Genomic DNA, 144179 nt, shown 5'->3' on the forward strand with positions numbered 1-144179 from the left:
GCTCCAGGCAGGGGCCTGCAGGCTCATGGAGAGATGATTCACAAAAGGATATCTACAGTAAACAAAGGTTTCCTTTTTGTGAAATTGGTACGTAATAAAAAAGTTTAAAGAAATTGAATTTAAAAATTAGATCATCTATATAAGCATCTAGCCATTAGTGACAGCTTGTAGTTACGATGAAGATTCTGCCTCTACAGCGTCACAGTAATGTGATGAAGATGAAGTGCTTCTTCTGAATTGCCTCCTCCCTACCCTTGTCACTCCATAAAACACCCTTTCAACATCATTCATTTCCATGCTAAATCCAGAAAATGGCAACATCTTTCTTCTTGTTCTGAATTATTTGAATCTAAAATAAGTGTGGAGAATATTTCAGAAAACAAGCAGTAACTGCATATGAGTGAATTTACACACATGTATATTCACAACTTACTGAACTTTGCTCATTTCCCTTCATTGTCCAGTTGGAGGTGCATATTCAGATGCCTTTATCCCAACTGAGAAAAGAAGTGAATGCACCTTGGCTTTCTTGCTGTTCTTCATCAGGTTTTGCAGCTGATTGATTACATCAATCACGGTGAAACATGAGAAACAGCAAAAGACAACAAGTGAGACGTGTGGTTCATAAGCACTCTGATAAGCAATGCGGCAGGCAGGAAAAGAGCCAGGGTCTTGGCAGTGCTCAGATGGTCTGAAGGAGAAAAAGCCTGGCTCAGCCAGGAATTCCTGCAAGATCAGCTGGACCCTGCAGAAGAGCATGGAGAAGTGGCTCTTGCTCCAGGCCAGCTCTCTGTCCTACTCCTTGGAGCAAAGTAGGAGACAGTGTGAGCATGTGAAGCATTTGGAGGGCAGCAGTTGACAACTACTGCACTCTGCAGAGAGGATATCTTCATCACCAACACGGCGTGTGCAATATGAGCCCCTCCTCAGTTCTGCCCCTTGCACAAGACAAATGGGCTGCTGGTGTGTGCTCCAAGATGTCAGCAGACATCAGCATCCTAAAGATACCCCTCTGCCTGCTGCAGGGTATCAACAGGAGAGAATCTGGTCATGTGTTCTTTTGTCTAAGAATCAACACTTTTCCTTAAATTTCAGAATAAAGAAACTATTCTGCTGGTGACACCTGACTTTCCAGATAACAGGGGCTTAAAAACAGGCCAGGGAAAACAGTAACTGATTGAAATGGTTGGCTTCATGGTAAAGCAAAGGCACAGATGTCAAGAAAATAAAGATTTAGCATTTTGTTTTCACATGGAGAACAATGGGAAACAAATCTGCCTAGGCTTGCCATATGGTTTTTATTGGAGACATTCTGTGTTTATATGTGTGTCTGTATGTATATACATGTGTAAGCTATTATATCAGATTCTGACCTGCTTCATAAAACAAGGATATCTGAAAATATGTCTGCCATTCATTAAATGCCCTTTTCCTCATGTATCTAAAAATGTAGGACTGGCTTGGTCTGAATATTCAGAGATTTCAACTTCAATATTAACAAAAGTAACTTAAAAGATTCAAAATGTTCTGTTTCGTCTAGCTTGCATTTCACTTCATAATACAAGCATACACAGCCTCAAGGATAACCTGTCTAACCAAGCTAGATTGCACTTGAATAATGTCAGTTGTCAGGTTACAATTTTCTACTTTGGTGAGTATAATTTCAGGTACTTTTGAAAAAATGTAATCTATTTATTTAAATATCTATTTCAGTTTACTTTTAGTGTGATTTATGGCCATTATCCCTTTTTTTCTAATGGAAGCAACCCTTCCTCTCATAATAGATATAAAACCACTGGGAGATGTGAGTAAAATGTAAGAATATGAGAATCTTAAAAAATGCTACCATTTACAAACAAACTGATTTGAAAAAATCCCACTTATTTCTGCTGTGAAATCTGTAAGAGTAGATAAATATGTAATTTCTTACACATTGATAGGATTTGGGTTTTTTTGTATGTCTATGATGGTTTTGATTTTTAAATAAAAAATGGCTGCTAATCTCAGCTGTGAATATATCCATGCCTCCTATGACCAAGCAAAACAACACAGCTGATAAAATACCATAAAATGAGCCATCTGAAAGGAATCACCTTTTTGGGAATGAATCTACTTCCATTCAGTTTAGTAAATCTCAGCATAACTAAAAGCAGAGTCTGTATAACATGTGGCAGAGGGTAGAATATTAATACATTTGTAAGATACTGATAAATACTGCATCTGTCATGAGTAGAGGCTGTTAAAAATGTCCTCTTCATTCTATCTGTGCTTGAAATTTCTTCCATTTTAAACAGGGAACCCTGTCATCTCCCCAAAGTTTGGCTGCTGCAGCCCTGTAGTGGAACATTTGCCAATACATTCGATACTGTCATGATGAAACTCAGACTCTAATCTGCCAAGAATAGAGGTTGCCAGGTCAATCTTCTGATAAGTATGGCTGATTTGCCTCAATACAGCAGTGGAAAATATGCAAATTCTCAGGGTGACTAATTACCCCTTGGGAAAACTTAAACAACTGGTCTGAACTCCCCTGTAATTAAAACCATCTAGATAATGTAAACAATTGCCTCGTAAGTATTTCGCACTGGAAACTTTCTGCAACTACTTATTCTGTGGCCGGGCTTTGTAATTGCCAAGCCCCTCAATGCATTTTAAGCTCATTAAGGCTTAGCTCCTGCCAAGGACTTTCTGTCTCAAGTCATCCAGCGCTCACAGGTGGCAGTTCTGGTTGGAGGCTGGAATTATAACCCTGTCGAGTATGCACAGCTGAGGGGGCAGCACATCGCATGTCTGTGGTCCCCAGCACCAGCAGAAGTGGCAGCAAGGGAGGGGCAGCAGCACTTTCCTGAGGCACCTGAAACCCCAGGTGAAATTACTGAGAACTGGAGATGTAGTACTGGGGGAAATCAGCATGTGGAGTGTTGGGGACTCGGTATGCATATCCATGAAAAGCAAGGGAACCAGCTGTAATTAAAGTCAGCTGCTTGTTACTTCGTTTTGTTAAAGCTCCTGTGTTGTTTTCTTGCCCCATTTTAATCCAACATGTCATTCCAAAAATGTCAGCAAAACGGTTAATCAAAAGACTCTTAACCTCAGTTAGACTTCTGATCTAGAGTAATAAACTCTCTGATTAGAGGAAACTGCAAACAAGTACTTCTATCACATGTAAAAACAGGGGTGGTTTTTTGTCAAGTGGGCTCAATGATTGTGGGGAAATTGCTCTTACTACAGATTGTCTTTGGTCACAGTATTTCTCTATACACACAATTTCTCTATGGGATGTATTCTGAATACATGTTCTTGATATCTGCTACTGGGCACTGAAACATGAAAGTTCAGTGGTTTCCTTCCAGCTTCCCTGCTCTTCCCCTCCCAGTAGGAGAACAAATCACATGTTAACTGTAGAGACTGATATCTACTGATGGTGATTTGCTGAGATTATTTAATAGATCACGAGCTAATAAATAATAGTGCACTTGGAAGGGGATTTGGCTTGTGTGGAATGAGCACTGCTGGATGAGGAAGGAAAAATGCAACATTTGAGTATCACATATTTCAAGCCCTGAGTAAGGCAAGAGCCAGTGTAGGGGCATGTGTGCTTTCTCCCAGAGACTGGTCACAACAGAGCAGTGAATCAAAATTGCAATTGAATGGGAGTTCAGCCAGGTCAATACTCAATAATGAATTTGAATCTTTATAGCAGGCAAACAGTTGGACTGAGAGATACTGTGTTGTGTGGTGATTCAGTCCTGAATCTGAATGCAGCTGAGCTGTGGAGCTTCAATTTGCCTGATACGTGAGGTAAATGCAGTTTCCAGAAATCACTGGTTGGTGGTCCAGAAGATTAGTCCTTTGTTTACTCACAGGAAAGGTACAGGAGAGGCCAACACAGAGATTTCTTTGTGCATTATGCTGAGGCATTCCCTTCTCAAAAAAACCCCACAAACAAACCTGCTAGCTGACTGGGAGTAGACATCTCTCAGGGAAAAAAAATGGCTGGGGAAAATCAGAATCTGTAATTTGCCTTAGCCCCCAGCCTTCTCAAACAAGATCTCTACAAAGCTGTTCAGAAAATTTAAAATGTTGTGGGCTGGGAGCTGCTCTTTTGCTGAGGCTCAGCTGTCGAAATTAATTGCTACTTTCTAGTATCCTCCTACATCCAATCTCCAAAACATTTGATGGAGCTTACTGCTGCTGCAAAATGGGCCAGAGGAGCACTACAGGGACATTATTTTTTTCTGTTCCAACAGTTCATGTTGCTATTTCTTCAGACTCAGTGTTATAACTAGTTTGTGGTGTATAGGCACAGAAAATAAAGTAGCCTCTTACCATAACCCAAGATGTGACAAAGATCCTCTTACCACATCCTATAAGTGGAAGAACCTCTCAAGAGAAGCGCATCATAGCTTGACTTGGGCTAGCTGCCTCATTTTTTGATGGGTTCCCATTGGAGGTGAGCACGTGCTGCAAGAGAGCTGGAGAGGGACTTTGTACACAGGCATGCATGACAGAATGGGAGGAATGGCTACAAACTGAGCAAGGGTACATTTAGATTTGATGTTAGGAAGAAATTCTTTCCCCAGAGGGTAGTAAACAGGTGGAACAGGTTGTCCAGAGATGTTGTGGAGGCTCTGTCTCTGAAAGCATTCAGTGCCAGGTTGGATGGGGCTTTGAGCAACCTGTATAGACAGGTGTCCTGCCCACGGCAGCAGGGTTGGAACTATATGGTCTTTGAGGTACCTCCCAACCCAAACTGTTCTGTGATTCTCTGGTATGTGCTGGATCTTGATTTTTCTGCATTGCCTGCCTCTCAGGAATTTTTTTAATATAGATATAGATATTCCTGTTGCATGCATTCTTCAAGGCAAGAGCTAAATATTTGATTTTCAGCTTGGTAAAAGTTATTTTTTTGGCAAAATTTGCCAAACAGAGGTAGCTCCAACCCCGAGGCAAAGGACAGAACATAGACAGAACAGGACTTTACACTGTCAGATGGTGGAGAAGCTCATATCCGTCCTGCCTCTTTTAAAATGTGTGGGGGACACTAAAGTCCTTTCAATTCCACTTCTACGCCTGTGCTTAGTTAAAAACATAAACAGTAAAACTAAATGAAGAGAAATGGTGACAGTTGGGCTACCAGAAGTAAGTATAAAGGGTGTTTCCTAATCTTAGATGCTTTTCCAGTCCAGAGCATGGAGAAAAGATGCAAATGTCTCAGAAGAAATCAAGTTTCTGTTCCTCTGTGTCTCCTGCTGGTTGCCAAATGTTATGGAAGTCTGCCTGAGGCTCACTAACACTAAAACTATTATCTATCTAAATCTGGGGCAGCTGAAGTTGCATTCATATGTTCATTAGAGCTATTCTGGCAATAGAAAATGAAAGATTCTGAGGCTATATTACATCAGAGACAAGTACTTTTTCATTCTCACACTGCTGCTGTGACTATACCAACACAGCAGGATGCCCATCTCATGTTAAATTGAACCAAAACCTGCTGCATACTATGACAACAAAATAGCTCCCAGAACTCAGACTCTTCCACTTAAAATCACCTGGCTTGTCTTCTCTGCACTCCCTGCCTGTAGAAGGCCATAATGTCAAGAAACAGCAGAATTCCTGTGCTGCAGCAATTCTACTGGATTGCTGGCTATGACCTAGACAGCTGAACAAAGAACTTGATAAATTTCGCCTCAATTCTAGTTTTAGGGGTGGTCACACAACTAGTGCAGAAACAGTTAAATTGCTGCTAAGTTGCCAAAGCATAATTCAGTATCATCCTTCAAAAGTGATGTTTCCCATAGCCTGAAAACTATACATTCATCTCTCAGATATATTTTCCCAAATAGAATGGAACAATGTTACTGAATATTTGCAATATGAGGTTGTTTTTTTTTTTTTTTGTTTTGGTTTGGTTTTGTGGGTTTGTTTGTTTTCCTTTTAATTTTATTTATTTGTCACTTGTTGCTATCGTGTTTTGAAATAGATTGTTCATCATTTGCATTGCCATGAAGTTTGAAAACCCAAGGAAAAGATCAAGTATCCTTAGTGTAAAGCAATATAACTGAGAGAGAAAAAAGTGCCTGTGTGGGTTTACAAAGTAAATGAAAACTGAGAGGCAAAAAATGGCTACATCCAAAATAATAGGTCTGGTAACCCAGTACTGACCAGCATATCTCCGACAATTGCCTCAGCACATCGGCAGCTTAGCTTTTGCCAAACTTTTTGAAACAAGTAATTGTAACATTGGAATCTGAAGTACAGATTTTTGTGATTGGTTATAGAGATTTCCAAGTGCTAAATACTTAATGCAAAGGTTAGCATGAAATAAAAAATGAAAGTTCTCATTTCTACTCCAAGGCAAACCACAGAGGAAGGACCTGGTTAGTCAGTGATGACAGACATTGAGAAGGGAAGATAAGGAGTCAGACAGTGGGGAAAACTGGAGAGAGATTAAATGGAAGAGGAGAGGCTGGTTATTGTGGCCTGGAAAGTATAGGAGAAGAAAAGAGAGCAGGAAAGACTATCAGGAAGGCCTAGGAGTGTAGCATAGCCAGAAGCTGAAGGTGTCAGGTCACGTTGAGTTCAACAGTGCCAGATCACTGTAGAATAGAAGCTGGGTCTCAAGAAACAATACAGGAGAGTAACAGGGATGAGATGATGAAGGTGTTAAATGCACCAGATGTACGAGTGTGAGGCTGGAGTGAAGCCAGGGCTGGAGCAAGGTGAAGAAGGGACGGGCCAGGCAAAAGCTGGGTGACAGGGGTGTGGAATTTACATTTAGCTTGATGTGAGAGACGGAGAGATTGAATTGGAAAGGTTAAAACACAATCAGTCACAGAAGCATGATCCCAAAGGAGAAAGGAGAAAGGCAGAGAAAAGAGAGAAATGAGAGAAGAAATAAATGCTGGGAACTGTATTGTGTATAATGAGAATTGTAAATGGCAGTTAGGAAAGAAAGGGGAACATGCTGAAAATCCTTGAGTGAATGGATCTGAGAAATCTGATAGAACATTCTGCAAATGCAGCAATTTCCTGTGTTTTCCTATTTATAGGAATGACCCAGATAAAATTGCAGTGTTCCTCATCTTATTTTTCTAGTAAAATATTGACATTTATTTTGTGTGTGATGAGGATGTGCATGACTAACAAAAATATCTTAGACAAGGAAATGGCATTAGTTTATCCAGTCCTTGCTGCTTCTCCAGATAATTGGTATTTCAGAGGCTGTGTGTATGAAAGAAATAGGCTTTTATTTGGTGCAGGAGTATTGTATTGAATAGTGCTTGGAAAATATCTTTCCTCACAAACACAGGGGCAACTGGCACAGTAACTCCTAAGAATTTCATATTTGCGTGTAAATCAAACCTCTGCACCTGACTGATCACTACACAGCTCCAGTTTTCCTCTGCATGAAATCAACTGGCATAAGTAGACTTTTACTACCATAGTACTGCACCAGTGACAGACAGATTCCCACCTCCTAATTGCAGGCACATCCTAAATGATCCTAGTGGAGCATTTCCCACTGTATGAACTTGTGCCATTTGGAATTTTAAAGAGATTTCTGGGAACAGTAAATTTATATATGGTTTTTTCTTTCTAAAACAAACAAACAGTTCTCTAGGCATCAGAAAAACCAAGCTAGAGAAGAGGAAAAAGTTGAATGGGTAGATTTATGTATGCATTTTTTCCAGAGTTTGGTTTTGGCTCATTATAGGCAAAATGTAGCCACAAAAATGGAACGCAAATGAACACCATTAATGTGCAGACCTACCCTTATCCAAAAATGACACAGCAAGGAAGAAAACAAAAATCCAAGGTAGATCCCTCAAGTCACTGTGCATTCATGTTTTCAGACAGAGAATTTAGTCACCAAACGTGCTGTTGGTGAAGCATGCTCAAAACTGCTGCTCTTTTGGGACCCCAGAGAAGTGTGAGAGAATGGCAAGATCTCACTACAGCTGTGAGCCAATATATCACAAACTTCACGAGAGAGAATCCCTTTGAAGAGCAGCAGACAACTGAATCTTCTGCTGCTCTTATTTAGTCTGGCATGTCTTGTCTGAGACTGAGAAAGGAGATGACAGTTTTCTGAGATAAACCCTGACCTGAGGCTACCCATTCATTCAGCTGTTTTGGGAAGCCATTTGTTACAAACCTATGTTCTACACACATGGAGCTTGCCTTTCATTTCATCTTTTTCCCCCTTCAGAGGCCATTTAAAAAGTTTCCTCTTAATATCATCAGGCTTTTGGGTGAGCTGGAATACATGAACACCATTGAGGAGAGGTGACACTATCCTGTGTTTTCAAATTCTGTCCTGACTCCTTTGTGGCTTATTACCATGTCTGAATACTTGATTAATGCTAGACAAAGAGGAATGCAGAGTACATTGGTGCCAAATCAAGAATTAACCACACCAGCATCATGCACAAAGTTATGTGATTTAAAACCACATCATTTTAAAGAATAGCCACGCCAAGTTTTTCTTACTTTTTATTTTTTAATTAATTGGGGGTTCTTATGCTTTGGACTTTACAGTGGTGTGTCTAAAATCTCTTAGCTTTGACTTAAATGAAAGTTGAAATTTCTCAGTACTCATTAAACTTCTGAGGAAGCCTTTAGGAATAGTGAATTGTAAGGCTGACTCTGAAGTCAGCAGAACTGGTTATGACACATGAATGCCCTGGAGATCCAGCCTAAATCAGAGCAGAGTTCTGCTCCCAGCTGTAGTGATGTAAGTGTGGAGTAGCAGACATAAAGATTTACTCCACAAAAAATTAAAACATACATATACTGAAATGAAATGATACATATGTCCAGGGTTTTTTCTGTATTGCTAATTAAAATAAAAACACAAGCTAGAGAAACTGGAATAAATAATACTATTTTGTAAAAGCACAGACTATTTTCCAATTAAAAATGGGTCAAGATATTAGCCAATGACGTTGTCTAGACAAATATTATAATCTTAAATGTATCCTTGAGCCAATAGTTTTTACAGCCACCTACTCAGGGTGTGCTCATCCCAGGAAATTTGGTGAAGAGACCCAAACCAGTAAGTTCCACACATTGTGCAGCCCAGAATTCATTTGCTGGAGGATATTCTGTGCCAGCACTTGGCTGACATGACTTTTAAGCTTGTTTTCTGCCTAGTAAAAGACCTGGCACTTCTGGCTGTTGACTAGGCAGAAGAGATATGAACTTGGATATTTCTGTATCTCCCGTACTATAAGTGTCTGCTTCACAACTTGCACATCCAAACCAAATACAACTAATAGTTTTTGCTTGCTATCCTTCACTTCTGGTGACTGGCTCAGCAGTAGCTGTAGGTCATGGGTTCATACTCCTCTTTAACCTCCTTAAAAAAACCAGACACTGTGGGAAGTAACCTTTCCAGTATTTATGAGTAAATGGCATGGATAGCTTCTTTGCAAGGGGTGCGAAAACAAATAAAACATCTGATGCCTTTTCCTCTTACTTTTTATAATCCTAGTTGTATGTTTAATGCAAAATGTGCTGTATATTCTATATATGTGTGTGTGTACAATATTTTGGTTGATTTTTGATTTTATTGCTGTCAAAGGCTTTAAAATTGGATATACTTATGTAATGTGAGGAATATGCTGTATCCTTCTACATGAAAATTATCACTGCCCACCACAACATTATACTGAACTATAGAATAGAATAGAATAGAATAGAATAGAATATTACAATATAATTTAACAATAATATAATGCAATACAACACAATGCAATACTGACTCACAGCTGACACACTGCTGCTTGTTAACTGAGAAACCTCTCTAGAACAAGTCAGATAGAACAGAAATAAAAGCAGTGGAATATAGCTGTGAGTGAGTAACATGGAAGGTGAACAGTCATTAGAGAGTAAGTAGAGCTATAAGTGGTTTTTAAAAGCCCCAATGATTCCTGGCTGCCAGTTGTCACAGCTGAAAACATGGATTGAACAGGACACACAGAGTCAGCTAACACCGTCCCAGTGCTCCAGGAGAGAGGAATTCAAGCACCAGTAGGAACGTAGCTGAAGGGCTGATGAAGTCCATTTGGGTTCTGCTGGCTGCCTCATACCTCACTGATTTTTTCCCTCCATCCAATAATAACTTAATCTCTCTCCGTTTCACTTGTGCATTATCATATATATATATATATATATATATACACATATATATGTATCTCCTATATATATATATCCTATATATATATAACTCCATAACCAGGGCAGTTACAGCATCCAAAGTAAAATATCTGCTCCTTGGTCCCCCTGTGCAGCGTTGCTGTTCTAGGTGAAGGGCAGGGCTGGGTACTAATCACTTGCAGAGGGGCTTCCAGCTTCAAACTCTTTCCTAGTCCTCAAATACATACTTCAATCAAGCTGCATACATCAGACCTCTCTGGGCTTACTGTCCAGCCAGCAGGTGAACTTATTTTCCTTTTCTATTTACTAAAAGTTGCAACTGGACATATTAGTCAGTCAAAAGGATAAAGTCTTTTCCTCTTCCTGTAAATTTCATTTTTCGTTTTCTAAGGAGTAGCCAGACACTTCTAACTTTGTCAGGGTAGGTGAATTACAGAGGCAATTCCTTTTATCCCTTCCTTCTTTTCTCTTCCTGCCCCTCAAAACAAGAAACAAAATTATTCTTATTAAGGTAACAGCAGACAAACCAGACCAAATTGCTTTACTGCAGTCGTTCAGTGTACACTGCTCTGCACAGAAATTGCCTGGTTTATGGTGCTGTTTGCCTTACATTGAGGGAAAGAATATAGACTTCAGAGTAAGGTCTTACAAAACCACAGATTTCTACGGCAGAGCTAAACTGTAAGCAGCCTGCTACAAGCCATGTATGAACTCCATGACAGTTCATATTACAGTTATAAACATAAAAGGGATAGAAAAAGGTTCACCTGGCACCCTGACTGGTTTTTGCAAATGTTACTTTGCATGCTTGCAAGCCAAGTGAAAATTCCCAAACGCTGGCCGCCATCCAGGGATCTTTCCCCAGGCCCTTGCTCAGCACCTTGGCAGTGTTTGAGGCACAGGGGGGTGCTGTAATTGGTCGTTTTTCTGAGCCCCTGCAGATGCCAGTGTCGTCAGGGAGCATGGCTGGGGATGGCAGCGACTTGGAGCCTTGCTCCAAGGCTCTTGGCAGCACGGGATATACGTGCCTGCTGTGCGGTATGCCTGCAGCCCAGACAGACAGACGGACACCAGCCAGCCAGACACCATGCACCAGACAAACTGGGTGGCAAAGAAATGGTGTCACCCAAGTCTGTGTCACCTCATCTGGGTGGCAAAATCCTCGGGTTAGGGATAAGAGAGCATTCTGGGAGAGGTTTGCTTCTTGTTTCAATGTGACCACCTGAACATGCTTCAAAGTTGTCTGCAGCACAGCATCAGGTGTTCTGGCATCTGAAAACATACAACAGGGAATCCACACGGTCTCTTGCAGTGGCACATACCTGATGGGACTGACACCTCTGTGTCTCTTAGTTCCTCCCTGGTAGGGTTGCCATGGACTTTGAGGGACATATTCATCCTTTGAAAATGTCATTGGGGAACCTTTGAGCAAAGATATCCTTGAGGTAATCTGAGTATCACCCCACTGTGACAACTCTCAGAGCAACAGAGGCCAGCAGTGAGGGGTCTGCACAGGCCACTACTGCAACTCAGAGAAGAAAAAAGGGCTGGAGACCACCATCTGAAATATGTCCTTTTTCATCTCTCATTCTCCCCTCTTGCTGGAACTTTCTACTCATTTCAAGATGTAGTGGGAATCCCAGCTTGCTGCAGCTTTGTTCCCTTCTCCTGAGCCTTGGGAACAGAGCATAGTCTTTTCTGTAACTTCAGTCTCCCAAGTTCAAAGCAGGATGGATTTTTTTTTTGTGACTTTATTTACTGATTGCACCACACACAGAAGATCAGAAATGCTGTGGATGCGAGGTTGGAAGGAATTCTTCCCTTGAATATATGTTGTGGAATGAAAAAAACTCCTCAGTGACTCAAGAGTGGCTTCCTTGACCCCAGTAAGAGGAGAACACAGCTGTTTTGGGCTTTCCTGAGAAACTTCTGCCACCACAGCAGCCAGGACTTCTTGAGAAAGAGCTTGTTTCTGTGTCACAGGAAGAAAGGGCACTAAAATTTGTCATTAAGGTCAGGATAATAATCCAGGCCAGAGATTCTTAACATCTTGGGGTTCATCACTAAGTAAACAAGAAGAAATGAGTCACCAGTAGCCCAAACTCTATGAAAGGACAAAAAAAAAAATCCCAGCCTCAAAAATTAATAAAAGCTTTTCCTTATGCTCAGATACAAGTCCTGTGTCAGAGACAAGGCTCTGTAGGACTCCACATAACTGCAGCTTGTGAGTGACAGAACTAGGAGGACTTGATTAAAACTGCAGCACAGATACAAGCTAAAGGAGAAGGAGAAATGGATAAGATATTTTGATAGACATGGGGCAACTGTGTCCTCTCCTTCTGTTTGGAAAGTATTTTAGTTTTCCTGTGAAGCAAACAAGGCAGTAGGTCTGAGACAAAAACCACTTTTCCTGCTTTTTCAAAATCAAAACTTGTTAATGTTTAGGAAAATAGAGGGGAAAAATTAATGTGTACCTAGACTAGCCATTCTTTTTGATGGAAAATAATAAATAAAGCAACGTTTTGTTTAGGATTAGGAGTGAAAGTGTGTGTGTGCTGGCATACAGATAATTTCTGAGAACATCAGAGTTGAAAAGAAGCCTTTCCTCACACCTGTGAGCTTTCACAAGGGAGCAGAGAGCACACAGCTCCCTGCCCTCACTGTCAGGCAGTGGCCAGTGACAGTGCAGTGTTGTACTTTCCATTGATGGTAGCAACACCTCGAGACAATTCTTCACCAGGCAGCCAGCGAGAAACACATCTTGGTTTTGTTTGGCCACACAGTTACACACAGAGTTAATCCCTGTAACTCCTGTCAAAATTAAAACTCTGATTTAGATCCTAGGAAGAGACTGCTTTGCTATGTTAATGACCCAAATAGCTTTATAGCAGCTGTTACACCAAGATTTGGCTTCCAAACTCTTCCGTGCAGGTCCAGACAGATCCCCACAAGGACAGGGACTGTCACTGCTGGCTGTGCAGGTGCCAGCAGTGGCACCTGCTAGACACCAGTGCCATTTTCTGGCTGTTCCTGCAGGCAGGTGACTGAGAAATGAGCAGTTCAGCTGGGGACATGCTGTTGCAAGCTGTATCACGGCTTTCCAGACACCAGTTTGTTATAACTCTTATCTGAAAGCGCCCTACATCAGCAGGGTAGTCTAGGTTCAAGTGTGACCACAGAGCCCACATGATGCCTGGGTGCTGGGTACAGCTGCTGTCCCCCTGTCCCTCCCCAGCGGGGTTTGCTCAGGGAACAAGCCTCAGCACGGGCCCAGTCAGCATTTCTGCAGGCAGATGGTCTTGGGACCAGAGAAAACTTTCTCACCTAACTTGCTGACTCAGGGTGCTTCAAGGCAATGATCTCATGTCCCTTTCCTCTAATACTTTCTCCCCTTTCAGGAAGCAACTGTTTATTGCTTGTTTGTTGGCAGCTTGGTTACATTGCTGGTTTTGAAATCAAAGGCATGAGTAGCAGTTATGCTCTGTCATTTCTGTGCTGACCTTCAAACTATTCTCAGCTGAAGGGCCATCTGTGATTGTAGTCTGATGATGCAGTCAGGGATAACATTTCTATTCCATAAGAATTCACAGCAATTTGACATTGATTTTCATTCTGAACTGGAAGGAAAACTTAACACACTCAGACTTTCCCTGTCATTGAAATTCTTAGTGCTGCCTCAAAGAAAATCTGTTGTTATCCATAACACTGCAGCATTTGATAAGGTAACAGTATTTACCTTCAGTAATGCTAAAAAGTTGAAGTATAATGTTGGAAAAAATTTATGAAATATTAATATGTTTCATTTAGTGATGCATTTACATATATAGACTTCACAATGAAACATGAAAATATATCTAAATGAGGAATTCAAAATATTTTGAGTGCATCAAGCATATTTAGGAAAATAGGGACAGCAGATTTGAATCTGGTTTTGAAAATGTAGTGGTATTTAACATATTTTTGCAGCATTGTATTTCTGACAAGAGATATTTTTCTGTCTTCTGTCCAAAATCTTTGGCTGGTTCCTATAATCCTATGGTGTCCTGGTTTAGCCAAATAGAGTGTCTTACCCTGCTCCTTAGTGCAAGAGTTCTAGTTTCTCTTCAGCCACGTGTCCTTCCTTTTCTTGTAGTTTCTGGGACTGTTTCTGGGTGCATGACAGACTTGTGCTGGACTCCTCAGCTGAGCACTGTGACAGACTTTTACAGCTCCCTGCGGCAATATGCTGCCAAATTCCTACCCAGAAAGGTCTCCTAAGTTGTCCATGTCCTGGCTGTTTAAAGGATCTGTGTGAGCACTGACCCACTGACTTAGCCACATCCCCTTGTCTTAACTAGCAGCAGTTCTGCTGCTTCTCCTTTTCCCTTTTCCCACTGCTGTCAATGCTGGCATTAAAAAAAAAAAAAAAAAAAAAAAAGAAAAACCAAAAAAAACCAACAAAACAAAACAAACTTTAAGCTGCTCTGTCAAGATATATATTCAGACACTAAGTGCAGACTATGTCTGACTTCAGACCCTTGCTTCTGGAAAGAACTTATTAGGCCAGCACTCAGCATTAACCTTCACTCCCTTAATTAGATTTTGGTTTGTGCTTCAAATATTATTTCCTTACTCCATGGTCTTTAACAGCATGGGCCTCTATCACACCAGAGAGTGCTTGCCTCTCCTTGAGATAGGCAAGATGGTTGCAGTGAGAGAACTTGGACATGCCTTTTACAAGTAAAAACATTCAATGCACTAGTGGTAAGAGAGGAAAATAGAAATGTCATGATGGTTTGTATCTGATGGCATCCAGACTGGCTGTCTTTCTGGAAATCCCAGTCTGTTTGTCAATTCCATTGGACTTTGGGGAAGAAATGTATAAGGCATGGCTAAAGAAGTTGATTTTGGGAAGTGATTCTGCAGCATTAGCACTGCCTGCTTTCTGGATCATGGCCAAACCTTAAGAGAGTGCCCAAAACCTTAGGAGACCACTCAGACTGCTGAACAGATAGATTTTGTGTAAATTATTGATAAAAGGGGTTTAGGAAACAATTCAGATATGTGAGCTTCCACTCCGTCTGCTGTGGGGTACCAGATTTCATGGCTTCATGCATGATGTCTCATGGTGGGCCTCAAGCTGTTTGTACCTTTGTCTTGACAAATTGTTTTAAAAAGAGAGCAAAGATGCTTGGCCTCATTTATTGCCATGGAGGTACGATTATGAAGTCAAGTAGGGTAGACCCCCACACTGATGTCAACAACATTTAAAAGAAGGAAAAACTGAGACTAGTTTGAGGTTGTGGCAGACCTCTCAGATAAGTTTATCCAAGCATGAAAAGAGGTGCCTAACATTTTCATTCAAGGTAGGATATGAAAGCAATAAAAGGCTAAAACCAAATCCAAGAGCAGATTTAAGCAGAGTGAATAAAGTGAGCATCTTTTTATCTGTCTGGTACTTAAAGCCTTTTGGAACGTGCTTGTGTGTTTTGCACTAAAACATCAATGAACAAAACACATAAAGGTAGGGCATCTCTTTCAAGAGATCTCACTGAGACACAGTTATGTTCTTCCAGTTTGCCATCACTCTCCAGACTTGTGATCCTCCTCTTGGCCTGACAGTACCTAATCTTGGCCAGGAGATACCTCACTGTTTTCAAGCCTCCTTTCATGAACCTTCTTCTGAGGATATGCCAGGTGACACCATGTTCTCCTTAGCCTGAGAGACAAACACCCAGGTCTTTGAATAATAGGTAAGTGCTTTAATTTATTTTGAGATATTTTGGCACAAATATCTCATCCAGGATCAGCCGCAAGTAGGGCCTATGAAAAAAAGAAAGAGATGGCTGTCTGGTCTTGAATGGGTGGCTCAGGTGCCTAAAGTTTTGGGCACCTGTTTTCTTTTTCTCCTTCACATGTGTTCAGAGTGAGCTGGAGGGAAGCATCTCAGCCCTTGTGTATGATAGTTCTTCAGACAAATCCCACTCTTTGATCTTTGCCTCCACCTCTGAACCCTCTGTTTGCAGCACAGGGAAAATAAGTGGTGCTTACAGGCTGTGAATTCTGCTCTCACAGCCAAGACCTTCCACACTAGAGTGTAACAACGTGTGGTAACATCAAGCCGGTATAATCTTTAGTTCATGGAAGTAGAAAAATAGCCTCTGGAAACAAATGCTATCATAAAACAGGTGTGGGAATGGTAACAAATTTTTTCCCTTCTGACCAGTACATCTCAAATTATCATTTCAATTAAGACAAAAATACTACAAATATTTGGGCAGAGTTCTAAATGAAAGTCACCTGTAAACTCACCATAACCCTAGAAATAATCCTGAGACCCTATATCCAGACTATCTACCCCCAAGCATAAATTTCTCTTCCAGAACAAGGAATGAAGGAAATTCAAAGGAACAAATGTGCTCTTCATCTTTTTACACCTCTAAGCTGTAAACTTTTTCTGACATGAGTTATCTCTTCTGATACTTTGGTACAAAGCCAGCAGAACAGAACTATAAAATGTAGAGTTTTAATTTAGTATAAATGTTTACTGCTTCTGAAGACAAATTCTGTGTATGAGAGCCAGAATGGACCTTGAACTCTTTATCAGCTGGTATCACTACAAATACTGAAGGGTTTTCCTGCAGGTTCTATTTTTCACCCCCTTTCTCTTGTTTCCTTCTCCTTTGAGATGCTCCATTTTGCACGTTTCTCATTGTCAAACGTTTTTAAATTGCTTCTGGCAGAAACATTTTACAAGTGGGGAGGATGCCCCAGGCTTCTTCCCGGAAAATAGGAGACTCTGTGTGTGGGGAGGCTGACGCCAGCTATGCAAACCTTGTAGCTTTGCATTTTAAAAAGTTTTTTTTTTGAGTAAACAATGGAATCCATTATTTACAGACTGTATTGTAAACATCTGCAGCAGAGAAGTCTTCTTATTGTATGCCTGTAATGACAAGGGCAAACCCAGCACAGGAAGAAGGAAGGACCAACCCACTTAACAGAATGAGACTTATTTGAATTCATTTTAAAGCCACCAACAAACAATCAATGGTTTAGTTGACGTGGGACATAAGCAAATAAGAAATATTAGGATACCTACGTGACATTCTGGCTTCATCAAAACCAGCAGGATGTTTGAAATTGGCATTGGAGGTCAAGGCTTAGTTTCTAATATTTTTTCCTACAAAAACCGAAAAGCAAAACAACTAAAATTGCTCAGCTTATATTATAAAAAGAATGTTAAAACTTTGGCTTTCTGACTGATTGAGGTACTTAACACACTTTTTAGACACTTTGATAACTACAGAAAAACTGTAGTGAATATTGTGCTGCCTCTAAAAAAGGAAATAAAACGATTCCTTTATGGACCTTGGCAAAGGACATTTCCACATTGTTACTGGCTGGCTGAGCTCTTGGCCTTAGGTCATCTGTTGTTTCAACTAGTCATTAGTGCTTTTGACTTCAGTTGTTGTCATTGCCTTGGAACTGCACTGAGGAGAGATTGTCCACCACTCTTTGCCATGTTGTACAAAGGCAGTCTTCCAGGAAAACCCCACAGTGTCTCTGCTGTTTCGCTCATCCCTGCTCTGAGGCTCCAAAGAATGTTGGGGAAAATGTTTGCTGCCATTTTTTACAGCAGACGGAATTTGTAGCTTTTTTTTCCTCCCCAAAATAATCCCTACTTCAGCTGTTGAAAGCAGTCAGAATTAGAATTCAGATTTGTTTCTCTCCTTTTTTTACAAATTTTGTTTCTGCATGGTTAATTAGATACAATAATCTGTTTTTACAATCTTATATCATCAAACCTTTTCCTAATTTGCATTGCCTGCTGTAGCTAGTCCGTTTGCAGTCAAAGCTATAGAGAGCTTCCCTCCTGCCATAGCCTTCTTGTCTTTGTTCACACTCCCTTGAGGCTGCCCAGATCACCAGACACTTTCCACTTTCCACAGGCTTTAGACAATACTTGGTGGAACTGGAGTTACTGTCACCAGCACAAGATGTGAAAACCTGAGTGTGCTTCTGCAAAACTCAATCCCAACTAATGTTTCTCAGCTAGTTTTAGCTAAAAAAAGGTTACCTTTCCCCATGCTCTAGAGAAGCAAGTCACAGAATGTAGAATAAATGCAATTTTTTGCATGTTAATATCTTGCCTGTCTGTAGGAAGCTTGTAGGAGGCAGTGGGAGGTTAGTCTTCAAAATTCTTCAGACTACTCAACTTTGCCTCAGTCAGAAAAAAGTTAGTGATACTCTCCATATCAGCAGTTTATTAAATGGTGCATGATCACTGTCTAAAGCCACTGTTATAAACAGTTGTACTTAAAAAAGCTAAGCCAAGAATTTTCCATCTTCTCATTGTCTAAATTTAAAGCTCATCAGTTATAAACTTGCAAACATCAGTGCATATATTTGAACAAGCTAAAAATCATGTTTCTATGTAAGTTTCTTTTTATTTCCATCTTTCAGCCAGTAGGAAGTCTTCTCTGGGACATCAGTCAGAATGTTGCAAAAATGAACAGGATTTTATTACTCACAGTGAGCCGTACTGTGTCTTATGAAGAATTCCTCTGTACAGGATTCCAAAGTTATCTAACACAGGACTAACACAAGAGCCCGCAACATTTGTTTGCCAAACTTCTAATGATTTTTTTCCTTTTCTTGCTGATTGTTAAAGACACTTAACAGAGTGGCTTGATTCATTGAACACAAATTATTGCACAGACAACTACATATGGCACAAGTGAGCACACTTGCTCTATTCATTGGACTGTGACACTCCTGTCATAACCAGGGGTGGATCTTGCCTGGAGCTGTTAGCCAAGAACAATCTCCTCAACAAAAAGGAATTTCTGGTGGCTAACAGAACAATTATTCTAATTTTACAAGCTAAAAACTGGTCAAGACATAGACTCAGAGAAGCTGGAGATGGTTTGCTCTTCCTGTAACAATGCAAGAGTGCTCCCCACACAGCAGTTTATGCAACGCAGATTTTATACAGTCTACTCTGATTTTAAACACCATAACTTTATACGTTTCCACACACTTTTCATGGTATGCTGTTCGCAGTCTAACAGACTGTAAGAAATAATTGTTGCTTTTCAACCTACAGTTTCTTTTTAGGTGTAAATCATGACTGTCAATACATCCCAATGATTCTGTCTCCTCTCACTTTAAAGAACCCTCCGTACCTTCTGGGACAACATCATTGAAACCACCACATTCCTGCTAGACAGGCTGTCTGGATGTAGCATTTTCAACTAGACCAGAAATCAGTGTTGGCAAATATGAAGGAAAACAGGACAGGAAAAGATAAACAGGTAAAAAATGCAAGCTTACAACCATATTCTTCAAGAGATTGAAATGTTACCTCTGTTACCCAGGGTAGCATTTACATGTTTTTAAGCCCAATTCTGGCTCTAGTCAGGTAGACATTGACTGACCTAAAGCTGTGTCAGTACCAGCAGAAAAGGCCCAACAGGTGACCATGGCAATGTCATCCACTGCTTTCTTTTGCTGAGTTCACAGCTGGTGACCCTTGTTCAGTGCCTAATCCCAAAGGTCACATTTTCCTAAGCAGTTACTTTAAAAAAATATTGACTTAAAGTGATGGGACAAAAAATGTGGACTGGACACCCATAGGAAGGGAAATAGTTAAGAAACTGCTGTGAATGCCAGCAAATCTGCAACACTGAACTTGAAAAGCCCAGTCTAGATTTGTCATATCCTATAAAAACCCTTGTACATTTTCCAACAGAATAAATGTAAAACAAAATTTAGAGGATGATTTTTTTTCCTTTTTTTTAACCTCAGAGTAGTCCTGAATAGTATTTAACATAGTCAAATGAAACTCATGTTAATGATGAAAAAGTTTAGGTTCCTGTGACAACTTGTATTTAACTACATTAATGAAAAAAGATTAAAAAAAATATAACTTTTCCAGAAGTATAGTGATTTTTTTCACTCTAATAGCAGGAATAATTTATATGCTAATGGCACATAAATTAGCAAATCTCCTTCAAACATTAACGTTAATGTATAACACTGTGAACTTTATGTGAACATGATGTTCTTTTGGCATTCTATATGTGTGCATTTCTCGCCTTAAAATAAAAGCCACTAGTGGTGATGGTTTCAGTCCAGTTTAATCCATAGTTTTCTCCAGCATAACCAAGTGATCTTTTAAGGGAGCCTAGGACAGGCACTTGGCTTAGTCCAGCCTAACAGTCCTGGAAAGGGAATAAATACAACACCAGCATTGTTAGGATATGTAAGAGTAACTTCAGGCTTGTAGTGTAGAAAGGAAAGGAAGATTTTGCTTTAAGTGTTTTGGAATAATTAGAATCTCAGAACCAATAAGTTTGGAAAAGGTCTCTAAGATCATCAAGTTCAGCCATTAACCTAATATTTCCATGTCCATGTTTTAATTATATTTGTGAGGAGCACAATATTACTGTGCTCGTACATATTATAGAGTCATTGCACTGAAGGAAACTTTGACACAGACTACATCTAGCAGATGAACCATAGAATTAAATAACTCTAGGTCATGCTCATTTGGGAGCTGAAAAGTGGGGTGAGATGCTCACATTTCCTCCTGAAAGACAGTTTATACAAATCAGAAGTCTGAGTGTGAAATCTAATGAGGGACATTTAAGGACAGAAGTCCATATTGTAAAAAAGATGGAGAGGAATGAAATTGGTGTCCTGCCTCACCTCTCACAAAGCTTTTAGCTCGATCTGATGGAAAATGCCATTCCTACAGTGTTTAGTTTCTGCCTAAGGACAGACATTTTTCAGGCCCCTTCTCTGCAGCTGTCTTGCATCCTAGCTGCGTGGGTTTCATCCCTTATGTCAGATCCATAATAACACCATTAATAACATTAATTCATTATCCTATAGAAGTAAATTTCAATCCAGTAGAGGCAGCATCGGGAGGCATATGGCAAGTAGCCTGCAGCAAACTAATCTGCTGACAAACCCCTCCTATCTCTCAGTGCTGTGACTTTGCCAAGGCCTTTTGTTTCTTTCCAGTGCTTCAGCATATCACTTCGATTACGTGTGTTTAGAGAAGGGTAGGCTTCTGTAACATTTTCTCTGAAATTAAATCCCAGTGCTTTCATTCTGGAAGTGAAAATCCCTCCTAGAAATTCTTTCCAGCCTCTGAGTGCCCTTTATAGGTACCCTGCGGCTTCAAGCAGTCCCCGTGCTTTTCAGCTCAGCTGTTCAAACACGTGGGTGACCTGGACAGTTAACACTCGCTCAATCCTTTCATCTGTCCCGCTTCAGCTCTTTAGAAACAGCTCTTCATGCTCTGCTCGTTTGTATCAGGGCAAGTTTGAATCAATTTCTCTTCATTATGACACACCATCTCCTGGAAGAACTTTTAAATTATATTAAAAAAAAAAAAAACTTATAATTGTTAAGGGAATGAGGCAAACAAGCAAGCAAGTAAGTGTTGACCAGTGCATGTAATCCAAAAGTTTAGCGTCACTGTGCTGGAACAGAGCTGCCCGAAAGAGAGAGGAAAGAGCAGGGGTTTTGTCCTTTAAATTCCAATATTAGAACATCTCAAGGGACAGGCATAGTCTCTTTGGAGCAAATATATGCCTTTTGCATTTTGAGACCATCTGCAAATGATTCAGAATGTGTTTCAAATCTTGAAATTTGCAAAGCTTTCTTCATTCTCCAACTGTACAATATAAAGAATTTTTCAATGGTATCCTATTGAAAAATGTGACACTATGCACACAGACTGATCATCCATTTCACTTATTAGTCCTTTGCAAAGGCAAAAGAGGATGAAATCAGAAATATGAGTCCAATTAACAGGACAGTTGAAACTGAACTTGCTCAGAAATCAAAGTTAATGAAAGAGAGACAAGAAGGAAAAACATCCCAAAGAATTTTTTAATAAACTTTTCTGTTCAAAACACCAACCTGAGCAAGGAATTCAGATTTCAAAAACAATGTAGATCACACTTTTCACCTGTCTTTGCACTGCATTTCACCACAGTGGTTTTAGTGCATCATCTGCTGCCTGGAGCTTCATGAACTGGAGAGAAGTGCTATCATAACAAAACTCTGCTGTGACCTGTTTCATCACAGTCACATTTCTCCCCACATGTGGTTGTTTTTTAGTGCTTCATAAAAGCAAATCACACACACAGAGGTTAAAACTACATGATGTTGTCTGATAAAAAGCACAGCATAGAGCCTAGCTATCCATAATATCTGTGTTATTAGAAGCTTTAGGTCACTTTTTCCAGTCAGATGGTCCCTGATCTCATGTCTGTCCAAGATTATGGCAAGATTCCCATTGCATTAGTGGATACTGGATGAGCCCAAAACTCACAACAAAAGGAAGCAAAGAAAGGAGACTGCAGGCACATACACAGTGTGCAGAGTTTACTCCCTGTGATTCACATAAGTAGAGGTGCTGTGCTTCCTGGAATTAGCATTTTTCCTCAGCCATGAAGGCTGGAGCGGAAGGAGGTGGGTCTGTCATCCAGCTCTGCCTTGTGTGCCAAGAGGTTGTAACCATTGGGCACAGACGTGGCTGCACCCAGGCCCTGAGATCCTGCACTCCTGTGTCTTCCATGGCAAAGATTCAGAGGGAAGGTGGGGAGGTGTGATCCCCCAACATATGGGAAATCTTGCAGCTGGACCACCTCCTGGAGATGATGGAAAGGGAATTTCAATTGTAGAGTCCAAGGCCTTGCATATTTGTAGAAGAAAGCATGTGGATGAAATAGACAACATTACTAGTTCTGGAGTCAGGGAGAGGGAGGCTTTGGACACAATTCACAAGCCACGTTCCAGATGAGGCCTTGGAGCACACAGAGAGCCTGAAGATCCACTCTGAGGGAAGTATCATTTTAGGAAGTTGGTTATTGAGAACAGACACCTACAAAGTAAATGTAGTCTTGTAAGTAGCAGCATGTCAAGTTTGTAAATCCGAGACTTGTCTGGCAGCTGTCACCCTAGACATGAACTCCTTCTAAACTCAGTGTTCTTAGGTGGCTTGGTGCTCCAGGGCAAATCTTTGAATGATGCTCAAAAGACAAACTGTAGACAGATCTTACCCAATGTGGATTTATTATGCTCAAGCACATTTCCAACCCCCAAAGCAGCAAGTTTAGCCTTGTGGTCCATCAGACTGTTCATTAGAAACTTTCCCTCTTCAGAACTCATAGGTGCGTTTATAAGAGATGGAGTACCTTGCACTAGCAGGAGGTGATATTTAATGATAGATCTCAGACCAGCTTTTTCTTAATAATTTATATAGGTTCTCTATTTAAAAGTGTTATTTTCCACTGTCTGTGAAACCTCTGCTTATTTCCTAAGCCTACGATTTCACCATCATTCTTTGAATCACCAACTTTCTCTGCATCTTTACTTTGTGAATACATTGCTCAGAGGTAGATTTGGCCAGCAAAATGATTGGTGGGGAAAAAAGGACACCTCTTTTCTCTCTTATCAAAACAGCCAAAATAGCATTTAGTGCTGACTGTCATGCTACTAATAGGAATAATGAAAAGGTATGCAAAAGAGCTACATCAGCATTTGTCAGGTTGGCTACAGATGTAGAGATCCCTCATTTCATCCTATGCATAACAGACTGAGAGAGCTCTTAACTAAAGTCTCTTTAGTCTTGTGCAAGATGCTGTGAATATTGCCCAAGCTCTACTGAAGATACAATCTGAGCGCAGTGACTGCTGCATTCCCAGGAACAAAGACAAAGTTTTAAGATGACAAATTCGCATGCTTTTATCTGAAGGCAGAATCTGACTTTGAATATCTTGATAACAGGTGACATATTAAAGAGAAAGCATCAACATAACCTCAATTGCCCATTGTGACTTCTGTGTACCTGACAAGCAGAAACTTTACCCTTTCACCTGTCACTGAAATGATTTGATATGGAAATTAGGCTGGAATTCCAAAGGGCCATTGTCGCAGTTATTTGCACTGACTTCAGTGACTATTGCCATAATAAACATCACTCAAGCACGGAGTGCCCCGTCCTGACGGATTGCTTCATTAATTAATAATTGCAGGCCATTACCAGTTTGACCCTGTAGGGTGTGTGCTCTCTCCCCTAGCTCTCAAATAATTGCCTGGCTACTAGTGAAGAAACCATCACTACTATTTTTAAAACTTTCTTCAGAAGTTCAGAAAGTTTCTTGCAATGCACATTTTTATTTGCTAAAATGAAATTCCTCCAGTTTTAATACTAAGCGTTCAGAGTGCATGTGTGTGTTTGTGTGTGTGTGTGTGTGTCATACAGCTCTGGGGATGACAGATCTATACTGTGTAATACACTTTAGGATTATCTGAAGATTATTTTATTCCAGTGGTTCAGCATAAAATTGGTTTAGTTGAAATGTAAACCATACTCTAAACATTTGCAAAAATATATATTCCAATAAATGTTTAAGAGAATTAGAAATGTTCTAATTGAAAGCAAAGCATTGGTCCCACAACACCAAAAAAGTTCTTCTGTGACTTGTAATCACAGTAATAGGGTCTGCAGCTCTTTCAGAGCTGGATTAATGGCTGGAAAGCAGCATATCTAGAAAGCAAATCAGTCCACAGGTAATGCCCAGATATTCCAAACTATCTTGGCTGACATACATGCGGTTCCTGTCCAAGGGCTAGAGAATAATTGAACATTTACTACCCTGAAGCCAAACGAGGACACAACAGTGGACACATTGTACTTCTTTGGAGTTTCCTCAGCACCCTGTAGGGTCCCAGCCTGTCTGTCCCGGCTCTTCCTGTTCCTGAATCATGCAGCTCCTCCAAGTCCCAAACAAAGGATGCTCAATGCAAAAAAAAAGATAGGGAGATAATGGTGTCTTCTAAATATTTGCTATGGGTGGGATTTTCCTCACCATGTGATATAGGGGAAAACTAGATAAGGCACAGTCACCTAAACCAAATGTCCCTCACAGATACATGCTAGTCAGCAGACAGGCTCTGATTTAAAGTATCAGAACACAGTAAATGTAATCAAAAGGAGATGAGTAAAGGCAAGCTTCTGACAATAGTCACTGGATTTAATATCAGATCATGTGTTTGGGATCCATTTTTGCTGTTGTAGGAGCTTCATGAAAGTACTATAGTCCTTTAAGGATCGTTCAAGTGGCATGTGACTGCTAAGGGGACCTGGGAAGGAGAGAGCTGAAGGATGGGGAGATTAATGCAAAGGTGGAATATATGGAAGGCCCATTTACCTGTCTCAGTATAAACACAGCTAGCACGAACCCCTTGACCTTTCGAATTGCCCACAATTGCTAGATGTTAAATACTTCTGGAAGCAGTGCCATGCTGGCTCTGTTTTGCATAATTAAAGGAAGTTTGAATTCTAATTTCTTCATCTGTGGTGGTGTCACAAACGGCTGAAACTCTAAGAGCAAATTATGCCAAGTGGAGGTATGACACAGCTTCCTGATCTGGTCATTTTGTGCTTCTAAGATCCACATACATTTAAGTGTGTGTATGTCTGAGGAACACCTCAGGCTGGAACATCATCCTTAACTTGCTTAATTAGTCAGTTGAAGTCATTCCATGGGTTTGACCCCACACTTCCTCAAGAGTTCCCACCACTGATGAGAAGGAGGCAGTCACAGACACAGGAAGTAATCATGTTACCAAAACAAACCCAGCTTATAATTTGATAGTTTCAGAGGTTACTTATGCCACACAGCACTGGAAAATAATAGCAAAAGAATTGATGAAGTGATTCAAGCCATAAATATTTTTAATTATCAGTTTAAGATAGATTTATTGTGTCTTCATACTATTTCATGCCTCATGTTTTCATACACATAACTAACTTCCTGAAGTTGATTATGCTGTCATTTTTTAATCCCCGGGGCTGATTTAGAGCAAATCAAAATAACTAGAGAAGTCCTCACAGTGTGCAATCCAATGAGTGGTTAACAACTGAAGAGCACCTATTTGTCTGGGTCCTGCTGCACTCTAGGAACTGTATTGAAAACAAGCTCTTAACAAGATGATGTTGAATTTTCCCATGTAATTGCCTAATTTGTCTGGATTGCTACTACAGTCCAAAGCTATAGAAGCTGATGTATAGTCTCATTTCCCCTTATGACTTTCACCTTTTAGTCTGCATTTAATATAATTTAAAGGTCAAGCTACACAGCCCCGTGGATCTTTCCGTACTGCAGTAATTGTATTGGAGACTCCAAATGTGATGGGCCCTTTTCAGATTTCCATGGTGAGCCTAGTTATGTGAGAGGCACATGAGCTAAGGATATCCAGATGGAGACACTCAGTTGCAGGTAGAACTGATCAGGAGTAAAAAACACCTCTAAAAAATAGTTTATAGTCTACATTTATAGTCAACCTAAAAAATAATGAGCTTTTTTCTTGTTTTCTCCCTTATTAAGATTGTGCCCTCTTGGAAGTGGCTTCTGCTTTTAACACTTAGGCTTCCTTTGGGCACCATAGGGTTAATCATAGAGTCAGTGGCAAATCTGATTTTAGGTTTGATGTGACCACAGCCCTGCAAACAACTCAATTAGCAGGCACTATCAAAACAATAAAGCATGAGTAAAAAGAGCTGTTGCTTGCTTGGCTTTGTACTAATTACTTTTCTGCCAAGAGCAGGTAACAACCTGCACTGAACATGGCTGGCAGTTCAGTGCCCTCCAGCCCACAGTGACTGGGAAGCTGTTTTTCTCCACCAGAGGATGATTCCCTGGAAAAACAGTTTGTGGCTTCACACTCCAGAGCTGCTTCCAAGGGCTGAATGGTCACTGGAGCTACGTCAGTGGGCAGGAAGTGGGAAAGCCAAAACACCCCAGGAGCAATTCAAAGGGCTATGCAGAGGTATCTGAGGTCATCTGTGACCATGCCACTTCACCTTCCGCTGCTGCTTCAGAAGGATCTGCTGTTGGACATGAGTCATAGATACCTACCTCCTTGGTACTTTCAGGCCTGGACACCCGGATTGCTCTGCTTGTGCTGTGATTGTCCCGAAGGGGCAGAATTGTCTTTCTCACTGGCTTCATGTGGTATCTGTGCTCTTCCAAAATATAAACCTAGCCAGACACAAGGATCATAACCCTGGTCCTTGTACCCTGGCATCTTCATTGCCTTCCAGAGGCTACCAGAGAGGTTCCAAAGCCTGAGGAGATTATTCTCATCTTCACTACAAAACCCTTTTTACCTATGTGGGTATTGCAATGTTGTCTTTATAGTCGCTCTTTATACTCAACAGAGCAGAAACAGGTGTCTCTGCTCTCTGATGATGTACCTAACATATGACTGGAAATTTGAAATGGTGAACAAGCAAAACTTTTCAGTTCTATGAAAAGGTTTGCTTGCTTAACATGGAGTATAGGGAGCACAGCATTTTTGCACAAGAACATTACAATGACAATGAAAATATTCCATTTCATAGGAAGAAACAAGCAAAAAATGTGGTTGTTTCAAAGTGAAATTCAAAAAGAAAAACATTTTCATTTCAGCTCAAAATGTCAATTTATTATTTAAAGGACATGTTGTAACAGCATTCCTTCAGTCCAGACAAAACAGTTCTCTCTGTTTCTCTTCTAGTTTCTCCACTTTGCATATCTCTATCATTTGTCTAAAACTCAAATACTTAAAGACAACAACAACTGTGTAAAATTTATTAGGTAGCTTAGGGAGCCATTCTGGATTTTGTTCACATTCCACTTTAACAGTGACTGAAACTGATGGGAATTTATCTAGTAATCTCAACAGGAACAAGATCACGTCCTTTTGATGGAAATGTCATGACCTTCTTCCATAAACTTACTCATGTAGAATTTGTTTTCTTTCAGACTGTGTATGCATATCAAACCTATTCCAAGAAAGAGAGAGGGTAGGAGAGTTTTCTAGTCTCTTCAGTAAAGGATCTAAGGAGTGTCTCTGTAAACTAATGTGGAATGGGATTCACTTGAGTTTCCAGGCTCCTGTAGCCTGAAATCCAGGCCACAGCAGCAATGTTCTCAGCACTAACAAGTTCAGAGAAAATAAAGGTGCCAGTTTTGCAGTCAAGGTAGAGAAGCAGAACACAAGCTTGCATCTAAGGCATTCAAGGATTAAAGACATCATTTGTATGTAATGGATTTTTTTACAAATCCATAAATCCTGACTACTTTAAAAAATAAATTTGCCAGTTTTGATGATGTGACAAGCCTTAATAAGCTATTCTGAGTATTTCTGCAAAACCTGGATCTAGTTGCTGCGTTACACGTGAACAGTTGAATATCCTGCATGCAAGAAACAGAAAGGCAGCTGCCACTTACCTGACCTCCTTTCACAGTAGCCAGCCTTGACTGGGAAATATTCCTGTTTGTGCCAGTACCTGCTACATACACACAGCACTACTGGAATTCCAAAGCTTTGACCTCAATATTTGCCTTTCTGGGAGGAGAAGGTGTTCCAGATGTTACACCTGATATTTCTGTGTCTAAACAAGGTAGCTTTAGGCACTTTCTGGAGTTTAAGAGCTGGCTGTGCTTTGCTTTCAGCATGGCAATGGTGTAAAAGTGAAAGAAGAAGGGGATATAAGGTGCTTAAGGTAGGTAGAAGACAACCAGGACCTTAAAGAATACCTGGCTTTGAAGTGGAATAAGTCCAACTCAATGAAAGGTGAATCACACAGAATCATTTAGCTAGGAAAAGACATCTAAGATCATAAAGTCCAACCTTTGACTAATGATCACCTGGTCAACTAGACCATAGCACTAAGTACCACATCCTAACAGCTCTTAAACACCTCCAGAGATGGTGAATCCACCACTACCCTCGGAAACCTGGTCCAATACTTACCAACTCTTCCTTGCCATGAGGAAATTCCTCCTGATGTCCATCCCAAACCTCCCCTTGCACAGCTTGAGGCTATGGGAGAAGAGGCCAGCCCCCACCTTGCTGCACCACTTTCAGGCAGCTGTAAAGAGTGATAAAGTCTCCCCCAAACCTTCTTTTCTTGAGAATAAACACTCCCTCAGCAGTTCCTCTCTAGATCCATCATTAGCTTTGTTGCCCTTCTCTGGATATGCTCCAGAACCTCAATGTCCTGGAGGAGAGGGGCCCAGAACTGGGCTGAAGGAGAGCAGAATCTGCTATGGGTTTCCATGTGTATGATTCTTCATGACCTCATGTGCTCCAGTTCTTACAGGTGTTACCTGAATGATGACTCACAAATGATGACTCTCTTCACTTCTGACCTTTTGCCTACTGCCCAGTCTCATATTTCTGGTTGTCAAGCAACATTAACTACAGATGTCCAATAACAGAACCAAAATATTCTACTTTTTCCTCCATAGCAGACCTAAAATGCATTTTTCTCTCCAACTACATTTCTAGGTACTTTGCATCATGTATTTATTTTCATAGCTTGAGGCAGACTGCTTGTTTGGGATTTTGGTTCTCCTGGCTGGTTCACCTTCATTTTCTCAGTGTGGGTGCTTCCCTCCACTTCCTTCTGAAGTAAGTATCTTTTGCTTTTCTGTTCAAATACTTGAAATAATTTTTATTACACATACACACAAGCACACACACACACATACATGGATGCCATGCAACAGTTAAATTATTTGTAGTGAAACTGCTACTCTTGTCTTTGTACTTGGCTGAATTAGATTGCAAGTGCCTTCAGGCAATTTTGAGTGCAAGCACACTGTTGCAAATTCAAAGTTGCACAGTTACAACTCTACTTTCCTGGACTGAGAAAACATATTTTGCTGCTGAAACACAAGACTTTCTTCCCCTTGATTAACTATTTTGTATCTTCCTGTTTTCTCGGACATTACGGGAGTTCAGAGATGAGAAGTTTTTCCTTGAATCTGGTTCTTACGTGTAAGTTTCAGAAGAAAAAGAACAGATTTCTTTAGGGTACAGAAGTGTTTGGTTCAATGCCTCATTCAGCAGCATGGGCAAGTCTATAACCTGTGTTGTTCTAGGAACAATAATACATTAGTCACAGAAGACATCAGCAGTTTCTTAAGGCAACACATTTCCTTGGACTTCTAACATTAGCCCCTCCCTGTGCATTTTGCAACTATTTCCTCTTCCTTTATAGGGTGACTGACCCTTTGTACATTTTAGGTATTCTCATTAAGGACATTATTGAACCCATATCTTTATAATGTTAGAACAAAAGACTTCCCAAGAGATTCCAACTGGTCTGGCGTGGAGCTTGTGACGCTAAGTAATTCTGCACTCTCTGCTCAGAGACACTGTGCACCATGCAAATGTCCTGCTGGCAGCTTTCAGAATGAGGTACCAAAGTGCCACTTCAAATCAACGTGCATAAAGTCTTCATTAGTTTTTTCACTGAGATTAATTGACATTTTTAAATGCCAGATCCAGAGAACTCTTCCAAGTCCCAGTGCATTCCATGTGCACTCTGTTCTTGCCAGCATAGGTGGCTCCTGTGCTGACAAGACAGTGCCTACTGCTGCAAGCTGTCTCCCTGCATTATCACAGGGGAAGCTGGGGCTAAGTGGGAGAAGAGAGATTGCAGAACTACTGAAGATCAGCCTGGCATTATGTGAAAGGGGGGCCTAGAACAGTTTTTATTGACTTGAGGCCCACCCTAAATACCTCTCCTCCAAGGATTTCATCAGCCTGAGCCTGATTCACCATGCACTGTAAGAGCAAAAAGAGCTCCCCTAAACACACCCACAGAGCAATAGCCATTTAGGGGTGTGTGTGTGTGGCTGTGTGGGTGTGTGTGTATGTATGTAGGTGTGGGTGTGTGTGGAGAGAGTATAAAACAACTTGGAAAAACTGAGTAAGTGAAAATAGCTCCCAGAGACAAAATCATTTACCATCATGCTCTACCTTCTGCCCTGTCTGTTGTACTGGACTCTCTGTGTAGCTGTTAGATCAGCAAAGACAATGATCTTTGCAATTATATGCCTACTACATCTGGAGAACAAGCAAAATTATTTAATTATGGCAGAAACTAAATAAAAATAAATGAGGAATGAATCCGTGCACTGTGCTTCCCACTTCTCATTCTCTTGTCCTGGCTACACCTACAGTAAACAGAGTGTAAATAGTGATAAAATGTATTTATAGCAACAATAACACTGATTAAAATATGGAACAAGATGTTCATGTGTGCCAAATCAGGTCAGACCTACATCCACAGAGAAGTATTTTATTGAAGGCAAAGGAAGAAATACTCTTTCCTCAAAGACCATTCGTGTCTACTCCTTAAAGCATAAGAGAAATACTTCATCAGTGCATGTGCTAAGCAAGTGGACCACCTACACTTGGCAGTGGTACATAAGGGCCCAGAGAGAACATCCTGTCTGGTACAACCTGTACTTGATGCTTATCCAAAGGCTTGTCTTCTGTAAAGATGAGACTGTGCGTGTCTCTATTTCCATCTTCGCCTACTTCAGGAGTGCATGTTTGGAATGGGTGTCCCACAGACAACCCCACAGTCTGCGTGCTATCATATTGCAAATCACCTTGGGTTGCACAAACTTGTCTCCTGGAGATGTGCCCTGGCTGCCTATGGATGGCCCGTCCCTGGGACCAAACCAGAGACAGCATCGAGTGAAAAACTTGCAAATGTTTGGTCCTACTTTTGACTGCTATGTGAGTCTAAAATAAGACTGAGTGATTTGCCCTCTAGAAGTTCTTGTTCTCCTCAATTGACTGTGCAGGCAGCTGAAGTTGCTTAGCTCAGATAAAGATGATTGACTTGACAGACATATATAGCTAGGAAAAATAAATCCCACCCTAGGCATCTGATTCAAGGCAAAATGAAATGCTCTTCATTCTTTTAAACAGAGTCACACAGCAGAGAGGCTTAATATATCTTCCTGTCTCTCATGGTTGTCTGACTCCTCTGGTCCCTCATGGCAAAAAAAAAAAGAAATCACCTCTCTAAAAGTGGGGAATGGCAAGTTTCACATTGAAAACAGCTGGAAATTTTTTGCATCAGGACATGGCAATGAGTAATATTCATACTGCAAACAGCTGGCATTGCTCTCATGTCACCAGCCCCAACCTTTGGCCAGTTTGCACCATGACACACATCTGCAGACTCGAGGCTTTGTTATCAGCAGCAGGCCAAAGCACAGCACCGCTGTAAAACACCCTGCCACAAAGAACACATACAGCAGCCCAGGCTTACAATGGTTAAGGACATTCCATGAGAGTGCATGCAAGGTCACCAAAGAGTGCACTAAAGACACTCTGCCTGGCTCTGCAGGCTCTTTGGGGCAGCCAAGGCTGGCAGAGGCATGGCCAGTCAGGCACAATGGCTCCTGTCCCCAGTTTTGCCACTGCAACAGCTTTACTTTGTCAACCTCCGTGAGCTGTTCACTGTTCTTTTTTACATCTTATTATTTTTAATGTTTTCTGCCATTCACATGCAGAGAGGATTATATCTATCAAAAGGAACAGGCAAGGCCACAGCCATTTTCTGGGGTTTTTTTTGAGCATATACTCCTCAGATCAATCAACTTGTCACTGCAATTGCTCTGTTACTGCAATTTCTCTTCTCTGCCACCTCCCTCGATGCTACTTTTATACTGTTGCTCAGCATTTGTGGTCATAACATCTAACTGTGCACAGAAAAAAAAAGAGGAAAAGGAGAAGTAAGAAAAGCAGCTACAATGCTTAAAATCCAACAACTTTGTCACATGTGACATTAAAAAATGTGTCATTGCTTGAACCTGCTCTAGTCATGAGAACATCAGTTCTAAAAAAGGACTCTTGGTCAAAATGACAGTCAAGATTTCCTGCTGTGGTTTGCCATGTTAAAGTAATAATATGTGCATCACGTCGACCTCTCGTGTACTCCCCTGCACTTTGGTTCACAGCCTCTGGAACAAACAAGGTGTCAGTCCATTTCCACTGCTGAGTTCAAGGCACTGATAGACTCTAATTTTCTAATTAATCTAAGGAATATTTTCCCTGTGGAACTTGTGGACTTTCCATGTATTGATGAAATCTGTGTCATGGCACAAATGTGTTCAGTGGTTGGAATTGTTTAAGTGTCTCACAGGTATCACCTGTGCTGACCTCAGCCACACTAGCAACTAAGTTCAAAAAACATATGGAGGGAAGACAGGGTTTGTTTGTCTCACTTATTCGTAAGAAAACTACTTATTTCACAGAGCCCAGCAATCCTCCTCCTTTTTGCAGGAGAGTCAGAGAGTGAGAATGAGTTAGGCTATTTTCTAGAAGGGGAGTGGTCATCCATTCTGGTTTTGTGTGTCAGCTTCCTCACAGGAACAGACAACCTCTTTTATACAGCAGCTTTTTTCTTTGCTGCAGAGATGCCATGTGACAGGTGTATTATTGGTCATCTTTCTCTCTTTTTATGTTTTTCCTTCCACTGTGTTTCCTGGCTTTTTTCTCTGTCTTGAAAAGCATAAATGGGAGTATTGCCCTGCTTTATCCTTGGGAAAACTGAATTGTCCTGTGGTAAAGGCTAATGTTACAACACTGAAGAGGTTTATTATCTCTCTGGCATCTGGCAGGGCAAAGACAGAGTGGTAGGGAGTGAGCAGAGATAAGAGAGAAAACAAGGGAGAAGTGGGAATACCTCCCACTGGAGCATCTACTGTCCTTAAGGACTTCGAGCCACTACAGTCTGGCACTCACTGCAGCCTGGAAATGCCAAAAACCTCTTCTCCTCTGGGACATTGGTTCCTCATTGGCCAAAGCCCCCCCGGATTGTAATTCTACATTTTGCAGTGAATTACACTATATAAACTCAGCTATATGTTTTCCTGGGTAAGAGAGTTCCCTCTTAATAATGCTCACAAGCTAATGTTGCAATTTTTCTGGGCAAACTCAGGGATATGAAGAATGCTTTAGCTTTCAGCTGACCTAAAACTATGCAACATACTAATAGTTCACACTGGCACTAAGCACACAGTCTAATTCACAGCTGTTCACAAGCAGAAACAGAGCAAATTAAAAGCAAGCAGTTACAGACAAGGCAATTGGTGTTCCATTCCATAAGATTTTCTCTATTACTTGCATACTACCCAGAGTTTGTGGTAAAAGATAATTAAGTCTTTTCATTATTATTATTTCTGGTCACTAAATCTGTGCTTAGAACACAATTTTGATAAAATACTGCACAGCTTTGCTGTAATTAGCCTCTATGAACTCTGGGTGTTTTGTTTTTTTTTTTTTTAATTTTTTTTCTTTTGCAGTTGTAGGTAAGTATTTGTTTTCTGGCTGCTCATCTGACCATGTAGTAAATTCAGCTGGTATTTTGATGGTTCATCAGTGGTGTGGATTTTTGGCAGTATGAGAATTACATAAGAGGTTGTTTTTCCAGTACTGCAACAAGAATGGCACCTGCTGAGGCATCCATGCCAGGGGGTTGTGCATTGCTCATCAGCAGCAATTCTTGGATAAAAAATGGGTAAGAAAAGCAGCCATGGCTTTTGCGATGACATTTGGCTTTAACTGATCAGCAGAATTTGAACCTGTGACCTTCAGTATCATAACACAGACTACTTATGTAATGTCATTAACTGGCAGAGGGAAGGTCTTTAAGGAGACTGGCAAAGTCCACACTTGTTTCATAAACCTGTCAAACCAGAATATTGTGACATCATAAAAAGACACTGACAATCTCATTGAAGTTCTGTTTTATGTTTAGACAATAAAGAGTTTTAACATCTCAGATTTGAGGAGGAAGAATACTAGTAGGGAATAAAGGATACTTTTTTGCCTCATATGGTCCCATTGCTAAAGGAAAAGAGTGTCTGGCAGGAAGGAATCCTTGACTGAGTCTGAGGGAAAGTCTGCATTATGCAAGACTTGCAGGGAATGTGGAATCCCCACAAGAACAGCACTCAGGCTCCCTCTTATACTGATGACTGGCTGCAATCCTCTGGTCATTATAATGAATAAATGAAAGACAAGAAGGCAAGTGCTCAAGAAAAAAAGCACAAAATTGCACTGATGATTCGCTCTCTTTCTCTTAAGCTAGGAGATAAAGACTTTATGCAACTACAGGCTGTAGACATCAAAGGGGAAAAACCCAACTGAATACTTTTATCAAACTTAGGCAATGTTTATTTAAATCCACTTTAGGAATCAACTTGTAGTGCTGCAAAGTCCCAGGAGATTTTATTCCATGAGGAATTACAGCAGAGGCAATGGAGATGAAAAAGAGGTTGCATTCCATTTCAGTTATCATTAATGAACAACGGTTCTCAAATGTGTTCTCTGATAAAGGCTTTTTTGGCCAGAGCAGGGCTCAAAAGGGAAGCAGAGAACATGCCTCTCTTAGGTACATTGCGGCTCTCTGCACAGTGGGGATTGAATTGAAGGAAATGCATAACCTAGCCAGCTCATGATAACAGCTTCCACCTAATCCCAACCAGCCATCCCCAGCCTCCAAGCCCTCACTGGGGAGTTTGGAAGCTGACTGATAGGTTTGCAGGAACCGCCTCCTATATCTTTCTGAACATTGTGGAGGGATTCTGGCTGCTGTTTCCTCTAAGAGGCTCTTTAGCTTTTCCTTTAATTGTTTGACTGTTCACTTAAAAAAAAAAAAAAAAAAAAATGCAAACCCAAACCAAAAGCAGAACATGTCCAAAAGCCAGCATTGCACCTGCAGTCAAGGTAAATTAACATCAGAAGCTACAGGCAAATATGTCAATTGAAAGTTCTCAAGAAAACAGTTCATAAACCACAACAGCTGATAACAAATGCAGAACAGCACAGCCATATAAAGAAGAAGGTTGGCTGACATCATTGCCAGAAAACCGTCCTCATTGATGGAGTCTGCCAACAACAGGTGATATAAGAGCTGGCAGTGAATGAAGCTGTGAATGTGATGTCTGGCAGTATTTCTTGAGAGATGTTCGCAGCACAGCAGCTGAAGACTTACAGATCACCATTAAAAAGAGGTGGCTGAGAATAAACCAGAGCAGCCTGACTCCTATGTCCAACAGGAAATATTTCCTGTGTGTTTCATGTCTCTGTTCTGTGCATCTCGCTTGGGTTGGATTGAGCATTACAACTCATGTATAATGAACTTTATTTGCTTGCTCTATCCCTCGGTGTCCCCACAGAAAGGTGGCATGAAGTAAAGTGGGGATAACAAAATGTCCCAAGTGATTGCAGTGCATGGTCAGTCACATAAGTGCAAAAGCATGGCCATGAGCACTAAGAACTGGAGCAGCTGCAGGCTGAAAGCTCAGCACTCTCTGCCATCCCTGGTGTGACCTGCAGGTGGGCAGCTGCTCAGGGACATGGAGGGTGTCACAGCTGCTCATGGCTAAGAGAGCCTCACTTGATGGTCTCCTGACAGCAGTTACCCAGCTGTGCTGCAAAGACACATCCTCAGCCTTGGGCAAACTCCATGTCTTCCTCTTGCCTGGTGTGCCCATCTGCCTGAAACCTTAGAGCTGCAGGTTCTCTGCCAGGACACCGTTCAGACTAACATATCTGCATCTGACTGGATGAGCCCATTGTCATCCTTTCTGCTTCTTGGCATGTACCCTATCTTGTTCAGTGCTTGGCAGCTTTGCTGTTCCCCATGAACAGTGCTGGGGAAATTCTGCCCTTCACAGCAGCACCATGCAGCATGGACAGAGCCTGGCTCCAGCCAAGTTGCCTGGAGCTCTCCATTAGGAGGTCTGAGAGGATCTGGAGGTGGTGCACAAACATGTTTTAAATGGATGTTTGAACCTTTGTCACACTTGCTGCTCCAGAAGGAATAGGGCACTGAAATGAAATTCAGGCATTGTCAGACTGTTTCTCCTGAAGCAGGGTTTTTACTCTCAGCATGGAATGTAATTCTGGCCTTATAGTCCAACAGAACTGAAAAGGAAACAAATATTTGGAAGGCCGCAGGGGAAGTAGAGAGTGTCTTGAGAATTAAACGGACTGAAGGGTAAGAACTCTCCATCAGTGAGTGGCCAACGTATCCTTGAGTTTGATGCTTAAAAAATCGGATGGATTTTATGAAATGAGATCATGGCTTCTCCCTTGTTTAAGAAAGCACATTGACATACTGAAAAAACAGGCAAGGCCACAATAATGTGCATTGCTTGGCAAGAGCAGCAGACAAGCCAGGCAGATAACGGGTGTGCTGCAATTCGAATGGCAACCTGGTTAAAGTTCAGCAGCTGGCAGGAAAAAGAAGACCATGGACAAATTCTTGCCAAGTACGTGCTCAACACCTGCTGCAGGTCTCCCACAGCAAATCCATGCATTGCCATGTGCCTTCCCTGGTGAGCTGCCGTGGCAGCAGCCATGGCTGAAGCAGGGGCTGTCGCTATGAGGCTCCAGAGTGTTGCATGTAATCACATTTTCTATCTACAAAATGGCCCATTACTCTACAGTGATACAGTTCTAGATTACAAATAATTTAGATAACACATGTAAATATATAATCTAGGCAGAAGATTAATTCTTTCTAGATGAGAAAGTTCCCTTTGGACTGAGCCACGTTGCCAGTTTGCTGGAGCTGGAACACCTTGTGGGTGCATGTTTGTTTCTCTGCCCTTCTGAAGGACCTTCAGTCCTCTCGTCTGTTGAATTAGCATCTTTCAGTGGCACACAGTTCACTTTGAAATATAGCTGATAAGTAATCAGGGAAAAGCATATTCTGCAGACGGAATATTATCTGAGCAGTTTTTTCTGCAGAGAAGAGTATCTTAGGAGGGACCTTCACCTAAAAACTTTTGAGTCCACATGTTCAAGTAGTCCAGGATTTTTATTTTATTTTATTTTTTTGCTTTTGCTTGTCATGCCAAGATCTCATCAGTCTAATCTGCATTTGCAAAATTAGTTTGGGGTACAGCAGGAGAAACATGTCAATGCCTGTAAACACTTCAAAAACCATTAAAGATTTCTTTTCTGGGAGGCAATCTCATTGTACCTGGTGTAGGTATGCATGCTCCTGATAAAAGTCCTCCAAAAAACCCGTCTACCAGGGAGCAAAATGTTCTCTAACATTCTAGCAAGAAACCCACTCTTGCACCAACTTCAGAAATTCCTATGCATCATTGCAAGAGAACTTGCACACCATAAAGACATTTTAAAGCCAGCTGAAATGAAATGAAGGATAGGGTAGAGAAAAACATGATGTCTGTCTGCAAAGCAATGCTCAGGACTTATCCAGAACCCAGTATGTGGTACAGGCCATTTGATCTCTGAGAGGTTATGACAGAACTGAAAGAGCTCCTACTCGGGTGATGGGACTGAGCAAAGACTCATAAAATCCTTCATATGTCAGAGAAATTGAAAAGATCTGATTAATTGGCCTTAGAACAGTGAATAATAAGAACAGATATAATACAGGTCTATAGAAAAATGAAAGACCTAGAGATGGTAGATAGGGAGCATCTCTGCTCATGCATTAGCAAGGCAACATTCAATAGGTGGAGAGGCAGCAAATTCAAAACTGGCAAAGGACATATTTTTTCTCACCAAGTATAATTCAGCTGTGGAATCAAAGTAGTCAAGAACCTGCAGAACATGAAAAAGGAATGCTTATTTTAATGAGTATATTATTTTAATAAATATCAGGAATATATTTTGCTGGCATTGTGTTGTACCTACTGCCTAACACAGATAAAAAAAGCCTGCAAAGATGTATTACAAACACTATGCTCTACTTTGCAAGAATGTGTTTACAGTCTTGGGGATTTAATAACTTTGTAGTCATTTGCATTGTTATGAGGAAGAAATTTCTTTTGATGAGGATAATAAAACAAGGCTAAGGGGAGTACTCATGCACACTTAGTGGCACAGCACAAGCTCCTCTCTGGATCTGGAGTCAATTCATTTTCATATTCTTTCAATACACTGCAATTCTTTTAGAGAGGTGCCGGTCCTTCAAAAATGGTTTTGTTCCTGACTGCTCACTGAAAAAAATATGCAGAAAAAGGGGGCATTCACTCTGCAGCAAGGAAAAAAAAAAAAAGGAAAGCAAGACAGGCAATGATGACCTTGGAAAACGTTCTCTGTGCCTTTTTTTTTCTTATCTTTTTAATTGAATGCATAACACTAAATTATGATCTTTCCCTTGATCAGTGGACTGTAGCATTCTGATGGCACATTCAGATAGAAGGGTCTGTCACACAGTATAGGGAAAAAATATGTTATTATCTGACTTTTCCAGATTAGAAGCTAAGGCACACAGAATTATTGAACAGCTGGAGCCTGTGCTTGAGCCAAGAGCTGAACCTGGACCTCCAGAGCCACATTAACCATAAGAGCAACATTCATAACCTGTGTTGTCAAACTGTGTCTGAAACTGTGATGACAAAACAATAGCAGCTAAACAGAAGACTTAATTCCAGGTCTCCAAAGAACAATATTAAAGTATCATTTTCCATATTACTCCAGTAGGACCCAGAGACCCTGCCTTTTGCTGAGGACTCTGTTCTGTTGGACACTATTTAAACCTAGCAAAAGAGATGCTTGGGCAACCAAATGACAAAATACAAGTGGGGAAAAAGAGCTATTTCAGATTAAATCCTATGCATTAATGATTTTTTTCCTTAGTAGCTATGTGAGCTACTTAGCCAAGTAGCTAAGGATTGCCTACAGCCTGTACACAGATAAGTTCTTTGGTGCATTATTCCTTATTTTGATCTTACACCCTACTTGAAATCCTACTTGTGAGTTTGAAATTCCCTTCCCTGCTCTCTGGCAATTCAAACTTCACACTATAAAAAAAGATTGAATCATGTTGTGCTTGTGTGTGAACAAAATATCATCTAGCCTTTTTTCAAGTAGGACTTGTCCTCAACTCTCCTTATACAAAGGCATGTAGTGATTGGACAAGAAGCAATGGTTTCAAAAAGGTTTAGATTAGATATTATGAAGAAATTCTTGAGGGTGGTGAGGCACTGGAACACTTTGCCCAGAGAAGTTGTGATGCCCCAATCCCTGGAAGTGCTCAAGCCCAGGCTGGATGGAGTTCTGAGTAATCTGGTCTATTGAAAGGTGTCCCAGTCCACGGCAGGGAGATTGGAACTAGATGATCATTAATGTCTCTTCCAATCCAGCCTACTCTATGATACCACAATTGCAGTTTTTTTTGTCCTGTCGGCTAAAGACCAGGGAGTAGTGCAGTTTCTTCTGTAAATTTGTTGTGCTACTCTTAGTAAAAACAAAGACTGATAGTCATAAAGGCAGTATATCAGCAAAGCTTGAATAATTTTACTGTGCCTGTGTCAGATATTTTGTCCTGTTTGAAGGGGTTGGGGGGGGAAGCTGTTTTAATGAAGATGTAGAAAAGATTGCTGCAGATTTTAGATTGTGTTTGTGCTTTAACAGACAGCCCTTAGGTGAAAATTAGATTAAAGCATTGCATTTGCTTAGTCTGACTGCTTTTGTATACTATAACATACTGTCCTCAGCCTCAGAGCAGCAGGAACTTTCCACCCTCAGCCCCCATGCAGCCTGGCTAATGGAGAAATTGCTCCTGGGTGGGTGAAAAATTTAAGTGAGGTCATTGTAGGTTCTTGCAGAGTGATACACTACCAGCACTACATAATGAAAATTCATCTCATGTTGTGAAACATATTGAACTGCTAAAATAATCAAAGTGCTGGCAGGGAATGTTCTTTGAGGTTATCTTTAGATTGAATCTGCTTGGACTTTTGACACCTACTCAGCAATGTCTCTTGGCACACAAGAAACATCTTATCAAAATGATGAAAATTTTAGTCAGTAACTAATTTATTCCCTCATAAATGTTTTTATTTCCCAAATCCTCTCCCTCCTTTCTTATTTAACGTTTGGATTCTTAGTCATAATCATGGTGTGAAGGAAATAGAACTTGTGACCTTGAGAAGGACTTACCTCTCTCAGGGTAAAGGTTTTTCATATTAATAATCTATCACTAAGTTTTATACAGTCACTGTATTAATTTCACTTGTTACTATGGCAATGGTATGTGCATTTATTTTACACAGGTAGGACCTCTAGTTTTGCCAAGAGGAGGGCAAATTGGTAATTTTTAAGGAACAGTATATTTATGCATGATATGTACATACATGAGTATGGTATTTAAGCACCCAGTGTGACAACAGTACACGCTTGTGCTTACCTTACATTAAGTTTGGAAGCTAAAAGTAGTGGAAAAAACAAGCCAAAACTAAAACCAAGCCAAAACAAAGGTGGTACATACAAGCAGGTTACACATCCCACATGTACAAGGGACCTAAATAAAGTCCTCTGTGTGGGAGCAAGTAATTAGCACCCATATGAATGAGGCTGTGTAAACTTATGCCTACAAATAGAACCATAACCTCAGCTGCAAGCCAATGACTTCTTCCAGAACACAGATTTTTCTTCTACTTAATTATAAGCACTCTGCATTATTAATTGCAATTCAGCACCCTCACAAAATGCAATCATACATTCTCTGCAAATCTCCTGACTGTCTCACCTTGGGATCTAATTTCTGCAATCATTTGCTTCATGTATTCTTTAAAGTCTAACACTGACCCTCCCTACCCAGTCCTTGAACTACTGCAAGACAAAACAACAGAAAACTTAATTCTAAACAAAAGATAGTACAACTCAAGTACACAAAATATTTCGAAAGTAAAAAGAAAACAGAGATATATCTTTTCTGGCTGTAAAATCCCAGCAGGAAAGCTAAGTTAGGGCTTTAACAGAACAGCCAAAATATTTGTACTTCAATCTGAAGGTGTGAACATGCAGATATATTTCCAAGGATGAAAGCAAATCTGTAAATCTTGAGCTTCTGGGATCTGCTGAAAAAAAAGGAGAAAACTGAAATGTTCTTTCTTAAATGTTCTTTCTGCTAAACAAGAGTAAAGCAAGAACATTATGAAGGTTATAAAGGAAAGCATTTCTTTTCCATAACTGGTAAGCTTATTGTCATAGAGGAAATCTGCTCCAGAAAAGATTTAACAGCAGTCAAGAGGATACTTGCTCTTGCTGTGAATAATTATGACACTAGACTTCTCCTAAAAAGTAATAATGTTTTACATCTCATTGTACACCACATATGAGTTTTTCGCCTTCCCATGCTGCAGAATTAGAGAAGTACAAACCCTTTTGGTGCAACAGGCTTGAAGCAACAAAGACAAGTGTTAAAAGTAAGTGAGCAGCTTTATGTGAGACTTCATTCTCTAGCCCAGCCAGCTTTATAGCAATCAGGCATTGTACATAAACCTTATTCCCCCCAGATAGGTTTTGTTGCAGTTTGTAGCCAGGAGGAGAGATACTGCAATACAGCAGAGGGGAAGAGGAAATGAAGGAAAATTCCACACTCAGAGGAATTTTTATTGAATTCCACTCTATATTCCCTGTCCTTAAAGAGCGTGGCGTTATTTCCAGACCTAATCTCATCAGGAGAGACTTTGGCCAAAGAATCCCTCAGGAAAAGTAGATTTTGACCTCTGTCTTCATAGTAATGGTGCAGCAAACCCTCTTCTGTGTAGAGGGCATTGTCTTTTTTGCCAGGGTTTGGCTCATATAGTTTTCAACATAAGAAAAAAATCTCAGACTTTTTCTCCCATTAACGTATGTGGCATTGAGATTTTAAAAACAAAGCCAAAAGTGTTTTCTGTGTAAAAACAATCCTTGCCAGAAGGTGTTTACTGAGCAGCACAAGTATTTTTATTTTATCGTAATTCCTCTCTCTGCACCTCTCTACTCCATTGTGGTCAGGTTCCCCACAACTGTTCTTATTGTTATATGTTCCTGTTCTTCTACACTTTCCTCTTGCTGTAATAGATTTTTCCCCTTTCCTGTTTCCTTCCCTAACAGAGCAGGGATTTGCTGACATTTTACTTTGTATGAAACTTCTGAATACACCCTATTTGCAAAGGTTCCTCTTTAGTAGGGAGACGGAAGTCAACCTTCCTTGTTATAGCTTCCATTAATTGTGCTTCAGCAGGTCACAGGAAAGCTCAAGATGTGGACAAAGCTGATTCCATAAAACACCAATAATGGAGATGAAACCTTCTTCTGGAGTATCCTAGATGGAAGTGATTACAGCAGTAAAATACCATATTTGCGAGAAAAATAATTTAATAATAACTTGGTGGTGTTTCATATTACTGCTGTAACTTAGAGATGAGCACTCAGGTGCATCAAGAGCTTTAATAGTGCATGTGTAGGTGGCAAATTATCCATAAGGAACCTACTGATTGTGGATAATGCTCATTTGATATTCTCAAAGATAATGTAAGCCTTTGAGCACATGTCATCTCATGCCCCATGCTCATGACATCTAGCAGGAATACTGAAAGTAGAGCGTGCGGGCCACTTCTCTGAGCATGAGCATTCTTTGTCCTGCAAGCAATATGAACTCCTATTGAGTCAGCAAATAAAGAGTTTTGATTAAAGGTACGACACAGAATAAGCTAAATTTCATGTCAAGGGCCTGCACGAGTTTACCATACAACATTTCTTTGCTCCACATTAAACTTCTTACTGGAATCACTTTGGTGTCTGATGAATCAGAACCTTGGAAAGATAGGTTTGTCATCCAGCCTCTCTGCCTGCAAATATTTGGTACAAAGTTATGAGACATCTCTTAACACAGCATCAGGATTCCTGCTCTCCCTGCTCCATCCATACCCAAAATGGTCTCTCTCCTGCTATCTCTGTCCTTAGGAACATTCAATTGTTTCATGTTAAGCAAAAGAACTCTGACATAAAGGGTTAAAAATAATGAAAGAAGTAAAAACTTTCATACTCAGTCCAGTGTGGCTGTTTTTCTAGCAGCACTTCTTAAAAGTAATCCATGCAATGGAATATTAGAGCTTTTGCTTTTCACCAACAGCTTGGTAGTGACTTGTATTTATAGAAAATAAACAGCCATGACCTCACATGGAAGGTAAATTTCCCCCTGCCCTTCTCAAACATCCCCAAGGCTCAGATAAGACTGTATTCATCCCCTCACTGATTTGAGAAGTATAGTGCAAATTCTCAGAACATGAAGATATTTAGAATTTTTTTTTAATAATTTATCTATTTTTAAGTAGCAGAACTAAAAATCTGTCAACAGACCTCCCTTCACAGTACAAAAAGCTATTTCTAATGCTTAAAAGAAAGACAATTATAAACACTTTTTGAAAAATTGTAACACATCGTCTAGTTTTCTAAGCATTTTTTGCTGAACATTTTATACATGAAGAAGCGAATTCGTACTTCTGGATAGTCATACAACATTCCGGAAGAAAGTCAAGACATTTTGTTTGGCTTTTTCTATTTCTTTCTTTATGGTGGGCAACCCTGAAATATATTAATCTGATCCATAACCACCATGCCCTTGAAAGCTTTAGAGGATCCTTGGGAAAGAAACTCTCAATAGTTCAAAATCCTTGTTTGCAACATGCACAGCAAATCCAATATAGTGAGCTACTAAAATATAATGAACTTCAGAGATTTGCCAAGCTCTTTGTGCTAGGTCTTTGGCAGGTCTTATCCTTGATCTCCTGCGAGGCACCTTGGTATGTTTATTGATCTTTGTCGCCCAGAGGTCAAATTACATCTACATGGAACGGCACCTTCCAGCCACTCAGGAACTGCAGCTGAGGAGACGCAGCAGGACACAGCCCCTCAGCTGTGCTTGCCACCAAGAGCCCGTGAGCTCCAGGCTCCTGGCCACCAGCTGGACAACTCCCAAGTGAAGACTGAGCTATTCTTCAAATGGGCTGCTGTGGGGAATCTTTTCTTTCCATGAGTGCCTCTATTATAATCAGACAACAGTGTTCGTCCTGGCAGTTGCTTCCTTCTCTGAAGTGCTGGGCCTGGCCAAAACCCGAGGTTTTTTCATGTATCACTCCTAGCTGCGTATTCTAGCTGCCTGAAAACAGCCCTGAAAGTTCCTCGCAGAGCACCTCCCATTTTCCTGTCATTGTGCCCCTGTCAGAAGTGACTTTCAGAGCTTTGACCACAGGAGCCATGCAGGTCAGCCCAAGCAATGGGCACTTCTGGGTGGGGATGGGCTGAGGCAGAGACCACTTCCCCTCCTCAGAAAAAGTCTTTAATGGTAACTGATCACTTCAGAAATGGTGTAAAAATGGTGACTTAGGAAGTGAAACAATCTCTTAATGAGAAAGTGAAGGACATCTGCGTGTATTTTTGAACAAGGCTTTAGTAACCTATTTTATACAAGTGGGGGTTTTGCTTGTGTATGCAGATATGCAAATCAGGACCAAGTGCTCACATAGACCAAAAATACAAACCAGTGCATATATTAATTCACTGCATCATTAATAGTCAAACAGCCATTTGTTAACAGGCTAAATTGCAATCATCATCTTTTGAGCATTATCTTAAAGGAGTTCCATAATTCTGAAATTTCACATCTTACTAAGTCATTGAGAATCTCTTCAAAATGGAAAAGTAGAAAAAAATTACTTTTTTTTTTTTTTTTTTTTTTTTTTTTTTGCTAAGAAAGATCTTTTTTAGTTACTTAAATTGCTTTGGCAATTTCACAATGGAAAAGCTTTGGGGTTTTTTAATTGTTTCCATTTCATTTGCATTTTTATTACACCTCTAGCTGGACTTTATTTGTTTACAGCAATCACTTTTAAAATACCACTTTGGGATGCAAATGTTCTTTTCTATTCTCTGCATGGTCAAATGCATTTTGTATCCTAAACTTTTTGGAGGTAGTCTTATGATTAGATTTAAAGAAAGTGCATGCACCTGGCTGTATATAATAAGGAGATGATTGAATGGTGTTGGTGATGTAAACTCAGAAGGGAAGTGATAATGTGCATTAGAGCATTATATTCCCCACTGACTGGCTGTGTTTTATTTCACCTGCAAACAAGTAAACACAGCAGGAGCTAGATCTTGCCCAGCCCCTGAGCTGAATGCCGTGCCAGGCTTAGTTTGCAAAGGATGCAGTGCTCCTGCACTGACTGTGCTGCTCACACTCTGCCAGCAGTGATATGCCACCTCTCAAAGGACAGCATGTTGGAAGCCTTGGGGCCCCTCTTGCCCTACTTGACCTGCAGAAAAAAAGGCTCTTGAGAAAAGCAGTTGCCTCTTTTGATGTCCCTTGCATCCTTATCCTCTGAGCTGAAGTCACTGAGAAAAGGCAAACCCAGCATCCTCTGCAGGCTCTGATCCAGAGGGCACTGCTGCCCTGCACTGTGGGAGTGGGCTGTGAGGGGCTGAGCAGCAGTCACCTGCTCAATAGAGGCGAACACATGAGGTCAGATGTGTGAGAAACCAAACAGAGCCTTCATCTCAAGGCTGAGCCAAATTTGTTGGAAAATACTTCCAAATATGCCACTTAGGGGGAAAAATAATCTTATTCTGGGCAGTTTCTTTTCCTCTGCCTCAGTGTTTTCTGAACCAAAATGACAAATTGCTTTTGGATTTTCTTTGTTTTGTTTTAAGGAAGAACAGAAAAAAAAAATGCAAAGTGAACATGACACTGACTTCCCTTGGGAGATTTTTTTTTTAGTTCTTCAGGTCAGTGTGGTCCTTGTGGTTTGGTGACATTTCACTAAAAATCCAGACTTTAGACTTACATTTATTTGAAATGAAACTGCAAATCCAGCCACTGCTGATGAGAACTGTAATGCTGTTTGTTCTTATTCTAGCTACATCGTCTATGGGAATGACATCACTGAGTACCTAAAAGACCTGACATCATCCAAAAATTGCATTCTACTTGTACTTGTAAAATAGATCATAATTATTTCTGTAGTCTCTAAAGAGAAATTGATTTTTTGTGCCTTCTGTGAATGCTGCAATGCTATTTTAGTGTAATGCTTTTATGTCTATGGCAGCCAATTGCTTTGACCCTGAAGTCTTTCTTGCAGTAGTGCTGACTTGCTGAATCAGAGTTCATTCATATCCTCTTGACACAGAATAATATGCTGAATACAAAATTTGCCATAATAGCAATATAAAAAATGCCATGAGATAACACAAAAATAATAATAAAAGAAAAATTGGAAAATACATAAAATAATAATAAAAGACCTGTCAAGTTCAAGTAAATATGAATGGCAGTGTGACTTTACATGCCACAATTTTAAGTATTACTCTTTATACCTGAAGGGTTCATATGAGATCTTTATCTGGCTTCCTCTGGTGTTTCAGTGATGGTAAAAACACTAAAGTCAGAGAATTCAAGTCTGATTCTTGCGTCACCTTTTATTACTCTCATAGGATGTTAAAACTTCAGAATGGTATAAAATGGCTATGGAGTGATGGAGGTTCCTGAATTTCTCCTAATTCCACTGTTAAAGATGTAGTGCTGCATTGTTGCGACTAGATCTCAAAGATATCCAGAGGCCCTTTATGTGTTATAACATTAAAATTCTTGAAGTATCAGAAATTCCATATCCTGAAAGGAAAAAATCTCTAAAAGCCTTGATGCTTCCAATGAAGCAGTTTGGACTTAATGCCTGGTTGGAAGCCCATGAACACCAATGCAGATTAATCTTTCCCCTTTCCCTTTCCCTTTCCCTTTCCCTTTCCCTTTCCCTTTCCCTTTCCCTTTCCCTTTCCCTTTTTCTTTCCCTTTCCCTTTCCCTTTCCCTTTCCCTTTCCCTTTCCCTTTCCCTTTCCCTTTCCCTTTCCCTTTCCCTTTCCCTTCCTTTTTCTCACTGCTGTTCCTTCAGCATCCAACACACTTTATATCTGGGGTCACACAACAGGAGAGGAGATTTCTCCTGCTGCAATTTAACACCAAAGGCACCCCTCAACCATGCCTTGATTTGTGCCTGGGATTCACCTCACCTCTAACCAGGTGGACACTCACTCCTGCTTTGTGTTCAGAGGGACACTACTGGGAATTCAAGAGATATCCACGTGCTCCCATTCTTGCCTCTGTCACCTGAGGGAGTCACCCTGACCTGCTTGCTTGGAGAGCATTGAGTACAGCACAGACCTGACCGTTTGCTGACCTCCACTCAGGTGGAGATTAATCCTCTCTGAATCAAAGGATACATAATCAGAGCATAGCTCATAATCTGCAGTTAGCTCCTTTAAAAAAGCAGTTCAGAGGAAGGTCCTGCCCTGCCTGTTGAAAGCAGGATGCTGTGCAGCCAGAGCACTCTGGAGGCAGCACCTTCAGAGCCCAGCTGCCCCTCAAAGAGGCAGGAGGTGAAGGCTCTCCTCCTGGCAGGGTGCAGCCCACACCACTCTCTGGTCCAGCAATGAGGAAATGAGGTGGAAGGGCAGCCAGGGAAAGAAGTTGGGAACATTGAGGTACATCCTGACTTCCATAGTCCCAAATTCCCACCTTGCATCCCTTCCCTTCTACGCCTTTTTTCCTGAGTTACTTGACCTTTTCCATACGAAACAAGGGGAGTCTGAGTACCTAAACAAGGACTTTGAACTCCTGCTAAACCCTCTGGGGCTTGTGACACCAAAACCTTGTTGAGTAACTAGGCACCAGTTTCGGTGCACTTTTCTGCCAATGACAGCTATAAGCAGGCTCCTGCACAGCGTGGTCACACCACCCTGCTGTCCACTGGCAGAAAATTCATCACGGACAATAAGAAGACCAGCAAGTGGTTGAGTATGCTTGCATATCTCCCTGTCCCAGCAAGAAGAATTTTCTTAAGGCCTTGCACTGATCAGGTCTTCAAGCCATGATGGATGTGTCATTCCTTGTATTTCTTCCTGCTGTGTAGTCCATCCAGAAGCAGCATTTACAAATGATACTGCAATTAATACAACCTGGAAGTAGAGAAGCATGAAACTCAGAGGCAGAAATAAAGAGGTGAGATTTTTTTTTTTCCAGCCACAACTGAAGCAGAGACATTTTTTGGTTTCCAAAGGATTTTTTGGTCTTCAAGACCCTAAATGAATCTTTATTGACATATTATACAGCTGAAAGAAGACTGATGGGTAATAACAGGTAAATTTAAAAGCTCTATTCAAAAAAACTGAATTCAAAACCTGAATTTCTCTTTTAAGAAACAACATTGAAAGATAAGAAAGGACTTCATCTGTATACCAGCCAAAAGTATTCTATCTCATTAACTCCATTATCAGCCTCCATTACTTTCTTTGCCTGGGTGGACTCCTCCAGGATGCTCAGATTCCTCTGGGCAACGTCCATAGTTACATATTTTCCCCAACAGCTTCAGTGACCTGACCACACTGGGGCATGTACTGGGCTTACAGACCCCACAAAACACCTAAAAGCACCTGCCAGGATCATAGGGTCCTGCAGTCCTGAGCTGCTTAATAAGTGAGGAAATTAGGTAGTCACAGCTTATTTACAGATGAACTGGAAAGTTTGAGTGTGAGGTGCAGTTGTCCTCCCCCTCATGAGCTGCTCTGTTTCCCAGAGTGTAGTTATGATAGAATAACTTTGTGTACATACCCTGTTGAGTAGGGCTTGGATACACAGCTAGCTACTTAGGCATGCAATGTCAGATACAAAATTTAACTCATATTCTTGCCAAAAGCAGCACTTTTACTTGATCATTTGTAAACAGGGAGTTGTAGCCATCCAAATCCTACTATATCCAAAAAAAGTGCCTTACACAGCTCACAAGCTGTGTGACATGGTTAGCACTGCTCCTGCTTTTGAAACTGGTGGACTGGAATGGCAGTCTGCCATGTCTCAATGCTCAGCAATCAAAGTAGTACATAAAACTTCCCCAGATGTCTGACACTAGACTGCATTCAAGAGTGCAGCATAAAAGAATTGATTTTGTGATGTTACTCCATCTCAGCTTCTGATGATCTAAAACATTACATGTCTAGCTTCAGAACAATTTTTAAAAATCTTACATATTTTTCAGGCACTGCTCCTATCACTTTCCATGAAATTTAGGATTTTGCCCTTCTCTTGCATGTCCTATGTTCCAAGATGAAAGAAACACTTCTGAACAATTATGTTCCATAACTACACCTGAGGTGTAGGAGAATATTTTTATTTTCATAAGAGAAAGAAATAGAAGGAAAGGTAGAAAGGAGAACAAGACATTAATCTAGGATTTACTGTCACAACAAGTAAGCAGTGTTATTTTAGGAAGCTCTTCAGAAACAGGATTCCCTTAGCCTGTTAAGTCATCGAAAATAAAGCATTAACCAAATCCTCTCTCGGTGTGATGGTCACACTGGGCAATCCTCTTCTCTGCACACACATGGGAGCAGTGACCCTGACCTGCAATGAAAGCCATCCCAATGTTTGGGGGCATAACTGGGTATAAATGACTCACTAATCCTTTAATATTTCCGTTCACAATGAGGATCAAGTCTAAATGACAATGACATGATCCTTTTTCGAAATGAAAGGGATGAGTCTCTCTTGTCTGTGCCTCACTGACCTTGTTACTGTTCTTATATTCTAAATAAGATGGTGACTGTGGCTAAGCACAGCAGGGAATAGTAACTCTTCAATTTGTTCCAGATGTGTCTGATGAGACAATTCCTCTCACCACATGATCTTGCCTCTGTAATAACTAAGGTTGGCATATTGATCAGCTGAGGTGGCTGAAGTAAAATCAGGTTTCCAGCACACATGGAAAATCTGAGCCATGAGGTTTACAGAGGAACTGGGCTGGGCCCTGCAGGGCACAGTCAGAGCTGAGTTATCTCTGGAAATGCAGCACTGTCCCCCATCCCAGGCAGGGGGTGTGTGGCTGACACCTGCTCACTGTGGGAGAATGGAAACATGCTAGTTTGGCTGCATTGCTGAGGAAAATAAAACAGATGAAGCTGTGGCTTAGGTCCTGTCAGTAACAATGCTGTGAGAGTCTCAGTCTGCCTGAGCTGCCTGACCACAGTCCCTCATAAGTAACAGATGAGTGTGAAGGGAAAAGAGACCCTGGTCATCTAATAAAGATGACCACACAGATGAAATCAAACAAACCCAGACTGGGATTTAGTCATGTTACCAAAGCAACCTGCAGCCTGTAAACATCTGAAAACAAATGTAGGTAGGGCTCATAGTGACTTCTGCCAATCTGTCAAGAAACCCTGGAGGAGGAGAACCTGCCTGGGGGAGACCAGCAGGGTGGCAGGCACCACCTTCCCTGGCAACAATCCACAGGGGAGGGCTCTTTCAGGACATTAAAGGATGTGCTGATTCAGGGACACCCCTCAGCCCCACCATCCTGCCCATTGGTGGGGTGCTGTGTGGCAGAAGTCTCAGAAAAGATCTAACAAAACCACGGTACTACTTCTGTGAGCAGTGAGTATGCCTTGACTGCATGAAGGTGAGATTAGCTCTGTCTCTGTGCCCTGCTATTAGTCCATGTGACTGCAGGCCTGAAGCATACTGTAGCAATGTGTTAAGACTCCATAAGTACTTCACTGAGTGACTCAAACATAGCTGGTGTGTATTCAGCGCATTTCAGAAGAGGGGCTCATCCCTTCAGAGGTTTATCAGTTGCCATTTTTAGTTTGTGGTGTAGGAATTCAAGGGCAGTCTGTCAGGAAATCATGAAAATAATCTCCTTGTGCTTCATAGGTAAAGAGAGGTTGAGGTTTTCTTTTTAGATGTAATTGATTTTATTACCAATTAGCATGTTCCTGTTTGTCAGACTTTTGATTGAAGTTCTAGGATATGTTTACACAAAGTCATGCTACCACCCCTAATTTGATGGCCTATTAATACTACTAATAATACTATTATGTGCCAATTCAATATGACTCTATAGGGCTTGCAGCTTGGATGTGCTTCAGCAGTTCTACCCTTTAGTCATGTCAACAGTACTTGAAAGATCTAAAATACTTAGATTTAGACCAAAGCTCACAGCTGAGATCTTGCTGGACATCACTGGGTTTAGTTTGTGTTCAGAGCCAGAATTAAGAGATATTTGACATTACAAAATATTCCAAAGTACTCATTCCTAATAGGAGTAAATAAACATAAAATAACTAGGTCAATAAAGGATAATACATTTCCATTGCAATCTATATTTATACAGCAATTTTTAATCTAAAGACTAGCCCTAGAATGCAGAGTGCTATGATGTAGCGATTAGGAATTGCTCTTCCCACAACCTCAGCATAGTCACCTGTGCAGAAACAGACCTTTAACAGCATGCCAGAGTGCTCTGTTTGAATGGAAACTACAATGTCTCTCAAAATGGGGAGGGATACAAAGACAAAAGGAAATTATTAACCCTAAATAGAATTTGGCCAGGAAATGATGCTGACTCACTCATCCACAAATTATATTGTCTTCTTCTAACTTTTCCTGCAAAAGATTAAAATCTAGTGTCTTAGAAGACATTGTCTACTTTTAATTGTCATGCCATGCCTTTATTGATCAGGGAAATTGACATTTGAAAGGACTGTCCAACACAGGGCAAAATAAAAAGCAAAAACAATCCCTGAGATATCCATTTCTGTTGTGTCCATGCCTTCTGTCTCTATATTCTACTCCCACTCGATGCAGTGGCAAAACCAGCTCTGATGACAATGCTGTGATGTTGAGCACTGAGATTCCACTTCCCATAGTATTCTGCTGTTGGGAAAAGGGTTTGATGGAATACAGCAGGGATGTGCACAAATTGAAGGTGGCAATGGCAAACACCAGGGAAATTGTGTCACAATTCTTCTTTCAAAAGCCATGAACTGCATGGAAATATACCTTATATAAATTTCAAAGCTGTTTTCAATACAGCACTCTGTTTTTATGCACCTGTGCAGTTTGGCTTAAATCTCCCAAGTACTGTCATTTCAAGGTGATCTTTATGAACATTAATTCAATAGCTGAATGGCTAATACAACATTTTGATCTCTGACAGAGTCCATGCCAATCCTGAAAATAGCAACCTGAAAACACTTTGTCTTGACGCCTGTCTCTGAATCAATGAAGTGATCCAATTCATTTGTTTCAAGCAGCTTGGCCACTGAGCTGTGAAGCTCTGGCTCTAACATCTGACACACATGAGATGTTTTAAAGGGAAATCCTTTTAATGTGCCAGCCCTTATGCAAGTGAATTCACCTTGCAATATATTCATTTTTTATTTGAAATCATTGTGTGCAAGTAGAAGGAATTGTTTCATTGAACAAATGAAGAAATCCTAGCACTATATACAGTGTTTCCTTTAAGACTGTCAACAGAATAATTGAAATTCAATTATTTGGATTTGCATTCCCAGGTAGATTCTTATTTTAACATAGAAGATTTTATAGATAGAGACACTAAGATTATTTAAGGCAGGAAGACTGCTAATCTTAGATTTAGTACCCCATTTAGATTACCAGAGAGGAAATAGCTCATCCTTGCTTGTGAGGCTCTAGAAATAGCCCAGACCTGATGTAACTAGTGCCTAAAAAGAAAGGTGTTTGCACTGATAGCAGACAAATCAAATTATTGCAAAGAAAGTGGGAACACCCGAGGCACATGCTGTAGCTGGTGTGACACAAGAGGCATTCCCTACATGCAGGCTGAAAAGAACTCTATGGGGTGCAGCTTCACTGCTGAAAAACAAGCAATTTAAGAGTAAGAACTAGCTAAATAAAAATTACATCAATGATAGGAGACCACTTCTGTGAAGAATTTTAGGGGGAAATTATGCTGAAATAGATGAGTTCCTTGCACGCTCACTGCAGAGAGACTGTTTGCTATTACACACCTCTCTCCCAAGGCATCTTCCCCATTACCAGAAAAGTCAGGTATTCACATCATGTCCTCTCATGTAATTTTTAATCTATGATTTAGTTAAGCCAAATATTTAATTAGAGATTTCAATATAAAAGCAATTAGCAAGCTTCCTATGTATAAACCATAATTATGATGCAGCTTAGTAACAGAAGAATGACTAATAAACAACATTTTGTTGAAATTCTGTTTAGATAATTTTGTGATATGTTTTAAACTGCTGATTTATTTTTGACTCACCAGTCTTGGCTAAGAACATTAAATCGTCCCATATCTTGTATTTTTGGTTGTAATTTTTATTGCTTTGCAAATGCCAGTGTGTCACTTTGCTACGCTATGACGTCACAACAGAGCAGCTTGTGGCAATGTCATCACATGCCTACACCATAACAATGCAAATAAAAGTCTTATTAGCAAGAAAAGAGTCCCAGAGTTAAATTACAATATAATTGCAGGTTTTAGGACATGGACCTGCCCCAGTAAAATCAGGCTGATCCTATGAAAGCTGATGCTTCAGCTAAGGCACTTATTTGTAGCAGGATCCTTCATAAAACCAGAACAAGATAAACAGGAAACACTCTCTATGTCATCTAAATAATAAGCATCTTCACCAGACTTCTATTCATGTAGGGGTCATCCTGCAATTATTGATTTATGATTATGGGGTTCAGGGGAGAGGTAAGAACCACTTTGTTGACAGCTGAGAGGAAAGAGTTTGTGAAGCAAAATGAGGCAGGAGGGACTGAGCTGCTGGAGGATGGGATAGAAGGAGGGAGAAGCAGGCGAGTGCCCAGGGAGTGGCAGCTGAGGTGCAGGAGCTATGAGCTGTGCATGCCTGTGGCTTCCTGTGTCACTGAAATGGTGCAGTGAAGAAGCAGGCAAGGAATTCGGCTCTGCGTCATTTACTTCATATCTGGTAACATCTCAGAAAACTCTCCCCTTGGAAGCAATTTCAGAAAATGCTCACAGCAATATCTTAAGGCAATTACAAATACCAGCTTATGAAGGAGTTAGCATGCACACAATAATATTTCAAAAATCAGAGATAAGGAAATGTTGGCTATCTTAATTTCTCCGTCCAGAAATCAGTTCTCCAACCACTGCCCATCTGTCCAGTCTGCTGCGTCCTATCCCCATTTCCATATGCACTTTTGCCAAGGGATAGGAAAGACACGGATCAGCCATTTTGTTCCCTTCCCTTCCTAAAGCAGGAAAGTTTCACTTGATTCAGGAATTATTCAATATCTTCCATGCAAGCAGAGAGACTGGACACTGATGGAAGCCGGACATTCCAAGCTTCTCCCATGCTTCTTCCCTCCACCCCTACCTCCCCCTCTCCCAAAACCCAGGCATCCCCAGCCAAGTGGGAGAAATGCTCTCCAACAAGGTCATGAAGTACAGAAGATCATCACTCTGCCTTTATCTTCATAGACTTCACCACCTATGGATATATAGCCTGGTTAGGGTAGACCACGGTCATTTTCCCACCTACTTTTCCACACATAGTGTCCCAGCTGCCATTATAATGTGGATTTCTAGAGACGTTATGGACTAAGCCTGGCCTTATGTCTGGTACTAATACTGTAAAATAAGAAACTGCCAGCTTCTTTCCTTCTCAGATGCTCTTTTTCATCACCTTCACAGAAGGGAGCTATTCAAAACTGGAGGTAAAATTAAGCAGGTATGGGCAGAAGAGTCATTTGTACAATAAATGCCCTTGCACGTAAGGCTTCCTGCATTTGCATAGTGTTGGATGGAGGCTCTGTCTGCTGCAGCAGAAAGCAGCCATTTCTTTGGAAAAGGTATGCTTGAACAGAGTAGTGGGTCATTTTATTGCCATAACATTTTCACTTCGCTGCTTTGAGTAATTGGTAAGACTGCTAGGAATTTTAAATAAATAACAAAAATTACCCTGCACAGAAGTGGATAGAGTATGTCCATGCCTGGTAGTAGACTCAAGTAAGCTTCATTTTGTTTGGAAGCAAGACCAAATATCCTGGAAAAGACAGCCCATATTTGCTTTGTGGAACAGGGCTCCTTTCGCAGTTTGAGCCAAATCTCACTGGATTTGGTTGTGCCCAGGAACCTTTGGTTTAAATGGGCTCTGTGTCAGTGAAAATTGGCATAATTTTCTACTAAAATACCTAGCTTACTTAGGAATTCCTCCTAAGTTTACTAGGGAGAGGATAAGTCATAGAGTCTGGATGTGTCCTGTAGAACAAATCAGCCTTTCCACCTTCAAAGCTAAATACAATTCTCTTAATTTGCTGTTTCATAAAGAGTTATAGAAATACAAACTAGAAACAAAGACTCCAAACGAGAAAAATAGGATTAGTTTTTGAAAACTCTTAGCTTGTAGGAAAGTTAAATAAACTAGTGTATTAAGCAGTGGCAGACTGTTAGATAGCCAGGTAATGTGACAGGAAACATTTCCACTTTGGAAGTGTGTACCCCAATTAAAGTGAACAGGACATATGGGGACTATGACAGACTGAGTATTGTCAACTGAGACAGCACACTCAATTGAAAACTCCAGGAACTAGGAACTAGGAAAATCTGCACACCTTAATGTTGTGTTTCATGAAGAGCGATCTAATGGTCTAATCACTAATTTTGGGAAAGCCCACAACCTCTTCAGGTAAACAGGAGTACTGATGTGTGGCCACAAACTGCTTCCACTGATATTAATGGCAAGATATTTAGCTATTTCAGTATGAATTTAATTATTTCAGAGGAAAGGCTTAGGATCTTAGATGAAGGCATGAAAATGTATCTACATACAAATGAAGCATCATCAGCAGGAGAGAAACCCTGCAGTGTGGAAACAGCTAATTGTAAATGCAAGTCCATAAGAGATTCCAGGTTTATGTTTGCAAGAGACAGACAAGACATGAAAAACAAGCCTTTTAGCCAAGGAAAATGGATATTAATTCAGTTCCTCAGCTAGGGCACCTGTGCAAACAATACCATCCCCAGACAATTACAACAGAGAGCTCCATAGTTAATAGGGTAATACTCATTAACACCTGACCACTTCATGGGGATAGAAGAATAGGTTTGGCAGATCTTCAAAATAAAATGATGTCACCTAAAAAGCCATTATTTCACACACAGTGCTTCTACAAGAACATTCTAGATTTGAATAACTTTGCTCAGAGAAAAGTTGAATATGTAACTATTTTTGTGAGGTTTGAAAAAAGTTTTGATTTGGTAAATCTAAATATTTCATGAATGCAATTTTCAAACAAACTTTATTTCTAACCATTTTATAAAGACCAAGTATTTTTGTTGTAAACCAAGCTAATTTTTTTAACCAGAAAAATATTTTGCCACAAGTGGTACTTGAGTAGTTTAAAAACATTCTTCTAATGCTTTCCCAAAGTAGAAGTTTAATTAAATCAATTGATGTTCCTAAGTCATTTTGATATCTACTTTTTTATAATGTTCAGTAAAAGGCATCATCAGAACACGCCTGCTCCAACAAATCCTATGATAATAAGTTTTGACAAAGTTTTGAGAAAATCAGTTATATCACACTCCTCACTGTAGCAGTTTACTTCACCCAAAATCTTGCAGGTGGTTTTTGGCTCTTCCGTAAAAGTGGATCTTAGAAACATGTATGAAAGTCAGACAATCTCCTTTTTTTCCCTTCTCTCCTTTTTCTTTTTTTTTTTTTTTTTTTCTGTAAGGGCAGAAAGTTTTCTTGTCCAGGAGCTTTTGGTCTTCAGCAAACATGCTTCATTGACGTTTGCATTCAGCTCTGGTCGTTCCACTTTAGGAGGGAAATGAACACCACGTGTTGATCACTAATACTAAAAAAAAAAAAAATCCAGGATCTAAAAAAATAGCCAAGAGGCCTATTCTTATCCTATTGCTAGGAAGACTAGAGATTTGTGGGACCAGAATACTTTCTGTCTTATATTAAGGTCTGTAACTAAACTGACAGGAGTTAAAGTAATCAGAACCCTTTAGATACTTTTAGCATCAGGCACATATATATCACCCACCTATCCTCAGACTAGACCTCAGTTTAAGGTCAACTTGAATTTTATGACAAGCTGATTTAAAAGAAGAAGAAACCAAAGCCAAACCATGAGGTATCTGCCAACAGCAGAGCAGGGCAGCAGCCTGTCACAGACAGCCAGCTCAGGGCATTCCTCAAAGCAGCCTATTCACAGGCAGGCAAAACACAGACAAGTTTTATTCACAGCTTCCCACCATCATCCACACCAGCAGCTAATTGAGAATGTACTTTTTTCATGCTTGATCTTTGCTGAGCTATAAATGATGGGCACTGGAGAAGTATTTTCCCTCACACACTTAAGCAGTGCAACTTGCACTCAGGAAATTTCTGAGCAGACACTGACAACTGCCAAAAGCTCATTAAAGATTATGGAGTCATCATGAAATGATTTTTGAGTGACCTAAGAAAACATTTTATGTAAGAGACTTTGTGGATTGAGGAGGAAGGATGTAAGCAATCCCTTTAAGTGCAGGTTTGGAACTAGGTGTAGGACATCAGGCATAAAGTTTGGAAACTGTGCTCCTTTCATTTTGTTCCAATCCCAGCTTTGCTGGGTGAGTCAGAGAAAGGCTGGCAAGCAGCTGTGTGAGAAACTACCTCACAAGAGATAAGGGAACACTGAATACCTCTATTACCTTGGTTTCCTCACTAAGAATGAAATTGCAGTGCAGGAGTCTACCCCAGCTTTTCCATGTGCTGACCTCTTGCAGGACTCAGCTGCTAATTAGGTTTGCAGAGCAGGATAGAAGAGAAGAGAATTTATAGAAGGCTCTGGATATGGAGATTGAGGAATTTGAATTTGGTCTGCAAAAGAAAGGAGAGAAAAATATGAGTGAGAAATTATTTTGCTAGAAAGATTGCTGTGCAGAGCCACATAAGACTGCCAGTTGAAGATAAAAAGACAAAACCCAAAGTAAAGTTGGCATGTAAGCAACTCAATTTAGGAAGAGAGAGTTATTTTCCTTCATATTAGGAGAATTTTTGGGGCAAGGATCATGGTTTTTACAATTTCCTATCTAGGTGGGTAAAACTGTTGTCGGTTCTATTGACATAGTTATTTTTCATGTTGTTAAGATTAAACTGGAAGTGGAGGTCTACTGTCCTAGGAATCGTGTGGGTGAGGAGAAGAGGACAGTCTCACTCTGAATTGCTTATAGTCAAAACAGACAAGACAAACAAAAACTAGAAAATGGTGACAAAACAGAGACCCACATCAGCAAACACGATGGTACCTGAGGTTTCAGTGGGGCAGGGACAGGAGTGTGATAAGTGAAAGAAGACAAAGCATAGGAAGGAGACAGAGGTGGGCAGGCAGGACAGACAGACAGACGATCATCAGAGGCAAGTCCAGGGGAGACTAGAGATGAAGAGCCTTGGATAAGGCTTGTGCATCTCAGCAAACAGCTGCTTGGCACCAGTTAGTCAAAGCTGTAGAAAATATTAGCAGTGTCCGTGAGGCTCATCTCACGTTTTCTGTGGCTCTTGGCACAAATGACCAGCCATGTCCCTGAAGGCCACTCTACTGGAAGGACAAGAATTCCCAGACCTACTGACAGATATAATTTTTCGCTTGAGCCTTTCTAAATATGGAAATAACTGGAAACATTTCAGTCTGTGTACCTTATTCTGCTAAAAAGGGGGCATTGGATCAGGAAAAATTGCATGGAAATCCCTACCAAGTTCTTGAAATTGTTTCAGCAAGGGACAAAAATAAAGGAATGTACTTATTTAAATTCAAATGTTTGGCTTTGAAATTTTTCAACAAATATTATGTGGATTTGTTTTTAAATTAATTGGATTAAACTGTACCTTCATTTTATTGCACCTTAAATGTTTTTTTTTTTTTTAAATACTGACTAAGCCAGAAAAGTCACTAAATAATGTCCTAAATGCAACACAAGCCCAGTGGTATTTGACATCAAATTTTAGAATGCAATGAGAAGTTTCTGGCTGTACTAAGTAAAACAGTCGGAATTTATCATTAATGCTATCATGAACAAATGTTTTATACACTACACTGTATTCCTTTCTTTCTTTCTTTTTTAGAGTGATCTAGACAAATGTACACCTGATTAGTTGATCCAGAAAATTCTGCTTGCTCATCACCAGCAATGTTTACTTACCCCGCTCTCCAAACAAAACAGAACTTACTTTCAGCTTTTCAGAGGCTAGACCTTTCCACTTAACACTGGAGAAAACAGAACTGGCTGCATGTTATTCTGCAGGTTAGCCATTTCAAGGAAAGGAAAAGGAGCTTTGGAGTTCATCTCTATTTGTGGAAATTAACTCTCCAGAAGAGTTTTTGCATAGAAATTGAGAGGTTCCTCATGAAACACCTCAGAGTCCTCCACTTCCATGGTCTCCCACAAGCAAAGCTGTAGTCTTTAAGGAGTCGTTTCCAGATTTGGTGTGAGTTTAACAGTGAAAGACAACACCCTAATTAGCTCCCAGGACTGAAAAGGAAGCAGAGCTTAGCACAGAGTGCATCCTTTAAGCAAGCCTGGCCAGCAAGCCAGCAGCAGCATGCCACTCCAGCTGTAAGCCATCCCAACCCACAGCCAAACTATGCAGGGCCTAAACTGTGCTCTGCACTGGGCACAGCAAATAAGCAATCTGGCAGGCAAAGAATCTGCAACTAAATTTAGATGTGTTGCCACTGTGAGGACAACCATCATGGTCACTATGGACCAAGGGAATATGAAAATCACAGCCTTCACCTCAAAAGGTAATTGCTTGGGTATGATGCAAGTAATGTTCTGTTGGTTCTTCCATTCATTTTAAATGTATTGTTCAATAAACTTGGGCTTCATCACAATAGAAGCAAACTGTACTGACTCGTGGAAAGAGCACCTCTGTGAGTAAGCCTTCAGGAACCCTTCCACTATGGACAGAGGTCACCCAGGCCCAGGTGAGGAATGTGACATGAGGTTGAACAAGCACAAGAGGCACTCACAGTTGCAGTCTAGAGAGCTACAGGAAGTCTTTCATGCCAGTAGAAAGAGTGCGAACATGACATGTAGTTCATCAGGAAGCCAATGAAGGGTTTAAATGGAGGAGAGGTTGAATAAAAATGGCTTTTTTTCTTTTGGCAAACCAAGAGGGAACAATGGAGAAGACCATAATGAAAACCACTGCAGTAGTCATCCACCCACCCATGCATTCCTGCACCACATCCAGTGTGGGTTGCTTGTGGGTTCCTTCCTCTCCTTCCAGAGAGGCTCCTTGGCAAATGCTCTTTTTCAAATATGGGCCTGGAGAAGAGGCTTGGCTCTGGCTGTGCTTGCCACAGAAAGAGGGCAAACAGAACTAAAAAATACTACTTTGACTTCTGCAGGAATTTTAACTGATTTTGCCAATATTTTTTGCATGAGAGGAATCCAATAAAGTGACAAAAAGAGATTGATGCTGCCCAAGCTACGAACATAACTTCCCTCATGACTTTTCATAATTGCTGCTTGAGGTGTGTATGTAACACTCTAACTTATCAGAGGTATGCACACAATTCTGCCCATCCACTTTCAGAATACTGAAGCCTTTAGTATAAAATGCACATGAAGGAGAAAATGAACAATTTATGTACAGATTCATTCAAGGTCATCTACAAATGCAAATGTCTTCTGCATCTGGTTTTGCTGTTTTAACTCTACTTGGAATTGATGGTGAGGAATGGCAATGCCAAGATCTGTATCCCTTCATCCATACCTAGATTTCCAAAAGAAGCCAGAAGCCTGTCTCAAGAACAGGAAAGGAAAGGGCTCCTTGCTTGCACTGACTGAAAAGGGAAAGACAGGGAGATCAGTCAAGAAACAAGAGGGGATACAATAGCTAGGACACTAGAACGCTTAAATTTTAAACACAAGAGAGAGGCATGGTGTCTGGAAAAAAGCCAATTTTCTTCCATGTTTCAGAAGCAGAAATATTTTATCCCTGACACTGTGCTGCTATTCTTTTTTCTCTTTTTCCTCTGTTATATTCCTACAGTTTTAAAAATTAGGCTTCTTCCTTTTTCTCATGGAGAAAAACTTTTAATTTTTTGCAAAATAGAGATGAAAAGGTATCCAAAATGAAAAAATCTGGAATAAACAGAAGTTCTAATAATATAACTAAGCTCATTAGAGGAATAACATGATCTAAAGAACATCTAATGACACTCAAAACCACATCTGCAGCTTTTTATTCATGTATCTGCTAGGCTGAGAGAGGAAACACAATTAGTGCAGAATCTGAGCCCCATGAAAAACAAAAAGAATTTTTTTCATTGCCTTTTGTGAAAATTGGATTAGATTCTTTGTGCTTATAACAAAACATCCAGTTTGTTAGGATACCAGCCAGGCAAAAGCCCTGCAATAGGAACATATGTACATTTGCTAAAACTGAAAGGCCCTTCCCATTTCTTTTCAGCACTGGAGGCTTCATTCTAAATAATCTTATCTACAATGAATTATAATTCTCCAGGCAACCACCATGTTCATGGCAAGCAATGGCCATGAACTTAAGTCTTAGAGGACTGAAGAGAGGTAAAAGGAGACAACCTGAGTGAATGACAGATTTACTCATTTATCAGGAATCAGAGGGAACATTTCTTTGAGCATCTACAGACTGGACTTTGTGTCTGTGTCACCAATTATCTTAGTGCAGTTACCAGGTACAAGGTCATGACAGTATTGAATAAGAGGCGCTATGGTACCACACCCAGGTGATATCCCTGGCATCTAAAGGTCTGGAAATAATCTGCTGCTTATCAGAGCTTTGAGCTGAGCAGGACACTGACCTGAAGGAGGGAGTGGGGACCTGCACAACGACTCCTCTGACCCCAGGAGAGAGACATTGGCTGCCCCAGGCAGGACCACTTGGAATTGAGCCACCATTTCTGTTGTCTCTAAACCTTCCTTGTAAATCTGTGAAATTTCTCATTCCAGGCAAAATAAAAAGGATTTTCTATTTTGCTTTTCTCAAACCTGAGCTTTGCTACCTTGTGACAACCAGCATTTTTGCAAAACTCAGTTTGCAGACAAATAGGTTGGGCAGTATCATGACAATGTGCATTTTCCCAGGTTATCTCAGCAAAGGAAGGGATGAGATTCACTTCTTTAAAGCTGGAAATGTTTGGGTTGAACATACAAAGTGTCTAAATCTGGAAGAGCACCTCTGTGATACACTGAAGTACAGCCCAAAGATCTGCAGTGTGGTGGTGGTTTCTAAACATGATTGAATGCAGTAATATTCCAGTAAAGTTCTTGTTTTGTGTGTGAATTTTAAGATTTTGGAAAGGAATGCCCTACTCTATGGTTGCAGGCCTTTCCAAAAGGACATCTGCTTCCACTTATTCACAGTCTCTGCTTCCAACCTGAGTTTTATAGAACAGTTATGGAAAGAGGGGATGCTCATATCACTGTTCTTTACTGTCTCCCTTCCAGGATATGATACAGAATTCCATATTAACTAAGACTGAATCAGGATTAATTTATATAGTGTTTTGTATGGTTTTGTGGCATTCATATGAATCATTTATTCTTATTTCCAGTCTGATAAGAAAAGTAGTTTAATGAGATTGTGTCCTCAGATGAGCCAAGTGTAGTCATGTACCATTCATGGTTTGAATAATACATACCACTAAAGACATGGGGACAAGTTCTTAGTGTAATAATGGTTTATATTGCTGAGCACTACTGTCTTGGCATGTTGAAAATGTGAAGGCTCTGTCTTTCACATACTGATTATTACTTAAAAACTCTGCAAGATAATCAAGCAAGTGTGAGAAATCATAAGACTACTTTTTTGTCAGGTGAAAGACTTACTTCCTTTTTTTTTTTAATTTGTTTTCCTGAATGGTCTATCTCTAGAGCAATATCTCTGTAAGTAAATACTTGTTGGAGAAGTGAGGATTGTTTGAGAGAGTTCCAGAAGTTTTGCAGATATTCTGCATATTTTTGCAGTTGAGAACACACAAATCTGCAGTTCTGAATCATGTCAGTTTTGCAGGAGGTTTGAAAGGCTATCTGCAGTAAATGCACTGTTTTCTGTCATGCATTTTGCCTTCCAGTGCTCTATGAGGAGGTGCTGAATGCCTTGTGAGAATTTTCCTGAATTTCTGATATTCATATCCTTTATGGTTTTTCCAGATTAAATAAAACTAGTGCTCATTTTGACCTTATGACTGGATTTCCCAAGTGCTGACAGAGTTGTATGTGCTCATCTCAATGCATCTCATTAAGGAGGAATCATTGAAGTAATTTTAGTGGCACTCCTGTATGATGAGCAGATGCTGTATTTGGAATTGCACCTTCCAAGTTCCTGCTGAAGCCCAGACCCCCAGCCCAGAGCAATGATGTGCTTCCCTTCGTGAAACTGAGGATTGGGGTCTAGGGGCTTATCCTGGCAAGCCTTTTAGCCATAAGCCAGAGAAGTGGATGAAAACAGAGAGTGACTTTCTTTTCCACTTTTAGAAATAAGTATTTGAGTTGAGGAGAGAAGCATACTGGAAGCTTCTAAGACATTCCTCTGCATACCTTAAGGATTTATCTCACTTTCATGCATTTCATTACGTTCTCAGGAAAGCATGGCATTGGTTCTTGCCTTGTGCTCCTTGGGAGCCCATGGCTTCATTTTTTTCAAGCCCAGTGATCTGTCTATTTCTACCTGAGGCTTCTGATGTGCTTCTGATAAGCTACAATTACAGATGAACAGGTAAAACACGAATTCAAGGGCATTGCTGAAATGCTGGGCTCAGCAACCCTTACTATCTCTACCTTTGTTTTTCTACATTAAGAACATAATAGCTGAGAAATAAAATTCACAGATCCATGCTATTCTCTGTCTACTTATCTGGAACTCATAAGGAAACCTGACATGAATATGAGAAAAAGAATCCTGTCCACTCTCGCATTCAATTTCTTGTTACCACATTCGTTCCCTTTTACTGCACCAGCCCACCTGCAGCATGCGCTAAACCAGGTCCAGGGATGATATGGACTAAAGCTTACTTGCAGAATAAGAAGGGGAGCCAATCTCTCCCTCCCCACTCCATCTTTCTATCTAGTTGGGCATGGATCCATTGGGATTTTGCTGGCATATAATGGGAGCTAGTAGTATGCAAGCAAAGGGCAGAGGTGGGGATAGGGAAGAATGATTCCTGGGAGGGTCCAGTCACAACTCCCACATCTGTGGGGCCTTATTCCTGCTCACCAAATCTCTGCAATTCTTTTTCTCACAAAACTGAAACACTGCTTGGTTTCTGGATGTAGCTGTGTGTATGTGCCTACGTATTGAATAAGCACGTGTAGGAGACCCAGTATTTCAACAAGAAGGCAAACATTTGTGACCTCTACCTGGAGAGAAGTTCATTCCAGTAGCTCAACAGGGTTGTTTGAAATACAGTCATTGCTGGAATATGAGGGACACTGCCAACTGCTTTGAAGGAGGGGCTTTCCCTAAGGAAGCTGGGGTCATTGTGATACTGAACAGTACAGTGGTGCAGATCTGTAACACAAACATGAGGGCTCTTGCCCTTTCCTGCCACCACCCTCCCTGCTTTGCACACACATTCCCTGTCATATGATGCTGCAGTCTTGTGACTGCAGAGCCTTTCTTCTCCCCCATATCCACACTCAGGTTTCACCCGTCTCTGTAACCTCTACCTCCACCCGGTCATGAAGGCTCAAAAAAATGCAAGTGGAGCTACAGTGTAGTCACAAACCAGCTCACTTATATAATGATATAAAATGGGAGCCCTGCAGAGCTCAGGTCAGTCTGTGTCCCAAGAGAATAGGGCAGTCATCTGGTTACATGTCATTGTCACCTTTGGTGACCTTTCATACAAGCTCAGCGTTTATCTGATTTCTGCTAACTCCAGCTATAGTCCGTGGGCAGGCAGTTCCTTCTAGGGGTAGATACCAACATGGTTGTGAAGGGCTGCCTGATGAGCCTGGCTTCTCGCAGCCTGAGAGCAAAGCACACCTGCATGCTACAACAGGGCTGAAAAAGTTCAGATGATGCTGCCTGATTGCTTTCAGCTAAGTGATCCCAAGCAGGTGTCCTGGCAGCACTTACTCTTGCCCTTTTAAGTCAGCAAAAGAAGATAGGAAGAACCTGAAGTACTTAGACCTCTGAAATGTGTCTCTGCTACAGGCAGGAATTAACAAGAGATCAAGTGTGCCCAAAGATATTAGTTCAGTGACATGAAATTCATGCAATATTCTTGCTGCTACCCTCTGGATAGGCTGACACACCATGTGAACAGGCAGACACCTCTTCAGACCTTGCTGTCGATATACACACATCTGTGTATGTACATCTATCTAAACATCTATCTAAGCTCTGCAAACAGAGCTCACCAAATCACTTGCACTAAGTGCTTTTCAGTGAGTATTACTGTCATCTTTTGTACACTGCTTACCCATTAACGCCTTTGCCATGTTTCCCAGATTCTTCAGTATTTCAACAAATGATGTGTAATCAACAATGAAATTGTGCTACTATCTTGGAGCTACTTGGACAAGCTATCTAATCCTCATCCTTGAATAAAATAAAATAAAAAGAGGCTGACAAATCACCAAGACTCCAGACAGTAAGGTTGCCTGCAGAAGGAGAAAATGCTTTAATGGGGAAGGTAGAGAGTGGTTTAAACTGTTGCTCATTGAAGCCATTTTCCTATGCAATCTTCTGCTTGCTTGCTCAAATCCAGAATCAAACAGTGAAGACATCCTCTACCTTGAGACATGAGGAATCAAGGACTCTCATTCCTTCCTGACAGGAATGAGAGCTGGGCTGGGGGAAAACTGAAGTGTGAGAAACTGACGATTGTAAGAAAGAGGAAATGCCATTTATTCATTTATAAAAAATCAAACAATGACTACTTAGGACAAAATGTGTATTAGTTCCTCAGGTCTGTTTTCAAGTGCAGTTTCACTGAGGGACTTGTTTACAGCACAAGCTGCTCCCTGTACCCTTTAAGAGCATTTAGGTCATTGCCTCATCTGAGTGCAAGAGCTTCTTGAAGCAGTTTCCACAACAATCTCATTCTCTAATCATGATGTCAGCTACATTTACAAAACTCAAGTGGCTGTAGAAACTACCTGCATGTACAGTGGGATTATGCATTATTAATCCATGCTACTGAAATGACCTAGGTCAGTTTGTAATATGTACAGAATCTCACCTTGCGGAGAACAGAAAGAAAAACTGGTAGTGTTTATGGAAAGAGAAACAATCACCAGATGTTTCTCTACAGCTGTCACTGCTAGCTGGGGAATTTTCTGAACAGTCTTCAGTTTACTTCCCCAAAGCTTGCCATGGACTTTCATATTTGTGTAGCACCATAGACTTTCATCCAGCCTTACACTACCTTTCTCCTGACCCCAGGCATAGTCCACAGCCCACCTCTGTGTGGATGAACTCACCCCTTTTCCACACAGATCTACAGCCCCTCTTGTCCCAGTCCCATGAACAACCCTACAGGTCAGCTCTCTTACTCATGGAATTCATCCTTAGCATATTTTCTGTTCAATGTGTGCTCAACTCTCTACAGAGCTCTGCTCCCCACGTCCCACCTCCTTCACAGCTCACTTGCCAGTCATGTCATTGCTGGAGCAACAGCTCGGTGCTGGGTTCTGAGGATCTGTGTACTGATGGCACATTTTTGAAGATCATGGTTCCTAGGTGTTTGGTTTGTGTATTGCCAATTAAACACACCTCCAGTGAGTGTTCTGGGCCTCCTTGAACAAAGGATTGAGGAGTTAGGAGAAGTGATGACATTAAAGGCAACAGAGCTGTTCACACTGTCATAAATAAACATTTGTGCCACTGCTTGGCCAGAATGGGGCTGATTTCATTCAAAAATCAGCCTTACAGATTAAGCCCTCGGTGTCTGAACTTTTCTCCTGCTGTTTTTAATAGAAAATGTCCTCATTTAGAAACAGATCTTTCCCATGCACACCACAGGGGAGAGTAATTATATGTGATAGAAGTCATGACATCTAAGAGGAGATATAAGGTATCAGAATTCTCTGCCTTCCTTATAGACTTATTCTTAGATCATTGCTGGTTTAATTAACTTTTAAAGTTTAATTATCCTGTGGACTATAGTTCTGATTAAATGATCTGATGAACAAAACCTACCCTTTAAGTCAGCATAGAAAAACTGTTTTTAATACAAGAGGGAGAAATTGCTCAATTTAACTACACATTTCTAAATCCCTGTAGTCTGCTTTCACTGCCTGATTTCATTAAATGCCAAAGCTACTCCCAGTAAAACAGGTCACATGCACAGGGTGAAGGGAGATTCACGACCCTCTTGGTTCTTCCTGCAGTACCTCTATCATCATATCAGTCCCTATGTAGCCATGCTGACACCAGTCAGGTGTCAAAGGCTGACCATAAGACTAGGGAAGTAGATGATGGATGTCTTGCTTTTTCTCCCCCTTTCCCTCTCTTCCCTTCTCCCAAATGCCCACTATCACAAACACCTGCAGAGCCACACTCTGCTGCTGAGATCCCTCTCTCCAGCTGCAGCTGCTCAGTGGGTCACAGTCCAGGCTGGCCAGCTGGCCAGAGTTTAGGGAGCTGGGTTAAACAGGAGAGGCTCGAACACCTGGGAATTTGACATTGGTGTGACTTGCTTCAGATTTGGTGTGCAAACCAGGACAGCTTGTGCAGACACGGACAGAGGGGTCAAGGAAAAAGAATATGGCAGGACAGAGAAGCAGGCTGCTACATGCACCTGAGCCTTCTGTTTGCCCTGCCCATTGTTCCTGACGACAGCTTCACAGATTAAGCATACACAAAGGGTTGGTGCTGTGTCCTGTAAAGCCTGGCCTAGGGCCACAGCCATCATGCCACCCAGAGCAGCTGTGCCTGTGGAGGTGACCTACACACAGGACAGTGTTCCTGACACAATGCTGACAGCCAGGCAACTCTTTACAAGCCACCTGTTTCCAGGAGTGTTGCATTTGGTCGAGAATTGATGAATTAATTGGGAGCTGGGAATGCTCCCTACTAAAGCAAATCATTCCACTTGGGGGAACCAATTTTTAGATTCTATAAATCATTTTGCTGGGGAGACTCAGCTAAACTAACAGAGATTAAAATTATAGCCTGGATCCCTGCAGCTTTGCACTCTGGTCTTGCATGCCTCTGCATCCAAGATAGCCCCTCAGAGTTGCTGTAACTCATCTGTAAGGCCAAGAAACAGGTGCTCCCAGGATGTGACCTTGCTTAGCCCCAAGCCAAAGGCTGCAGTGGGATGAGGAGTTGACAGCAGCTGCTCAGTTATCCCTATCTTGCCCTTGCAGAGGCCCTGGCAGGGCAGCAGGAGCACATGAGCTCAGCCCCTTGACAAATTCTAGCCACTAACTGTCCCTGTATCATAGTAGCAGCAGAGACCAGGTTTTTAAGATGGGCACCAGTTCCCAAACTGGTTCATGGGGCAGTACTCATTTGCCTCCCTGTTACTTCCCACCACCACCCATCACTGGCTGATCCCATGCTCCCTCTGTCCCTGCCATGGGGATGCTGGGGACACCAGAATGCCATCACCAAGGCAGCTGGCACTGGCACTGGAAGGGGCCAGACACCCAGCTGTGCTTCCTGCCATGTGCCCATGTGGAATGCAGCCCTGTGGCCTTTCTGAGAGCCCAGCAGTGCCTCCCAGACCCCTTGGGAGGCAGGGAGCCCTAACAGCCTCCAGCCACTGCTCACACCCCTCACCCAAGCACTTCCTTTTGACAGCTGATGAAGTGGAATTCCAGCTAAAATCGAGGTGGCCAGAGGCAGGGATAAACTCATGAGCAAGTGACCAAGTGACTGAGAGCAGAAAACACATCCAGGGCAGCACTCCAGGACAAGTCATCCTACAAGGAGCTCTTTGTGCTCGGCCAGGCAGCACCATCAACAGCCCTGCCATGTGCCACACTCTCTGAAAAACAAATCTCTGCCCAGGCATCACAGCTCAGGGTTTTATTACACCCAACTGCCATGGGGGTTTCCCTTCCCTCTCCCCTCCCATTTCCCCGTGTCTGTCCCTCCCCAGCACTGCACACTCTGGATCAGCACAGCAGCCCCAGAAGCCCCACCAGCCAGTCCAATTGACTTCCCAGCCTGTTTGCAGCTGATCAGCAGCATGGCTCCTCACTTCTGATAATTTCCAGCCTTTCAGCATTGCAACATTACAAGCTGAGTCTGCCAGAGAGGCTGGTGATCACTGAAAGAGACAGCTTTTATTGCATTTCTTTGTCCTTTACTCATAAAAACACTGCCATCATCTTCTTGATGCACTGCTTGTCAAGTTGCTGGTCAGGGAGCAAAGGAAATGCCTCCTTAGATGTCAGAGAAGGTGACATGGCTGTCAAACACGCAGTCAATTCAACATCACTGGGAATGCAGCCTGGCTGCAAAGACAGAGGGAAGTGTGGATATGTTGTGCCAAAGGTAATATTCATCAGTTTCGAGGGAAACATTAAATTTATTTAAATTATAGTGAGTTGTGAAGGTGCCATACTGCTACTTATACTCACCTTTCCTCATACTTGGTCCCAGTCCTTACCTCTTGCTGCAACACTGAGGATGTCTGGTGAGGTCAGTGATTTCCCAGAAAGGAATACAGCTTTGCAAAGTATCTGTCTGTGCAGAGGCTGATCCATCTGCTGGGTTTGCTTACTTGCTCTGTGTAGAGTCATAGAATGTTTTGGGTTGAAAGGGAAGTTAAGATCACCTAGTCCCAATCCCCTTCCACTAGACCTGGTTGCTCTGAGCTCCAGTTCTCCATCCTGGTCTTTAACATTTCCAGAGATGGGCCATCTGCAATTTTGCTGGGAAACCTGTTCTAGTGCCACATCACCTTAACTGTAAAGTATTATTTCCTAATATCTAATCTAAACCTACTCTCTTGTAGTTTGAACCCACTTCCCCTCATCCTATAACTACATGCTGCTCTTGTAAAAAGGTCCCTGTATCCTTCCTTGTAGGCTCCCTTCATATCCAGATCAGTAGGTTATAATAATCACATAGCCCATGAAGTATGAAGGGATCCAGGGGAGGAAATATAAGAAAACTGTACGTGGTTTAAGGCTCCTTTTCTCTTCTTTGACAGCGTAAAAAAGTCATTAGTGTAAACACAAACCAGGCCAGCAGAAATTTCCTCAGCAGAAGTCAAATAGAACACTTCAATCAGACACAGAGCTACTCCTGAGCAGTGGCTTCATGCCTTACTGACATGTGGCACTGAGCTAATGCAAGGCGTGCAATTACCCTCCAAATGGCTGTCACTGAACTGAGGGATTGTACAGTGGTAGCTTTCATGGCTAATAACTGAAAATAGAATCAAACCTCACATGAGCTGTGTAAATGTGCACTGTTTAAAATTAACTTCTATTACATGGTAGGATGGGTTATATTTATACCACAGAAGCAGACACCAAACATAATTATTACTATAATTATTTAGATTGCATTGCCTGGGAAACGATGTTTTAATTCTTTCTTCTTCTAAGTCTTTTTGAAATACATAAGGGCACAGAAGAAAATGAATAAAACCAAGAAATGTGCCTTTTTAAATGAATGCATGTTGACCATCATGAATGCTCAGTAAGATTCTCACCCTGTAATGTTGGACATGAAAGTTAGTTATCAATTTGCAGCCTTTTAAATAAGTCTGTAATATTGAGACAGCCAGGATACAGTGATCTCTATGAGTGATAGCACAGTGCAGATGATCCTCTCCCATGTCTTTCCACATGCTGATCAAATGATGTTCTCTGTCCTGGAACTAGATTTCATCCACATGTTCCCTCCATCCTTACCCACTCTTTCCAAGAAAAACAACAGAGAGCTCTGCATGGCTATATTAACAGTGAGAAAGTGATGATGACTGGCTCCATGAGTCTGGACTTGCTCTGGCTCACAGCTGGCCAAACAAACCTCCCTGCGTGCTGTAGCCCGCTCTTCTATTGATGAATCACAAGCAGAAGCTGAAGCACTTGAAACCAATAAACCAGTTTCTACTAGCCTGCATTTCAAGCTGCCATTTTAAGGGGAATATGTCGGAGTGGGTAAAGTAGCTTGAGCCCTCCTTCTCCTTTCATTAACTCTGGCTGGTATCAGGTGGTTTGTTCATGGCTTCAGGGCTGACAAGCTTTCCTATTTCTGCCTGAACTGCACCCTGAATATATTTTCCCCTTCAGTAGTCACAGAACTCGTTGGCTGATTTGAATGAAATTTGACAACCTTTGGATATATTGTACCTGTGAAGTTCCTGCAAGGGTCACAAGAACAGACAGATATTGGTGGGGCTATGAGTGAGGCTCAGACCTTCAGAAACTCTGAGTATTAGCTGCAGAAAGGAAGAGAAAGTCAGATAAAAGCAACAAGTACAGAACATCAAGTCAGTAAGACTGTAAGAAGATTAATTTCTTGGCTGATTTAACAAAACAATATTAAGATTTTCTGTCCCCTCTCCTTGTACTTTTCACCTTTCAGTTCCCTTCCAGAATAATGTTGGACCAGTAAAAACCTTTGAGGGTTTCATTTGTGTCTTGAATTCACTTCAAATCAAGGAGTAGGTTCAAAATCTGAGAAACAGAGTATATGCATACAGCTTACTTAGATACAGCCCATTAAAAAAAAAAAAAGCTAAAAATGTGACTGACAGAAACATGCCAGTAATTCTTGGATAACTCCTAAGGGTTTGGGTTGGTTTTTTTTCCTTCTCACTGAATAACTTCATTTGCAATTCTGTCTAAACCCAGGTATTTCTCATGGGCAGCTTATAGAAGTGACCATATACCAAACATAATTTTAGGTTTCTTCTTCTGGCATGGCTTTTCTCTGCTTCTTTCTTATCCAGTTGTAAATTTGTGAAAACTTTAATCTCCAAGTTCAGAGAAGGGCCACCATGTACAAACTCATAATTGTTTGCTAGTCCTGGGATGGGCTTCTCACAGGGTGCAGTGGGGAGCCCTGCAAGCAGCAGTGGACAACAGTAGAAGGGAAAACAAACTGATGGAGCACTATGACAACCAGGCCAGAACTCCTGTATTCCAAATATACTTACAGACAGGTATCTGAGTACTTTCACTTAGTATTTCCAGGCTTTAATTTACATTAGAAAGGCTGTGTCAGTGCTCTTCCTTCAAACACACTGAGTGGACATTAAACTTTTCTTGAGTACCATGACTGATGTTGGCATTTATGTGGTTGTAAAATTTTCTTTTAACTAGTACTCAGAGGAGTGCCTGAAGCAAAGATTTCTTCCTCTGAAATTTAAATTCCCGGAGGCAAAGAAAGGACAATTGAACCTGTGTCAACTGACCGCAACTCAGTTGGACATTTTAACCCTTTACCAGAAACATAAAGATGTTTTTCTCATCCAGCTGTTTTAAATTACATTTTGAATGCAGTGTGGTCACATTGGGATACTCTTGGAATTCCAGCTGGATTAAGTTATTAAAGGGAGATGAGCAGAAACAGTTCCATTTTCTTGATTCTGATTGGGAACAGAAATGAGATGGGCTTCAAGTTGCTCATCTCTGCCAGGGAGCTAGCAAGAGGAGTTTGGGCATTGTCAGGTGGGCTGATGGCTGAGAAGGAGACTTTGTGTGACTTTGTTTTAAAAGTTTACTTGGTTAGTGATGTCCTCTTAATGGCCAAGAGAATTGTTTGAATTCCTGCATGACCCAAAGACTACAATTATACAAAGTGTTGGTTATAATAAGTGTTTCAGATTTTTGGAGAAAAAGCTCTGTACCAGGTAAAAAAAACTCCCACCAAGTACTGAACCCTGAAGACCCCTGACAATGAGGAATTCCAGCCTGCAAACTATAATCCTTGATGAAGATAAAGGAGGGAAAAAAAAAAAAAAAAAAAAAACAAAAAAAAAAAAAAACCAAAAAAAAAAACCCCTCAAGATCCTGTTTGACTATCTTTAGGAGAAAAGCACTTTTCCTACCTCAAATCTGGTTATTGCTGTGACCCTGAGCACCAGGGGAAGATACACAAAGCAGATTGCTGAGAATATCTAGCACCTTCTGCCAGTGGTCTGCCCTGTCATTGTCCTGCTTCTAACTGGTGACCAGGTTCTGACACTTCAGAAAGTGGTAGGTGGATAGGGAATTAATCAAAATATATCTTGGAGACGGGGGAAAAGGAATCCTTTCATAGCCTGAAGGCAATCATGAGAAGTACTCACCACTGATTGCAGGCTGTGATTTAGAGTTTCTTCCACCAAAGGACATTTATCAGTGATTGGATCTTGTCACGTATTTGTCAGTAAAAGTTTAAAAGCTCTCTACTCTCAGACATTCATCCTGTGTGCTAACACTTGTACAAAACACCCAAGCACTTTGTGTTTCTTTTTTGGGAATAAATTGTGGTCTTTATGTCTCCCCTCCTACAGTCTGCTTGGCAGCCCTCAATCCAGCTTTGTGGCTCCCCTTTGAAACCTCTGCAGTCTTTCCCCAGCCTCCCTTGACAGCAGGGACCAGAAGGGCAACCCACAGTGAAAGGGCACACAGCAGGGGCTAACTAATGCCATACCCCTCTGCTTCTGCTTTCTAAATGGCTGTCAAACACTTCTGACAGAGCACTTAAAGCACTCACTAAATGTACAGCAATAGTGTTCCTGAAGGTAAAACTGCACTGCACTCCCAGTTACTCACTGAGAATTCAGGAGGCACTGGGGTTCAAACACTGTGTTTGGCACAGGTCCTTTGGGCTATCTTAAGAAATTAATTTGACCTTCCTATGCTGCCGTCATTGTTACCTCATTCCCATTTCTGTGGGACATGTGCAATTCTTGCACTGCACCTTTCCCACCTGGTGTATCTGCAGGCACATCTGCTCAGACCTTCCCTGCTCTGCCTTCCCTCTGAGTCAGACGAGTAAAAGCCTTCCCCAGGCTGGAAGCTGTTAGGACCTGTTACTGAGGGCTCTGCCCATGCTAGTTTTTCCTGCTTCCCCATGGAGAAAAGAGGCTTGTCAAGGAGTTGAATTTACTGTTGTGAATACGGTATCTTGGTGCTGAAGCAGTCTCAAGTCTCACATTTCTCCTGCCCAGTATCTGATTCTGTCCCAGCTACAGTGAAACACCAAACCTCTCATATGCCATCCCTTGCCCTGCATTGCAAGCTTTTAGCTTGCAGTGAGTTTAGTCTGGGATACTGTGTACACTGAGACTTTAAACTTACTATTAATTGTATGATCCACTGGTAGTGTTGTGGATTTTTTACAGCTGGGTAATAAAATTATTATCGTCAGATGGAAAATCCTAAAGCCTTTGCCTTTAATAAAAATAATAAATAATTATATAGTGAGCTACAAGTCTCCTTTCTCCCTATCACCATTAATGGTGGAGCAGTGCTAATTTATGTCTGCAACTTCACAAATGTTAAAGTGATAGCTAACCCTCTTGACACATGTGATATAAATTAGCCATATGAGATTCACAATATTCTTTCAAAGTGTGGACATATCCAAGCACTTTTACTGCACACTAGCAGGAATCATGTAATGCTTCCTATGGCTTGCTGTGACTTCTCCACAGCTGTGTGGGCTTCTGTGGTAACATTACAGCAGGGTTGCATCCCTACAGCAGAGGGGATGATAATTAAAATGCCAAACTGGTGAAGGAATGTGTAAACTAGTAAAATTCTAGGGTGAAGGTTTCAATATTGTTCCTGAAGCAGGACCTAAACTCATTTATTCCTTTGTTTATCATTTTAACCTTTTATTTTTTAAGGTTTAAGCCGGGGATTTTCTTGTTGGATTCCTCTGAACAGTCAGCCACCAAACAGTCTCTGTGATGCTTGTTCTTGCAAATATATGTCTAGACATAATTTAGATTAATTCTCCATAATGAAGCTGTCAGTTTGAATATATTACAATGCCAAGTGCATAATGTGCAGTTGAAATGAGAACTCCAAACAAGCTTTGCTCTGGCTTACCTGGTGTGTCTTAATACACTGCAATTATTCTAGTAGGACAAAAAACAGGGAACATGCCTCTTCCTCAGTTAAAAGGGGAAGTTTTACAAAGTTGTGTGGAATTTAATGAATTCAGATTACATATATTCAGAGGCTGATCCTACAGTGTTCCTACAAGCTTCCTCTTTAATGGCTACCCATCCTGTTTGAGCCTTCTTTTTGAAAGGGTTATGGAAATTTTAATGGATTTTTGATGCTTGTGTCAAGCTTATTGTTACTGAACATGACAAGGTATTATAGTCTATTAAGTATGGGCAAATTCCCCTCTGAAGACAATTTCATTGCCATGCAACTAGAGACTGTGTTCCTCCCTGCCACATGTGCAACACACATTTATGGAAGAGACAATGACAGCCCTTTGTAGGAAGACAAAATGGGACTTTCTAGAACTTGCTGCCCCAGGCAATTCATCACATGGCAAACACTGTCCACAACAAAGGTTCATGGTCCTGGCACCTCTTGAAAGCTGTGAAAGAAGTAAACAGACAGTAGGAAGAGCATAGTCACCTTCAACTGGGGTGGAAAGTCAGACCTTCTTATTACAAGAGCCCTGGAAATGGAGGGCAGGGAAAGGCCTGGCTGGAAATGGAGGGGAGGGAAAGGCCTGGCTGGAAATGGAGGGGAGGGAAAGGCCTGGCTGGAAATGGAGGGGAGGGAAAGGCCTGGCTGGAAATGGAGGGCAGGAAAGGCCTGGCTGGAAATGGAGGGCAGGGAAAGGCCTGGCTGGAAATGGAAGGCAGGGATAGGCCTGGCTGGAAATGGAGGGCAGGAAAGGCCTGGCTGGAAATGGAGGGCAGGGAAAAGGCTGGCTGGAAATGGAGGGCAGGAAAGGCCTGGCTGGAAATGGAGGGCAGGGAAAGGCTGGCTGCTCTTTACTCCTACTGTACTTAAGAGGATAAACTCCATATACCTTCTCTGACAGTGGATGGAGTTGCAAAGGGAAATGTCTGATTTGCATAGCAATTTTAACCCATAGCTAAAACCATCCTGCCCTAATTTTATATTATAGAATCACAGAAAGACTTGGGTTTATCAGGCTAATTGACTGATATCTATGCATAGATATGCATATACGTATGTGTGCATGTGCACCGACTCTAATATATGATTTAATTCTCTGGGCTTTCATAGGAGATTTTCAGTTCTCTCTACTGGCACCCCAGATACTGGAATATGTGGCTTGGCAGCTCCCAGAGCTGTGTCCATCTCAAGCTACACCTTAGGAACTGATAAGTGTGATAGAAGCAGAGATGAAGTGAAACTCCCAGCTACCTCTTGTCCATACTATATGTCATGTCCTAGAGTAAAAATACATTTTAATATCAGCTACCTATTTGGGGGATGGACAAATTTCACAATTTCAGAGAAAATTAATTCAAGGCACATAAAAAATGAGATTTCAAGCTCCAGGCCCCAGAGATGTCTGTACTGTTTACAAAGAATCTAGGACTTAGGAATCTGGTCTTACACTTTGACCAAAGTCCTTTAATGTCCTTATATCATCCTCCTTAGAAGCATATGGTTCAAAAGGTGTGAAGGTCAAAGAAAGAACAAGTATAACCTGCATCAGAAGAGCGTTTCAAAAATTATTTTTCTTGGAAAAAGCAATGAATTCTGTTCCAGATTCATTCTGATGGCATGAAATCACTACCGGCTTTGCAGGTATGAATCTAAATAAGCAGTGCATGCCAGCCCTGCAGTACTGCAGACTTGTCACCTGCCTGCCTACCTAAAACCCTGCAGCTAAAAGAGCTACATTACCCAGAACATTTTGTAAACCATTAATCTAACTTATCCTTGCAAGAGAGCTTAATCTTACAAATGCTCTTCCCCTCAGCTTCCAACAATGAACAAATCACCCTGTTAAGTAGCTGCTTTCAGGTTTTCATAGGCCTCTTAAACATTTTAATTGAACGTCTCAAAAATAATGCCCGATGTTTGATCAGTTGTCTTCAACTTTTTGCTCCAAGTATTCCAGTAATTGTGGAACCACAGTAACATGAGTGCATTAGAAATTCTACAGGAAATTAAAGAGCTGTGTGTTATATTACACATAAAGTGAAGGTCTAATCAGATTACCACAGAGACATTTAGTTATAAGTTTTTTGCTCTGTTTTTTTTTTTCTTTTTTGAGACATAGAGCACTATCCCTGTCTAAATCATACAGAATACTCCTGAGTAGTCTAAATTCTAATCTTGAAGATCACTTCTGAGAAATTATTTTAGTTAAATACATTTTAACATGAAATGTCATAAAAGCCTTCTCTGGTTCAAAATAAGAAATAGGGAATTTTTTAGGGGTGCTTACTGACATGAGGAGGTACAGAGATCCTTGGGGTCCAGGGATGGAGCTGTAATCAACTAATGCATTATGTAAATGTGCAACCCTCTCTTATTAAATTCAAGTCTGCAGAGAAGAAAAAAAAGGGAATAAATGGCATTAAAATAGTTTGGGGATTTTTTTAGTCTATTCTTTTTAAGTTCTCAGATACCTGGCAAGCAGCATCAGAAGTAAAATTTTTGCCCAATTTCTTTTCTAGACATTTCCTTCACCAGGCCAATTCTACACTCAAAATGAAATATGTCACATCAGCTCTGGTCCTTTCCACAGCTACTCAATTACTGAACAACAAGTCCAAAGACATTTGCAAGAACAACAGTCCTTGCCTGGTTTTCCACAGCTGTTTCTGCTCTCACCTCCCATAAGACACTTGACAGAATAATTACCAAGCATGGCAGTATATCAGCTTCATATTCAGACATGACTTTTACATCTTTTGGCATGCCAATCCAACACAAGATGCAGCGGCAGCCAGAGCGGGAGCTCCATAAACCGAGTTTGTCCCAGGACGCTGAAAGAGTTAAAAACCACATGGCAATCTTTCCACACTATCACAGGCAGTTAATCTCACTTGAAGGAACACATTTTGCCTGCAGACACCATAGCCGCGGGGTGTGAGCAGGAAGGGGTGAGCGGGCAGAACAGGAGTGGCCCAAGGGCGCAGGGGAAGCGGCTGGGACAGAGCCGCCAGCTGCTGCCTCCCAGGGACCCAGCCCAGGGGTGCCTCCTCACCCAGGGACGCCAAGGGACACCTGACTGTCCCCACATACCCGTCCCCACCCCTGCACACTGCAAATGAGGCCATCCCCCGAGCTGCATTGCTGCGGGAGCAGCTGTCACAATGCCCAGCGGCTTCAGTGAGAGCCGTGCTCACCAGTGTTTCTCAAAGAGGAGAGATGTGTCTGCTGCAGGGAAACCGTGTTGGCGCCTCCCGGCAACGCTTTACAGCTCCCTGCCCCGGTTCGGCCCTGCAACCTTTCTTCTGCTGATACGAGAACCATGTATGCTTCGATGCCTTCAAAGCACACGCAGAGAGTGTTACAGAGAGATTTAATTCTCTGGAAGGTGATTGTGAAGTACTCGCTAATTATAGGAACTGCATTAAAGTGTTCCCAAAGAATATATCAGCCTGAGGGCAGAAAGAACTATTCCCAAGAAATAACATATTAGGCTACTGGGCTTTTTTTTTTTTTTCTGCTTGGTGAACATCCTCCAGCAATGTGCATTTGCTTTAAAATTATTTATCTGAATGCATTTGAATTGATTATTGTCACTACCCTTCTATCGCAGGGAATTATGCTGCATAATTGTAACTGAAGCTGTGCTGGCTGGTTGGAAGTGGTCACACAAGATGCAGATTTTATTCCCTGAGTGAAGAATGCAAGTATTTCCATAGCAAAGTTTTCATGTTTAAAGTGAAGTCTCCTTGAGTGTGGGTGTTTATAATTCCAGATTCCTTCAGAGCAAATATTTGTGTCTATAAAATTCATTTGCAAAAGATTTGACAGGATGTGTGGATGTGTACAGAAAATAAAGGTCAAAACCATAAAAGTGTACTGAAAAGGATAAAAGTAAAGTCCTTGAAGTATGGTGTGTGAGTGTTGGCATGCATGTGCTACAGGTAAGAGCTATTTTAAACAAAGTATTTGTGCCTGTGTAGATGTAAATGTGCAGTTTTCTGTACCCCACAGAAAGAGATATTGTGTGTGTGAGTGTGTGTGTGTGTGTGTGTGTGTATGGATGTGCACGTGTGCACAAAGGAGAAGGAGAAAGAAAATGAGGGGGAGAGTGGGAGGAAGATAGCTACAGAGCCAGAATTCTTTTTTTTTTTTTTATCTCCCATCAAGATGATTATAGTGTCCTTAGAAATGAGAGGGCTCTATCAAAGATTTTCAATTTCAAAGAAAAGTTCTCGGTGAAAGCTCATCCTCTCCATCTCTCATTAGTAGGCAGAAAAGCCTTTAACATAATCTAGCATAGAAAAGCAGGAGTGTATTTCCTTCCTAAATCAAGCAAAACATTTCACAGGCATGTGATAGTTTAAAGAAGAAAAAGAAGCAGCAAGACTTTTAGACGACTATGAATACAAATTTGAAAATATGAATGCAGCTTGGAGCTATTTAGGGGTAACCTTTGATATAAAACTCTTGTGGTAGCTTCATTTCTGGTGTCAGTGTCCTATTTTTCCTATAAATTTGGGTTGGATTTTTTTTAATATCTCCTTTTATTTCCCCAAATAGACTCTGTGCGTGTGCAGGAGGGAAAAATCTCTCTTGCTTGCCTGTGTCTAGATGTGGACAATGGCTCCATGTGTTCTGTCATGCCCTAGAAGCTCCCAGCTATCTGCTGAGCATGCCTGCAGCTTTGGCACAGAGTCTGCAGTTGCAGGTGTGCACTGAGGCAGATCTCAGGGCTGCCCACTGTTATCTGTGCAATCTGGGTTGAATCCATACTGCACACCGGGTGTGCAGGAGGAGGATGAACGTCTGAGCAGATGAAAAGAAACACAAAAATCACTGAGATCTAGCTTATCAAATCACATCCAGCAGCTCTCACTTCACAGTATGAATGGGTCCTGTTTCAAATTAAATCAATCATGTTGAATAATATTATCATAGTTTAAAAAATCCTATGCATTTAGGGCCAAACCACAACTTAATAAGCTTGCTTTGTTCAGTACATCAGATCCTAGAGAATTTCCATGGCATCTTGAATCATAGACGAGCTTGGGTTGGTAGAGACTTTTAAAGGTTACCTAGTTCCAATCCCCCCGCACTGTGCAGGGACATCTTCAGCTGGATCAGGTTGTTCCATGCCCCATCCAGTCTGGCTTTGAACCAGGGGTGAGTCATCCACATCTTCTCTCCATACCACATGTTCCAGTGTGCTACCACCCTCTCCTAGTGAAGAATTTGTTCCTACTCTCTAACCTAAACTTACCCTCTTGGAGTTTAAAGCCATTTCCCCTAGTTCTGTCACTCCATGACCTTGTGAAAAGTCCCTCTCCAGCCCTCTTATAGGCCCTCTTTAGGTACCAGAAGGCCACAATGAGGTCTTGTTGGAGCCTTCTCTTCTCCAGGCTGAACAAACCCATCTCTCTCCTTTCCTCAAAGGAGAGCTGCTCCATCCCCCAGTAATCTTCATGGCCCTCCTTTGGTCCTGCTTCAACAAATCCATGTTCTTCTTGCATTGGTGGCTCCAATTGGTGTGGGCTCCAATTGTGGGGTCTCACCAGAGTGGAGCAGAGGTGCAGAATCCCCTCCCTCACCCTGCTGCCCATGCTGCTCTCCAAGCAGCCCAGGACAGGGCTCTCCTTCTGGGCTGAAAGTGCACATTGCCAGCTCATGTGTAGCTTTTCCACCACCAGTACTCCTAATCCTTTTCATCAGGGCTGCTCTCAATCTCTTCACCCCCAGCCTGAACCATTTTCAGGACCCTTACTTGGCTTTGTTGAGCTTCATGAGGTCCATGTGGACCCACTTCTCAAGAGTCCTCTCTAAGAGATTCCAGTGGTCAAGTTTTATTGATTTCTCCAGTTGTACTTTTTTTGTTTTCTTTCCATATGCTGTGCAAATGGATTTTGTGGCAGCTTTCTTTTCGGCACTGAATATTTTACAATCCTTTGATTTAATTACCTGCATTTCCATGTTATTTTCTGGAGGTAGAAGCTACTATTTAGTGACAACAAAAACAAAGACTAAAGGAAGTAAGAAAAAAAAACCCTTTCATTTTCTTCTCTTCCTTCAAGGAAGACTCTACTAGCACAAATGGAAGTTGCAGGTCCATTTGCTGCCAGAGCCAAAAGCACAAATCAGACACTGATGCTGACATAATGAGCAATTCTGTATGCCTGGGAAACTATCATCCAGCTAGTTTGCATTGCAGAAGATTCAAAGATATTTAATGGACAAATATGTGTCTAGAGATATTAGGTCTAAGGCACTACTAATCTGTGTCAAGCATAAATCAACTGTCTAATATTAGATGGCAAGTCTCCTGACTTAAAGCAGTGTGCATATGAAAAGGTTCTTTTCCCTGTTTTTTAGTATCATCCCTGTGATTGCCAAAATATATAGGAGCTGTAGGAATTTTATGTGCCAAAAAAAAAGAATGAGGACTGGCAGGCTGATATACTGTTTGTAGTAAGTTAGCAGATCTATAGAATAAATTTTTATGAAATATAACCAGAAAACACATACATAATGTTTACAAAGACATGTGCCTTGTAAACATGCTGGGACTCCCAGCCTATGCTGCCCCAGCTTTTGCAGCACTTTTGCCAATCACCTCACAAATATAAGCTGCATAATTTTAGTAGTTAGTATCTGAAATATAATGAGAGCAGAACAGTAGCAATTTACATCTCTGTTAGCTCAAAAACAAAGCCATAAGGACTCAAAAAAACCAAAACAAGCCCTGTGAACTGAACATATAAGACCTTTACTACATTTACAGTTTGTATAAAAATGCAACTTTATGTTGTAAGGCCATAAAGAAACAATATTTTCTTTGATTTCACTGTGGTACATGAGAGCTCCTCAGTGTCAGTGATACCCAGATGAGCTTGTCCATAGGCAAACTGCTGAGTATTCTGTCACTCACCATTAGCAATTATCTCAGTATGTTTACAGTGTAGTAATACAGCAATTCTGCTGTAGGCTAGAAGAGATAAATGATACTTCTGCTCAGCCAACAGCTCTTTCTTGTAATAAATTACAAGCACTTATCAGTTCCCAAAATATTCCTTAAAGACTTAAGAAATAAAATTAAAAAAAATATAAGTAACCCTAATTCTTCAGAAGTCGCTCCAGACTGATAGAACACTATACATTTAATTTCAAGTCTACAAATTGAATAGTGGGGCTGGCAGAATGAAAAAGGATTTCTTTGAAAAACATTCCTTCACAAAGGTATTCATTTGAAACGAATCAATTACTGCAGCACTGCAATGTCCTCTTTCACTTGTTACCATTAGGCAACTTCTCAAAAAACAGTGGAAAAATTTAAAGTTATGATGTAGAAAGCCAAAAAGAAAATGCAATATAATAAAACAAGCTTTTTTTTTTTAATACTTTTTTATTTCACTTGGTGTTAAATGAAAATAACATAAAATAGAAGGAGGAGAGGCATTAAGTTCTTTCCTGTCAAAATAATTCAATATGACACAAGCACTGAAATTGGGATTTTTTAAATTGCAACCTAAGATCCCTCAGTAAAGGTAACCCTAGCCTAAACTTTCCAAAAGCTGGGCAGTGGTGAGGGGAGGGGATCCTGGAGGTAAGCTCCTTCATTCACTCTTGTGAGTGTGACCTTCTCAGGGCTCAGCTCATGATTGCTCGCATTGAATTTCCATAGAGATGGGCAATGATGAAGAACTTTATTTTGCATGTAGCTCCAGGGGGAGGGCCTAAAATTGACATTGAAGCTAAGTACACTAGATTAAAAGAAACAGCTGTATGTAATAGGTCCCGAGTCACATTGTTGTATCATCAGAAGAATGTTCTGAAAACAAGAAATCTCTTCTGAACTCTGAAGAGGTTTATGGTTCAGTATTTATCATCACTAAATGAAATTTCCATGCATAATGACAGGAAGCAGTCAAACTTCTGCATATTTCACCCAGTCACAGATAGTATTTGGATTCTACTAAACATAATGCAGCATAACATAATTTCTGTTCTGGATGAAGCTTGAAGAGATGCTGACATTTTCTGCTATTACTTTTGTGATCTTTATGGGTTCTTCTTGTCCTCACATCTAGATCTGTATCAGGTGGAAAACTCCTTTTTAATTTCAAAGTTGATCGGCTTTAATTGATCCAAAATTTGCATACATGGTCCTGAGATTGATGTGATTAAGGCTTCACCTTTTAACAGTGAGCACCGTCTAATGCTAGAGGGTCATACAGCATTAACCTCAAATACACCAAACCTTCTTACATCTTGACTCTGTATCTCAGAGGAGGCAGTACTGAGAAAAGGTCAGACCAATCTGTGTCAAAATTGAGGGGTAAAAGGTGAATGACAACTTCCAGTCAGAATTCACTGTCTCTGCTTTAACATGTTGCAAATGGGGAATCTTGGATGTGATGCACAAATGTGCATGCTGAGCCTCTAACATGCTATGCCTCCTGTCATGCTGCATGTTTGATACAACTTTCTCATATTGAACATAGCCTCAAGGGCATGGCAAAACCTGTGTAAGAGAGGCGTCTGTGCTGAGAGCAACTTGAGTGTAAGGGTGCAAAATCTCATCTCCTGTAATAGCAGGGTGACTGGCTGCAGGTGAGCCATGGTATATGCTAGGGCTACAAAGCTGAAGACATCTGCCTTTGTATTTGGCTGTTAATGTGTTGCTGCTGACTGAGCTGCTAAATTATTGTTGTCTTTAACTCTGTCATGAAGATGCCTTTGTGACTGTGTGTTCTTCTTTGCATACAGTTCCATATATTAAGATGTTCCAATAAGGTAAATATCAATGTATTTTGATTTTATTTTTTTTGCCTGATTTCCCAGCTGGTCAGACAGGGAATATTAAAAGCAGCAATTGTGGAGATGAAGAAGGCATTAGAATGTTTTTGGCCACAGACTGGATGCTTGCAGTCTGAAGGAGGTGGTTGTGGTGCCCCTCTCTAGGAAACAGTAGACTGAAAGCATGAGTCCTTTTATATAGAGCCATTTCTTTTCTAAGAAATTAAGAATATGGTGCATTAGGAGTCCAGGTGGTATTCAGGACACTTCAGGGTCCCTCTACAGGCTATCAGATAATGAAGTGGATAGTTGCTCTTTTAATGACAGGTTAAGCAGCTGTTCAATTTCCTTTTTGCATATGCTACACAATATATGGGTTGTAGCTGACTTATTTCTAGTTTATTTCTCAGAAAAATGAAGCAAGATAGGGACTGACTGGGTTTTGGTTTATCCTGTCTGCCAGCTGCCAGGGTCTGAGCACCTACATTAACTTGGACATGAACATCCCTCACAAAACATCCCATGTCCTCCCTGCCCTTCACTTGTCCATCTGCACTCAGAAGAGATGAAGGTCACCAGTAACTGATTTTGCTAATAGTTCTCATCAGCTCTCACAGTGCCCAGAGAGCATTTCTCTCCCTCAGAAGAGACTTGCAGGGAGATTTGAAAGGTTATTTAGTATAGAGGAATATTTTCTATGTAGCCCCAAGTCAAGTGTGCCCAGATCCTGCAGAAAACTCTGTCAATTTGCTTGCTTGGAGATCAAGTCCTATATGGGCCATAGACACGGACACCTTGGTTCATGTCAAAGTTAGGTTAATTCAGCTAAGTGCAGAAATCAGCAGAATTTGTCAGCAACAGACAAGGTGACCCTAATTGGTTCTTTGATGATTCGAAGCTATTGTTCCTTTTCTTGCTAGATGCCTGAGAGGATCAGAGTTTGCTAAAAGCATTATTGTGTGGCATTGTGACCTCTTAGCCCTCCTGTTGAACATGCATAAGACTCTTGCTCCGTTAATTAGTGATAGATATGTATCAGTATGTAAATGATTCCTGGCTCCGCATGTCCATCTGCTCTGAGCCTTGCCACTCACCAAAACAAGTGACATGGTGCCGCACAGATTCAGTGACTGTCCTGCCAGCAGTAATTAGCTGGTGAACAGATAAAGAATGAGTTACATTACAACAACTGACAAGAGTTTCACTGTGCCACTGGCCCAGAGGCACCAGCCACTTGCATTTGGTTCTCTTGTGCTTGTGAGGACCTTTCCATCTGCAGCTGGTGAAGGAGGTACAAGCCTTCCTTGCCGTCACTTGGATATTCTGCATGGCATACAGGGAGACTGCTTTGTCTTTGAGTGACACAAATGTGGAACAGCCGTCACTCATGGAGCTCAAAGCCAAGATGGATATCAGTGCTGGTTCAGGGCCTCCAGCATCTGCCAGCCAGGAGCCCTGGCCATGATTGTGTCTTGCCTCAACACACAGCACAGGTGTTGCCTCACTCTTGACCAAAAGTCTAAGTCACTTTGGGAACAGGCAGCTCTCATGCTTATAACAAAATCCTGCAAAATTGAAGCTGATACGGCAGAGGATTCAAGTCTCAGCTGTGCATTGAGCTCCTGCTTTTATGCTTAGGTTTGGTTCATGATAAGGATCTGTGTGAAGGTCAAAGTTTTGCTTTCATCATATAGTCCCTGCACTGATTTCAGAGCTGTTACTGAAGAGGCAGTTTCTACTGTAGTCTAAACTAAAAACATCCAGTTAAGCAGTGAGGAGAAGAGAAGCCGATATTTGCTTTTCTGCTAAACGTGATATGAATTTTAGTGTTCCTCTTAGCATGTGAGAGAGAAGAGGTCAAAAAGTAATATATTAAATGCTTTTTTTTGTAAGAAAATCAGTCAATTACTTGTGGTTCCAAATTAATTTATTTAAGATCAAAGGAACGACATTTAAAAAAATCATGGAACCAGCAACGGAATTGTGTAACAGAAAATCAAAGGATTTGCACATGAAATACACACTGATGGATCAACTGTCTATTGCTGGATGATAGAGAGAGGCCTAGCATCACATAATAACTGGTTTTGTAATGTAAAAAATTCTAGGGAAAAAAAGGGCAAATTGGTAACCATTTTAAACTCACATCTGTCTGAAAAGAAATGCTAAAAAAATATGCCCTCAAATAAAGAGTTCCTAAGTTTGGATAGGTTTGACAACACTGACATTGCCTCAGGACTCCTAACTAAAACCAATGGTATATTATGCTGGGATAATCAAATGTTGACATCTGTGCAAGAGCTGAATGCAAAGCAGGTCTCTGATCTACAGGAATTTTTGAGATTTCTAAGCTCACTCAGGACAAAAAGAAAAGGAAAAGAAATTCTGTGTGATGTTATAACAATAAAAAAAAACATTACCTTTCTTACCTGATAACTGACTTTTAGTTTTTAAACCTTTTCATGATACAGTAATGAAAATTGCTGCAGAAAAAAAATCTTTGTCAGGAAAGAAGACTTTTGCTTTAAAGAACCAAAAAGAGGTATTTTGACAATTTCAATTTAAATTATCATGGGACTTACTAAAACCAACTGCCTTCTGTGAATATCTTCTGTTTTGACATATGGAACTTTGTAATGAAAAGTACTTTTTCCTGGAAATGCTCTAATTAGTTTTACCTTTCTTTCTTTTCATGGCACTGTCTGACATATGACACTGTAATATAATAGGAATTCTCTTTAGGTTCCTAAAGTATTATCTGAATCATTTCCCATATATTATTTTTGTTTATGATATATTAAAATCATATTTGCTAATTATATTTTCCCAGCATCATCAGATGTCTCCATGTTTGATCAGGAATACAGTTGGACATAATCCATTATGGTATATATCTCGGCACTAATGTTATTTGTTAATGGATATTTTCAATATTATCTGAACCAAGACATTTATTATAACTGATCAAAGGATTTCCTTAGCCTACCTGGTACTTGGAGGCATACTGAAAGATGCAGATGTATTTACTCTAAATTCAGCCTCTGTGTATGCTGAATTACTGAAATTTCAAGGAGGTAAATATAAGACTAACAAAGGACCTTCAGAATAAAACACAAATCACAAGAAATTTGAAGACAGATTTTTAATGGCATCAGACTTCCATCAATGAGATTTTCAGAAGATTGCAAATCCTATGTAGGGATGAACAGACATTTAGCAGTACCAGTTTCTCTAGTTGAGAGCACTGAGATCTAAAACAGTGACATATTTTGTTCAGCGCAGAACTCAAATATTTAGAAGTGAATGCCTGTGTCAGATGGACAATTTATAACAGGAGTAGTAGAACATGTCATTAGTATCTATAAAATGGAAGCATAGGAAAAGCCTCTACATAATCCAGGTTAAAATGGTTCCACTTTTCAATGGTTCATATAGTAGCTTTCCCACCCAGAGGTATATCACACATAGAAATTCATTAGTAATGCCAGCTAAGTGCTAAAGGACATTACTGCTGAGGCCCACAACTGCTACTCAGAAGAATTCAAGTCTTATTGTGGAAGAGTGTTTAATATGAAAAGGCTGAAGTCATCTGGCAAAACAGCTTTATCTAGGGTGTTAATTTTCTCATATCTTGAAAACCTGTTTCATTTTCAGAAAAGGATGCCCAGAAAGTGGCCTGACACATTTTCTTCACACTTTCAGACTACAGAGAGTTTATCTTGAGGAAATTGAATACTTCTCACTCTAGTGATGTGAACATTCACTTCACAGTTCAGTGCTGATATCAGTGACACAGAAATAACACCCTTGGTCTCAGCAGCAAGTCCCCCTGCTTTGGCCCACAATTGCACATTGTTGTCAGTCACTTCATGCCCATATCTTTTGACATCAATTAGAAATACTTCTTCCTTCACTGTAAAATGTGTAATTACCCTAGGGTTTCTAAGGAACTAAAGGGGTTTCCCTCCTATGCCACCTGATAGCTACAATATTCCTTTGTAATAGGAGAGGACATTGGAAAGGCTGTAAAGGAAACAGAAGTGATAAACATCAGCTTATTACTATGTATTATTCTATGAAGCTCTCAGACTTGTAGGCACTGGACATAGAAATCCAAGAAAATTTGATCCCTTCTACAAACACTTCAGAGTCCTAAACTGCCCTTTCAGCAGTACAAACACATAGGAGAAATATCAACAACTGTAACATTCAAAGTTATGCCAATAACTTTCACCTGGAGGTGATCTTCATGGGCGAGCGTGAAGCTGAACATATTACAATAGGGAGAAGGTCACAAGGAATGTCATTCCTGTATTTAATTACCTTGGGAACAAGCTTGTGAAGGTCTTTTCAATGATACCTTCTCATTCCAGATGTTCAGTGCAGGCGCGCTCACATTTTGTAGGCAATTACTAAATAAACTCTGGTAGGAAGTTAAGGAAGCACCTTCTGGAAGGGAAGAGTGGCTTTCTGTTACAGGAAAAGCACTGGAGGACTTGTCAAGTGCAGAATACTTTCGAGTAAAGTAAAAACCATGAGTTGGTATTTCCTCTGGGATTCTGCACAGAAAGTTCAGGGCTTACCAGGCTATCCAAAACACTGCATTTCTGTTCGTTTTCTCACTAAAGAAGAGTGTTTCCATTGAGTTTGTCTAGAATTTCAAAATCAGGCAATATGAACCACAGTTCTGGGGATGCCTAAAGATGTGTGATTACACAATGTTAGTCAAGAAATATAAAAATTACTGCAGACACAGACAGAGTCTGAAAACACAGCAGAAGCCTCAGAAAATGGAAAATTTTTTCCGCTAGAACAATTACACTGTAATCGAAGTTTCATTATAAATGAAACTGCAATTCCCACATTGAACATATGAAACAATTAGTGACTTTAATTTGCCTTGCTATAAAGGGAGCTTGGCTATAGCAGAGTTTACTGTGAAAATAGAATCGAGTGATTCAGTCGTAACATTACCTGAATGTTTTCAAATGGCCTGTACAAAAATATTTTCTGATACAAGCCTCTTTTGTCTTCTAACCACCAAAAGCACAGTCTTCTGGACTGGCAACTCACCCCCCTTTCCTCCTGAGAATGTGTCACATGCTCTTTTTTGACCCCACCACTGCTTAGCCCAGGCCTTACAAGCAGGCAGAGAGTGTTTGGCAGCTCTGGAGCTAAAATGCAAAAATCAGCTATCCTCAGTTGCCCTTTTGCAGGGATGGATGATGATGTGGCTTATCAGAATGTGTCAGTGTTACACTGCCTTGGAGAAATACCACTTGCAAACACTCCTACACAGACAGCTCATACCTTGGCTCTGACTGTGATGGGAAATGGTGGAGCTGCAAGTTTGGGAGAGAAGCAAAGGAGACTGAGTGGATCTTGGCTCTGTCTCCCCTGCATGACAGCTACTGTAACTGTACCGCATGTGGGTTGTTGAAATTGTTAGGTATTATGAGCCAGCATTAATAAGCTATTTCTCTGAGTCCCTCTCCCCAACCAGCTGAAGGAGAGAATGAGTAATTGTGAGTCATCTGATACTTTTGAGAGATCAGGTTTCTTCAGAATATTTCTAAGTTGATGTTGGTAACATCAGAATCTTTTTCTCAGCCCTGTGCCAGAGAGTCATAAGCCAGCCCATTTTAGATGGACTACATACTATTGTCTACAAAATGTTGATTTTGTACCATCATGTCTTTCTTCTGCTTCTACATGGCAAGACAGAGTGAAACAAAGGAATTTCAGGTGCCAAATTAAATGTAGTTATTTACTTGACTGAAGCAGCTGGAAAACTTCCATTCTACTGAATTGCTTTTTTAAAGAAACAGAGGGAAATTGCTATAGTTTAGGGAGCGTGGAGGCCCTGACCTAGAATAGGTGAAGAGGAATCAAAAAGGGGGCATCTAGAGGTACTCCCACAAGGGCCAGCTGGCTAGGGAGAGGGAGCTAAGGCTGAGGGTGGCAATCACTGGGTTTGGGTAGGCAATCCAGTACAATTTGTGTCTAATGGCTCTGTGATATGACTGAAAAAGGCAGCTGAGATAAAACAACACCCTGGAAAGTAAGTAGATAGTAATAGTAGCTGATCTGCAGACAAAAAGAATTCCTCCAAAAGTGAAGGACAATGAGAGCTCACACCTAACTGCTGTGACAACCAATAGATTTTTTTTTTTTTTGCCTGGAGGGATGGTAGCTGTAATTCATTTCCCCACCTGCTAGTCAGAGTGAGCAGATTTCCACAGCATGAGAACTCAAGCATGCATGCTGAGCCTGCTGAGGAAAATGAACAATATCTCCACCCTGACAGCAGTGGCAAATGTCCTAGAGAAATGTGTGTCCTAGATGTGATTGTTTTTTCATTTTTAAACAAAATGCACAAAAGTAGGAAGCTTAGACTACCAAATCCTTACAAAATGACAACATCCTCCACAAAGCATGCTTATTTGTAATGTCATCTAAACCCAGTAACAATTCCACATTTCAGTTTCAGTGGAGGAGGATTGAGTCAAAGTCTTCTCTGGATAGCTAGGTATTATTAGTGATTTTCAGTCCTGGATTTCCAGGTCCAGGGCAGCTGCTAACTCACTCTCAAAACACCATGGATTTGTTTAAATCTGTCCCAGCTTGGACCTTTACCAATTTCTGTCTGCTCAGAAGCTGAAAGGTTCATAAATCCCTATCCCTGTAAATGTTATGACACAGCCCTATCCTGGTGGATAGCAAGACCAGTAAGTAAGATATTCTCATGGTAAGACCTTTATTTCAGTTTTAATGTTTTTTTTTAATTTGTCATTTGTGAAGGTATTTTGCAGGGGCTTTTCTTCACTGCAGGTTTCCTTCTACCTGACAAGCTCTATCTGTTGCCTGGGATAACACACCCAGCAGCAGCTTGCAGGCAGCTGGGAAAATCCCAGTGCTGCTGGGCTGTGGCACAGGAGTGCTGTGGCAGGGCCAGGGCCAGCAGTGGCCTGGGTGCCCGGGGTGAAGCAGGGAGAGCTCAGGGACAGAGGCACAGAGAGCTCATTCAGCCCTGGCTCCAGCTCTGGCAGGTGCTGCTGTAAAGGCACTGCTGGTCTTGGAGGAAAGTTTTGCTTTGTCAATGGCTTCAAGGAGTGAAAAAAGAAGCCAGGGAGAATTATTGACTCAGTAGGGTTTCCATAAAATTTGATTTTTCCCCCTAATGCTTTTTGGCTCCCTATCTCTAAAAATCTTACAGATCAATCAAGATACAGTTAGGAAATCTAATTAAGGGCCTACAGTAATAATGATGACCTTCCTCTATCCTGTTTTCTTTTTTTTTTTTTTTTTTTTTTTTTTTATATTGAGCTTCTCTGGGAAAAACAGAGTCCTGGCACAAACAAAGCATTACTGTCTATTCCAGTGAAATTTTGCTTGCTTTAGAACCAGATCTCCTCTCTCTCTCTTTTGTGAATGTCAGTTTTATTTCATTTCATGGTTTCATGTATCATTTTATTTTCATTCCTCCTCTAAGTAATACTTGAGGAAATGAGATGCCTGAAATAATCAAACAGTGAAAGTCAAGTATGCAAAAATTAAACTCACTTAGGCACTTTAGCTAAGCTGACTGATCTTGGACATGGAAATTTCCGCAGTTTGAATTCTGCTCAGGTCAGCAGCAAGCAAAGTTCATTATTTTCTGGTGATTGTTTTGTGGCCTATAGGATATAGATTGATGTTTTCTTCCTGTGGAATAGGTTTTATATCCCCTGCTCTCTGTAGGCTAGAAATGGGAACTACGTACAGCTGGACAGAAGGGGATTTCAGCTCCCCTATGAAATATGGAACAATTGCTTCCAGGCCTGGAAGGATTTCAGACCATCAGACCTTCAAATTGCTTCTGATATTGTGTATGAATAGAAAGTGTTGTAAGCCATTTTTAAGAAGTTTGAAGTGCTAGTGGAGGAGCTAGATTTCCTTTTCAACCAGCACAAGCTGTAAAAGACAGGGTATAATCAAATGGGTCAGGTGAAGGAAAGACTAGAATGCTCTGGCAGGGCCCAGCTCTAGCTGTGCCATATTTCTGGACAGCACTGTGCAGAAGGATCTTCATCCTTCTTTTCTCCCAGCTGAGGAAACACCCCTACCCACTTTCTTCTGTCTTCCTACAATACCGTGTTATCTTACTGCAGGAAAGTACCATAACTTCCCTAGGATCCTAACCTTAGTTTTTCCCTAAAAAAACTACTGCTAGTTTTGAGCAATCTTCCAAAGTGCTAAAATGCTTTTCTTTCTTCCCAATGATTTTATTAATGTCAGTCTTTTATTGCTAGGCATTGTATCTCCAGCTTTAACTTCTGGTGTGTGAGTGTGGTGGCTGTTTGTTGGGGTTGTTACCGTGTCACTCAGTGCCCTCCATTCCTCACAGTGACTGGGAGAGCACACAGCAGGCACAGAGGAAGAACTGTGGGGAAATTTGGCTGACAAGCTGCACCATGCAGTCCATGAGGTCCTGAGCTGCATATGATCAGGGGCAGGGTTGGCAAATACAAGTAGAAACTGAGGAACAAGTGATGCTTGTGAGCAATACAAGATGAAGAACACGTGAGAGCTGGCCCAAGGATGGTGTCCACACAACAGGATTCCAAGGTAGATGTTGACAAGGCCAAAGCTAGAGGAGCAACCACAGAAGTGTCAAGATCTGCTCTAAGGCAGTGCTGAGATGAAAGTCATATGGACACTCAACTAGACATTTCTGGACATAGAAAATGTTCAAACACCCATTCTGCTCTCTTCAGTTATTGTTCTTGCTTCCTGAGCTGGTCCTGGGGTACTCTGGCAAACGAGCTGTGCCTTTCCTCATCGTTGGACCCCAGGGTAAAATACCAGTCATGGGTGCTGGAAGCTATCCACCTTTCCCTGCCCACAAAGGAAGTGGGGGAAGCAGCACTCTCAGACTGAGCAGCTGTGTAAGAACCCGTAACATTCTAGAAGTGATTTGTCACATGTGGTTTTGGCCCCTGCCAGAGATGTAAGCACAGCAGAGGGAACCACAAAAAAGGGCTGTGATACTAAAAACTGTGACTGTGATACTAAAAACTGTGACTTCATACTGAGCATTTGTCTTAGTCAGTGGGAGAAAAAGCTTTAGTCTCTTAAGGTCGCAGCTAATTAAACTCGTCAATGTAATCTACTTGTTCCATGATAAACCCTGGATTGATTTACCACCTGTTATCTGTGACATTACACTTGTAAGCATTCAAAAGCAAGGCAAATTATTGGTATGCTGTGTTCATAAGAGGCACAACAAGAGAATGAGAATTCTGTTCCAGGCTTAGTGTCCTTTGCATATTATGTCAGTCAAAGGTTATATTATTTATTCAAGAAGATCTTCAAGAAAACCACCTTCATGCTCTCCCTGTGGGGCTGCCTCAAAGGGATTCAAATCCTACCATGTGTTTTGCAGTTCTCCAAAATTCTGTAGCTGGAATATATATGTATTTCTCTCCTGACTGCCCTAATAAAAAACTTATCACTGGGGGAGTATATGACAATTTAATGGGAACAGCTAAAGGCTGTTAAAGCATGAAGTACCTGCAGGACTTGTTTAAAGTGTTTGGTATATCTGGCAGTCCCCCAAGCTGATGAAAGCCCTTGATGTTTCGTGACAATCACAATAAAGCACAGCTGAGTGGGTTGTCTTGGCTGAAATTCTTATTTTCCTACTCAATTTTTATGCCTTTTTATTGAAGTTTAATGCAGTGAACATGCAGTTTTATGCTCATTTAAGGTTTAATTATGAAGCCATGCTTTTTGCATCATAAAAAAGTCAAACACTTTTTCTTGTAAAAATATCTCTGTCTTTAAATCTTTGGATTCTGGTGTAAAAACAAATATGTGGTATTCCCCTTTTCCTCCTCTTTCAGATTTTTGATCTTCTATGCTAGACACAAGGTCTGCAGACACTGAGTTGCACTCTGATACCTGTAGTAAAAAGAAAAATGTTTGCAAATAAACTCCTTGGAGGCCACAGAGCCAACGGGATTTCCACTGAGAAGAATTCTAATCAAAATATGAATATCCTGAAGAGGCCAAGGAGGGCTCTCTGCGATTCAGGGATAGTGTCCTAGGTCGTTCCCCTTGCAGCAATACACCTGCATTGAAAAATAACTCCTACAGTACTTTAAAACTATCAGGCTGCTTTAAAAGCAGCTGGAGTTTTTCCTCTCTAATGGAAATTAACATAAGTGCATAGTTTGTTCAGCTGAAAAGAGGCAAACACCCAAAGAAAATAAAGAGCAGAAAAGGTCTGGAGGTCAAGGCCCTGGCACCAGGACTCAGGAGATATCCCCACAGGGCAGTCACCACCCCCAGCAGCCTGCAGGGTGCCGGGTTATGAGGCTGGAAGGAGAATGGCGTTTCAGTCAGCAGCCTGGAAATCTTATGGAGGAGGTAGAGACAACACAAATGCTTTTGTGAAAGAGAAGGCAGTGCCTGCAGGAGAAATATCTGAGGCTGAGAGACAGATCAAAGCTGTGGATGAATAGATCAAAGATCTCAAAAATAAATGTACGTGCATAGCAAGCTTCCTGGTTTGCCTGAATGAAAGTCATTCTTTTGACAACCATTTTCTTGCATTTCAGATTAGCCAGCAAAGCACATGGTGCTCAGGATAGTGAGAGACGCCACCAGTAGAAATTGGGCACTCGCCATTGTCTACATCTCTGTGTGTAAGCACCAGAATATTACGCTGGCAGCTCTAAAGCACAGCAGAGATTAATGAGAGAGCAGTGAGACTGAGGGATTGGCTGCAAGGTGGAGGAGGGTGGTGCTCACTTCAGGGAAGCCTGGCAGAGGCACATTGAGAATTCCATATTTTCTAAAAATCTCCTCAATGTCCCTCTAGCTGGGCACTCTGAATTGCTAATTGGTTTTCAAGGGCTGGGGTGAATTGCTTCTTGGCAAAATCCATTAGCCCCAGACAGAGGAGCAGAGTGGAAAATTCCCTCTGTCCTTGCTCCAGTGACAATTAGTTACATAAAGTGAAACAATTCTGATGAGATATTGGCTTTTCAGCCCCTTGCTTCAGACAGTCCAGTAAGAACATCCAAAATCAAGATTATGTCTTTTGTGCTGCTTGGACAAAAACTGTAGCTTCCCAATGAGTGTTTTCATTTGTGACCTGGGATCAGGCTGTACTTTCCCCTCATAATTTTAACCAGAATTTTTAACCTGAGCCCAAGAAATATTTCTCAGACTCTTATTGGGACTGCTGTGACTACTGCAATTAAAGGGGAAAGACAGAAAAGAACAGGAAAGGACAGAAAAAGGATGGAAAAGGATGGAGGGGAAAAGGGAAAAAATGGGGAAATAGGTATGAGAAAAAGAGGTTTTGGATGAATGCTGTGAAACCATGTCCTTAAGAAATTCCAAGTCTAAGATGAGTGCAGCCAAATTGTTTATAAACAGTGATGGAGAGCTAAAGGTACAGAGTTGGAAAATACATGTTGTTGACTTGTAAAAAGCTCATAGCCCACAATCTGCTCTGGCTGGGGTCTCCAGCGAGTTGCACAGGTCCAAAGACCTGTGGGATTCTCTGGGGAACAGCCGTGGTAGCAGATGCATATTCATAGTTTCACCTCTCTACATGCAATAAGGGGAATCTTGCCCGGGGATAGGATATACAGCTCTTATTATTAAAGGATCTTCAAAAGAGGAGATAAAAGGGACAAGGAAGAGTGACACAATATCTTCAAAGACTACTGAAAATGGCTTCCACTGAAAAATGTGAAATGCTCAGTCTCTTTACCTAAACACAGAGATGATTTACATTAGACCAGTGTATATATATATATGATGATATATATATATACACACACACATACATATATAAAATATTCTTTATATTACTGGGCTGACCAATCTTGGAAGTTATGGCTCAAATGAGAAGCTAGATCAATATTAGAAATTAGTTGCTTTCTTGAAAGTGATTTTATTAACCTGGAACATAGGCTGATAGGAGGTCATGAAAACCCCATTTTATTTTCCAAACCTTTCTGGAAAATGTAGCTTAATTAAAATATACTTTACAGTTTAGTTAAACACATATTATTGGATTCACTGGACTTGGTGACATTTAACTCAATTGAATTTAATAAAAAGGAAGCTAAAAAAGGTGCCTTTTCAAGATTCTTTCAGTCCTATTTCTAATGAAAAAACCCTTTGGGTTTTAAAAGCTATACAGAAATATCTGGACAAATGTGTCTGTGTCTGCTTGGTTCACATTTATCTGCACTATATATAAAAAATGTATTTTATAGGAACTGTGGGTTTCCTTTAAGCTCATTGAAGTCTCTACAGCATGTCCTGTCACATAACCCAGTATGGCATTGATCACTGGATGGGCATTTTTCCAAACTACCACTGTATAAATCAGAACAACACAGGAAAAAGAATTTTTTTTAAATTGACCTGTGTTTCTTTTCGTCTTACTCAAAGACTGTTCACATACAAGATGACAGCTACCCCTGTCACTCTCCCAGGGGAAAGATATTGCCTTTCAGCACTTCTTTCCCTGAGCCTTCCTACTATCCTTTGTATGATTATTTGTGTTCGGCTGCTCTGCCTATGCATCTCTCCCTCCCTCTCTCTCTCTCTCTCCTTCCCTCCCTCCCTCCCTCCCTCCCTCCCTCCCTCTCTCTCTCTGCTGTTGCTGAACTGCAGCTCCCACTGAAATTTGCACAATCAAAACCAGCTCTCATCTCAAGCAGCAGTGACTCGCACCACCTGAAGAAGGAGAATAGCAAACTGAGCACGGTGTCCTCTGTGCTTGTGCAGCATGTGGCACCAGTGACTCTCACAGGATGGATGGACCCGGGTTTGTGTGAGCCCCACGCTGCCTGAGCTCTGCTGCCTCTGATCTGAGAGCTGTCACGGGATTTTACAGGAGTATATGTATTTAGGGGATGGTTCTAAGAAGCTAATAGAGAGCTGCATCTGAAAGCTGGGAAAGGCTGCTGCTGCTGCTGCCAGTGCTGTGCTGCTGCTGCAGTAGCTGGTGCAGGAGGATGAGTGTGTAAAGGACAGCTGCCTGAGCCGTGCCGGTGAGCCTCCTGCCCTGCCCTGCCTTCATCAGCTGAAAGAATACAGAGGACCACAGATGCACTGAGCAAGTGCCACACTGGCACACTGGATCTATCACTGTGTACCCTTCACTGTGGAAAATGGTCAACAAAGACATGAATGGATTTCCAGTCAAGAAGTGCTCAGCCTTTCAGTTTTTTAAAAAGAGGGTAAGATTTTCCTTTAATCCTTTCCTTTTTTTTTTTTTTTTTTCCTATTTCTTTTATTATTGCTGCATTTCTTACTTAGAACAGAGAGAAAGTCATTGAAGAAGGAAAGTGCTTTACATTGGTCTCCTACTTTACGGAGCCCATGGGCAGTTCTACTGAAGAGCAAGGGCAATAGCAGGGTAGGTGAAGAGGAGCAGGGCAGGGGGACGAGGCTGGGGGCTCCAAAGGCATTACATCAGCACTCTTTGCCGTGGAATGTGTGTCTCTGTCACCGCTGACCCCAGGGCTTGACGCAATACAGGCAGCTATTCAGGCTGGGATGATGCACTCCAAAGCAGAGTGCAGGGATGTTGCAGCTTGCCTCTGACTTGCTCCTTTACATCCACCTAGGGTTATGACTCCCTCCACACCTTCCATTTACTTTCCTGAAGTGTAGCATTACCCTCATCCATTCATCATCTCACAAAGTAGGGAGAAATAGAGAACAAAGAAGCATCTGTGAGCTCAGGAAAATACTTCACAGCTTGTAATTTGCCTGTAATCATAACTCATGTAGGAGAAAAGAGTAAGACTGAGCTACACCTGAATTTGATTTTCTTTTATAATCCTTAACTTAGATATATCCGGATTTAGAAAATATTTGCTATGCCTTTTATTTGATGATTTCTTCAAAGAAATGCAGGTGTAACTCTATCTCATCACTTTAGCTAAGTCCTTTCTGCTTCTTTGACTCTTTTCTAGTGACAATACTGCACACTCTTTATTTAACTTGAGAAACAAAGTCATTTCCATGTGGCAGCAGGACAGGTATTCTGGATAAGTCTGGGTAGACCCAGACAGCAGAAGCAAAGCATCAGAAAGAGATTGTTAGCAGGGACTACACTGTGGAAAGGGTTTCCTGAGTGATTAAAAGGACTACCCTCTCTTTAAACAGACTGGAGTAGGAGCAGATAAGCTGCTCCATTCACTCATTAGTTCATTCATTCATTCATCCCCATTCATTCTCTCTCTCTCTCCATTATGCCAAGAATATGGTCAGTTCTTTTAACCCTTCAGGCAAAAAAAAATGAAGCCTACACCAGTAACTAATTTGTAAGCTGGGGTCAAGCCCTTTCAGGCACCAAGATGCCACATTTAAGGGCAGATGTAGAAAATACTAGCTGGGTCACTCAGAGGAAAAAAGTGCAGTGTTAGCCAACAACTGTTGTTTCCAAGGTGGTTTGTAGAAGCCTCAGGCTGATAACTCAAACAGCACATAAATTCAGCCCATAAAAATGGTTCTTATCCCAACATGCTTCTCATTTAAGTACATTACTATTGGCACATGTATGTCTGATACTCAGCTTACCAGCAAGGTTATCTGTTTGGTTTTTTTTATATCTGCTTGAAGGTTTTACTATAATTGTATTATTAAAGAGGAAAGTAACTGGCTTACAATTCCTGTATAGGGTTCCCATATTGGTAACTGTCTTCTATCTGTTTAGAGCCACTGAGAAGTTATCACTGGAAACCTCTACCTAATTTTGTTCTAGAAGAAGGGAAAATTGTGATTTGTGGGTTTTTTTCTAGACCTACACTGATAATCAGTGAATTTTCTGTTGAAAGAGATTGTTAATTGTAGTCATAATTGAAGAAACTGGCATACTGATACAGTCCTGGACAGTGGAATAGGACAAATAGCTGCCTTTGGTTTCTGAAGGTTTTCATATTAACAGATGTTGCCTTTTTGCTGCTGTGATGAAGATAGACAAAATCAGTAAAACCAATTTAGATACACAAAGAAGAGAATTTTCTCCCTATGCTTTTCTGATAAGAGATATACGTGTTCATTGATGTTTCCCTTACCCCTCTTACCTTCCTTGCAGAAAATTTCCATTGTCCAATACCAGTGTTTGAAACATACACAAACAAAAAAAGCTACATGCTGATAATGTGTTGCTGGCTCCCAGAAATATTTCTTGCATTTGCTGGACTGGTGACATGCCACATGTTAACTGCTGGGAGAGCAGGGAGAGATGGTTCAAGAGTTGATTTGGTCTCCTGCCAGTGATCTGGACACTCTGGCTGAACAACCACCAGAATCCTGCATGTACAGAAGGACACTTGCAAGGTTTCTTGGTCTGAGTGTAGTGTGTGGTGGAGCTGTTTGATGGTTTGCATCCCCACAGCAGCAGTGCTCCATAGGCAGCACCCCAGTGGATGCATCCTCCATCCATCCATCCATCCGGAGAGGGAGGCAGCCCTTGCACTGCAGAGCCCAGCAGTCCTGGCTGCTGGGTGAGGTGCTGCTGTCCCTCCTTCCTGACACATGCCTGAAACCCAGAGAAGGAGATTTGTTATCTGGGTACTGCGCAGGCTTCTCCCAGACCACCACATCACAGGGTCTGTGATGAAACAAGGGATGGGGCTCTGACCTCTCCAGTCTGAAATCACTGTGTCTGTCTCCTCAAAAGCACACATTCCTAGTAGAGGTGCTTTCCAAGTCTAATTCTAAAAAATCCAACTCAATGTAGAGTAAAACACACTAAATTTTGGGAAATGCTGCTGTTTATTCAACTCAGTTAGATTTGTTTTGGAAGAAAGTGCCAGATGTATCTTCATTGGTGTCGTTTCCCATTGAGCTTTATGCTGTCATTAAATTGCAATCCTGTTTGTTGCTGTGTCCAAGAGTGCAGAAAGGACTGGCAGAGCTGTGTGGATTTAGACTAGGCTGAAAGTGCATTCTAACATTGACTTGAATTTGAGGAATAGATTTTTTTTAAAACCTGACTTATTCTCTGATGACAAAGTACTGCCCCTCTGGCATGCTGCCTGCTGTGTCAGATGATTCAGGGTATGGACTAATCATGTCCAGAGGTCAGAGAAGAGGAAGGAAAGGCTGAAATTAAAGGGTAGCACACTTAATTAAAATTAAAAGGGAAATATAAACTATTTGTTTTGCAGAATAGCCTGTAGCACTCACTTCTGGTGGGGTTGGAACAACAAAATAGGGCCTTCAACCACTTAAATGGGTGCAGCTTGGAGAAAACCAATGGATTTACAAGGCCTGTCTTTTATTCATTGCAATAGGTGTAACAAGTAATTGTGCCTAGAATCAGAAGGTTTAATGGTTAAATATTGGGTTTTAATTATTGTGCCACCAAAGATGGCACAAATCTAAAAAGAGAAGGGGAAAGAAGAGGGTGGGCCATATATAGTTACAAGGAGGAAATCTGAAGTTAATCCAATGAAGATAAATTTTAAACATCATTGTTCAAATACTATTGGGCCATGACATAAAAGGATTGCCTCCTGACAAGGTTGGGAGATTAAAAGACATTGTCATTTGATGGCACACAATTACCTTCATTTTTACCACCATCCTTTTCCTTGTCCACTGACATTGCATACTGGATATGGATATAAATAACCCTTAAACAGCTTTGGCTATAAATGACTGGGAAATCTCTTCATAAACCAGCAGCAGCTTGACTTTCCCAAATTTAAATAAAAATGGTTTGTTAATTGGCAGAAGTCACATCTTTCTGTTGTGAGGGGCTTGCAGGTCTCATCCTTCAGAGCTGTGCAGGATTGCCCACACAGCAGGATGCTCCCAATTCAAAAGATCATTGAATGAGGTAAACCTACAAATGTGCTATTCCTCTTTGGCCAAGGGATATCCCAGGGCAGAGTGGCCTTTCATTTTCACCTACTGCCATCCTGCCAGATGTTTTTTTGGCAAGTGGGTGTTTGCGGTATTTGCACTGCCTCTTCTGTCGCATTGGCCTACCTTATGAAGATTTTGGATAGCATTTTACAATATATGACCTCCTTCATATCAAAACAACATGCCCTGTGATATATCACAACCCAAACCAACATGGTTAAACCAGGGTGGGTGATGAGGAACTGTCCCTGCCACTTAAATACTGTGCTCATGGTATGGTAACCTCAGTGAATATGGAAATTCGTTATCCTCTTAGGTATGGACCAAGACCAAATACAAATTTATTCAGAATGTGAAGAAGATAAATGACTGATAAATGGGAAAAGAAATAGCTGTCTTCCATAAAAGGGAAAAAAAAAAAAAGAAACAGGGCATGTCTTAGAGAAGAAGTTTATTGCAGGGATTAAGGATTTGCTAGTCTGAAACCTGATAAGGGAAAGAATATCCATAATCCTTTTTCACTGAGAAAATTTACATTAATTAGCAATTTAGGTCAAGCCAAAGCGAACGCGCAAGAATGAAGAGAAAATAGCAACCTTTGTTTCTATGCAGCTTTTCCAAACAAGCAGTTTGTGGAAGCCATGTCCTTCTCCTCTCTATATTGATATTTTATGGCACTACATACCAGCAGCTTTCCCCATACATGAGCTGAAAAGACTAACCTGTAAACATCGTTGTGCATGAAGATGACAGCCCAGGCTGCGCTGGAGCCCAAGGCAACACATGGCTGAGGGGACAGCCGAATTACCTGAGTGCCATTTTTAGAGCTACAGTAATTTAGTGGTACAGAAAGCCCTTGAATGCAGTACTTCCAGCTGAGTTCCTACAGATTATGGTCCCTCTGGTAGATTGTGCTGGGGGGGATTGCTCTCTGCTCTGCCGCTCTTACAAATCTAGAAATTCTTTTAAGGGCTGGAGATACATTTTATTTAGGCTAATTGGGAGCTTACCTAGAAGAAAATGAGAAACAAAATGTCTGTACCATGGGAAAATCTCAGCTCTGTATGGGATGACTGATTACACTGCTGCTTTGCTTAGCTGCTTGGGCCAATGTCACAAAAGCACATAAATTTTAAAGTTGATTTCCAGAGACAAGGATCCTGGGTGACTGTAAGTAAGGCAAAGACTTGCAGCAGAGAATTTTTTTCCTCATCTCACTTGTTCTGTGTGAAGAGGTGCTGAGCATCCATGGCTTTTCTCAGCATCAGCCAGAGCTGTAAGCTGCCAGCCTTGCCCACCACAGCCCCAAATGCCTTCATCAGTCTATAACCTGAGCATTGCAGATCACAACTGCCATGGGGCTTTAAGGTAACTGAGATGAAGGTGGCCTTGTATCTCTACCAGACTTCAAACCTGCTGCAAATGGTCATTGAGCTGACCAATAGTTTTCTCATCTTCTACCTATCGACTGTTTCCTGATAAAGTCTATTAAGTAAACACATGGGATAAGTATGAGAATGGGTGAGAAACAGTGTAAGGCCCCAGTACTGGTTTTCCATTTAAAAAAAATTGTTTAGTTCTGTCTTCCCATTAAACCAAGATGAGCTTTGGGTTGGGATCACTGCTAATATTTTGGTTTTCAGCTAGCATACAGGAAAAGATTTATGAGACAAAACTGGCAACATCTAGACAAGAAAGTATCTGTGAGTTTATCTTGTTCAAAACTAAAATATGAAAGTGTTGTAAAAACTAAATTATAATAGTTTGGAATAAAATGAATAAAAGAAAAAATAAATAGGGAAGAATAGAGGACAGCAGAATGAGAGCAAAGAAAGAAAAAAGATTAAGAGAGAGGAAAATGTTATTTCTTATTCATTTCTCCTTCCTCTCACCTATTCCATTCTCTTTCATAAAAAATGTAATATTAGAAAGCACATCCATACTCCTTAAACTTAAGCTTGATCTTCTTTCCTAAACACATCTCGTAATTCCTATCACAAATTTGTCAAGCTAATGCTTGAAGCTGCCCAGTTCTCTTCCAGTTTTGAAAAAACCCCTCTGCTTGAAAATGTAGAAATCCTCCTTTCATTTTCAGCCTAGTTTTACACATGACCAATTTATTCCCATTTGCTCTTTTACTAACACAAAGCAATAACTTCTATAGATCGTGCCCTTCCCTCATCTATACAACCAGTGGTGTATTTATGGAGAGCAGTCATTTCTTCTTTCAGCTATATTTGTCTGGGCTAAAGAAGAAAACTTCCTTTAGACATTTCCTTTAGGGTAGACTTTCCCTTGCCCAGTAAGTCCAGCAGACAGAGGCAGCTGTCATATCTGCTGGCCAAGCCTGCAAGTCTCTTCTTTTGGGGTTACCAAAGCATCCATACAGCCCTCTTTCAAAGCTCTTTCTCATGGGGTCTGCTACACACTTCTAACCTCCCTCTCACTCTTTTCCCCCACTCAAGTACTCTTTTGCTAAGCCAATCTATGTGTCACTTTTTCTTTTGTGGCAAATTTTCTGAGCACAAGCCAAGGTTCTGTATCAAACTCATCTCCAGTAGTAATATTCTTCTTGATAATACACTTTTTGCTTGCTTCTTTATCCCATGATTATATTTGTAAGACTGTTCTTATACTCAATTTTAACTTATTTCTCCTGGGTCATCACTGTGTTACTGAGCTACCAAAGACCATATGGATTAGATTATCCACACTTGCCTCATCAAAGGAAGACATCATGCAAGTTTGGCACACTGGTAAATTCATGTTGCATGTTATCTCATTTTCTACTGAACTTTTTAAAAATTTGCTCTCCCTTCAGATGTGATAGTTTTGTTTCTGTTCACATAATCCCATAAGTTTTTTCTTTCATTGTCCTCCTGGCAAACTCAGAGCACAGAATTCATTTAAAGATTTTATCTTACCTTACTCTTTCTGAGAAATTGACTTCTCTATTTTTTTTTTAAATTTCAGATTCTGACTGGATTTTTCCAAACATGCTCTCAGCTCTTTTACCACTTTCAGGTCCTCATCATCTCATCCACCATCACTAAAATCAAATAGCGATGAGGGGAGGTTCCTTTGAGAGCCTGCTCTGGCTCATTCCTTTCAAGATCAGATTAGATACTGCTTGAGCCTGAAGAGTGCTTTGGTCTGCCTTCATTACATGCCTCCAGAGCGGGGTATGGCTTCTTTTTGGGGAAGGGCCAGCTGTGACATCTCCCAGTCTTCTGCCAAGCGCATATTGACAGTGTTTTAAATGCCACAGAGTGTGGAGTCAAATTCTTAGAGCAATTCTACCCCAGACACAATGTTGTCACTGCTCTCATAACTCAGCTCAGCAGCCTCAGTATCATTTACCCTCAGTCTAAACATCAAAATTGTCTGCAAAACATTGTGATGCAAGAAAATGTCAGCAAGAAGAACAGCACAGAGGGTTTTGAACATCCTTAGCTGTGTGGTAACTGGTGATGCAAACTGAGATACTAAGAAAGGAGACAGCTGTGTCTGCTGAAAAATCAATGTGATTCCTCTGCCAAATGGGGAGATTGATAAATATGAGCTTCAGGGACTGGGAAGGACTACGAGTTTGGAGCAACTCTTTGTATATGTTACTCTATCTGCTAATTAAAGACATGGCTTTGATGAGGGTTACAAGCTCAGGGGAGGTCAAGGGTTGTGTCCACAGAGAAAGTAATCAGAGAATTGAAAGCAAGGGGAAAGCATATATCTTTCTAACAAATTGGCTGATGTAAAGAAGAAGAAAACAGGAGGACAGGAACCATCTCTGCAGAAAAACATGTAAATGGAGATGCTATGGTAGTGGAAAGCCAAGCAAAACCTAAAACAGCAAAACTGTGTTGCAAAATCAAATCAATAACACAGAATGTTTTGGGGTTTTTCCTAAATAGCATGTTATCACAAAATAATTGCTAGTGGTTGTTATTTACAACAGTTGCTTTTATAGCAAGACTATTAAATATAGGGAGTAAGAAAACAATAGCTCCAAAAGCAATAAATCTTAATGTTTATTGAAGACTGTACTGAGAGATTTCCAGATCAGCTCACAAGCAATTAACCAAGACACAAAATGTCCTTACAAGGTAGAATAATCATATCCATTTCACAGATAGGTGCACAAAGAGAAAATAGGCAACTCAGTCAGTTAGACAAACTCATATACAAGACAACAATTATTCTTTCTTTCCTGACCCTTACTCTAAATTTCCACCACTAAAATAAAAATTACTTTTCCTTGAAAGAGCAGCAGCAAACATCTGCTTGGGTTTGCGTGGCTGAAATTTATGCAGGCATTTTAAGCAGCTTAACAGCAGCAGCAGCACCAAAATAATTTTTTTTCAAGTGGTCAGAAGTGTTTAATACAGTCTTGCTGACATGGCAGTGGCATCAGAAGATGCTAGACACTGTGTTAAGTTGACAAGCTATTATTTCCAGTCTACTCAGCTCGTTAAAAGATTGCAAAAGGAAAAAGCATCGCAAATTGAGATTCTGCCTGCCCTGCAAAGTCAAGAGTGCCAAGGGGCACGTTTGTCTTTTAAGTGTCTTGCAGCATGACCAAGCCTGTTCTCATACCATGGCCCATCAGGAAATGGCTGGAGAGGGGACAGCCTGAGACTGGAGCCTGCTGTGCTCCATAATCCAGCACTTATTTCACTGCTTTTGTGCCTCCCACAAGCAAATCCCAATAACCAAGTTTCTGCATAACATCAGTAGCATGGATGGTGAGCTGTGCAAGGCATGGGGACAGCCTCTTTTTGCTGTAGATGTGCACTGATGTTGGTTTGGTGTCCACCACCAGCAGCAGCAAGCCATTTAATGTCCCAGCTCCAGTGAAGGAGGAGCTGTGTGTACAGTCAGATGCTGCAGCTCAGTAGTCAAGGGGCTGCTTTTTCAGATGCCAACAACCTGTCTGCTTGTGCTCTTCAGGGCCACACATATATTTGTACACTGTGCAAACCATGCCATGGGCATTCAGTTGTCTTCTGCAAAGGACTACACAAGGTAAAAATCCCTGTCAGTCAGGCAGTGCACATTAGGACATTTCTGAAAACACTCAATATTCAAAAGGAGGAAGGGGAACCCTGCATCCACTGCCCCACTGCCAGCTGACTATTGGTGTGATACAGAGATGGAACACAACCCTGGGGCTCCTGTTCTGGAAAGGCTCAATTTGCACCTACCCAGATCAGCACTCTTTCAGCATCCCTGTGGGCTGGGACCTTTCCAGGAGGTATTTTTAAGGAGACACCTCGCACCAGTACTGGGTGCTAAAAGAGTACACAGGAAAACAAACTCATTGCAACTCAGACTCCTGTGTAACATTTGACCCTGGGAATCTACCTCAGCCAGATCAAGAAGCATCATTTGGCCAGCTGTCTAGATTGCAAGCTCTTCAGGGTAGAGAAAAAGACACTGACAGCACCTAAACAGTTCGGGTTCAAATCTCAATTGAGACTTCATGGACACAAATAAGATAGTCAAAATCACTGACTACTGTTGCCATCAAAATTATTTTTGTATGACTCACTGGGGAAGAGCTGGGGGCTTTTGTACTTCTAATGGGAAAGACATCTTTTATTTTATTTTATGCTCTGTTTTTATTAGATATTTGTCTTGCTTCAGTCTGTTCACATGTATGTTTTTAACTGGGGCCGTTAAAAGTTTGCAAGTGTGTAGCACAAATAAGTGAAAAAGGTTATTAAGAAAAATGCTTGAACTGCAGGTCAACAATACAAATTAAGATGTATTGCAAAAATTTGCCAAAGAATAGGTCCATAAAATGGCTTGAAATTCTTCCCAAGCTAATTAATTAAGATTAGTGAAAAAAATATACAATTCTTTCAGTATCTTTTGTTTTCTGAAAAGATCCTTGCATTATTCTAATGAAAGACTGTTAAGCTTTAATGGCCTAAACTGTAGGTAAGCTGGAATTTGAATAATGATAATTTATTTCTAGCTCTAAAATTAATGACATTTTGAAGCACATTGACATTGTTTGACACACTCTGATTCATGCAAAACTTTGGATCCCGCATTCCTTAAGGGTCAGCTCAAAGGAGGGCTCCTTGCAAGGACAACCATTGTAACATCAATTTTTCTGGTTGGAGTGCTGGACTAAACCTCTATGCTGTGGGAACAAAGTGACTGTGGGAATCCTCTGTGTAAAACCTTTCTGACTGTTAGGCTGTGATATAAAGAAAACTCATGTGAAGAGAAGATAATGGAGGGTAATGTTGGAGGAGGACAGCCCGTGAAATACAAACCAAAGCAACCTTTAGCTCTGTAGTGTGACCTTTTCTTCTTATGCCAGCAGACTGGAGGTGTGATTAAAACCACAGCTGCTGTGCCTCCAGGTTTTGTGCTCAGTTTGCATTCTGGCTCCATGTCATCTTCTCTCCTGTTCCATGGACACCCTAACCCTTTACACAGCGATATCACTGACTTCACACCGATTTCTTGTTCATCTCAGACACTGGCATACAAAGTTAATTAATTACCAAGCCTTTTGATTTAGCACTACTACTCAGGGATGGTCTTGAACTCCCAAAAAACAGGTGAACATGAATGCTGCTCAATGCTTAGCAGCTCTAGATGGACATCCTAAAGATCCAGCCATCATCCAAAGACGTCTTTAACACTACCAAGACTTTAGAGAGGTGGAGAGACAAGAAGAAACACAGTCATCAGGATGGAATCTAGAGCCTCTCTTCATTATCTTGGCCCTGAAACTTCTCTTTTAGCTCCTGCATTTCAGTTTGACAGCGTCTCCCCAATGCATAACATCAGGAGTAACAATGCACGTGGTGGAGATGGGAGATGTATATTTTTGATAAGGAGATTGTGAGATTTGATTCACCCTGTCAGAAAGAAGCATTCATTAGTGTCCATTCTCTCCTAAGCCTATGGTGCCCATGCATGCACCTTCCATCAGCTCCCTGTGAGAGGAAGAGGTCTCATTTCAGATTCAAAAGTTTCTTTATTTTTTATGTCTCTTCTTCTGTACTGTATTTTTTTCTTTTGTACAGTGATAAGAGATCAAAGGTCTGGGCTATCTTGCTTGGACTAAAAAATTATTTCCTTCTCTATTTAAGATTAATTAAGAACTGTTGAAGAGAAAAAAGGTCAGAGCTACTCTGAGACTGTTCATTCCATTCCCCAATTACTCCATATATACTAAGCCTGAAAGAGCTGTAATTAGATATGAGACAAGCCTCATGAGGTTCTCTTTCTGTGCAGTTCCAAGCACACTGGCAGTTGTCCAGAAGTTAAATATGTAAATAAATCATCTTCTTTTCAACAAATTTCTTCTGTTCATCATACTTCTCCCTTTTTTCTCTCCAAGGGCTAACCAACCCGGACCTTTCCCATATAGTAGCCTGTGTACTGAATAGGCCCATACAGAGCTGAAGGGAGAGATTGCTGCTTCTCCATTGCAAGCTGTTGGAGAGCCCAGCCTAGCAGTGTGCTTTGTGAAGCCCTTGGAGTAACTTGTATGAGCCTTGGAAAACCCCAGCAGCTTCTGCACCTAAATATCTTTGCACATTTGTGTGTTTATATGGGATCCAGACAACCACACAGGGTTTCTCCATTGAAGGTATGCCACCTAAAAATTGGTTCACCTGCCCTACCAGGTGAATCCATAGCAGGTGTGCCACATGCCCAGGTGCTCTGCCAATGAGAGAAATGATTTACAAGGATGGAAAGGAGCTGAGATTGGTGCATTTGCTGCTTTTCCAAAAACTGTCTTTAGTGAAGAAGTTACCAGCCAAGTCCACAATGCTAGGCTGACATCTGATTTCCTTTATTTCATGGTCACAATACTAGGAAAACTATTCAGTCCATTTAAAAACCTATCTGTCTCAGGTATTATCTCCTTCTACTTGCCTTCTTCAATTTCTTGTTTGCTTTCTCCATTTCACTTATTCTTTGTCACAGTAATTTATATTGGTGACTAGCCGTCCTGTAAAAGGATTTGCACACCAAATTGAAACCATGTAAATTATCCTACCTGCAGGATACTTTTAATATTTTCTCTGATGTCATAATTATTGTTTAACCTGCTTGGCATTGAACCCTCAAAAATTGTTGGCATTCTCAGAGGAAAAATGTGCTAGCTTTCAGTAGCTTTTGCCCAAAATTACTTCAGAATATTTATTTTTTATTTGCAAGAGTTAAGGAAAAGAAAATCTACACATAACAAAGCATATGGAATAAGAGAATCAAAACAATCTGCTTCAGTCACAATCTTCCCAAAACCAACAACCTACACATGTGGGGGACTCCAACCCACAAGCTGATAAGTCAGCATTGGTGACTTACACTTCAGCTCGTTTTTCTAAAACAAAGCTCTTTATTGCCTTCATCGTGTAAATAAAGTGAAGACCACAAGGAATAAATGCTGGAAAATATGTTTCTGGTGTGTGTGAATGTGCCCCTGGAAAAATACTAAACTAAGAAAGGAAATAATGTAAAGGGCAGAAAGAAAGCCTCCCTTGTTTCATTTTTTGAGTGCGTCTGGTTTGCATTTGTTACTATGTTTTTCACTTAAGTACACTTATTTCTTTAATACATATGAATGACTGGTTTTGACTGGCAGTTTGAAAATGTGGTTTTACTCCAATTAACTGTACTTTTTGTCTGTACTTAGCCCTTCTTAAAACCATATTTCTCCAGCTATTTTAAAGCAGGAGCAAAAACAACACATGGAACAATTTATTGAAATGCCAGGCAGGTTTGACAGGTGCAGGAGAAACTGCTTAGTTTCACAAATTGAAACAGCTGCAGTTTTATAGGTGATGAAATTGCATTGGGATGGGGTTTCAGATTTGTTAGTTCATCTTGTGTTTGCTGTTTTGTTTTTGAAGCACTGAGTCATTTCCCTCTCTCCAAGGAGGACTTGTAAGACCTATCTCTCAAATGGAGAAGGCATCTAGTCACCACAGAGTGATGGGAAGCTTGGTGAAATTCAAGCAGATTTCAGAGTAGATTGAAATGTAACTAGAAAATAATAGTTTTCTCCTCATGGGATTATAAATAAATGTTGCTGGCAGCTTTTGGAGCAGGAAATGCTATAAACATTTGGTCCATCTTTCAGATAGCCTGAGCTAAGATTTTATTACATATATCTAAAGAATATCATGCACAGAAAATTTTGAATCATTAACCCACAAATTTTAACCTCAAAAGAGTCTCTTGTATCAAGGAGGTTTACTTTCAGTCTGTGCAATTGCTAGACGACGATGTATGTTTTATTTTCAAATCATTCAGGACCATATGTTCTCCTACAGTGACACAGTATGTATCAAGTGGTCTGCTTTCCATAAGTTCAATTTATCATCCTAGTGGGGAAAAAATCAGTGATGAAAATCAGTGAATGATCTTATAAGAATTGGTCACATGTGGCAATGAATTAATTTGTCAAAACACTTGAACTATAAATCCTCCTCCTAGCTTAAATCCCTGCTGATGATGGTTTTTTAAGCCCTAAGTTCTTGTATGGTTTGGTATAAAACAATCTTTTAGATCCTGATAGAAATTTATTGGTGTTTTGCACACTGCATCTCAGCTGGGATGCCATTTAGAAATGGGTGATTTGAGTGGCATGGGACTTTAGGCAACCCAGTAAAGTGTAAGGTGTCCCTGCCCATGGCAGAGGGCTGAGAACTGGAGGATCTTTAAGGTTTGTTCCAACCCAAACCTATTCTGTGATTCTATTACTCAGTATCTCCTTTGACTTGGAAAAGAAAAGCAAGGACATTTGCCTGCCTGTGTTACCCAGTCTGATAGATGACAGGACAGCCCCAGAGTGCTCAAGCTTGACCAAGGCTGTGGCAAGTCCCCCTGGCACTGCCATGCCACTCTACACATGGGCCTGCACAGCACAAGTCCCTGCTGCCAGGTCCCAGGGACCTGTCAAAGGCTGATCTGTAAAAAATTACTGGCATCTTTCACCGGGAGCCCCTCTGGGAATACTGCAGCTTTCTAAGGTGTATGGTCTGTCTCACAGCTCTGTGAATATTTTGGCATGTCTCTCTCACAGGGCCAGAAGGACCAGGCATCCTAAATCAGCTCGTCTAGTGGTCCTGGTTGCTTTAAAGATTGACAAAAATTAGGATACTGTGCAAAGTTATATAATAAATTAGAAGGGTCACCTTCTGCCAGATCTAAAGGAGATTAGTGAAGTGTAGAGTTAGGCTCAAATTTGAAATAGGGAAGTTATTAATTTCAGCCCACACAAAATATGCTTCCCTGCTCTGACAGTATGAAGCTTTTGAATAGTTAAGGATGCCTACTGAATGGGACTTGGTGCTGTAACCAGTCATCCATAATGTTCTGCCACTGCAGTCATTATTCTTGATCTGCAGTTAAACTTTATAATGCTGGGCTATTTCAGCCCAGATTACTGAAGGATGCAAAATAACCATTGCATCAGGAAACTTGAGATGGAGAAAATGTACACTGAGGTATCTTTGTTTTGCCTGGAATTTTTTCATTCATCTACCTTTGCTGCCATTCACATCCAAGCATGCATTCCTGTGCCCGGATCAGATGCTCACAGTACCCTGCAGAGTGATTTGAGGCTTTGACTAATAGATGTGGGATGTGGTGTTTATCAAAGCAGGAGTTAAAATAAATGTTGCCTAGGCTTACTGACAATTGGCATTGCTCACATAAAACATGGAATAGAGAAAAGAAGGTACCAGAGAGCAGCCTCAGACTGTTTGGATAGGATTTCGGGTTGTATTGTTTGTGTTGTTTTTATTTGATCTAGATGAAAAGCACTTTTAACTTGGTAGCCTGGAAAGATTACACTTGCACATACACAATAAAGCCCATTTTGTTTTGTTTTGCTCTTTGACATAATACGCAGAGGGTGTTTATACACCAGAAGGGACAATGAATCTATTGTCCCATCTCGTGTAGTAACAAGTGCCATCAGTGCTTGCAATTGATCCAAGAGCTCTTACCTGATTCCAACACATCAGTTATTTATTTATTCACTCACAGAAAGAAGAATCCCATGACACTAACAATTGTTATAAGGTTATGAGAGGGAGCAAAAGAGGAAAATCCTAAGTGGTGCCTATTCAGTTGTTTAGAATTTTTTGGTGCCGCATTACAAAAAACCAGTGTGAGGGCACTGCAAAAGTTAATTTAGCTGTTAATGTGAGATGTGGGTTTTACAAACTTTCTCCTGCACAACTGGAGCTGGCAAAAGCTTTTCCATTTCCATTTACTGGAACAGGAAAATCAACCAGGCAGTTTGCACTGTGCCCACTGACAGTAGTTATTTGCAATACTGGTGTGCCTAACTTTTCTGCTGCTCTTCATGCCTTGAACTACATGATTTACAACTTGTTCAGCAGAAATATTTAAACCCCTACTTAGAGGACTCCAGATTCCTGGAGTTGTTTTGGTACCCATCAGCTTTTGGGATTAGTGCCTGAATGCAGTCACATGTTGACATATATTTTTTTAAGAATCTTGCCTTTGCTGACTTTCTTCTGTGGCCCGGAGACATGTCATTCACACTTAAGATCATAAAAATCTGCCTTATTTACTTGATGTGTTAACATTGCAAGTGATGACAACAACAAGTACTGAAATATTTCCCTTGGATAGATGTGATTTCTGCCAGATGCTGTATATTCCCTTGCAATACCGAAGTGTGCTTGGGGCTCCTGTGAAAAACATTCCCTGCACTTCTCCATCCCGAGCTGTGGCAAATCTGTCCTTCCCCAGATCCCCCTCACATGCAGGTAACCTTTTTCCTGGCACAGCTGGAGGGTTAAACTCTCCTTGAATCCAAGGCATGTACGTCCAGCCTCGGACAGAAACAAAGTGTTCTGCTATTTGGCCTCTGTCTGCTTTTTAGCGAGCGGCTTCTCGGCTTTGCAGGGAAAGCAGCAAATGATGACTATGCAGCGAGTTGCCCTTCACTTTCCCTTTTAAAATAAAATGTGATTATTAATCAACAAAGTGGTGTGTTTCAGGGATCTGCAGGGAAAAAAATAGCTCGAGGTGATTTGACAAAGTGATTCTTTTGCTGTGCCGCATTTCCCATGGGACATGACAAATTAAATGTCAGAGTCAGCGAGAGAGTAGCGCTGGATCTCAGTCGGGGCATTGATCAGCCTGCCTCTCGTTTACCACTTTCCACTCAAGTAGATGACTGTATACAGTTTGAACAATGGAGCTTTTCATTCCCTAATCTACCTAATTGTAATTTAAATAGGTTTCCTGACAGTCGCCCTCGAGACTTCGGGGGAGATGATTCCAAGAGCTCTGTGTCCACCTCGGGTTTACATAATGGATGAAAATTCAAATCCTTGTCCAGGGTGCAATTAGATAACGTCAGGAAAAGGAAAGAAGGGATCAGATGAACAGCAACTGGAGAAGGGGGAATGTACATTTGATATTAGAGGGAGGCAGAACTCAAACACAGGCGCATGCACTGACCTAGATCACACTCGAGGCGTTTGGTTGTGTCCGGCAGGGAAAAGAATATACAGAGGCTTTGAAATTCATGCAGAGCAAAGGAGCTGACTAAGAGCCAAAATAACCCATAACTGATGCAAACAAACTTTCACGAAGAATGGCATTTAAGTACAGAAAAATTCAAGGGCACAGAGTGGTTTATTCCAATTTCCCACAAAAATATGAAAAAAAAGCCCGTCCAAAGTTTCAGAGGGAGAAAATGCTGCTGTGCAGAGCACAGGGTTGCACAGGCTGTCAGATTACATTTGATACTATTGTGTTGATGGGTGTGATGTTTCATTGAGAACTGCCTGATAGTACTGGACCTCCAAGCAGTTTTTCCCACAGTTCTCCTCAAGCCATTCCGTCACCCAGTTTATGCTCAGTCCTCAGCAAATGTCTTCAATTTTAAACATCTAATGGCCTATCAAATTTGTCTATAATCTTACGCTGGTTTTTTTCACACAAATATTACTCCAGGATGTGTATCTTCCCACCTTATTGCCAAATCCTTCTAAAATCCACAGTCCCTATCAGACACTGGGGCTTAGTGCAGTGGAGTGACTGCCACAATTACAAAGGGCCTAATCTTGCAAGACATTATGTCACTGCATAACCTGCCTTTTCTTGTGTATTCATCAGTTCTGAAGGTCAAGTGCTCAGCTGAGAAGCCAGCAAAGAAGCTCATCTTGTCCTGCGAAGCACCAGGTTTTTCAGAGCCTCCAGAAATAGGGAGGATGTTCCAAGATGGTCACTGGTGCCACTGGCATCTTTTTTCCTCTGAGCAAGAGCCACATCTGCATTGGTAGAGGCTGCAGGGAACAGGCTGGTGCTTCTCTCATGAAAAACATTCCTCATAATTGCAGTGATGGGGACTGGCTTATGGATAACCGATTAAAGTGCAGAATGTGCTGGGTCGACTGATGCCATTGACAACTGAGCCATATGAAATTAAAAGCTTTATCTGTTTGCTATTACATAACAGCAAAAACCAGGAGTGAAAAAAAAACCCTGGAACTTGGCAAATCTTATTTAATCACATCTGGCAATTTTCAAATCTAAGATTATCACTGTTGGATATCATGTTTTTAGAAAGTAAAGCAAACAAAGAAACTTGAGAAAACAAGACTCAGAAAATAAAGAGCCTTTAAAAAAATACTTGTGCACCTTTCAGCAATGCTACAGGCCATGCTTGGGAAAAGGGTATTTAGAGCTGCTCTCTAGCAACAGTCACATTTCAATTTAGTTTGGGATTAGTGAAACATGGCTACAGATTAGAAGGGTGCAGAACACTCCTTTGAACTCACTTTTCTTGAAAGAACTCACTTTTCTTGAAAATTTTCATCAATTTTATTTGTTATCATTGCAAGAAATGCCAGAAATACCAAACAATTTTGACTACTTCCAGAGCTCCTTTGATGGTCCAACAGAACCACCAACAGAAAAAAAAATTAAAATGTGGCATGGTGGAGAAGTGTTTACTCTCAGTCATGAAAGTCTGTGAGTGTGAAGTTGACTGCATTTCTTCCAAATAATTTGTTCTGTATCAATAAAAAACAATAATAAAAAGAAAGAAAATAAAAAGAAATAAAAAAAATGTAATTTGACTTGAACATGTAAAAGTTTTGATTTTGGAAAAGTTAAAATTATTTGCTTTGACAACCTCAAAACTCTTCATTTTAAGAAATTATTCAAATGAGTAGTTATATTAAAGCTGATTATCTCAGACACATTTAGAGTCTGCTGCTTATACTCTATAATGGTGGATGAAATTGCTGGGCCTTGTCTTGGAAGCAAAAGTACAGAAGTTGTCAGAGGAAGTTCAGAGGAGGATTGCTCTGAACAGCAGCAGGCTCTAGTTTATTTAGTGGTAGTGGATATCTTGATAAGAATTTAAAAAATAATGTATTTGAATAATAAAATATTCCTTACAGTGCCACAAAGAATTATGCACCTAGCACGTTGCTATTTGAGCTCTGGGGAGACCTTACAGCATCTTCAAGTACCTGAAGGGGCCCTACAGGAAGTGTAAGGAAAGGCTTTTCACAAGGGCATGTAGTGACAGGAGAAGGACCAAATTCACACAGAAAGAGGTTTCAATTAGGTATTAGCAAGACAATTTTCATGATGACAGTGGTGAAGCTCTGGAAGAGATTGCCCAGAGAAGTTATGAATGCCCCATCCCTGGAAGTGTTCAAGGCCAGGCTGGATGGGGCCTGGAGCAACCTTGTCATAAGGAAGGTAGCCCTGCTCACAGCAGGGAGATTGGAACTAGATGATCTTTAAGGTCCCTTCCAACCCAAATCATTCTATGATTCTATGATCACATAATGCCCTAAATAGCAAACTATCATCTGCTACCTGTTAATTTGTGAAATCAGTGAAGAAACTCTGAGAAATTTCTTTAAAATTCTTTTACGTTTTGTGCAATCCAGTGTAGGATTTTTTTTAGGGGAAGTGAATTAAAAAGAAATGAACTTTTGCACTTTGAATCCCATAGTGACATTTAAGATAGCCCAAGTCAAACAGAGCTATAGATCTAAGGCACTTGTCTAATGTAAATGTAAATATTAAAACCTCAAAAAATCTTTGAAGTATATTAAGGTTAAAGCTAGACAAAAGCCTATAGTGTAGACTTACAATTCAGTGACTAATACATATACATAACACTTCAATAAACTTAACTGAGGCCCTCTGTAAAGGAATATATAATCTACAAGCATCAATAGAAACCCAAGACCTGCATAGCAATGGCCAGAGAAATTGGTTTTCTTCCAAAGTCTGATCTTGACCTTGCCGCTATGAAGTTGCTGCCAGTTCCTACTTTCAAATCAGTATTTTCAATGACTTTAGACCCATATGGATATATGTTGAAAGTCAGTGGTGAATCATTGAATTTTCTACACTCTTCTGTGCATTTTACTCAATCTTATTTCAAAATCAAATGTAGGGTTTGTCTGCAAAGGGATACTGAGGGGCATTAGTCTGAATTAGCTGAAGAAGTGAAATTAGAGGAGTTGAATGTCATTAAAGTCCTCCTGAACCTCTCAATTCGGAATAAAAACTGAAATTTTAACTCAGATAAGTGGAATAAACGGCTGCAGAGCTAATTAAACCCCCCATAACTCTGACCCAAGGTGCCCACACCAGGGCTGGATGTGCATTTCCGTGGCTTGTGCCTAGAGAGCAGACTTTAGCCCATGCATGTAGGCGAGCCCTGGGAGCAGCCGGGCACGCCGGGCATTGGCAGAGCCCCTTGGCACCGCCACAGCCCAGCCCCAGCGCAGCAGGTCCGGGCACGTGGGCGGGTACCAGGAGCGCCTCACTCAGGGGCAAAGGCTGCACGGGAAAGAAAAACAACTTCCCCGGGCTCAGCTGTGCAGGCCCTGGGTTCCTACTGGCATTTGTTGATTGTACATTGCTTTTCAGAGTGACTCAGTTAAGTTTATGGAAATGTTATTCATGTCTTGCTGAGTCAGCACGGCGTCCTGGACTGGATGTACGTGAACCTGGACTTTGTCCGACCTAATGAAGATAAACTACTTTTAAAGCTCTCCTCTGACAGTGCATTTGTGGGTGTGCTAACCTATTGGAACTTCTTCCAACCATTAAAAAAAAAAATCAAACCAAACAATCGTGCTGGTTCATTCAATCTCAAAGCTGGATTCTCCTGAAATTTTTTCTCCTTAGTTTCCCCAGAACTCTGCTTCATTCAACAGAACAACAATATGACCGGAGTTCATATTGTTGAGCAGTGTTCATGATCATGCCTATATTTAATCTCTCAGTACAGGCCATAATATATAAATAATATGGACCTATCATGTGAAAACTTTGGTTTAGACCAACATTTTTAAACAGCAATAAGTAATCCATAAAAAAAAGATGTGTATCTGGCTTCAAATCAGGAGTCAGCTTGGAATAAATAATAAATAAAGAAGAATTCTTCAGAATTCAGAGTGAACTCAGGAACCACTTGCTGATGCTAGAGAGAGAAATGCCATCTACATTCTGGTGTGTGCAGCTTCATAAAATGCACTCTGTTACTTTCCCTCATCATTAAAGCACCAGTGGTTTATTTTTAATTTATGATAATTAAACTGCAGAATGTATATTTCATTGCCATTAAAAGGTACAGCTACAAGATCATTCAATACCAACACATTTTGGTGTATCAGGAGCACCCAGGTCACATATTGAATGCTTTTTCATACACAGGAAGGCTAGAGATATGGAAATGGAAACACAAGAGAGTGAAAAAACAGGTGAGGTTACAATAGAAATTATTTTATAACTGTATCACTGCAAATGTCATTAATTTGATATCACAAAACCAAATATCATAGGGTCTTAATGAAAGCTTAGATTCACATTTACATGTGAATTCCATATGCAATTGAGAAGTCTCAAGCAAAAGACTGGCCTATGTTTCCTGAATTTTAAGGAAGACTGAACCTGCAGCTCCTTGCAGCCCTGGTCCTTTTCTGCTGTCAGTTTGGTTCTTTATTCATGCACATTTCTGCACACTGTGTGCACCAATAGTGAAACGACTGAAGTTGCAGGATGTTGAGGAAAAAAGGCAGAACCAGGTCAGAAAATACTTAACTGACCACCAGGTGTATCTTGAAAAGAACAAATTTGACATTTACTTCCTTCAGAATCACATTAAATATATTGAATGTTTCCTGTAATAAAACTACACTAGGAAATTAAGCTTTTTTTTTTTATTTTACCATGAATATAATAATTATTTCCAACACACCAAAATCTGAAATTAGATCAAGACACATAACTGTGTATTTATTTGGGGAGAATAATATATTTAATGATGTGCTTAACAATCACAGAATCAATTATGCTTGGCAAAAATATATTTAAAAAAAAAAAAACTGCCTGGGTTAAAAGCTCAGTTTCTATATATTTGTTGAAATTAAACCTGAAAAAAATAATCCCTCCCCCCTACAACTTCAACCCATCAATCTGAAGCTAAAGCAGTCTGGATATTTTGTGGGGATGCTCTGGAGCATGGAGGTAGAGGGTAATATTATCCACATGAACTGACACTAAAAAATGCAAATGGGGAATGCACTGGAAAGCAGCTCATTTGCCCACAGAAGGAAATCTATTTGCTTGGTTTCCATAGAGAGGAAAGAGAAATTTTCCTAATGCTGAGATTTCCGGCAGGTCAGCAGAGCAGGCGCTTTGCTCATGGAGGAGTCACCAGCAGAAGGCCAGTCAGAGATGTCTCATTCTGTTTGTTTATCATGCATGGTCCTGGTTACCAGTTGCTATGATATGGATTTCCACTGTTAATCAAGCACTTGCCATCCTGCTCGTGACTAATGTAAGATAAAATGGGATTTTTTTCATGATGTAAAGCATCCTCTAATGGCAAAAATCATCTCTTAATGAAGAATGGAGCTGCTGAGGCCAGGGATCCCAGAGGAAAGAGATTGCATCCTTTCAATAGGAGGACAGTTGGGCTGTGAGCCCTGGCTGTCTCAGCCTTCCCCCTCCAGGCTGGGAGAGTATGTCCTGAGACATCCCTGTCCATCCTTTGCATTCTAACTACAGAGTTCTGATCAGATTCATTGCAAATATACCACAGCTCACATAGTGGTCTTTTGGCTTTCACAGTGCAAAATAACTTGTAAAAAGAGCTCAGAGAGGTTCTCTCACTCCTCGCTTAATGTCTCAGAAAATCCAATACTGTTGATTCACATCAAAGAGAGTCACAGAAGTGAAAGGAAAAGCAAACAAAGTGCACAAGGCTGACACCGTGCCCTGCCAGCACAGTGCATTATGCTCATGGCCAATGTCCTTCCTACTGCAGTGCACTGGGTCCTAGCTGGTTAGAGGAGTCAGGATCAAAATCTGGGGCAGGTCAGCAAGAGAAACTGACTCTTGAATGGAGTGATAGGAGGCACAGAAAAGGCTGAGGTAGTTTATGAAGTCAGAGATGATACAGGAGATATTGCTGTTGAAAGAAAGGACTGCAGAAAGCAAGTCTTACAATTCTATTCCTGCAAAACCAGTCTGCTTTTTCTCAGGGAGAAACTGAGCTGTTTAGGCTGGAAGAACTTGCTTTAGGTAGTTGTCACTCTCTTTTAGCAGTCTACTGCATACTTCAATATATTTATAAAGCCTTTATTTTGTAGATAAACTTATGGCAGAGTTGCACAAATCAGAGAAAAATTCTCAGCATTAAGACCTTGGCTATGATGATGTGTGCTCACCCTGACTTCCCTTGGTACTTTTTCCTACAGAAAATTGATCCTGATCCTCATATCTGATTATTTGCCCCAATCTGTGCTACTGTCCTCATTGGAAACTCTGTTGTGCCCTCCCAACATCTGTAGAGCAAAGAGAGTCCATAATATTCTTCTGTGTTGGCAGGTACGAAGGTGGATTAAGAGCCCAATGGTCAACGCTGAGAAGCATCCACATGCCAGCCTCAAATACCCAGGGCCCACTGTGATGAATTTACCTGCAGGGGATGCAGAGCTGGAGCCTCCCTTCTGCCAGACCTGCCTGAGTGACCACCCTTTCCAGCGAGGGATTGCTCCTCAGGAGGCCGAGTCCTGCTCCTGGGAGAGCCAGAGAAACTGCAAAGTAAGCCACTCTTTCCTCCCCACAAACTCTGTTTACATGTTTTGTACTGATAACAGGTCTGTACTTACAATGGACCTGTATTTAAGAGATTGTGTTCCCCTGGAAGAGAAGGGATGTTCCAAAACCTGAAACTCTACTGACCAAGGCTGTTGTGCACATCTGGGCTCTGCTTTCTACCTCGAAATTTGGTGTCCATGGAAAAGACTCTTCACTAAAGTGCTGTGATGTACTCTCATAGTATTTGAACAGATTAGCAATAATAATAAATATTATTTCCCTGTTTTACAGAAACTGGGGTAAGAATAGGTGATGTTATCTTTCCAAGATAGTGAAAAGGACCCAGACTTGCTAAGTTTTTCCCTTCTGTCCAACAAGTATAAGACCACCTTCATCCCCTCTACTCCCCAAACCACGTCTAGCTTTCTTTTTAGAAATTAGAATTTGGCTTAGGTAGTTTTCCCAAACAGGAGGTAAACTATTCAGGGGGTCTTCTAGCAGAAGGGAAACCCTGTTTTGCCTCAAGTCACGTTGGTATGTAATAGATGACACCATTCCTCATCTAGTGCTGGGCAGTTACACACAGAGGTGAAGATGGCAAAATTGTGAGGGCTAAGATGGTCGAGAAGGGGCTTTTCTGAGGCAGACTTTGGACCTTTTTTTCATTGTTCAGCTCCACATAATCCCTGTGGATAAAAGCCAAATGCAGAACAGAAAGTTTTCCGCAGAGTCTGTCATCCCTGACAGAATTATCCCTTGCCTGGAAATGGTGTGCAAAAAAAAGGAGAGAGTTGTAGAAACATAAAAGCAAACAAATAAGAATCTTTCCAAGTACAAAGCAGAGCAAATGTGACAAGGCATTTATCAGAGCCTTAGCATAGAGCTCACAGCAGAAACATTTTTTTCAAGCTACATTTGCTGCATTTTTAAACAGGGAAATCCAAGCAGCAGGTAAAAATGGAAGTCTTGTGCACTTCTGAAACCCAGCAAAAGCATTGTGGTTAAACATGTGCAAGTGAAGGAGCTAATTACTCCTCCATTTTACTTCATTAAGAAGATTAATTTTGCTCAGGCTGAAGCATTAAAAAAATGAAAGCACCAAAGACAGCAGGATTCTGCAAATCCTTTGCCCTGCTGTAAATCACATGTATTCCTGCAGAGCTGTAGGGCCTCACAACTGATTTCCATTAGGTTTCACATGCATGTGAGGTAGATTTGGCTGAATGCAGATTCCCCTGGACCTCTCTCGCTGTCTCCTTTCTGCAGGCAGTGGAGAGGCTGCTTACTCAGCAGCTGGAGTTTGCAGCAAGGGAGGTATTTTGCATGCTGCTTTAAAAACATCATTATCAGCAAAAGACTTCTTGGATAAAGCTTTCCTGCATAAGGAATCTTTTAAGTAAGTTAAAGCACAGAGTCCTTGATGTGATTAAACGTAAGGTCACTGCCTTTTTCTCTACAGTAGAACCAGGAGGAAGCTTTTAATAATAAAGGCTGAAGGCCTTTATTTTCAAAGTTTAAAGAGAGTTTCTGGGTGAGATTCTGTTCGAGGGTTACAAGTGGCACAAGCTGCATCAAGTGTGAAATAACTCCCCTCACTTTAAACCAATGAACTTGAACAGAACTTGCACAGTTCTGTATTTCAAGGAGAAGAGAACGTGATCTCTGTTAAATCAGCAGGGAGCTTGGATTGTGCCAGTCATCTCTCCTGGATAACTCTTGTTTCTTTTTCTCCTCTGCTCTTCCTTCTCTGTTTTTCAGTACTGCAACCAGGTACTGGTATCATGATTATAGTTCTTTGTGCTGTGCTCAACACCAACCCATACAAGGGTCCACCTGACCCCGTTCTTTTGCTCAAGGGCAAATTAACTCAAAAACAAATCAGCTGTGAAATATTATTAAAGGCTTATTCTAGGCAACAGTTTTTTTCTGACAGGCTTCAGGTTATTCTGATCAGTTTGAAAAAGGCCTTATAAAAACCAACCTGATTAAAACACATCACCCAAGGGGACACGTGTCTGTATTCCTATTCTTATTTCCAGTACAGAACAAGGGAAAAAATCATTACTGCTTGTTTACTGTGATTGTAATTATGTAGTGGAGTTTTTAAAAATTGACATAGCGTAAATAAGATTATTTTGAAACTAAAAGTATTTTAAATAATGATTTTTTTCTTAATATATGCTCTCATTTTCACTTCCCCAGGCTTTTCTATTAAGGCATGTGCCAGCTGGAATTTATAAAAATTATTACTGATGTAACCTCTATTAAGTCTCCTCTGTTATTTGTACGATAGTGTATAATCTCTGCATTTTTATGATTTTTTTTTCTGCTTTGCTTACAGTGGACTAGATAATTACCAAGTATTGCCAGAAAATCATGCTAATTTTCACATGACTGGCTTACATAGTTATATTATTGTTTTTTGCAACCGATGTGGATTAGTTATATGGGAGCTTATATCTGCTCGACTAGTGTAACAGCTGAAGCCCTAACAGCTTGGACCACTGCCAGGGTAGTGATTTACAATAACCAAACCTTACTTTTCCATGTCTATCTGCATAGTTCAGGTTGCACATAACTCACTGGCTTGATGAGGAGGGTAAATTTGCTTTCAAAATAAATTACCATGCTGTGTAATGAATACCTCGTGTGAGTAAGCTGGTTTTGAAAGAGCAGGCAACCCACCTCTTACAGTTGCATTGCAGTCTGCTAAATAGGGAGAGGAAAATATGGTGAAAATTGGGTGTGATTTAAATCTCTCAGGTGAGGGTTTACCAAGCTGGGTTATAAGAAGCAAATCATACTCACATCCACACACACACATATAAAATTATTTTATGCTCTGCATGACCTGTGTATTCCACTTGCACTGTATTGTTAATGCCCTTGTTTCAAACCTTTCTCTAAATAAGCAAAAGATAGGACCTTGTTAGTGAGCTCAAAATATCTTTTTTTTTTTCTCAGAGCCAAGAGCTAGGTTCAAGGCTTGTTCTGTTCTTTCCTCTTTGTCTAAAAAATCTCCCGCTGCCCTATCCATCAGCTGGCGTCTGTCCTGAAGCACCACAGACACATCTCTATCTAGGAGACCAAAGCCTTGAATGTCCAGAGCTGTCTTTTCTTTCCACAGCCAGACAAAAGCCCTGTGCAGCCCCTAGCTAAGAGGTGGCAGGAGGGAAAGGGCGAGCTCAGTAAGCCTTTACTCCATTTAGGCAACGTGACTTCAGCTGGCCAGGAGCGTGTCCAGCACGGCCGTGGCTGTGTGACAGACGGGGCACCCGGGGGTGCTGAGCAGGTGCTCAGCCCCAGCAGCCCCAGGAGGGGCCATCCCCACATCAGGGACCACGTTTGGATCTCTTCATCCCCTCTTATCATGTCTGTGGGGCAGGCGATGGGAAAGAGATGGAGGCTCCTGAGGCAGTTGCTTTGTCTTCCTCCACCCATGGCAGTCCATCCATGCCCACCGTCTTCTGTGAAGGAGCACCAGGAGAATCTTAATTAGGGCTGCAGGGAATTCAGTGCTGCCACCTTTTAGGAGAAGTCCTTCGCAGCTTAGTGGGAGTTAATTACTCTCATGGACGCTTTTGGATCGTGTTATTAGATCCATAGCAGGAATTAATTTTGCTACTGAAAGTCTCTCAAGGATCCTGTGTATAGAAGAACCCTTGAATTCAGTCAGATTTCAGCACTTAACCGTATTTCAAGTCTTTCTTCAGAGGTGAGGAATACCGAAAGAAATATACCCAAGCCAAAGGCCGGAAAACTATTTGAGATAGTTCTAATTACAAATCTCTCCCACAAATAACACACAGCTCCTAGAAACTTTCCTTTGAGATGGGGTAAGAATATGTTTCAGATGAAACATTTTGCATAAAGGGGCATCATAAAAATTAATGCCTTTTAATGGACTAGGAAAATGTGGAGATGAAAAAAATCTGACTAACTCTCCATAAAGAAAGAGTTTGGTGACAAGTCTGAGTGGGATTTTTAGGGAAATATGGTTTTCTCACACATTTTAGATAAATAACCCTCCTACATTTAATGATCCGCCTTGGTAATGAGGCACCCTGTGATTTACACCCTGGTAAGTGCTAGTTAATACACTAACATATGCACATACACAACAGAGGAAATGAAAATCCTGAAAGCCCAGTACTGGACAAAAATACTCCTGGAACCAATACATGTGAGAAGTGCTGCAATAAACGACAATTTGGAAAAGAAAAGTAGATTTTAAAAAGGAAGTTTGGGTAGCAGAAATACAGAATTGTTCAGTGAAATCAAGTCTGGAGAGGACTGTGAGAGGCTCCAGCAAACCTAGGCAAATTAATAACCTGATGGCAGATTACACTTGATAGAGGCAGAAACACAGTAATGCACTTTGATGGAATAATTATAACTACTCAGTACACCCTGTAGGGTCTTGAGTTAAGTGTGATTATTCTAGAAGGCAGCCTGGATGCCACAGAAAGTAGCTTGGCTCAGGTCAGTCCCACACTCAGCAAAGCAGACGCTCTGTGCTTGCATTTAGGAGTACAGCCCTCCATCCACTGAGTTTGCTTCTGTCCCATATGGAGAGACATGGGGAAGGATGTGAAATAGATACCTCTACTGTGGGTGAGAGCAGCAGTACCAGGGCAACACATGCCTCTGAAAGGCCTTGCAGAGCAAGCTGTCTCTTTTTTTTGTTCATTATATAATGAAATCCACTTTGGAGTGTCTGTCAGAGACTCTGGTAAGTAGAATCCTTTGGAAAGACATTTTCAAGGAGCAAAGGACAGACAAAGAGGCAAATGGTCCCTGAGCCTATAGCTCAGACTTTGTTGTCTTGATGGCATGCCTCATGCAGTGATTTAGGAAAGACTTATGAAGATTATCTTGATGAGTTTAGGCTTCTCTTTTGTCCCTTCTTGTTCTTCTTCCAGGACAAGGACCTGGCAGAAAAAAAATATTAACATCATTCCAGAAAAATTATGGTGCTTTATTTGCCAGCTCCATGGTAATATTGAAAAGTAGAAATAGGTCTGGAAAGGGAAAATTAAAAACAACTGGAAAATCCCCATTTAAGCAGAGAAACAACAAGAAAATCTTGTATAAAATACTTCATATTATAAGCAGACTTTAAATATAAAGAGCTACAGGGATATGCAACTGTCTTCCAAAACAGACGAGTCAAACGTAGTGGCATCTAGCTGAAGTTTAATATATTCATGCATAGAATATTCCTGCCCTTACAGAAGGTTACTCCAGATTCCAGGGTATGTTTTGCTATGGCCCCTAAGACTGGAAGAAGGGGGCTTATCTCACTGAGCTGGGAAACTGCCCCTTGTGTTCATAAAAGTGACACACAGAGAGCCAATCAATCAGATAACCTTTTTCAGAGCTCCATGTTATACTGAGAAGGACACTTGCAACATAATCCTAAGGAAGAAAATGTTAAAACCAGTAAAGGAAATAGTTCTATACTACATGTGATTTAACTTCAGAATCCACAACCACTGGACCTCCACAGCTTCTCTCATCATTTTTTTCATTTACAAGTGAATCCAGACTTGATACGCTGCTCCAGTAATGTATTGTAGCACTGTCTGAAGATTAAAGAGAGTTTTAGAGAATAAAGTGGTTCAAGATGAGCAATTAGAACAGTAAAGAAGGTATTTTGTACTTCTATTCATTCTGTAGTTTCTGCTTGTAGAAAGTCTGTCTTTTCTGGATCATCACAACTCAAAGTTGCAGCTTAATCCTGAGAATTGACAGTCTCTAATGAAAAAGCCATTTTTCACCAGCAGAGCTTATAGCTATTTCCTAAATAGTTGTTTCTAGCTGACTACACTAAAGCTCTTTCAGCTAATGATATAAATGTGTCACTAATGAGGTTTTGATGGAATTTGGAATTGAGTTTGTTTGAATACTTACCTCCCCCATAAGTACAGGCTTATTTACCTGCCAATAGGTCTCTGTGCTTTTGGAATTTGATCATCTGTATATATGAAGACCAGGCACTCAAACATTATTTTATTGCAGATCCTATAGCTTTAGCAAAATGAAACAATCACAGATTCCTCTGCAGCTGTGAGTATCAGCTGTGAAAGTATCACACGAATGAGGTGGGAACAGGCTTTGTTTCAGGGATTCAATCTAAATGCAGTACATAGTTACATGGGTTTGTAATGGATTGATATAGGGTTATTATGGATAATATTTATTTAGACAAGTCAAAAATGTTTAGCACAAAGGCATTTTCAAATGGAAATGGCAAAGCATAGTTTATAAATGCACAGGCTAAAATTATGTGTAATTTCAGTGAATGGGAAAGACTGAATAGCAGACAATTGCCTGTGGGGGGTTTTACAGTCCCAACTGACAAAGAGAATGTCTATACAGCACAGAGCATATAAATCAGCTCCATGGCTCAAAGAAATTATGGGATACATCAATCATCTGCTTTACAAATACGCAGTGAGGCACTCAGTCATTTGTACATCCATCACAGGTCTGTTCAAGTGCCACAGACTTAGTAAATTAATTGGACAAGTCAATATCAAAATCTAAAAACATGTTCTCCTTCTTTTTAAATGCTGGTTCAACACTACTGAAGATAATTAAAGTATTTCTTATTTTAAAGAAGCTGTCAAGTATTTTCCCTGGGGATAACTACAGCTGGAAAATTATTTATTATTCTTTCCATGGGGTTTCCATAATACCTGAACTGGAAATGACATCCTTTTCTCTCTCTTTCTTAAGTTATTTTTTTCTTTTCATATGTTTTTTATCTAGCACCTTTTTTTGAGTCAGAGATTCAAATGACTTTGCAGACAGTCAGCAAGATGGGAGAAAAGTACTCCTTCCTCCACTGGTGCTAGTAACCCAAAAATACACAGCAGAGCAGGTATGAGGAATGTGGACCAAACACAGTCGACCAAATTTCTGTTTAATTTTGTTCTGTCATGCAAGACAGACCAAGCTCATTTTTGATTATTAACTGGTCAGCCATATGAGGCCAAGAGATTTTTCTCACTAGAATTGAAGAATGTTCTGCATTTCTCCAGAATCCAGCTTCTGGTAATACTTAGTATCTGATATCAAAGAATACAGTGGACAAGACCAGTAAAAAAAAGTAGTTAGTTCGAAATACGTTTTTTTCCCCAGTCAGTCAAATGCTGTGCTAGATTACTTTGGTCTACAAAGGTTCTATTTAGCAGGAGCTACTGGAGTTGCTCTTCTCAACTAGAGTTTGATTTTAATCTGTTTATTGCCCATCTTGTAATCATTGCTTCAGCTCATTTTGAAGATAATCCCGTGCTTCACAGTAGATAAACAAAGGAGTCTGTTGCGTTGTGTGACAAGGTCATAAAAAGCAATTGATACTTCTCTCCTAAAGAGTAACAGCACTACAGATAAAACAAACTCTTTCATATATGTGTTGTTAGGACCACATACAGATAGCTAAAGATTAGATCTGCAAAGTAGCTGAGGGCATCCCCTGGGCAGTTTGTGTCTGCCTCTCCCCACCAAAAGACATCCCATGGCCTGCCTAGACTGTGCTTTTGAGTATTGACAAGGGCTGGTCTTGTAGGCCCTTTCTCACTAAAGAAATTAATCCCTGACCCCGAAATATGTTTCTTAAAGAAAACTTGGTTTCTTCCTCTGGCTCCTCTGTGTGCCCCAGTGTGTCAACTCCTGGAAGTCCCAGACCGGACAAGACACCCCAAGTGCCTTGGTCAGTGCCTGTAACACAGTGAAGAATTTTTTTCCTCATCTTAACACTGGAGATGTTGCATTCCTTTGCAGTTTATAAATAGACATCACTATTTTTCTGTCTAGAAGTTCCAGATAACCTCTTATGTACAATTTTCCTCTTTGCACAAAGAGGTTATAATTGGCAAAGAACTCCATATTGTAAACTCATGTATTCTGTAAATCCTATTATATTAGTCAATACAGTGCCTACAATGCTGCTCATTTAAGGTAATTTAATGGAATCCACACCTCAGGACTCCTCAGTGTCTCTTCTCTTAATACAGTGTGCTTGCTCTATGTCTAATTATAGAGTTTCCATTTTGTGAAATCTTTTCATCCTTCTGAATAGTTAGCTCAGGATGTTCTAAAAGAGTTTCTGTAATGCACTCTCTAGATTTGACAGATGCATGATAAATCAACTTTTTTGACCATTTGCATTAATGGAAATATAATTATTTCCAAAGCAGCAGTGCAGCTGCACAAAGACTTTGTTTGGCCTATACTGTATGACACCATATTAACATTTACCTTTAAACCAAATAGAAACTCTGCTCAGGCTCAAAACAGTCACACTCTCTCAAAATTATTTTGGACCCTTCCTAGAAAAGACATTATTGTTTTTAAAATCCCATGATAGTTTTGCATAAGTTGGAGAATTTATTTCATAGGGGGAAAAAGCATCAAATTTTCCTGAGACAGAGCTTAGGGGAATAGTGGGGTGATGTCTATAAGTCATATGAGTCTGGAAGAAGAAGGAGTAAGGCCCAAGGGAATTCTATAGATTAGAAACGCTAGTTTAAGGGAACTTAAAATGAATCTAGCCCTTTTAATTAAGAAATCCTTAAGTGTGAGCTGTCATGTGAAACCATGTGGGTTTTGCTTTCCTGTGAAACTAAGAATTTTTTTGCAGATAAGTGGACTTACAGACAGAAGTAAAACCAAAACAACATACAAATGTGTTAATTCCAATAAACATTTGACAAGTTATCAAGTGGTAGCACTTGATAACATCTTTGTTCTGGAGCAGAATCCATTCCCTACAGTTACATGATTAAATTTTGCACACACCTAAGTGCTTTAGAATAGTGCTAAGCAAGCAAATAGAAAAGACAAAAAGAGGTTGGATTTATTTCTCTAAGCCATGAAGAAGGATTAAGAATGGTCTTGAAGAGGATGTGGTAGGATCCACTCTTGCCCTTGAAAGATAAACTGATGGAGTGAGGGTTCCTCCCACATATTATTACTGAGAGTGTGAAGTGGAAATATGAGGACTAAGATTTAGGTAACTCAAATCTGTTAGGTGGGGAAGACAAACACCTTTTCTACTCCCAAAGCATCTTCTAACTACTAGCTGGTAACACCTTGTCCAGGTGAAAATGGAGGATGCTGTGAATGCCGCCTTTTGCAGCTGCATCACTGTTAGAGCACACACAAAACCCTGTAGCTTGTTGAACCCTGGGCTGCCTTCCTGAAACCCCTTATTTGAGTATTAAGGGGTTGTGGGATGAAGTGCAGGTGGGAAGGAAAGCTACAGTTCCTCCCTGCCTCCTAAAGGTCTCATTGAGAGTGGACAAGTTTTGCCATCAGCTCTATTCCAAGGAGACTCATGGAAGGCAGGAGAAACAGATCTGATTTCTATAGGATAGAAGGACCTGTCAAAACTGGAGCATTTGTTGATAGGCTTGGTCTATTAGATAGAAATAGGGATTGGTGCTCTTGAGAAGCTTTTCAAAAGCCACTCTTAAAAGGCAGAAGTTAGATAGCTGATATTTCACCCTCGATTGTCAAGATATTGGGTGTTGTTACTGTGAAGCACCTAGTGCTGCTGAAGAGGTACCTGCAGAGGTTCCTACACACCCAGAGTTACAGATTATACCGTAGAAGGTTGATGTCTAAAAGCTAGCTTTCATTAAGATGATGATGTTTGGTTTCTTAAGGATTTTTTTTTTTTTAAATCTAGCCCGCAGAAATTGAAGCTCTTTGAGAGATAAAGATATCTTGGCTTAAAAAGCTGTCCTTTCATCAAAACAATTCCCCAAGCCCCAAGATACATTTACTGAAAGAAAAATATAGCTACATGCAAAGCCAAATGCATACAGAAATGCAACACAATCCTTTTTTCTACATAATAAATGACAGCTACTGAGGGAATGGCTACAGATGAAAAGAACAAACTAGCTTTCTTTTCAAAGCACCAAAGGGAAACACATGGAACAATGAAGCTGTTGAGTAAACTCTGTCAAGATAAATATCATATATCTTAAAAGAAAAGTACCTTTACAATCCGATTACTATAACTGGAAGAATTTCAGACATCTGTGTACTTCAATCACCAGGGGTTTTTTGTCAAAATTGGAAGTCCAGGGTTTTTCTGTTTATTTTTGCTTTCATATGCATCAGTGAGACGTTATAAAGTTTTTAGTTCCAGCTGTCTCTGAGGGTGGCTTTTGTTTTTCAAATTCAGCATGTCAGCTAACTATGCTTATTATATTTCTAATGTGTCAAAACCACCATTAAATATCAATAGTTGCATTGATTATGGATATTGACACTGCCGAAGTTCCACCCTGATAAAGCACTGCTTCTTTTTTTCTACACTCTGTAGTTTTGGGGTGAACTCTGAAGATCAGGATCTGGGAATTCATCCCTAGAAGGCACAGATACACCCGTAAAAGATTTTTATGCTCAGGTGGTGGTTCCTCCATCACAACGTGCCTCCTCCAGGGTCCTGTGCATTATTGGCACAACTGGAAGAAAAAACTCAGCAGCAAATCTGTCATTTCCTGCGCTAGGTACAGCCACTGCCACGGTTTCGGTCCAAGGCTTTGTCTGCATTCGGTGGGGCATTTCACACCCAATTGAGAAGACAATCTAATCACAGATCTGGCTCCTCCTTGCCCTCTTAGGCTTGCCTGTGGTGGCAATGTGTGCAATCTTTGGCCCCTTTGTCCTCTTAGAGCTATGGAATTGCTGCAGTAGTCTGTGAATCTGTGTTTTTACCACATTAGCACATGCTGAAATCTGTACTGAACCTATGCTTGCCCCAGTCTATGACGGCAGGAGCACAGGAAAAAGGCAATTTGGACACTCTCCAAGCCTGTTGCTGCAAAACTCAGATTGTATCACTGCCATGGATGCCATTAGCAGCCTGATTCTTCCTTACGTTTCATTCCAGCAATACTGAGAAGAGTGGAAATATACCTGTAGGAACATTTGCGGGCATATAAGCCTATAGAGCTTCCTTTATGAACTGTCAGCAGATCTTCAGAGGACGTTGCTCCTTTAAGTTTTGCAAAGAGTTTTCGTGGGGGAAGAAAGGTCTGGTGCCTTCATAGTACATTTGTCAATATTATTTTTCTTCCGGCGAAACTGCTGTGTATGCTTAGTTTTGAATTTTCAGTGTCTTGGCAGCAATCTTGTGGTGAGGTTGATAGTAACAGACTTGCTCAATTCTGTCACAACCTCAAAATCTGTTTGGCTCTCACGTGATTGTTGCCAGTTTTGGATGGGTTGGGATCGTATGCTATCATTTCACTAAGAATGCTGCTTCAATTTCTCTGAGGGAGAACCATAGGCTCTTCTTGGACCAAAGCCACAATTAATAAGTCAATTAATCCTGCTGATGGTCTTAGAGATAAATATGGACAACTGCTTATGTTACATCTGCTTTAAAATTTTGCGTACAGCTGGAAAGGAAAAGACCTACATTGCTGAATAAATCTTTTGGAGGAATGGAAAAACTGAATCTCTGACTCTAACCACAAGTGGGAACTTTCTTCAGAGAGATGTGTAGCTATGAACCAGCATTCCCACATCTGATTAGGTAACTGAGTGCAAGCAAATACATGTGCTTTGAAAGCAGGAGCAACTGTTTTTCAGAGTTGCAGTGATTGTTGACTCTTATAGGTGTGTTAAATATTTTCCTATTTAACAAATCCCATTTTTCTTGATGCTATGACCAGAGATAAAGTGAATTGGAAGAGAAATTATTAACACATCCAGCAGTCCTGTTTTGGTGCTTTTATGATTTGAAATAAGCAGTGAAATATACCTTGTTCTTTCCTTACCTCTTAAAACACATGGCTAAAAACAGTTCACAGCAGCAGAGGCTACGAACCAACAACATGCTCAGTGGACATGCAAGCAGTTGGATGTTTAACATTTAACTTTTGGCCAGCCCTTTTGTTCAACATCAAGTCTTGTTAACCATGACAGCATCAAATATCAAGCTGTCAAATGTTCAGAACTAACAGTGTTTGCAATTGCAAAGCCAGACTGCAAGGACCATGCAGGCCCTATTAATTCCTTCCTTAGAACCTGCATTATGGATTGCAAAATTTGGTTTAAATCTGATTGAAACCAGGTTTCAGCCAAACTGGATATTGCTGCATGGCTGACCAGTGCAAAAAACATCCATCCAGATAAGAATGATGTTCATACAGAACTTTATGGCTTAAGTCCCTCAATTTATTTTTTGGGTAGAATGAAGTTTTAGAGTTTCATTTTACCTAATGAGCTGCATGAGTTATTCAGCCACTTTTGTCTCCTGTCAGGAGAGCCAGAAGAAACCCACTGATAAGAGCTAATCATACCCTTTACACAGCAGTAGCCTATTCATTTAAGTAATTTCAGTGTCTCTACCTGAAATGAGGAATAACAATCACTGCCCTCATTATCAGGCCAGCATCACTCCACCTCCACTACCTCTTGCAAAATATGGGTGTAGAATAACATGGGCTTGTCATAGTTGCATATGATTCCATTTCAAGCTTTGCACTCACACAGCATACAACAGTGGCACTATTTAGACATCCATTTACATCTCCTGTACAGCTTTGCTTCATTTCTTCCTCTGAGCATTTATGCAACAACCATTGCAACTATAAATGAGCATAAGTTAAAAGGTACAGTTTTTGCTAATTTACTTTATTTCTCTGCATGTATTTGTAACAGAGGTCTCACTCCTGAAGGCAGAGTGAGATCTTTCATTGTTTTAAACAGAGAACAAGACTATTTCTTCACTATGTCACTGAGTTGTCAGAAATTAATGGAAATATGATTTCAAGTATAGCACAGGTAGACAATGACTCTCCAAAACCATTTTGCTTCTAACCAGCCTCATTTCCTTTCCATTTTCAGGTCAAATGATTCCTTAGCAGAGAATAAGAAAGGTAGAATGAATCAGGCACTTTAAAAAGAAAGGGTCAAACCCAAGTACAGTAGACAATCTTTTCTGGTAATAATATGTTCTTGACCTTGGTGTCACAGGACTGAACTGCAGTATTATGAAAATATCAACAGTTCCCAGTCAGTAGGACATTGAAGCTGTCCCTCGAGCAAGTGACATTTGGCTTCCTCAGGGCATGTACATCTCAGGCCACGGGAATGCAGCAGGGCAGATGGTGAGTGCACCACGCACTTGCTGCTGGTGGGTGCAGGTACATTTCAGCTCCTCCTGCAGCCTCACATTCTGTTCTTCAGTCAAGCATATCTGCCCTGTATGAAGAAGTTTATGTTCCAGACAAGATTAAAGGATGTGCCAGCCAGCATCCTTGTACACAGGGACAGAGATGACTGTAGGGAGCTCCCCACCACTGCCAGCATAGACACTGCACAGGGCTACAGGACATAAGAGGGATTAGGCTATGGTGGCATTTGGGGTGGAAAAAGAAACCTGGTGAATACCAGGAAGATTTATAGGTCTTACAGAATCCCTCAGGTAAATTGCTTCTGATTTTTTCAATGGCTATAAATCTCAGCTGACTCAGTGTGGACCCTGCACACATCAGAGTCATTATCTTTACCTCCTCTCACCAAGCTGCAAAGACCTGGAGTTCTGCTACAACAAAACTAATTATCCAGGAACAAATTTAGCCCTTTTCCTGAGTAATTCACCCCTGTTTCTGAGCAAAACCTGTATACATGAAGTTTTGAGGGCTTGATAATCCTATTGGCAGGATTTCAGATCCACTGTCTCACTTAACTGAGTTTCAGTCCCTTTGTATCTGAGTACATAGCAGAACTACAAGCCTTGGAAAAAGGGTCCCCAAGTGCTTGATGAACATCAAAAAAATACTCAGAAAAAAAAGGGCTTCTCTGTTGGTATAAACCCCACTATATGTGTAAACTGATTGTCATACTTATGTAAGAATGTATTAGGGGATATCACTTCATCATGAACATGAATTGGAGGATTGGAAAATAAAGCCTATTCCAGATTCTTTGAACTGAGATTTGAGTTTGAACAAATCTTCAAACTCTTTGTTATTTAGATTTTTCATCTGTAAAATTGAGATAATTATCCAGTTAATCCTCAGGCTGAGTATTTCAAGATGCCACATAAGATCAATTTTCCCTGCCTCATGGAAGGCATACATCACTGCATGAGTGGTCACTGCTTTTCTTTCCTCCAACATACAGAAAAATACAGAACAAAGCAATATTGCAACCAGTTTTCTATACTAGTGCCCAGGACAGAGTGAGGATGTAGTCTATAAGGTCTGCAAACTGCCTACACAATAAGCACAATTAGTATCTGAAGAAAAATCCAGTCATATCCTCTCCCTGGCAATAGATGCTATGTGACTGAACAGCCAGAGAACAATTATCACTGTGGGCAGATGTGATTGCTGCTGAGACATCTCACTTGCTCATCCATGGAAAAATGCTCCTTGCTCAGGCCAGAAGCAATTGAAAGCAAGCTGGTAGCATGCAAGGTTCATTGATTATTTCTGAGGGTTTACAACCCTCAGAACAATGGCAGAGAACAAGTTCAGGCAAAATGGGAACTGACTCCAACATTTGCCCAAATCTTTAACCAAACCTGCTGTGAATTCAGTTAACATTCACTTTCCTGCATTAACTGTTTGTAAATGAGAGTGGGGTAATGTGCAAGTAAATGACTGCTCAGGTTAGAGATGGCAAGGACCAGAAAATACAGTCTTATGACACTCTCAGTCTGATTCCTGGGAAACAAGGAAGTATGGCCTTGGAAGGTATCCACAGCTCTGAGGGACCCTGTGAACATGTGGGAGCTCTGCCCACTCAACATGCCCTGTTCATTGTGAGTGTTGTGTCAGCTCCACATACAGATACATTTTCATGCCACTGTTTACTTAACAGTTAAATTCCATGTGCCAAATTATTTCAGACACATTTTATAATTTTTATTACATCATACAAAGCATTAGTTTCTTTGTGATAGTTAAATTGTAGTCTTTAGTTTGACCTCCTTAAGTCTATGTAAAAAGAGAAATATGGCAATAAGTCCCAGTTTTGGATAGTCTAGACATGATCTCTGTTTCTATTACACCTTGTCTTATTTTGGAAAATACAGACAATGTTAATTAAATGGGAGGTTTCTTTTCTGAACTTGATTTAGGATATATGTACATATTATTGTGAGTCAACTGGAAGGGCTCAGATTTATAGCTCTGTTTGCTACTTTGTAGGAACTGTGTGTGTTTCTCCCTTGTGTCAAACAAAAGATTGTTTAACCCTGGATGAGAGGGCCACGATGACTTCATCAAAAACTAATTTGAGAGGCAACTTGACCGTGGCCTACAAATATCTCCCTGATGGAGCAGCCACTTGTAACACAAAGCTCTTCAAAGAAAAGATATAAAAGCACCCTGTGACTGGAAGATCAAGCAAAAGCAATCAATAAGAAAAAAGTGAAAAAAAGGTTGAACAAATAACTCATATATAAGAAAAGATGGATTTTACATCACTGGAAATCCTGAAGTTCAAATCAGGCATAAAATGCCAAAGGTGAGGGGGGTGAGGTAGCAATAAACCTGACAAGGTTCTGTAGCCACATTGTGCAGAATATCGGACAAGATCGTTGTACCATCTACTTCTGACTCTACATTAGGTACCTGAATTTCCACTTCAGCATTGTCTGGTCTCAAGATTCCTATTCAGTTCCATGGAACAAAACACAGATACAAATCTGAACCCAAAGTCAAACTCTTTCAAAATCTGAGGCTAGAAAGTGTGGATCTCATACCTTGGCTTTAACGAATTTTTAAACTAAGAAAGAAAAATGTAGCTTCTAGAAAATGTTCTATTCAATGCTTTTATTTCCACCATCTGACATAAATAAAGATGTTAGTTGTTTTATAATGATCAGTCTAAATAACACTTATATGCCTTATTTGGACTAGTGTAGTTCTACTGTAGAAAAAGCACTGATGAATTTCATGTAAGTATAGGTAAGAAAAGTGCTGATTTTCACTGCTGCTTATCCCTTGACTTTGTTTTCTCAAGAGGAAGGATTCTTTCACTGACTGAACAGGTGATACAGCTACAGCATGCTGTACATTCATAATGAATTGCTGTCTGATGCAGCATTTACACTGCACTGCAGGTTTGCAGTTTCATTGTTCCCGGGGCCCTGTCCTGTGAACCACAACACAGTCCTTCCTCCTGTTACATCAACCAGTCCCATTCACACTGATCTGGCTCCCAACATCATCAAATTCAGGGTTGCACTGTTGAAGGCAATGAATCACAAAAGCTCGAAATTCACAGAGTTCAGTTATGACCCTGAGCTTGGCTTTAGGCTGGGTTAAGGTCCTTGGTTCAAAGCCACAGTTAACCCAGTGCCAAATTCAGTTAGCCCAGTCTGCCCTTCTGCAGAAAAATGCATCTTCTGTCCCCTGGCAATGGTCAAGAAATCTCTGGAAGAGGGCTATGTGGTTATGTTTTTGCAGGTTAGATGTGAGCTACTCCAAATAGCTTGAGCTTGTACTGATTAGCTGCAAGTTTTACAATATCTTATGTATCTACTAATGCCATTAGATGTTTGTACTCTGCTTTGAGTTTTTAGTCCACCAATAATATATTTTTCTCCCTTCCTTGATAATCTTAATTGAACAAAACATTGCCACAAATAATAAGGTTTCTCACAATTTGCCAACTGTCAAGGGAAAAGCATGATATTTATTGCAAATAAAAGTTGGAGTCTGAATAAAATATTGCTTTAATGACATGAGGACGCTTTTCCCAATAACTAAAGCAATGCACAATGCTTTTTTGCTACACAGTAAAGATATGATAGGAATTTATTTGAATAAATCAGTAATACAGATGAAGAACATTATTGTTTTCAGTCCTGGTGATTCTTCATGGAAGACCATCCTTCAGATCCCACTGGGGTATCTATATTGTAGCTGTCCCACCAAAAAAAAAAGTATTTTTCCCAACTGGAAAACTTTCTTTCACCTGAGAGAAAAAGTATTTTTCACAACTGGAAAACTTTCTTCCCCTTCTTCCTGCCTTTGCTGCTCTGTGCTGTGTGTTTATGGCAGCAATAGCCCAGGGAGCCGTGCTGGCAGCTAAGGGCACCTTCAGCTTGCTGTTCCCAGGACTGGCACCCTTTGCAGAGATGCTGTGTAAGGATGCATCACTGTGTGGAGAAGCACAGAGCTTGGAGAAACAGCATTCCAGCACATGAAATGCCTTTCTCTCAACTTTGCAGCTCATTTGACTATGGGCCTGTGATGCAGCACCATCAAACCCAGTCCAAGTCATGGCTGGTTTATGGAAATCTGCATCACTGCTTTTTCCACCCAGGGGAAGAACTTAGACTTCTCACATTTTTTCAAACAGCTATGTAAACATCTGAATATTCTTTAGGCAGGCTGGGAGAACCTGCCAGTAAGAAGCAGCATCTGTAGCCATGTTCTGGCCCAGGCAACTTCAGATTCCAGGCTCACTGGGGGTTCTTGCTTTGGACACCAGCATGGGGACATCTGGTCTGTTCTCATTTCAGAAGCTGCAGATGACTGTGGCCACCAGCAGTGCGACAGCCCTTCCTAGGCACTAGGCCCAGTGGTGGTGGCCTTGGCAGATGTTTTGGACTTTAACTCAGACAACACCCCTGAGACTTCAGCGGCACTGAAGCAGCCGTGCCAAGAGAAGTGTGGATGGCTGCCATTAATTTCAATGGACAACTGGCTGTTATGACTGACTGCAGAAGTTTTAGCCACTGACTTTATGACTCTTTTAAGTTTAGGTGAGCATTTCACAAACACAATCCGCAGAGCTAATGCACGCTTGTCCCTATTACATTCTGATGTTGTCCTCATTGGAAGAGATTGTCTACAGGAATGAAGATGTAAATCCAAACACATTAAGTGTCATAATGAATTCAGTGACTTATTTGTATAATTGGGAACCTCAAGCAAAACCAGGATATTCATTGTCAGCCGAGTGGCAAAAATATGCTGGATCCTGAGGCTGTGTCTTGCTGAATAAGGTAGATCCTCTACAGGACTGCAGCAAACAGCAATGAAAGCAGACAGTTTAATAAATGAGTATCATTTTGTATCAATAAGCAACATCTTTTCTTTCTAATACAAAGTGTTTGTGGTATTTAGCCTAGATAATATATTCTGCTTCCACTGTTGGTATTGATGTCCTTTCAAGTGAACAGAATATGAAGCGAATAATGAGCTCTTGCTGTTAAGATGTTCAGCAATGAAATAATTAACAATGTTGATGTGTAAATTAGGTTTCAGAGTTTAAATTGCCTTTGCAAACCATATTTCTCTGGCTCTTGGTTCAGCAGAGCAGGTGAGGACTGGCTGAAAGCTAAACAGCAGCAATCTTTCTACAAGCACATGTGTTAGACTCACAGGTCACTTTTAGAGCAGAAGTCCTACCTGCCTTGCTAACATTGTTATTCAAAGAGTAACTTGTCTTCTTTAAACAGCCTTCTTTCTTCCTTTTTTGGGGCTCTCCACCCCTGGCACCTCGCTATGTACAGTGAAGAAACGGGGACCCCACATCACAGCAAAGGAGGAAGCAATTTCCCCAGGTCTTAGCTCCTTTGGGGCTCCCACAATCACAGAATCATAGGATGGTTTGGGCTTGAATGGACCTTAAAAGATCATTTAGTTCCAATTCCCCTGGGATGGGCAGGGACAATTTACACTAGACCAGGTTGCTTGAAGGCCCAGCCAACCTGGCCTTGAACTCTTCCAGGGATGAGGCACCCACAACATCTCCAGGCAACTTGTTCCCATGTCACAATACCCCCACAGTAAAGAATATCTTGATAATATCCAATTGAACCTATCCTCTTTCAGTATAAAGCCATTCCCTCTTGTCTTGTTACTACATACCCTTGCAAAAAGTCCCTCTCCAGCCTTCCTCCTAGGCTCCTTTATGTACTGAAAGCTGATACAAGGTTGGCTCAGAGCTTTCTCTTCTCCATACTGAACAACCCAACTGTGCCTACCCACAGTGATGCTTGTATGAATGTCTGGATGCCTTTAATCTTTCCCATACTGGCTGCCATGAAAAAGATGAGTTTTTCAGAGTATCTCATGAAGTATTTGAAGTTCAACAGCCTTTCCCATTCCTTTTCCTACATGAAGAATGGGTAGCCAGTCAGCCTACTCTCTCTTTCCCAGTCTTTATTTTAGGGGTCTCCAAGCTGAGGACACACCAAGAGGCATCACAGCTGAAAAGAACTGTGTGCCTAGGTCAAAAGGAGCAGAGAAGGAAGTGATGCAGTTGCTATTTTATTAAGCACTTATAAAGACTGACATCCTTTACTTTCTAAAACAAGAAAAAGCAGGATCATGCAATTAATGGCATATTTGCCAAAAATATATAAAGCACTGAACGTTAGCCAAAATCAGTACTCCAAGTTAAGTGTTGCTTGCACTGACATATGAACTTCTACTTCCCTTTATCTTCTTCCAATGACAGTGAGATTGGGGAAAACTCAAAACATAGTCTGGTGCTGTTAAACTCTGCTTCAGAGAAATAGCTTCCAACATGGTTTACCTCTTGCAAACCAGAGGATGTGGTTTTCCACAGCTGATTCCTAGGACAAGGCTTAGTGGGAGCAGTCCCTCTCATCTGGCCTGTTGGTCTTTCAGGGTCCCATTGTTGGACTACAAGAAACGAGGGAAGGGAGTAGTTGTGCTTTGTGGTAGGAAAAAGCTTGCTGGTTTATATACTGTATTATATGGATATTGTTTTATAGAATTGAACTAATGAATTGGGAGTATGTGAACATAATCCAGGAAAGCATATAAAAGAAACATTCTGCATACAATAACAAAGGGGCTCTTCTCAAGGCAGCCACAGGTTGTAAGAACTTCAACTGAAATGGAAGCATAGACATAAAAATGGAAGGTGTGATTAGTGTCACTGTACATACAGACAATTCTGAGGAAATTACAAGAGAAAAAAAGTAAATTAACAAAATTATTGAAATGGATGCATTTGTTAGCAATATCATACACAAGTAAAGTGGGCAAACTTAGTGCTACAGGAGTTCCACAAGCTATTTCAAAATAGGTTTCTTACCCATTCATGTCACTTCTGTACCTGTTGCTCTCTGTGTTTCACAAGATGTAATGCTTTTACCTTCCCTCCCTGCCGTGGAACACAGAAATGTTTCTGGCTCTGGCCCTGCAGACTGGCACGCTCTGGAGTGCAGTCAGGTTGTCGTCAGCTCTGTGACTTCCTGGCATTGGCCCATGATGACCACACAAGGGTGATGCTGCTGCAGTGTCAGTGTCTGCTGTGAACCCTCCCTCTGTCAGCAGGAACAGACTTCACTCCCACCCAGGGCTGCTCGTGGTTGATGGATACACTGGTGATTCACGTCCCTTGATAAAAACCCCAACTGCCTTTGCTTGCACATGCAGGACATTGTGTTGCATGAGGTGAGAGAGAGACCTGTGTGATGTTCTGGGGGTCATTGCTTTAAGTGCACTGTTCCCCTTCTCCTCTTTAGTATCTGTTTAGCATGAGTTTGCTTCCATGGGAGTCTTTCCATGTGCTCATCTGTACAACTTTACAGACTTTTACTTTTGCAAACTTTGATAGTGATGCCTCTTGTTTCATGGCAGGGTAGCCAAGTGTAACAGAGTTCAGAGTTTGCAGCTTTCAGCATCCAAAGTCTGAATAGTATTGCTCATAGACATTGTGGACTCAATACTTCTGTCTTTGACATGGTGGCTCTGCCCATATGTACTGGTTTGTACATACAAAAAGATGTGCTTTTCTGGAAGGGTAGATCCAGGTCTAGAGTTTGCTTTTCCTTAAATGCTTTTCCCTGTGTTTTCTGAGCTTGTTTTTCTGGGCATTATCACAGTTCTGCCTGGAATGCAATGGCTCTTTAATCAAGGAGTTCTACAGTAGCCAGAACAGTGGCTGCCCTGGATGTCTATTTCTTCCATACTATTTGTCATGTGTATATATGAATAGAGATAATGAGAAATATGCAATCAGAAGAGCAAGTCACCTTTGCAATGTTTTGCAATCCTGTGCATCCTCCAGACAGCTTCACGCCTGTTTAGAGTGTGTGTAATGGGGGTGAAGTGCCATTTGAGTTGGGACTCTTTTGAATGAAAGTATTTCTAAAACTAACAACACAAACAGCACCACTGTAAACTCTACATAAGCAACCCACCAGAGCTCCAGACTCACGATAACAAACTACTCAATCTGTCAGGACTGCAGACTTTGAGAAAAGTGCATTTGTATGAAGAAGTGTTTAAGTTTTGATGCTAGCAAGAAAACTTCTGTCTTTGGATGCCAGAGCTCTTTACCAAAAGCCAAAATTACAGCGGGAATTCTTTACTTTGTTCTTCTGCAGCACCTTATTTGCTGTTTGACTGCTGCTTCCCATGCTAATGCTGGATGCAGTATTTCAGTAGGATGGAGAGCCTGGGAAGTACTTTGGGGCAGATAGGCTTATAAATGGTGTAATCCTGTTGACTGGCTTCACCCTCACACTCCCGTTATCACCCAGAAACAGCACCACTGAGGTCAGAGTTTTTATCAAAGTGGTGACAGAGGATAGTCACACTCCTGGTTCTCAGAATTTTTCCACAGTTCTGATTGAAATCTCGTGTGTGAGTAAGAGAGGTCTAGAGGGCAAGCAGTTAGAGGCACTGCAATAGCAGGGATGAGGATGAAGTGTTAATCAGGAAGGGGAACAGGTGTCTGCAGATCCCACACTGGCGATATCCCAAGGATATGTGAAGGGATTGCATCTGTGCATCCCCTACACCAAATTCCTCCCATGTTAAGGTTGTCTCTGCTGTGAAAGAAAGTGGGCAAAGTAGCTCTGTGCAAACAGTTCTACGCCAGGAGACAGACCCTGCCCACCATTTCCTTTCCCTTCCTCTACCTCTGCAGGGTCGAGGCAGGAGAATGGGGCTGGACCATCTGGTCCACAGTGTAAAATCAACACACACACTTTGAATGGAAAAATGCAATTCAAAATACAGTGACTCACAGGGCCCTTTTCTTTTCTGAAAGATCACAGTACCTCACACTTCATAACTTTACCCCTGATTATAGAAACAGCTGGAGAGGGGCCTGAAAAATGCACTTTAGATGGAAAACTATTTTGGTCTTAAGTGTTGTAAAGCAAAATCCACCTCAAAAGAAAGCTCTCATGACCTGATGTATTCCCTCTGTGTTTTTCAGATGAAGGAGCCCCAGAGCAAAGGAGATTTGCTGCCCAAGGTGGAGCCCAGGAGCCTCTGGGGTGGTGAGGACACAGGTACGGGTGGTGAGGACACAGGTACGGGTGGTGTGCTGCAGGGCAGGCACAGGGCTGAGCGGGCAGGGTGTTCTGTGTCTGATGTGCCTTCATTCTGGGCTGCAGTGCTTTGGCTCCAGGCCAAGCCTGATTGAAGGATGTTTTTCATGTCAAAATGAGACACAGGCTCTCACCCACTGAGCGTTTGCTGGGCAAAAACAACAACAGCCTCACTTGTGGGCATGGGCACAGCACACAATGCGCAGCACGCAGGCTCCAGAGGAGCTATGCCATGACCCAGTGAGGAGAAACAACAGGATTCCAGCAGATCTGTTTAATGAGCTGTCAGACACGTTTCAGCATTGACGCGTGGTATGAGCAGAGCTCTTGTTAGCTGCAGCAAGAGTCCTGTGAATGCATCTGAGGGCAAAAGTGGCCACTCAGTGACCCCTGGTCTGTATGCAGGAGAACTGAGCTGTGCACAAAGAGAAGCCTCAGTAGTTTTGGCATAGATGGAATAAATTATGTTGAGCTCACATGCATTCTTCTTACTCTATCTTCTTTATGTCTTGGAGTTCTGCTTTTTTGGAGAGATGGGGAATTTTTTTCATGTACTTTGTTTGTCTTTATTTCCCTTTGCTTAATCATAAGCTTAGATATTATTTACAAATGGAAAGTATACCAGATTAACTTGGATTGTTGGTGCTGTGGCTAGATGACATGCCAGAACTGCATTTAAACCAACAAAAAAATTACCCCTAAAAATGCTGTGACTACACAGGGCAAATGTCCCAGTAAATATAAACTGCTCCTAACATGACAGTAGATGTCTGATCCTGAGGCAGATTTCACTTGGATTTTTAGGGATTTTCTTCCTACTTCCTTTGCCATTTTTGCAACTGTCCCCCTGGGAAAAATCCCAGAAGCCTCTGTCCCCATTAGGAGGAAATCTTTCACTTCCTTGCTTTGATTCTGAATGCCTAATGCTCTTGGTTAATTCCCCTGACCTATAACCAGTCTTGGCTTCTATGCATACACATTAAATCCTGATCTAGATGATAAACTTTTATGAAACAAGTTTAGAAATAAATATAATTAGCTAAACACACTCAGTCAGTCATGAGATCTCACAGTAGTGTGTGAATGTTGCAAATTACACTGATTCCTAAGCAGTGTAGCTATAGCTATAATAATTTTTTTTTCCCAAAAATATAGGAGTCCACACAGGGAAGCTGATTTAACTAATTTGAGTGGTGTTTTCTTCTGCCTGAAGTGCACTAAACCAGTGATTACCCCACTTTGAGCTACATGTGCAATGGGAGAGCTCTTAATGTCCTTTTTCTTGCTCCTGCTCTCTCTTCTCTACCATGTTGTTGTCTTCTCAGTTAAGTCCACAGCTGGCTACACGTGAAACCACATCTGGGGAATGA

The sequence above is a fragment of the Ammospiza nelsoni genome, chromosome 3 (assembly GCF_027579445.1).
Source record: "Ammospiza nelsoni isolate bAmmNel1 chromosome 3, bAmmNel1.pri, whole genome shotgun sequence".
In the NCBI taxonomy this organism is placed as follows: Eukaryota; Metazoa; Chordata; class Aves; order Passeriformes; family Passerellidae; genus Ammospiza; species Ammospiza nelsoni.